The sequence below is a fragment of the Natrix helvetica genome, assembly GCF_964273705.1.
Source record: "Natrix helvetica genome assembly, chromosome: 4".
NCBI lineage: Eukaryota > Metazoa > Chordata > Lepidosauria > Squamata > Natricidae > Natrix > Natrix helvetica.
In genome coordinates, this window is record NC_138550.1 from 99468199 (window position 1) to 99612377 (window position 144179).

A 144179-nucleotide genomic window follows, 5' to 3' on the forward strand; every position below is an offset into this window, starting at 1 on the left:
ATAAAGGATGAGATTTGCATTGGTATTTACTTACTTATTTACTGTCTAGGTTTACCTGGACTTAAATACATTATTAGCTGGCTGTTATAGAAAGGAAGGTTAGACCAGGGATAGTAATAGCACTTAGACTTTCATACCGTTTCACTGTGCTTCATAGCCTTCTCTAAACGTTTTACAGAGTCAGCATATTGCCCCCAACAATCTGGGCCCTCATTTTACCGACTTCAGAAGGATAGAAGTCTGAGCTGATGAGATTTGAACTGCCAAACTGCTGGCAGTCGGCAGAATTAGCCTGCAATACTACAATCTAACCACTGCGCCACCCTGGCTCTTCGAAAAGAGAGAAAGTAGACAGAAAGCAATCAGTGCACAGGCAAGGTTTCTAATCCACAGTAGATTTTTAGTTTTGCATTTCCAACTTAATGTTTTTTTGTAACTTTACCAAGGATTGACATTTTTGAACTTGTTTGGACAATCTTATTTGTATACAAATGTGGCATGTGATGGCATCAACCCCTTGTTCCTATTGTGCTGTGTATTTTGAACGGCTGTGGGGTGCAACGCTTAAATGTTCCCTTGTTCTTCCTGGCAACTCTGCAGGTTGGTGCGTGGTCTGGCAACTCTTCTTATCCAAGTTTAAGTTCCTACGAGAGCTGATCGGAGACACTGGATCCCAACAAGGGGAGAGCGAAAAGGCAGAAAAGGCAGAAGCTGAACAGGATGCGCTGCTGCTCACTCCACAGAGAAGCAGGCAGAAACCTGCACGTCAGCGAAAGGGAACGGCTGAAGAAGCAAGCTAAGATGAAATGCCTGGGTAATTTCCAAACAACCAACGCCCGATGTCAGTTAAAAGGTTCATTTCTACCAATGTCCTAAGCAAGACAACCAAACCATTTCCAAAGAAGTTCAGAGAACATTTTTTTTTTTAAAAAAAAAAGCAAAACGGCAGTAGGGGAAGAGAATGAAAAGCAAGAAGCATTTTACGCTTTCCGGGCAGGGTTATATGAGGAAGAGAAGTACAGAAGTAAATTTCTGCTCTTCACCGATTATGCCCAGCTTTTGCACAAAAGTGAAAATGATCAACTGTTGGCTAATGGCATCTTTATAAGACTATCACTAATAGCAATTAACCTTTGCTCTTCGTGTATCCGTTTTGTATCGAAATGTTTCTTTTATGTATGGACTCTGAATATTTCTAAGTGGTATCACCCTCCCACAGAATAAGGTCCGTAGAGAGGCTCCATCAACCAACTTAAACATAATCAGGAAATGAAATTTGGCATTGGATCGTATTTCTGTTTTCAAGCTTCTTTTAAAATGAAAACATTTGGCCAGATTAGTGCATAACTGTAAATGTTTAGGGAAATCCCTTCTGTTTTTCCTTAACATAAAAAAAGAGGAGCATCTGTTACAAATCCTCGTCTGATATCATTTTTTAAAAGAAACTAATCAGTTGGCTTTAAAATGGACCTTTTTTTCCTCTTGTTTGCCTTTTTTTTTTTTTTTTTTTTTGCACCCAAAAAATCAACTGAAAGTAATTACCAAACTCCGATGTAGCTCCAGGGATTATATTTTATTACAGTCTCACTGTTGTGCTTAACGGTTTGACCAAGAACTTCGTAATTAATGTTGTTTCCCCAACTTTCCCTTTAACAGCTACATCTGATGAACGCTCACAGTTCTGCTTGAATTATGTACAAAGCAGCCCAGATAGTAGCATCGAAGTTGTAGCTAAAACTGAACTAGAATATATTGACTTTGAACTTTGAATTGGTGCTAAAGAAGAATGATCATGATTATGACACCTAGCTTCTTCTTGGACTCCCCGGTGTACTTTTGTTGAGTGTTGTTGTTGCTGGGCTCCAAATTTTTAATTTTGCTGAGCAGAATGTACAGAAAAGTCTCTAATAGTTCACAGTTGCTAAAAACAAACCCTCCTGATGCCTACAGTGGATGGCTCCATTCTCTTGAAAAGCTTTTTTTGACCTTTGGAGGCTTAACGTGTGGATGAAGAACTTTGTTGATTTTATTTATTTTCTAGTAGCATTTGAGTAGGTAAATGGCTTTTAATGATCTGTTCAGTATTGACAAGCTCACAAGTGGATTTGTAGCTTTTTCCCTTCCTCCCCAGGACATCCAACCATTCAGCTGTGTGCAGTGGTTGCCTTATTGTTCATCTTTTTGTGGCTGCTGCTGTTCTTTGCAGCATATATCAAACAGGGTTTAGGATTGCTCGTAGTATTTGTTAAAATGGGCTTTTGCCCTTAAAAAAATTAACATGCAATGCTCAGTCCTTGAATACAAGATTTTACCAATAAACATCTGGTGTTTTTTTTTTAAAACCACTTCATGCTGTACATGGTAGAAGGAAGTACTTGAAATAATGCCAATTGTATTCAGAGTAATCGGAGTCAGGTTTTCTCATTTACCACAGACACAATATTTGCCTTACAGGATTTACATGCTGACATGAGATGCTTAATAATGTCAGGGCTGTGGTGTTTTTTTTTCCAGGCACTCAAAAACGGTTATAGGTACCATTTCTATTTATCAAAACAAATAACCAATCTTTTATTCCTCCTGGCATAAAGTTTGCAAATGTGAATTTTGAGATTCGAATCCAATGGGACAAGTAGATATAACTAGGCCGAGGTGGACCATCCTATCTCAATCCCATGCCCTGGTAGAGTTAGGGTTACTTTTTTAAGTGTGAAGATTTTCTTTGATTCAGCAAAATAAAGTAGAATAAGTTAGGGAAGCTTTTGTGTGTGTGTGTGTGTGTGTGTGCTTTTTTTCTCAAAGGGAAATCAGGAAGCCACTTCTTCCTGACACCCTGAGATACAGCTAGCATCGTCCCACAGGTGATGCAAATGGTACAAATAATAATGCTTCCCAGAAGGTAGCACCATTTTAACTACATTTCCACATTATATACGTATATGCTTGATGCAGAGTTTCAAGTCTTTTCCGAATTATATAACAAGAAAACTTGTCAGTTTTCTGTCTACATAATTCTTCTGTCATTTGGTGATGTATGGCCATTTAAAAAAAGAAAAAATTAAAAAGTCATAGATTGATTCACAGATATGTCCTTACAGTGAACTTTAATGAGCTCATGAAAGGAGAAGGCTCTGGGGACATGGATGAAGGCCTTTAGTTTTATCGATGCCAAATTGATGAACGTGTGACATCGAGGATATCTGCAGGGCAGGACAAAATCAATAAATAATGGGAGCTGCAGCCAGGTAATCAATAAACTCTTCCCTCTGTTTATTTCTATCGGCGGGCTTCACATGGTGCAGTCATTCTACCATATTGGGCAGGAGATACAACGCAGGTGAGGGGTAAGAGCAAAAGCAATCCTGCATTTTACATATGTCATTCCCATCCAAGAATTTGGGGGATGAGGGAGGATGGACAGTTTCAAAATTTGACAAAAGAAGAATTAAAAATGTAGTCCACCTACTGCTCATGCACCGGTGTCAGTTTTACCCAATTAAGTAGAAGTGGGCCAGTCATTTGCTCTCAAGCTAAAATTATTCAATGTGTTAATGGTAAACTAAAGCTGTGGTTTGGTCCATTTCAATGTATTCTTTCAGATAATCATGGAATGCAAGACACTAACACAAACTAAAATACATGTATTTGTATAGTTTGAGAAAACAGAAGTTTAGCAATGTACTTGGAAGGATCTTGTTAAAAAATAAAGGACGTTCCAAGAGTAAACTTATATGTGTGAATGTTAGAGAACAATTTTATCTCTCATGTGATTTTATGATCGATTCAGTGCAAGTCCTATGCAATCTTATTCAGATTTCAATGAGGCTTAGTGACAAATTGGTGTGTGCTAGGCAGTGGCCATTATCCAGTTTATTTGCCATCCCTTTCTCCCTGGGAAACAGCATTGAATCAGATTGGGATAAATTGCAATGGCACCATTTTGTGTATGAAATACACAGATTTGCATTGTTTTATGATTTGAGTTTGGCCATTTCTGCGTTCCAAGAGTAAACTTATATGTGGGAATGTTAGACAACATTCAATCTCTCATGTGATTTTATGATTGATTGAATGCAAATCTTATTCAGATTTCAATTATGCTTAGTGGCAAATCAGTTTTTGCTAGGCAGTGGCCGTTATCCAGTTTATTTGCATCCTCTTTCTCCCTGAGAAATAGCATTGAATCCGATTGGGATAAATGGCAATTGGCATCATTTTGTGTATGAAACACACAGGTTCGCATTGTTTTGTGATTTGAGTTTGGCCATTTCTGCGTTTCAAGAGATATGTGTGAATCTTAGACAACATTCAATCTCTCATGTGATTTTATGATCAATTCAATGCAAGTCCTATGCAATCTTATTCAGATTTCAATGAGGCTTAGTGACAAATTGGTGTGTGCTAGACAGTGGCCATTATCCAGTTTATTTTCAATCTCTTTCTCCCTGGGAAACAGCATTGAATCCGATTAGGATAAATGGCAATGGCACCATTTTGTGTATGAAACACACAGATTTGCATTGTTTTATTATTTGAGTTTGGCCATTTCTGAAGTGGCTCTTAGGCTCGATGCTCAACAAGTAAACAGTTTCTTCTAATGTGTATTCCTTTTTGGGACAAATGCAGCATTACACGCAAGGCTACCTTTTTCTGTGCTCCTTGGTATATGGAAAAAAACTACTAATTGCTCCTCTGCTTTCTATATTCACCATGTTAATTATTCTTTTTATTTAAACTGACTCCATTAAAACATGACAAATAAAATGTTAATAAGCCAACTTGTTGTAAATGCCCTTCTTTCTGCATGCCTATTATAACTGTGTCCACTGTCAAAATATTTAAAATGTAGCACAAAATCACCAGCAAATGAGGAAAAATATTAATCTTTAAGGCTGATGTGCTAACCAAATAAAGGTTATGAATTTTTTGCAACTTGGAGTTGAGTGGGGTCTCTCTAATAATTGAATGTATTATTTGGTACAATGTGACATAAAAGCAAGGATCAGAACAGTTAATAGGCCATGATGTTTGTTTTTAATTTAACTTAAAAAGGTTAAGCAACCATTTTTAAGCAACCAGAAGAAAAAGAGTTAGAGCGAGATGAATGAATGAGGGTGGAAAATGTCCAAGTGGAATGAGAAGGTGCAAAAAGAAAAATGCCAGAGAGAGGCAAGGATAACCAGAAGAGTGAGACCCATATAAGTAGAAAGATGAATGAGGTAATCAGGATGTTTATTAATGGATTGAACGCACCCACAAAAAAAAAAAAAAAACCACTGATAAAATTAGAAAGATTGAATTTGGATATAGTTTGTCCACATCAAGGAACAATATGATAATTTACTAGAATACTCTAAAATTGGGAAGCTATATGTGTCGTTAACACATCAAAAGAATGGAGGACTAGCTCTGTACATTAAAGAATGGTTAAAACCCAAACAAATATATGCGGATGGCAAAGGAAGAATTTTAATGTTGGAGATACCAACAAATCAGAAACAAATGCTTCTTATTGGAATATACGCCCCAAATAATAAATAGGAAGAATTTTATAGGAGATTACATTAAAAAAAATAGAGATAGACTATGAAAATGTATGTTTAATAAGGGACTTCAAAGCAGTGGTAGACTTTTAAAAAGACTATAGAAGTAGTAAAAGAAATAAGAAAAAACAAAGAATACTTCCAAACACTATTTCAGATGGTACAAAAATTAGATCTACAAGATGAAGAGAATTAAATTTAAAGACTAATCAATATACGTATTATTCAAACGCACACCAATCATGGTCAAGAATAGACATGCTATAGATGACCCTGGGATTGAGAGCAGACATCCAAGAGGTAGACATAACAACAAATATGGGCAGATCACAATCCGATAAAAGTGATATGGAGAGGCCAGAAGACGAGGTGGAGATGGACAATGAATCAAAACATTTTAAAAGATAAGGAACATATATATATATATAAACTGTGGAAAAAGAAATGCAATTCTTTTTCAAGGAAAATAGGAAAGAAGAAACAGCACTGCGAAATGTTTTTGGCTTTTTACTGAAAAGACAGTTGAAAAACAATATGAGAACTATTATGAATGTACTGGAGGACTATGAAGCACATTCCGGATAACAATTAACATTGATCTTTCTAGATGTGCAAAAAGCATTCGACAATTTGAATTGACAGTTCATGACATAACTAAAAATTAAGAACTTTGGGGAGAAATTAGTGCCTCAGCCCCACCCCCCAACCTGTCCTGCCTAGTTGGCTTAGAGTAGACAGATCTTTGCTGCTCTGCTTCCAGCTGTGATTGGAGCATGTCAAGTCCTTGGAGTTACAATTGGCGCTGGGCAAGAAATATGGAAACTCTTCCTATTGGCTGTGATGCGCCTGCCATAAATAGGCATAAATAGCAGTCAGGCGGGCTCCTGTCAGGCTTGTTCTGTAACACAGTTGGTTAATAAAGAGTGTTCTTGTTAAAACAAACAAACAAACAATTGTTCTTCCCCACAGGTCTGAGGCCATTCCTTATCGAGGATCACTATAAATAAAAAATGGATTAGAACAATTTTATTAAAATTCCGACATCTCTGCCTTTCCAAGGAGGAATTCCTAATGATGGACCATGAGCATACAGTATATACACTTGATCCATTTAAACAATGTATTAAAAATCAGGAAGTTCAACATCCCCTGGGTCTGTTTGACCCAATAATGTTTTCTTGAACAGACAGCTCCACTCTCCTGCACCTGTAAACCAACGAGATATTTATATCATAAAACTGTCTCTAAATCTCGGAGGGTATTTAGCACATTATAACACTCTGTTTAACGCTCTCCTTTAGTAAAATCAAACCAAGAGTTAAAATTGCAGGGAATTGAAATAGACTGGTGGCCATACATACAGATTCAAACAAGGTACAAAAAGGATTTAGAATGATACAGGTTTCAAAATGAACAACAAGAATTGGACAAAATAGTAACAGGGATGGAAGAAAACATGATTATTAAAACGTATAACTACCTTTTAAAATTCAAAATGGAAGAGGAAACTGAAGGAAACATTGGTAATTTGGGTTAAAAATTATGGGTACAACATTGAATTGGAGCATTGGGAAAATTATGGGAAAAAATTATAAATTGACTCTGTCAGCTGCATACAAGGAGAATATCTACAAAATGTTTTATAGGTAACATTTACCCCCGGGCGAGATTGGCCAAAATGTTCCCCAGCAGACCTCCATATTGCTGGAAATGTAACCATCAACAAGGGACCTTCTATTACATGTGGTGGACATGTTCCAAAGATAGGGAGTACTGGATAAAAATCCAAAAATGGTTGGAAAAAGTAACGGAACAAAAAATTGATATGAAGCCAAAGCTGTTCCTATAAATAAAAAGGAAATATAAGTAAAGAAATTCAATATATTAAACTCTTCATAATTTTCGCAGCCAGAATCACATTTGCCCAAAACTGGAAACAAAAAAAAAACGTCCCCTCAAACGCAGAGAAGATGCTAGAATGCATGGAAATGTATAAATTAACAATGGAACTAAGGGATAGAGGGGAAACAGGCATGGAATAGGTGGTATAATTGGCTAGAAAAGAGATGTAAAATTAATGCATAATGAATTCATACAAAGTATAACAAAAGATATTTAGAAAGTAACAGAGATGCAAATGTTGTATATATTATAAAAATGAGTAACTATGAAATAAGGAGGTATATGTATAAAACAATATACAGCGGCGCCCAGGAGTAGAGCCTTCTCTGTGATGGGCCCAACCCTCTGGAATGACCTCCCCCCCGATATCAGAACCACTACCGACCTCCGCTCCTTCCGACAGAAACTCAAGACCCACCTGTTCCAATTAGCTGGCCTAGCCCATTTATAGTCCCATTTTTAACCTCCTGGCAAACATTTTATTCTGGGGTAGTTTTTTAGGGGTAGTTTTTAATGTATCTCTAATTTTAATTTTAATTATTATTGTACAGTTTATATGTTACCTCCTTCATCTATATTTATCTATATTTATCTATATCTGTATGTATTTATATTGTGTTTTAATATGACTGTACACCGCCCCGAGTCCCTTCTGGGAGAGGGCGCGGTTTATAAATTAAATAAAAGTTAAAGTTAAAGTTGGAATGGAATGGAAAATTAGAAATTAGGGGAAAAAATACCGATAATGGAAAGCTGTAAAAGTGCAACCGTGATTTTAATGTTTAAAAAATGTTGAATAAAAATGATTTTAAAAAACGCTCTGCACATAGCAGTTCTAGAGGGCAGGTATAAAAAAGTTTCATATGACCTGTGCCTGTGCCCCTAGTGTTGTGGCCCGCCATCAGCCGGTGGAGCTGGCAGCAGAGTGGACAGTGAGGAGGTTGGGGAGGATTATGGGCCAGTCCTGGGGGCTGAGGAAAGATCAGACGAGGCTCTGTGTCGGAGGCAGAGGGGGAGCTAGACAGCAGTGAGGCAGAGGAACAGCTGGAGCCTGTTCACAGTGTGTGCATGTGCAGAGCTGCCAAAAGACAAAAACAATTAAGAAAGCGAGGTCAACTTGGGAGTAAAGCTACACATGGGAGGTGATTGGCCCCTCCCATAGGAAACAAAACGGGAACAAACGGAGTGGACTTTTGCAGGAAACAATTCATTCCTTCAGTTGTTTCAAGAGAGGAAAGTTCTCCTTATGACTATAAGAGACTCTGTGCCAAATGTTGCCTTGCCTTGCATTTGGAAACTATCTGGCAGCTTGCCAAGTGAAATAAAGTTCATTTTGATACATATTCCTCTGAAAGACTGTTTGCCAAGCCTTGCTGACTATGAATTAAAGGAATTCAGAGTCGTGTAAATAAAAGAGGTTAGCAGAGGTGGGGGAAAAGGCAGCAATGTACAAGATATGGAGGGGGGGCCACGGCTCCACCTGGGGGCAGGGAGGAGGGAGCGATATCGAAAAGGCTCAGGTCACAAAAATAAATATATCTGAAATATTATTGTAATTGTTGATATATTAGAAAGTGACAAAGAAAGAGATGATTGAACATATTGTTGATATAAAGTAAGAATTCTGTTTATGCTATCCTTTACATGTTATCTTTAAAATTGTAAAAGTGTGAGATTTGGGGGGATTTCTACTGCTAACATGGGAGCTACTAAAATTTTCTATGTACCCAATTACCTTTTCCCTATAAATGTTTTAAAACTAATAAAAACTTGTTACAAAATAAAAAAATAAAAAAATAAAAGAGGTTTTGCCAGGACCCAGACTCTTGCTTCATGCTTGTTAAGGAAGCCTAGGTTAGAATAGACCAGGGGCTATTGAAAATAAAACTCCTATCTTGTTTATTATCCCTTCTATAGGGACTCACAGACTCATGACACCCTACCTGATTAAATATCCTGGAAACTCTTATCTCTTTTATGTAACAACTACTGTCAGATTAGTATGATTTGGTTTCTCTGAACGTAGTTAAGTTTTGTACACTGCCTGCAAAATTAGGCGAACCTTGATAAGTTCACCATCAATTGTAATATATTATTATTATGGATTTAATCTTTTTTTAACTTTTGAGATGTGTGTTTTTAATGTTGTACGCCGCCCTGAGTCCTTTTGGAGAAGGGCGGCATATAAATCCAAATAAACCAAACCATATTATGCCTTGTTCTGTTTGGTTCTGTTCAGTTCAGTTTTGCTTTATTTTAATACTGAATTTTTTGTGCTCGTCCAAGACGGTAATAAAGATTGAATTAAAGGCTTGCTGAACTTGAACTGTTCCTTCTGGGGATTATTAAGGGAAAGTATAAGAAAGAGATAAAATATTTAATTTTGCATATAATTACAGCAGCAAGCACAATGTTTGAAAAGTGATACCATGCCTACAGACTGTTTGATAATCCCAAAAAATATTGATTACGCTGAGATGGATAAACTCACATTGGAGCTAAGGAACAAGGAAGACTCAGAATATTATACAGTTTGGGAAAACTGGTATCAATGGAGAAATAGGAGGAACATGATATGTACAACTTAGAAACAGATGTATAGACATAGGAATAATTAGGAATGTATAAAAATGTATTTGAATAACAAATGGTTATGTTAATACTGTCAAAAAGGATCATAACTTATACAAAATTATTTTTAAAGCTATTCGTATTTTAATGTTTTAAATTTTCAATAATGGGTTGTTGTTTTCTTGTCAAAATAAATCAATAAGTAAAGGCTTGCTGGAAAAAAGGAATGTTTTCACAATCTTCCTGAATGCAAGAAAGGAAGGTGCCATCTGAATGTCTAGGATTCAGTAAATGTTCCCATAATATATAGGCAATCTGTGGGAAGGTGTGCTATCTTGTCCAAGTCCCATAAACCTCACGAGAAAGGACTCTCGGGTTTTCTTGAGGTATCCAAACTGGATGAATGAAGTTAAGGTGGTGGCTGATGTAACCCATGCTGTACCATACAGAACCCTATTAGCAATATGTTGAATTGGGCCTGGAAGCTAATAGGAAGCCAGTATGAGTATCACTAGAATCTTTGGATCATTTCCAAAGGCTGCCCCACATATATCACACTGCAATCATCCAACCACATAGCAATCAAGGTATGAGTTTCTCACAAAGCCTCCTGGTTGAGACAGGGCACAACAGGTGTATAAATCAAAGTTGAAGTAATGCCCCCCTGGTCATGAATTCTGCCTCCTGTTTAACTAGAGGCTGTAAATCTAAAAAGTGCTCCTTGTTGAGGTCCACCCATTCAAGTAGAGCACAGTCTTATCCAGAAATATAACTGGAATCTTTGTTACTGGAGTCCTTTAACCAGGGGTGGGTTCTGGCTTCGTCTACTGTTAGTTTGCTCAGGGACCTGCTTTGGGGGTGGGCACTTGATGCACGCTAGGTGTGCATGCACAGTAGGTGAAAAACAAGATGGTGGTGCCTATGGCACTGCTAGAACCAGTTTTGGGGTGTGGCCAGCCGAATTACTACCAACTCGTCTGAACCTGTCCAAACCAGTAGGAACCCACCTCTGCCTTTGTCACTGCGTTAAATGTTTGCTAGCTGAACTGAATAATTACTGATGAATTACTGCGCAGGTCATAAGCCCTTATCAGCAACTGATGTATTGCGCATGCTCATCACACATTCCAGAGACTTCTTTCCTTTTTGATCTTTGTTCGTCTTCAAGAAGGCGGACAACATTTGTTCTTGCCAAAATGTAACAATTAGATAGATTTGTTTTCTTTCCTTATTTTTTATTTTCATATTAAAAGTTTGTTTTTAATTAGAACACGTTCTCGGGTTTTATTTTAATTTTCGCTTCTTGAAGAATATGCCTGTTTGGAAAAGCCGTCGACTCCTAGGCCCTCATTTAGTTCAGGGTGAAATCTTCCCCTGACAATTAATGGCAGCAAGAAGGATGGCTTATAATTTATGGTTTTTCCTTCCAAGCTATCTTCAAGAGATAAGCGACCAGGCTAATTAGAAAGAATGGTCTAGCTACTGAGGTACGCTAAAAAAATCAAATTTCTAGCCATGCCAAGGAAGAAAAAGAAAAACGACAGATATGAAACACGCTCAGAGGGATCCATTTCTTCTGACACAGAGATGCAAGATTTTTCAAGCTTACTTCCAAAGCACCAGACCAACTGTGGGGGCAACTTTTCAAAAAGAGGAAGCTGCTATAGGAGGTGAAATCCATGAACCGAGCCCAGACACGTTGGGCAGGCCATGTTGCAAGGATGCCAGACCATCGCATCCCCAAACAGGTCTTCTATGGTGAGCTGTCTCAAGGAAAGCGATCGCAAGGGGGGCAAAGGAAGTGATTCAAAGACACGTTGAAAGCCTCCTTCAAGTCTCTGGATATCAACATCACCTCTTGGGATACCCCGGCACAAGATAGATCGACATGGCACATGCTGATCCACCAAGGCTGCCAGATATTTGAAGCTAAAGAACAACAAGAGAAGCGAGCGCTCCGCAAAGCCAGAGCCACAATTGATGCAAAAATGGTGCCCACATGCCTGTTCAATATGTGGGAGAACATTTCATGTCCGCATAGGCCTTACCAGCCACCTGCGGACACATCGTGGAAATCCCACAACCTGTTAGATGTCAAGGTCCTCTTTGAACACAATGGACAAACATCACCCAGTGAGTCCCACCAGTGATGTTCATACAGCACTATCTATTGAGAAACACTTTACTAGATCAAAGAACAAAATCTGTTTCTGAACAGGCTTGAATATTTATGTTTAAAACAGCAACGTTTCAAACTCTGAGAACTATTATATACTCTCATGTTTTGTTTCAGGTGCCATAAATAAGCACAATGAGCTAATCTCTCATAAGTTTACCCCTCAACTTTCAGACATTTAAAATGTTTTAATACCTATGTATTTAATTTAGAGGCTTTGGAAACACTGTCTAGAGTATTTCAAAGTCCTGAGGTTTACGGGGTGGGGGAGGAGTGTTGCCAATCCCTGGCCTATATATTGCCCTTGTAGTAGGTCTTCTATTTCCTTGGCCCGATGACCTCAAGAGGCCCTTCAACATTCAGGGGAATTCTGCTGAAAGCAGGAATGCAGATAGTCCTTCTTATAACAAACAAATTTTGAGGGGGAAATTTTTTTGAAGGATTTATGGAATTTCTTGGAGGAAGAAGCAACTTGACACAAATAAGGAAGTTATCTTCGAATTTACCTTTTGATACATTCACCGCAACAACCTCACACTAAAATTAAGAGGTCGTTCCTGCATATTTTTGCCACAAGGGGGCACCTCTCAGCCAGGTTTGTTAATGTGTCATCTCTTCTGAAAAGCAATGGGCTTTTTTTAGCCTGAAAATTCCACTGGTAACGTTTCCTCTGTCTATTTTAAAAACAAACAGTGAACTAATAATGGGCATACCACATTTCAATTTGTAGAACTATGTAGAGTTCATTCCCTTCTTCCCCCCCCCCCCCCAAAAAAAAAAGGCTTGGATTGTTTAGAATGTAGTTCAGGCCCTTAATGTCAAACTTCTGTGAGCCGGGAATGTTTCTTTGTTGGAACGACCATCACTGCCAGAGAAGCACCAGGATTTCCAAAATTGTGAACCTGCCTATCAAACTGGGTTAAGTATGCTCTCCTTCAGTCTTCAGCTGCCATGCCAAGCTGCTGCTAAAGAAGTTCACTTCACAATGTGACAGTTTTGTAACCAAGGGTTAGGTTGCCCAGCAGCAAAGGAAGCCAGAATTGGCTTGCTAAAAAAAAAAATGCTTGAAACTTCCCCAGCCTAACCATTTTGAAAGAAAGCTACCCGATATGGCAAAATCCTTCAATTCCAAGTTCAGTATCTACTTTCTATGGCCCATCTCTTGAAATTCCACAAGGTTCTCTCCCATGCAAAGGAACAATTTATTTTTAAAGATTTATATGGCCACCCATATGGCAAATCTAGACAGCATACTAAAAAGCAGAGACATCACCCTGCCAACAAAAGTGCGTATAGTCAAGGCTATGGTTTTCCCAGTTGCAATGTATGGCTGTGAAAGTTGGACCATAATTAAGGCTGAGCGCCAAAGAATTGAGGCCTTTGGACTATGGTGGTGGAGAAGACTCCTGCGAGTCCCTTGGTGATCTACAAGGCGATCAAACCAGTCAGTCCTAGAGGAAATCAACCCTGACTGCTCTTTAGGAGGTCAGATCCTGAAATTCAAAACTTTGCCCACCTAATGAGAAGGAAGGACTCATTGGAGAAAAGCCTAATGCTGGGAACGATTGAGGGCAAAAGAAGAAGGGGCTGAGGTGTCTGGATGGAGTCACGGAAACAGTCGGCATGAGTTTAAATGGACTCCGGGGGATGGTAGAGGACAGGGAGGCCTGGAGGAACATTGTCCATGGGGTCGCAATGGGTCAGACATGACTTCGCAACTAACAACATGGCCACCCATATTGTATAACCCTGGGTTGGCACACATACACAAACAGAAATACTAGGAAAAATCAAAACATTAAAAAAATTAATTTTTAAAACATTCATGCACCCCCAGGCAGAACTTTCCTATATTTCTACACATTTTTGCTGGCCACTAGCCTCATCTTATCCCCGTGCTTATGGGAAAGATGCCCTCTTCAAGGCCTTCCAGGGGGCACAGTGGGAGGGGAAACTGCAGGATCTCTGGGGGGAGTGTTCTCCAAGGGCAGAGTCAGCAACAAAGAAGACCCACTTCCTAAAAGTCCTGCTAGAAGGCATCATTTAAGGAAAGAAACCTGGAGCAGTCCTACAAGTAGCCTAGTCCCATGCATATATAAGGCTTTAGAGATAATAACCAGCACTTTGAATTTATACCTGGAAGGAAACTGCAAGCTTGTGCAACCTGTGTAGCAGTGGTATAATATGGGCAAAACTGCCCAAGTCACAACATTTCTGAGCCATTTGTAATTTCCAGACGGTCAAGGGCAGCTCTATGTAGAGCACATAGCAACAATCCAATTTTGCTACCGAGGCATCAGAAAAGTTGTTTTATCCCTGCCTCCAAATTCTTTTTTTTTAAAATAATTATTTATTTATTTTTCTTTAAAAAAGACAAATTCTATTGGAGAGAAAATCAATCATTTTAAGTACAAATGCCAGTCCTGAGGCCCAGTGCAAATAAGGGCAACAAAACTGTTTAAAATGGGGAGGCCATTTAATGGCTCTGCAAATAAGTCAAAGCTGGAGACTTCCTTGTGGACAGCTTTGCTCCACAACTATCTCAACACAACCTTCTGGACCCCCACTGGAGATTCTGTGTGATGGGAAACTACAAGTAACAGTTTTTTTTTCAGGATCAGCACCTTCAGTTTCTTGCAGGTTCTGCTTGGATTTTAATCCACGTCTTGCTAATGGGGTTCTGTAGTTCTGGCCTTCCCAATTGGAAGAAAAGTAGGGTCTAAGAATAAGCCTTTCCAAATTGCTACACCTATTTTTTTTCTTTAAAAAGCTGTATACACTTTGACTTCACAGCATTTTGGCAAGACTGTTCTGACCCTTAAAAATATTGCTAAGTTCATCTGGTAATTCAAATGTTGTCCTTCACGCCAAGGACAAGCTTATCTCCGTTTTTTTTTAAATTACCTACTTTAAAAGAAGCTGCTAAGGAAATGTAACCAGATGACTGGAATTCATCTAGATTTAATCAAAGCAGAATAACTAGCTGTAACCACACGTACTTCACTGAAACTAGCTGTAACCACATGTACTTCTCTGACTGACTTCTCCACTAAGCAGTCTTGGCTGAAGGAAATGTACAAGAAACAAGCCATGTTCAGGGTAAAAAGCTGCAAAAACCTGTTGACAATACCAGCTTTTGTTATAAGTAGAGAGTTGCAAAGTATCCCAAGTCCGTCTGGGGGAAAGCTTTTAAAGTCAACTTTCAAGGTGCATGGCTGAGAAAAGTCCTGCTTTCTGTAGAGGTAAGGCAGGGGGATCAAATTTTTATTGTCACGGCATTGTCACATGACATATCTGGACTTTTCCCCTTCGCTAAACCAGGTGAGAGCAGGGCCAGCACATGACGCACTTGGCCCGCAGGTTTGACACCCCTGAGGTAAGGGAAGTGAACTTGATAAAGGAAAGGTTTCCCTCGCACATATGTGCTAGTCATTCTGACTCTAGGGGGCGGTGCTCATCTCTGTTTCAAAGTCAAAGAGCCAGCGCTGTCCGAAGACGTCTCCGTGTCATGTGGCCAGCATGACTCAACGCCGAAGACGTACAGAACGCTGTTACCTTCCCACCAAAGGTGGTTCCTATTTTTCTACTTCCATTTTTATGTGCTTTCGAACTGCTAGGTTGGCAGAAGCTGGGACAAGTAATGGGAGCTCACTCCATTACGCAGCACTAGGGATTCGAACAATCACCTTGTTTACTTCTGCAAGCAATCCTCAACTTACAACAGTTTGTTCAGTGACTGTTTGAAGTTAACACCGGTACTGAAAAAGTGACACAACTGTTGCAGCATTCCCATGGTCAAGTGATCAAAATTCAGGCGCTAGGTAACTGGCATTTATCACAGTTGCAGTGTCCCAGGGTCATGTTTGGAGACCTCCTGACAAGAAAAGTCAATGGGGAAGCTAGACTCACTTAACCATGTTACTAACTTGCTGCTTGCAGTGATTCACTTAACAATTATGGCAAGGAAGGTCGTAAAATGGAGCAAAATTCATTTAACATATCTCAGTAACAGAAATGTTGGGCTCAATTGTGGTTGTAAGTCAAGGACTACCTATAGTTTTGTAGAAAAGAGGCAAATAGGCTTGCAACTTTTCAAGTCCGCAGCTGAACCAAATGTTTGCTGCAGCTTCTCTTATTATTTCTCCCAAGATCCACTTCCTTTCTTTGCCTGCTGGCTTTTTTTTTAAAAAAAGGTTTCGTTTTATCCTGCATTTATTATTTTAAAAAATAAGTCAAGGTGGTGGACATAATATTGCAGCTTCTGTTTTCCCCACAACAAACCAACCAGTGAAATGAGTTGGGCTGAGAGAGTGACTGGCTCAAATTCACCCTCTTGGCTTTCATGCCTAAGGCAGGACTAGAACTCACTGTTGATTTCTAGCCTGGAAGTGGAGATTGAGTTGAATGGTAGAAGAGAAACTAGAGTAATGAATAAAAAGAATTTCACCTCACTTCCCAACAGTAGATTTAGAGGTATAGGCAATTGGGAGGGGGAAAGAGCTGTGCTTGGACCTCATTTAGATGTTCCTGGGGCCAGGTGAAACAAACTTCGAACAGCAATTAGATCCTAGATGAGGATAAAGGTGAAGTTGGCTTAATTTTAACAATGGGAGTAGAGTTGGCTTATGTGAAATTTATGGGTGAAAAAATGAACTTGGCCCAGGAAAACAAGAAGGTATGAGAAAGAAACCAAAGATGCCTCTTCTTTGGACTTTTCCTTGGTAAAACAGAAGTGAAGGAAAAATGTCAGGCTTTCCAAATTCTGTTATAATAGCCTATCTCAGTCAATAAAGTATTCTATTATTTCTTTTGGTGCAGGTTTCCTGGTCTACCTCAAAGAACTGATGGGAGTAATAAAAAAAACCGAGGTAGCAACTGCTACCAATTGAAGACCTTTTCTTTTTTCAAATTGCAGCACATCTTTTTTTTAAAAGGCAGGTTTTGATCTTGATTTTCTAAACTACACCTCTCTCCTGCAGATGCCTTGGGGGGGGGGGGGGTTGTCCCATTTTCAAGAATCTTTGGAAAAGGCATCATATCCATGGTTAGAAAAATGAAAGGAAGCAGGCTAGCAAAAGACCAGTTGGTTGGATACAATTTCTATAATAATTCAAAAAAAAAGCAGGTCCTGGCAGATAATGAAGACGCAGAAAGGCCTGAATCGCTGAGCAAATTCTAATTAAATGTAAATTGGATGTAGTTAAACACAACAGATAACATTTTCTCCCCATAGTCCGTAGAGCTTGGTATATTCTACAATAGTAATTTTGATAGGCTCTGAGAAACCACAGCCTTTCAATGGCTACAGGGCCGTTAGTGAGGCCTCAGGTCCTATGCCATTCTGTGGCAGGCTCTTTTACACAGACCCAAATCAATGGGCTCCAAAACCTGAGCTAACATATCAGACAGGTCCATAGGTACACGCATACACACAAATACTCAAAGGGTACTTAGTGCTCACTACTCCCTTGTTTCCTTACTACATCTATTACTACTTCTTAACAAGTCCTACTGCTGTAGAATAGTAGCTTTGCTTTAGGCTGCTTCAGGAACATTTCCTTCCCTCCCACAACCAACACCACCACGCCCAACTGCCGCTCTGCTCAGCTTTTATAGGCAACAATTGCTGTGCTGGCTAGGGAGAGGCCTTAAAGGGACAGAGCAACAGCAGCACAGGTGCGGGCCATTTTGTAGGCAGCTTGTCCTTTGACACATTTTCTTAGCATGGGGATGAATGTTAACTAACTAGGTTAAGCATTCTGGATTAGGAGGTTACAACTTGAAGGATTGTTAGATGATTGCTTTTTATTTCTGTAGCTTTTAGCCCTTTGTTGGTTGATTAGGTTTTTGCAGCCTGAATTTGGCTAATTTAGAACTGAGGAGAAATTTCCTGACAGTTAGAACAATTAATCAGAGGAACAACTTGCCTCCAGAAGTTGTGAATGCTCCAACACTGGAAGTTTTAAAGAAGATGTTGGATAACCATTTGTCTGAAATGGTGTAGGGTTTCCTGCCTAAGCAGGGGGATGGATTAGAAGACCTCCAAGGTCCCTTCCAACTCTGGTATTCTATTCTATTCTAAAGTGGCAACTCTAAAAACAAATTATTACCTTTTTTTTTTTTTGGAGAGGAGTACATTTGCTCCTCTAGAGCAGTATTTCCCAAACTTGGCAATTTCCAGGGGTGTGGACTGCAAACAGGGGTGAAATGCTACAGGTTTGGACCGGTTCGCCTGAACCAGTAGTAAAACATGCTTTAACCAGTAGTTTTTAAAAAATGGTTTTTCCGATTATCACCTGTAACACATGATTTATATTAGCTAGAAAGCAGGATTTCCTGCTGTCTAGCTAATCTAAATCATGTGGCACAGCGGATTTCCCCCCCACACACACACACACACTGTTTGCAGGCACACTGCGCATGCACAGAAGGTCCTGCGCATGCACAGAGGTGGCAAATACGTGCGCATGTGTGCACTCACATTGCTACTGAACCAGTAGCAAAGGTAAGTGGATTTCACCCCGACTGCAACTCCCAGTATTCAACAGCTAGCATGGCCATTGAGAATTTGGAGAGCTGCAATCCGTACTTGTTAGATATTAACACAAGCTACCGTGGTTTCCACTCCAGTCCTCTGTTCAGGCGGGAACAGAGGTTTAATCTGATTGGTTGAGAGGTCTGACAGCTCCCTATAAAAGGAGAGCTGTCAGACATAACAGTTGCTGGGTTGTACATACTTGACTGTTGTAATAAAGAACTGTTGTTGCGTTAAACCTGAGTCTGCCTTCTCATTACCCTATCTAACAATACTTCTTAAAAGATGTTAAGAAACCCTTCTCTATAGACTCCTAAACTATAGCTTACATTACTATTGATCCTAATATCTAGAGCTGCTAGTGGGGTGAAGTGCTCAAATTCTCCCAGGAGGAGAGAAACAAAGAAATGATCCTAAGCACTTTTGATTTGAAGTACAGTGGTGCTGCTTGACCAAAGTCCAATAAACCCCCCCAAAATTGTGTGTTGCACAGGCAAATCTATTTGTCCTGTCCTGTTTCCTTTAAAACCCAGGACCAAACAAGCCAGCAAGGTTATTTTTAATTCTTGTTTGAAGGCTCATTCATTATAGCTATTGATAGCCAGCTCAAGTCTGCCTCAGAGATAAAAGCTTTAGTGAAGATTGCACAGGCATTTTGTCATATTTCAAAGAAGGAAAATCCTGGAGGATGAAAAAGCAATGAAAATCCATTTCTCTCTTTCATGTCCCTCGCCCCAACTCATCTGCCTGGGTTTTTCCATTTCCACATAGCTGGAGGCAAAGATTTCAGATTTCACTCAGAAAAGAGCCCAGAATAGATTGCTCAGAAACCACAGATTGTGACAACACGATTCCTGATCCTTTCTTATGTAGTCATGAACACAAACTTTTACCGAATTTCACAAGGTTTACTCAGTTTATTTGGTGCTTTTTTTAAAAAAAAAATCATTCTAAGCAAAGAGGGGAAAAAAGATATTCTTGGATCAATTTTTTTTTTGAAAAGCTCAGGCTGAACTGAATTAATTAAGTAATGTACACACATGGATAAAATGAGATTTAAATCCATGGCTGCCAGAATAGTTATATATATTTGGCTGTAATGCTTAGGAATGTTGAAACATTTTCAAAGATTGGTACAATGGGAATTGGAAGATGATGCTGGTTTTCAGACTGGAAGTTTAAAGATTTGGAAGTGTCCTTTTTCAGAGATCGTGCCAGATTATAATTCTTTGGTGAAAGGAAGCTATGAGCCAGATTTCCCATCCAAATAGAGATCTGCAGATGAGCAGAGTCCATCAATCACACGAAAGAACTCTTTTACTGCATTAAAGTAATTGACAAACTTGGTTAGTTTTCGTGATATCTGCCCCTTTCCCCTAGGAGTCTCCATAAAGGTGAATTTCAGTTTCCAAAACTCTCAGTAAATGTCAAGCTGGCCAGGGAATTCTGGGAATTTAAATTGATGCATGTTGAAGTGTCCAGATTGGGGGAAAAACTGAAATAAAACAAAGTATATAAAACCTGATATTAATTTATTTTTTCTCAAACCATGCTAAAGAAATTTCCCTCGATGCTATATACAAAACGTATTTGGAAAAAAAGAGAAAGCCAATGCATAACACTCTTTGTACACATGTGATCCTGAAACTGTAATAGTTTTTTTTTAAAAAGAACCTCAGAATATTTGTGCGAAATGTATCATACTTCATTCAGAAGAGAAACCCATTGGCTCCACAATGAACTGTAATAATATTCCTAAGCACATATCAACTCCTGATCAAGCTCATAATGTAGTTGAAGTCTTGTCCTAGTGTTGGTGACTCTTAAGAACTGGATGGGTATGAACAAATATAAACTTAATCCCAGGAAAGCAGAATGGTTTTGAATTAGGAAATCATCTGACCCCAGAGAGATTCCATCTCTACTTCTGCATAGGGTTATGACCCCCATTCCCACCTGGTTCATAATTGAGAAATATTTCTTGATTCATAGTTTCTGCTCAAGGACCGGGTGACTGCTGTACTAAGGGGAAACTTTGCACAACTTTATTTTGTGTGCCATTTGTGACCTTTCTGGATTAGGAGGCACTGTTCACTGTCATTTTTACATAGCCCATAGTTTGGATTGGATTATGGAAATGCACCAGTGGTGGGATTCAAATTTTTTTACTACTGGTTTTGTGGGTGTGGCTTGGTGGGCGTGGCAGGGGAAGGTTACTGCGAAATCCCCATTTCCTCCAGATCAGCTGGGATCTGGGAAGCAGAGAATAGATGGGGATGGGGCTAGTCAGAAGGGGTATTTACCAGTTCTCTGAACTACTCAAAATTTCTACTACCGGTTCTCCAGAACTGATCAGAACCTGCTAAATACCACCTCTGCAATGCACCTTCCATGGGGTTGCCTTTGAAGATCATTTAGATGCTACAGCTGACCCATAACGTTGGGAAGTTATGGCTGCTTATAATTAAGACACCTAACTCCTCTGCCCCCAAAGCTCTCGTAGATATGTTTTCATCCTTGTGTAATTGAATGTGCTAGTTGTCATCTTTAAAGTCCTGCATGACCCCGGACCTGACTTTCTTCAAGTCTGCCTTCTTTCAGTTGCTTTTGCCTGCTGAGATAGGATAGAAGAAGTTGCCTTCCGACCTCTTCACTTGGGGACCTTCAGGACTTTAGAGTAGTATTTTCCCTGAGAGCCATACAGCCTCAGCCTTACTGGGCCTGAAAATGGCAATTCAAGCCTGTGTTTTCTTTAGACCTTTAGAAAGAGACTTTATGAAATGCTTCTGCCTGGCATATTGCGAGTTGTGGTTTCCCAATGGTTTTTTTTTTAATGAGTTCACATAAATACTTTGATCTTTGATCATTCCATAGCTTGCAATAAGGAATCTACTGGAATCAAGTCTGTTTATTGTCCAGGGCAAGAGTTGTGTTAGATTGGGTAATGAAAGGCACAAAAGGCTAAGATAACAACAGCTCTTTATTTGGTCAAGTACAGGCATCCACTGAGTGAGAGGTCTGGCAGCTCCCTTTTTAAAGGGGAGCTGGCCAGCGCTTCAGCCAATCAGGTCTCTCTCTGTTCCCGCCTGAAAAGAGAGGACCTGACTGGAAACTACTATTGTCCTTTCAACAACTAGAGGGGGGAGTACCTAACGAGTTGTGAATTGTTTATTTGTTTGATTTGCAGGTACATTTTAAACTGTATTTAACGGAACACAATCTATAAGCTGCTCAGAACCGGTTGTGATTGGAATAGCACATAAGCCAGCTACCCAACCAACCAGCTAGCAAGAACGTAGAAGCTTTGTATGCTATCAGCTACAAACTCAAAGTGATATGTAAGTCATGTTTTCTTGTTCCATTCAGTGATCACAGATAATTGGTACAGAATATGGAATGAAAAGTCATACATTCATTCAAGATTTCCAAAAAACATTCATCTAGCTCTGGAATGCAATGAAGGCCTTGCAACTTACATTCAAAATCATGCCTCAGAACATCTCAATTTCAACAGCAAACTCTGTAATTAGGGTTTTGCTGAATTGGGTCATTTATTTACATTTCAGAAAACTATTACTCCGGGCATACTTTGTGGAATAAGTCTTAGTGTTATAAAACCACCTCATTATGTGAGATAGCAAAATAAATGAAATACATTTTGTAGTCTATTTGCAAAATGATCTTAACGTTGTATATGTGCCAAATGAACCTTTAAGGCTTGGAACGTTTCCTAGGGAACTCCCATTAGCATTAATGGGAGCTTCCTAAGGCTGAGGAAGAAACTGTGGCATCCAGAACAATTTAAAATGTAATACAATATATTGCATTACCAATATATTTCTCCCCTCCCGTCAAAAATGCATACTGTTCTTTTTAAAGGTTTTTCTTAAATTTTATTTCCAAGTTTCACATGGTGCATATACAGAAAGTCCTTGAGTTACAACGAATGAGCCCAACATTTATGTTGCTAAGTGAAACATTTGTTAAGTGAGCTTGCCAGATTTTATGACTTTTCCTGCCACTGTTGTTAAGTGAATCATTGCATTTGTTAAGTTAGTAGCATGGTTGTTAGGTGAATCTGGATTCCCCATTGACTTTGCTTGTCAGAAGGTCACAAAAGGTGATCATATGATCCCAGGACCCTGCAGCCTTCATAAATATGAACCAATTGCCAACCATCTGAATTTTGATCACTTGGCCATGGAGATGCTGTAACAGTCATAAGTGTTAGATCGGGTAATGGAAAGGCACACTCAGGCTAAAGGCAACAACAGCTCTTTATTGTAACAGAACAAGTATGTACAATCCAGCAAAGGTTCAGCCCGACAGCAGCCCTTTTATAGGGAGCTGTCAGACCCTTCGACCAATGAGATTAAACCTCTATTCCCGCTGGAACAGAGGACCTTGGTGGAAACCACTATAACAGTTGCTAATGTCTAACAATAAGTGTGAAAAATGGTCATAAGTCACTTTTTTAGTGCTGTTGTAACTTTGAATGGTCACTAAATGAACTGTTGTAAATCGAGGACTACCAGTATATATTTGTGGGTAAAATAAGCTGATACACCAGTGATGTCTAACCTTTTAGTTGTTGGGTGCCAAAAATGTGAGTGCATGCACATGTCGGCACCAATAATGCAAAGTGTGCCCCCACATGCGCATGCGAGCACAACTACCCCCAACACTCCCCTCCCATGCGTGCCGCACTGCTTGCCTCCAAGCTGAGCTTGGTATTTCCTCCAGGGGGCTGCGGGAGGCCATTTTCACCCTCCCCAGGCTCCAGGAAGCCCTTCGGAACCACGGGAGGCAGAAAAAGAGGCCCAACAGGCCTACCGGAAGTCAAAACTTCTGGTAGGCCTGTTGGGCCCATTTTTTGTCCTCCCCAGGCTCCGGAGAATTCCCTGAGGGTGAAAATGGCCCCTCCCGGCCTGCTGGAGACCCTCCGGAAGCTGGAAAGGGATCATTTTCGAACTTCTGGTAGGCCCATTGGGCACTTTTTTTGCCCTCCTCAGGCTCCGTAGGTTTTCCTGAAGCTTGGGGAGGGTGAAAATGGCCTCCTCCGGAAGGCCAAAAATGTGATGGCAGGAGCACGCATGCGCGCTGGAGCTGACAGCTCATGTGCCGGTAGATATGGCTCCGCGTGCCATAGGTTTGCCATAGGAAAACGGCGATGCACATTACAGGTCTCAGTTCAGCTATTTGGGATGGCTCTCAATAGATACAGCTGGAACTTGTACAATGCAGTAAACGGCTAATAAATTATGTTTATTTTACTTTACTGTTATCTATTGTTAATCTGTATTTTTATAGTGTTTTATTCTTATTATGTACATGTTTCTGTATTGCTTCATTTTTTCTAACATTGTAAGCTGCCCAAGTCACGTTTTGGTGAGATAGGCAGCAAACAAATGTAATAAATGAACAAAATTGTCCTTTTCTCAATACCACCTTGTAGCAAAGCTGTCAATTCCCAGCCAAGCAATTTAATTGGGTGAAAAGGTCTTGGTACTCTCTGTTGCATCACTCAACTAGGTAACATCTTAGCAATAGCAGTAGCACTTACTGCTCTTGCTAAGTGGTTTACAGAGTCAGCATATTGGCCCCAACTATCCGTCTCCTCATTTTACCGACCTTGGAAGGATGAAAGGCTGAGTCAACCTTGAGCCGGTGAGGATCGAACTTCTGGCAGTCAGCAGAATTAGCCTGCAATACTGCATTCTAAGCACTGCACTACCACGGCATTACATCTTAAGTGTGTGGGGTTTGCTGCCTGTTTATATAGTGTTGACTAAATGGACCAGTAAGATTTTTTCAGTTCAACCTACCCCACTAGGTTGTTAGGGAGATAACATGTGTAACCTATGTAAGATGTTGGTATTCTGACCTAACAAGCTGGAAACAAATAATTGTAATTCTTACAAAGAGTGATGTGTAATAACTGGAAAGCAGCAATGAAAAGAACTCCTCACCATGCTTTGTTGGCCAATCTTAGATCAAGGCTACTAGTTGTAGAAATTAGTATGAAAGAGAACAGCAGGAATCTCTTGACTGCAACCGGCAACCACTAGATGTGAGTCAACAGGCATAGATTGGATTGTAACGTAAAGCATTATCTGACAAATAAATATACTGACTACAAAGACCCAGACTACAAAAAAACATGCTGTTGTGTGCAGAAAAGACCTGTAGTTTATTTAAGTTGACAACTGATCACAAGGTTGTAGGTAACATTTAGTTGGCAGCAACCTGCTGCATAAGCAGCGTGCAAGAGTTAGCTTAGCACAAATGATCACAGAGCAACAGAGACAGAAACGCCATTGAACTTTCAATCATGACTGAACATCGCTAGCCCTTTAATCCTTGCTGCTGCAGAGTTAAAGTTACCCTAACTCTACTGTATGGCAGCAATTGTTACTGTTGAAGGAAAAACTCTGAAACAGGAGGTGGTTGTGATAGCACAGGGCTGTCAAACTCGTGGCCCACAGGCCAGATGCGTCATGCGCTGGCCATGCCCACACCTGGTTTAGCGAAGGGGGGAAAAGTCCCGCTACATCATGTGATGACACCGTGACGACGCGAGTTTGATACACCTGTGTTGTAGCACCATTAATGTGCAACATTGATGAAGCACCTATAAGCCATCATATAAGAAATTGAGAAATGTATAAATGTTAATCAACTGTAAATACATAACAAGACTCGTATTGATTTTTTTCCCCTTGTCACCCAGAGAGGATAACTCAGCCTGCAACTTGTGCCGTATCCACCAGTGTGTGGTATAAGTTTGTCTTGCTTGCACAATTAGAGAATGATCCATCAGACTCAGGGGTAACCATTTGATGGAAGCTGTGCCCCACGGTGTTCAACAGTAGTTTTTTTTCCGTTTCTCCACCTCCCAATTAGTAAGTTCAAGCACTCTTCAACTGAATCATATCTATTGTCTTCCTGGAAGAGAAAGATATCTAATCGCCGACTGTGGTTTATAGATCCATCATTTGACCTTTCGAGCATCACTTATTATACTTTTCACCCTGTATTATCTGGTTCCTTGTTGCTTGAACTCAACTCAGGGTGGATTCTGACTCTGAACATTATCAGATCTTCACAAAAGGGGAACTAGTATTTTTGTAAGTAACCAGTTCTGGATTGCTGAAAATTGGAATAACTATGACAAGAGAGGATTAGCATTTTGGTGTGCCTTCGCTTTCATCCAAAGGCAACCTCAATTTTTGAGATCCAAATTACTGGCTCTTACTCTTGTGAAGTGTACAATTTATATCTTTCAAAATGGCAGTCTGCAGAATCTAAGGTAAAATTAAATCAGTCATTCTGAAATGAAATGCGTGGAAATATACATGCTTTCATTTCCAAATAAAATTTGCAGAGCATTAGTGTTAAAGGAGATATAGTTTATTTACTAACAATTATTCCAGATAGGGTTTGTTGGCATCTTTCCTTTGGACGTAAAACAATATTTAAGAGTTGCCATAGCCTTTACAACATTGTCTACATGGCATAATTAAGCTAAAATAAAATATACATTGTAGACCCCGAAAGGGAAATGTAGCATCAGGTTAATGGGTTTACTAAAATTAAGCCCCTATATACATTACACAACTGATGGATGCTTTTGTTAAGGTGCTGACATAATAGATTCTATGAAATGTCCCCACATATACATATATGAGAATTCATTTAATATTTATAAATGTATATTAAAACCAATACATTGAGATTGCTGAAAATTGTCTTTTCTAATCCATAAAATGAATTTAAAAATTTCCATATAAAAACATCTACAGAAAAAAAATATTACATGATCAAGTTTCAAATCTGTACATATTATAGAAGACACGTTCCAGTTCCTTGTTGGCTTGAGTCCATCTTGTACATCTCAGTAAGACGCCATGTGAACCAAAGAACACTTAAACAACTGTGCATAATGGGAAAGATCTGTCACACGGTCCACCATATCTTGCAAAGTGGATGTGCTAGGATAATTCAAGGCAGCCACCTTGGTTGACATAACAATGCTTTTGAGCAAGTCACACAGCTGGTTGCTGGAATTCATGATGCTGTTGCGCATTTCCTGAGTTGTCAACTGCCTAGTCAGGGTATCCCCAATGAAGACCAGTTTATGAGCACTTAAGATGACAAACTTGCTATGAGCGACAAAGATCCTTGGGGGCTGCGCAGCACTGATGCAGCTGAAGAAGGCATCAATGGCGTTCAGGAGGGAGTTAAAATGAGTTTCACATTGTTCTGAATAAAACAAAAGAAGCTGCCTCTCTTGAGTGGCTACCAAGTTCTTTGTTGGGTGAAGACTTTGAGGTGACTTCCACTTTGAGATGTCATTTTCTATTGGCTTTGTGATTTCTTGTTCTAATCGCTGGAACTGATTCAACTGAAAGGCAAATAGGAAAGTCAACGCCATGTAGTTCTATCAGTGCTTAGTACACTTACTTTTAGTAGATTGCTGAGACCTGGCAAGTTCAACCTAGGATCAGTGGGCTACAGTGGAGAATCCCAAGATGAGAAATGTATAAAACGTTTCTCAATTGATGATTATTATGATCTTTGTGTTACAAGTCTCTAGACTGTCATATGCAAGGAACATAGATTTATGGATGTATCAGCGAGCAACAATAATCTAAATTCATCATGATTGTGATGACTTAAAAAACAAACATCTCCAATGGGTGTCCCAAAGGTTCTTTTTCAAGAAGCAACTGGGCTTTCTGTTTTTTATTTGAAGATGTTTTGCTTCTCATCCAAGAAGCTTCTTCAGCTCTGGCTGGATGGTGGGGAATGGGAGCATTCTTCAAATCCCCAGCTGTCTGCAAGGAATTAAATCCTTCTATTCCTCACCATCCAGTCAGTGCTAAAGAAATTTCTTGGATGAGAAGTGAAATGTTTTCAAAGAAAAACCAGAAAGTCCAGTTGCCTCTTGAAAAAGCACCTTTGGGACAACCATGACTTGGTTGACTGAGAATCTCCATAGACATCCCCAATGGGTGCTCCCCAATCATCCAGAGAAAACTGGAGAAAAACAAACAGGCATCAACTCTTGGGTGGCATTTGGGAAAAGACGATACAAAGCTACTGTGAGTGAGGAGTCAGAGAGTAAACTGATTATTTGAATTCCTTATAGCTTATAGTGTTCTGGAGAAGATAATCACTTGCAATCAATAGAAGCTTTAAAAAACTGTTCTTCTCCACCCACAAATTCATTCACATTTTTTTCAAACATGGTTCCTTGTAGGAATGGGTAGAAGACTTGGACTCTTCCTACTCCCTGTATATGAATTCTATTCTGAAGCAGAGAAAATGTAGCCAGGAATTATAGTATCACGTGTAATGTACTTATACTATATCTCTTAGTAAGTAAATATATAGTTGGAGATGTTGCTTTCTATATTATCATCATCATCATCATCATCATCATCATCATCATCATCATCATCATATACTTTATTCATTAAACATGATTGTTTGTTTGTTTTGTTTTGTTTGTTTTATTGGATTTATATGCCGCCCTTCTCCCAAAGGACTCAGGGCGGCGTACAGCATTAAAAAACACATATTACAAAACTTAAAAGAAAATTAGAAACAATCCAAGAAACAAACCGGATTAATATAACACTAACATTTTAAAAATGAAACTCAGTCAACTGACAATTCAAAAATGTATGACAAATATTAACTGGCACTGATGGTTGATACGGGTTGCTGCCAGCATCCTAGGTATCGGCCAAGTATCTTCTTAAAATATAAGATGTTCCAAATAGTGCAGTTTTTTGCAGTTCTGCTAGTGTTATTGCAGGAAGCTGCAATTTCTTGATGTACTGTGTAAAATTCTTAGACATGGTGCCAAGTGCCCCCATGACAATGGGTATCACTGTCACATGTTTAATCCATAATCAGGTAATTTTGATGGCCATGTTGCAATATTTCATGATTTTTTCTAGTTCCTTTTCTTCGACTCTGGTGTTTCCTGGTACAGCAATATCAATAAATTGTACGCTCGGGTTTTGATGACTGTGATGGTGATGATTATGTTTATTAACTTTATTTGCCAACCATCTCACTGTCTAACTGACACTGGGCAACGCAAGTTCTTGATTTTTTTTAAAAGCCTCCATTGATGCAAGTGTTCTTTTAGGACAACATTTCTACCTCCCAGAATCCCAGGGTCCTTGTCTTTCTATTTTGCCTTCCTGATTGTTTGGGTGCTACCTGTCGGGATCTTTACCTGATGATGCTCCAGCTGCGTCTTGTTCTGCTTAACAATGTTTTCTTTTTCCAGCAACTCTTTCTGTTGCCTTTCAAACTCTTCCTTCCCCTAATCAGAAGAAAATTGGGATACAATAAATAAATAAATCCCATCACACAAATGAACACCTCTTCACATGGCAGTTAACTAGTTTATTAAACAGCAGGTATTTTATTGTGTTTACCCCCTTGGGTTTTAATTAGTAGTGAGGAAAAAGTAAATGAGAACAATGAGAACTTATAGTTTGGATATGATCTTAATAAACAGGAGTTGCACAGCCTGCGAAATGGCAAAGGAGGCACTAAAGGGTTTCGTGCATTCTGTCGTATGGCTGGAGCTTTTTCATTTTTATTTCTATTGACCTGATGATGGTCCAGCTGCATTTTGTACTGCTGAATAACATTTTAACAGGAGATAGAAAGTGGCTAGTTAGGACATATCTCCGGAACCCACAATCCGACTGGTGCATTTTGGTAGACAATTTCTATTCTCTGCTGAACAAGTAGGGAGAGTGGAGTAGGGAAAGACAATAATTACTCACTGGCTAGAAAATGAAAGAGATGGCAGATCCATAACACAGATCTTAGATATGTTACAATATCTAAGGGGTTGCCATAAAGAAGAGAGAGTCAAGCTATTCTCCAAAGCTCCTGAGGGCAGAACAAGAAGCAATGGGTGGAAACTAATCAAGAACAGAAGCAACCTAGAACTAAGGAGAAATTTCCTGACAGTTAGAACAATTAATCAGTGGAACAACTTGCCTCCAGAAGTTGTGAATGCCCCAACACTGGAAGTTTTTAAGAGGAGATTGGACATTTATCTGAAATGGTATAGGATCTCCTATCTGAGCAGGGGGTTGGACTAGAAGAACTTCAAGGTCCTGTCTAACTATTATTCTGATAATACAATAGTAGAGTTGGAAGGGACCTTGGAGGTCTTCTAGTCCAACCCCCTGCCTAGGCAGGAAACCCTATACCGTTCCAGACAAATGGCTATCCAACATCTTCTTAAAGACTTCCAGTGTTGGGGCATTCACAACTTCTGGAGGCAAGCTGTTCCACTGATTAATTGTTCTAACTGTCAGGAAGTTTCTCCTCAGTTCTAAGTTGCTTCTCTCCTTGATTAGTTTCCACCCATTGCTTCTTGTTCTGTCCTCAGGTGCCTTGGAGAATAGCTTGACTCCCTCTTCTTTGTGGCAACCCCTGAGATATTGGAACACTGCTATCATGTCTCCCCTAGTCCTTCTTTCTCTTAAGCTAGACATACCTAGTTCCTGCAACCGTTCTTCATATGTTTTAGTCTCCAGTCCCCTAATCATCTTTGTTGCTCTTCTCTGCACTCTTTCTAGAGTCTCCACATCTTTTTTACATCGTGGCGATATCTAATCAGGGTTAAAATATCCTGAACTATCATGTGGCTTCCGGCCTCCCGGTTCAACCAGTTGCTTCCATCTCTGGCCATTGGGGGCGTGCAACTGGCCCCCATGGAACGGGTGCGCAATTTGGGCGTCCTCCTAGATGCCCGGCTGTCCATGGATGACCATGTAACAGCCGTGGCAAGGGGGGCGTTCCATCAGGTTCGCCTGATGCGCCAATTGCGCCCCTTATTGGACCGGGATGCCCTACGCACAGTCACCCATGTGCTAGTGACGTCTCGCCTGGACTACTGCAATGCTCTCTACATGGGGCTTCCCTTGAGATGCACTCGGAGACTGCAGTTGGTCCAGAACGCGGCCGCGCGGGTGATTATGGGGAGGACTAGATACTCCCCTGTAACACCTCTCCTGCGCGAGCTGCACTGGCTTCCTGTAGTCTACCGAGTGCGTTTCAAGGTTTTGATTATGATCTTTAAAGCGCTTCATGGCACAGGACCTAGTTACATGCAGGATCGCATCCTGCCCCATACATCCCTACGACCAATCCGCTCACACAGATAGGGACTTCTCCGGGTGCCGTCCGCTAAACAGTGTCGGGGGGCGACACCCAGGAGCAGAGCCTTCTCTGTGATGGGCCCAGCCCTGTGGAATGACCTCCCCCGTGACATCAGGATTACTTCCGATCTCTGCTCCTTCCATGTACAGCTGAAGACCCACCTCTTTCAATTATCTGGCCTGGCTCAACCGTAAATTTTTCTTACTCCTCCTGACAGTTCTTTTAAATTTTTTAAATTTTAAATTGTGTTTGACAATTGGGGTATTTTAATGGTGATTTTTAACTGTCTAATGTGATATAATTTGTTACCTCCTCCATGCATGTATGTCTTTGTATATGTGTATGTTTATGTGTTTGCACATATGTTTTGTGTTTTATATGCTCCATTGTACGCCACCCCGAGTCCTGTCTGGAAAGGGAGCGGCTAATAAATTCAAATTTTATTATTATTATTATTATTATTATTATTATTATTATTATTATTATTATTATTATTATTATTATTATTATTATTATTATTATTATTATTATGTATCAATATAGAAAAACACTTGTTCCTCACCCATCAATCAGGTTTGGGGCATTCATGATTGAATGATTGAAACAAGGAAAATTAGGTGAAAAGCAACTGACTTGGGAAGTTCATTTCTAATGGGTGTGTCTATGACTTCAGGCATAGTTTGAAAGGACAGTTAGAAGATGGATATTATCCGCTATAGGTAAAAGTAAAGCAACAACAAGGAAGGACAGCTGACTTCAGGCCCTGCTTATAAACATCCCAGAAGCCTCTGGATCAGGGCTCTCCAACTTTGGCAATGTTAAGCCTAGCGGACTTCAACTCCCAGAATTCCCCAGCCAGCTTTGCTGACTGGGGAATTCTGGGAGTTGAAGTCCGCCAATCTTAACGTTGCCAAGGTTGGAGACCCCTGCTCTGGCTGACACCTCTAGAAAAGGTAGGTGGGACTCACCTGTAAGTGCACATAATCATAATCATCCATCCAGCTTTTTTCTAAGCTATTATTGCTATTGCATTGGTAAGGCTGGTTTTTAGAAAGGAGTGGTGATAGAGAAGTGCAGTGGTCCTGGTTTTTATCTCCAGGGTGCAATGTTAGAGCCTGAGGGTTATCATACACATAATCAGCAGCAGGGTTCATGCCCTCAGATGCGGTTTTTATATAGGAGCTGCAAGGTCCTTGTTTGAAGAGCACCTCAGCATTGACACTGACGCTGGTGGTCAGCTGTTTGGCATCATCTGGGATCGTCCTTGCCACCATCACAAAACGATCCAGGTCATCACACTTATTCTGAGGCTTGTTGACTGCTAGGACATTCAAGGACCAGCTGCAATTACTGAGGTCGTGGCTAGTCTGGGTCAAAATCTGATAGGAATCTTCCAATCTCTGCAGCTCCCTCCTCATTTTATTGTAGAGACTAAGTTCCGACAGGTAGGAAGCGTTGGCAGTGGCCCCCTTGGCGAAATGGAGGTAGTCGACCAGGGACTGCTCCACTTTGTCAACCGCAGTGTGTATCCTGTTGATATGTTTTTCCATGCTCTCGTACGACCGCCAGTCGGGATTGACGAAGGCCATCAAACTGGAGACAGCATTTTCCACTGTGTTCTGATTCCAATAGAGTCTCTCGATGGCCGAGTCGGGATCCAGAACTATTCTTCTGTCATGAGAAGGACTAGCTGAAAAAGAAGATTCTTTTGATGTTGTGGAAGATGTGGACATGTTGCTCCGGGTGCTACCTGTACTTGAAAAAGACAGCCGGTTTATCCCATCGGTGACATCCTGTAGCCTTTTAGTGTCCTGTGTGACCTGTGGAGGGACGTCATATATTCCTTCTTTTCCATCTGGATTCAGACTTTCACCGAATGCTAGATGCTGTCCAGGAAAGGGAATTCCCCGAGGGGTGTCATAAATATCTGCCTGGGGAACTATTTGCTGTCCAACAAAGTGAGTTTGGTGGCTCACTGGAACATCATAGAGGCCTTGTTGGAGTGGTGTCAGTTCAGAAGAGATGGCTGCCTTGGCTGTGGAAGGAGGGACATCATATACACCTTCTGAGCTCGCTTCATGCTTTACGCCAGCAGCCAAATCAGGGATTCCTTCTCTAGCATCCATATCATTTCTGAATGAGGAAGAGGGATTGGTACAGATCTGGAACACAACAGGCAAACTTAAGTTACTAGGCTAAAAGAAATAGCAATAGCACTTACCATAGTGCTTCACGGTGCTTTACAGCCACCTCTAAGCGGTTTACAGAGCATATTGTCCATAACAATCTGGGTCGTTGTTTTACTGACCTCAGAAGGATGTATGGCTGAGTCAATCTTGAGCTGGTCAGGATCGAACTGCTGGCAGTCAGCAGAATTAGCCTGCAATACTGCATTCTAGCCACTGTGCCACCACGACTCTTCATGACATTAAATTATCAAATGTATATATGATTACCATTTACATGGACAATAAGCAGAGTTACTAGGTGGAAGAGCGGTTTCTGACTGAATATGGTAAAATCCCAGAAAAATAATGTAATTGTTTGAAAGTGGCCAGTGAAAGTTGATACTGGCCCAGGAAGCGATTATTTTAGATGGTTTTCCTACAGCACAGTTAACCTGAACATTATGAAATATGAGCAGCTGGAGACATGTTTCTGAATCGCAATCTGTCAAACTCAAACAGAAGAGCTCAACAAACATCAAATCTTGTACAGTAGATACTTAGCACAAAAATGACAACCTCACCCTACTACTTACACGTCAAGGATACTAAGACATGCTCTGCATAAAGACTATTACAAATTGATCCAGTTTACACGTCAGCCTAATAGTCGCTGACTAAACCCATTCCACCTGACCCCTAAATCATCAACATTCTTTGCATGCTGCTGTGTGGTATACCTTGAGAATCCTCACCTTTCCACATTGTAGCTGTTGAGAACTCCCTCAAGATACTCAGTGCCCTGTCCTTTCCCTTGCTCTTTTGTTGCTGTGTATCTAAGTGTGTGCGCGTTTAAAGCTGTTCCCTAGCAATATAGCAAAATTACTTCAGATCAGCAACAATGGAGGAACAATGTCCTTCAATGTTCAATCTAGGAGGAGGAGAAAAAAAATTCAAGGGCCGGGATGAGGAAAAGATTCGTGACAGTGAAAACTCATCAGAGAGAAAAACTAGTAAATTTATTTTAGTTGTGTTATTTTTCTGGAGCGGCAAAACAATTGATCAAATTTTAACATTAATTGACTCGATGTGCACAGACTGCAATAGCCCTTACAAAAGGAGTGAAATTCAGCAGGTTTTGACAGGTTCTGGAGAACTGGTAGTGGAAATTTTGAGTAGTTCGGAAAACTGGCAAATACTACCTCTGGCTGGCCCCAGAAATGGGGATTTTGCAGTATCCTTTCCCCTGGAATGGTGTGGGAATGAAGATTTTGCAGTATCCTTCCCCTGCCATGCCCACCAAGCCACACCCACAGAACCGGTAGTAAAAAAATTGAATTTTACCACTGCCATACAAGTTGGAGGGACAGTCAAGCCTGTCTCTTTCCTTGACTGGAGCATGTGGAAGGACCCTCACCAAACCAACTGGACTGATGCCACACGCTAAACCAAAGGAGCAATATTAACAGTTCACATGATGTGTGAATCCAGTCAGTGTATCACAGAAGTGAAGCCCAGACAAACTGACTGCACAACCGATGTGCACTCTGATAGTAACCTTACAGAGAGATTTGTGCTGACAGAACCTCATAAAAGACTATATCTTCTTCATAGTTTTTGAACTCCCCTTAGATAAGCACAAAGATACAATCAGTCCACTGCATGTGTACAGATATTTTTTTTAAAAAAAAAACACTAATTACAAGAATATCTTACATAAGGATAATAATTATGTTCGGCAGTATACCTTTTATAACAGTTATAAAAAAAAACCAAACAAAAAATAAATGGGCTATAAAGCTTGAGGGGAATGTTAACAGGCCCAGAGTTCAAAGCACTCTGCTATTTCTTCCCGTCTTCTCTTCAATGCAAAATATACTTTTTGTTTAAACATGTCTTCAATCCAGCATGAAATTACATGTTTGCTTTAAATGGGACTTCAATAAACTTACCCCTTTAGTGGGAGGAACGTCATAGATCCCTTGAGATTTCATATCACTCATTTGAGCTGCTTGTGGAGGACTTTTAACTGATCCAGGGGGGACATCATAGATCTAAGCAGAGAAACAATGCATTACGCAAAAGAAAAACATCTTCAGCCTTGATGAAATCTGTCTGGGCTCTCTAATTGATTCCTTGGCAAATGGCATGTCTCGATAGGATAACTAAAGCTGATCCAGCCAATAGCCGTGCATGTCTGTCCAATGTCTCCTGACAATAAACAAAATGTGTTTATGGTCTCTTAATCTCCCCATTCCCCTTCCGTGAACTTTTGAAAAACTTCTTTGGTTCATGAGCCGAGGGGCTCGTTTCAGGGCTAGCCCTAAGGATTAGGCACCCTGAGGCAAGTGCCTCACAGAACGAAGTTGGGAAGCAGAAATGGCTTTTGAGAATTCCTCCTGAATCTCCTGGATCACCTCAGGAAGACACTGCTGGATGTCTCACGTTGGCCCCTTCAAACGACGTGACTCCTCTTGGATGGTCTAAGAATATCTTGGCTTCCCTAGGACTAAAGTCCAGCTCTCTTCTGCACATAAAATAAAGGAGTGTGTGTGTGTGTGTGTGTGTGTGTGTGTGTAGAATATATGTTTGTTCTTTACCCCGAGCAGCAAAATATCTTGGCAGTGCTCTATTGCTGAAAGGTTTTCTGCCTCTGATGTTTTTAAAGAAACACACCAGAAGCAGATGAGTGAAAGTCCCCCTTTGATTATCAGGGGATTAACTGCCATCAAGACTTGGAAGTGCTGGGGTTTTTTCAAGGGATGGGGGTGGGGGGAAAGAACTGAATGAAGTCAACCAGTCATTTAAGGCTTCTTGGACAGCTCAGCAGGGAGCTGTAGCCAATCCTGGCTCTCTGATCAGTTTATTTTTTATCAGTTTATTTTTATGACCAAAGATGAGGGACAATACAGTACAGCAAGAAGCATAATATGCGATATTGTACCCCCACCTCAGATCTTAACAGAAAGAGAAAGAAACACTTAAAAAACATAATGTACACAGTGGTTCCCAGCTACAGAAGATAAAAAGGCAGAGTTAAGGTCCTTTTCACCCTATAAAACACTGTGAAAGGTCTTTGGTAGGTCAATTATTTTTCGGTCCAAATCACTTGATAGTGATGTCTTGTCAAGAAGAAAGAACAAAGTAGAGAGACACATTTAAGCCATATATGCAGTCAGGCTCAGGATGATCCCCCAAATTAAAAAAAACAAAACAAAGAGAGACCTTGATCCTTCTGAAGAATTAATTCTTGTGATTTATCTCAGCCCCCAACCCCTTGCTGTCATCTTTACTGAAATACGAGTGCAGCTGCTGAGGGTAACCATGCTTAATCCTCACATTGATGTCTAATCCCCAACAATTTTTACGAGGTGCAAGAACACTCCACACTCTGTTGCACCAAGGCCAGCAAAAATATTCTCCACTACATATTAGATGTGGAGCTAGAAACATTTTATGAGGTTGTGTGTGTGTGTGTTACTTATTCCTGAAAGAAAAGCTCCAATAATGCCAAAACAGAACCAATTTCATGTTTTGGGGATTGCCGTACTAATAAAGTGGGAAACTATCGAATCCTTAAGGAAAGAATGGTACCATAGGTTTGACCTCTCTGAGGCCTCTTTAAAAGGTAAAGGTTCCCCTTGCACATATGTGTTCCCGACTCTAGGGGCGGTGCTCATCTTCGTTTCAAAGTCGAAGAGCCAGCGCTGCCTGAAGATGTCTCCGTGGTCATGTGGCCAGCATGACTAAACGCCAAAGGCGCATGGAACGCTGTTACCTTCCCACCAAAGGTGTTTTCTATTTTTCTACTTGCATTTTTTATGTGCTTTCGAACTGCTAGGTTGGGAGAAGCTGGGACAAGTAATGGAGGTCTCTTTACCATGACAGCAATCCGTGGGTATTTTGTATTTTATTTTTGAGCTTGTTCCCTTATCCCTGACTGCTGTTTCAGTCCCACTGGAATATGTTTATTTCAATGAAGTAGACCCCAGATTTCATCAGGGCTTGCCCAAATCTTGTTGTAGTTACGCGATCATGAATAAAATGAAACTCAGTTTAGTTAGCCCAGTAGGCATGTAACACAGATAAATTTTAAAAAATAAAGACTGGTTCTCAGATAAGTACTTCCTTTTAAAGTAAAACCTGAATTTAATAAGATGCCAGTGATTTTGAATGTAATGGACAAATACTTGGTTTGCATTCAGCAGACTAATCATAGAATAAAAGAGTTGGTAGGGACCTTGGAGGTCTTCTAGTCCACCCCCTGCTTAGGCAGGAACCCTACACCACTTCAGACAAATGGTTAACCAAAATCTTTTTGAAAACTTCCAGTGTTGGAGCATTCACGACTTCTGGAGGCAAGTTGTTCCACTGATTGTTCTAACATCTGTCTAATGTCTAACAAGTTTCTGTTAAAATGAGTTTATCTATTAAATCAAGATATAACTGCAAATGACACCATTGTGAAAACAATACAAATGTAGATTTGTCCCTACATATGTTCTCTCAAGCCATAGTTTTACTGTAGTGATTTGATGTTGCACTAATATCGGCTCTATTTATTGTAAATGTTCACGCAAAAAAAAAAAATGGGTTCAGCATTTAGAGAGAAAAAACCCCTATACAACGGAGAATATTTACGGCCTTCTCATATTTTTCATGATGAATTAACTGTCTCTCTTAACAAAAGAGGTGGATTTTCTTCCTTTTTCTGCTTCCCAGCTTTCAGTGTATTTGTAAAATATTCTATTTTTATTTCTTTCTATTTAGAAAGCAAAAAAGTTCATCTTGTGATTAAAAAGAAAGCAAGTCACATGTTTAATTTAGAATGCGAGAATGAAATATGTGCAGAGGGAATAGCTACAATGTCAAGACCATGGTGGCAGCTTAATTTTAGAGCTGATGACATTTTTATTACTACCTACCCCTTGAAGAGGACGAACTGGTGGGATATCATAGGTATCCTTCTGGTATTTGGTAGGAAACTCGTAAACATAACCTTGTCCTGACCTGACCGGAGTTACCACCTAAAGGTTAAAAGAGAAGTACAGAACAGTATAAATAGTGAGCATTTGTGGATGCATTTTATCTGGTGGTTTTATTAGTGAGAAACTTAACCATCCTTATTTTGGATAGAAAAAATATGCACACCCAACTAGCATATTTATATTTTAGCTCATCTCAATCATTTGTAACAAATGACATCACTCTGTTTACTTACTTTTTCTACTCAATCTGTATACAAGCAATTAGCTGACAGATCAAATTCAATGTAGCTGAAAAGACAGGCGGCCAAGGGAAACTGAGGTTTCTGAGACAGGAGACTAGGCCTAAAGACTTTGAGGAAGAGGTGTGAATTTCAGGAACGTCAGGAGTGCCTTAGGTACTAGATTAGACTTTCCCAACAGTATTTCTTCCAGAATATTGGGATTATAGTGGTACAATCTACAATTGGTATTTTGGACATGCTGACTATGGATTCTGGATACATACTCCCAACATAGCTGGAGAAAATAAGATCGGGGAAGCTGCTTTAGGTGTTTAAAGTGTACGTACAAGGAACAATGTGTGAATAATAAATCACTTGTTAGGAAACAGGTAATATACAGGAGCACTCATCAGTTACCGCATCCTACGACAGCTATGTCAAATATACATTTACTTACGATTTTTGACAAATCTACTTTTAAACCAGTATTTCCCAACTTTGGCAACTTTAAGATACGTGGACTTCAACTCCCAGAAATACCCAGCCAGCATTCTGTAGAGTTGAAATCCACATGCCTTAAATATTATCAACTAGTTGATAACCCAGCGTTGCCCGGGTATTTATTTATAGGGAGGAAATGTCTGGACCAAACGTAATTTCTAATGTTGGATTTTCCCTTACCAGAGGGAGTTCCCTTGTGGAGTACTGTGAAGCCGTTACCATGGCAACTCCACTGCACTGTACAGTAGAAGCCATTTTAAGGCACAACAGGCTGTATCTTAACAGAACACCCCACCCCGAGGGGTGTTAGGGGTGTCTTACCCCCACAGTACTTTTTTCAGAGAGTAAGTCACCAGTGTATCATGTTTGGTTGAAATTGCTTGAGGAGTTCCAGAGTTATGTTGGAACACACACACACACACACACACACACACACAGCCATATCTGTCTGTCTGTCTGTCTGTCTGTCTGTCTATCTATCTATCTATCTATCTATCTATCTATCTATCCATCCATCCATCCATCCATCCATCCATCCATCCATCTCTATCTGTATATATCTCTATCTCTATCTATCTCTCTATCTCTCTATCTATCATCTATCTATCTATCTATCTATCTATCTATCTATCTATCTATCTATCTATCTATCATCTATCTATCTATCTATCTATCTATCTATCTATCTATCTATCTCTAACTCTATATATCTCTATCTCTATCTATCATCTATCTATCTATCTATCTATCTATCTATCTATCTATCTATCTATCTATCTATCTATCTATCATCTGTCATCCTAGTGAATCTTAGGACCAGCCTGAATTTGGGATGACAACCTGGACAGAAGCAGGAACACCAAGTTGGCTTTGTATGACACATTTGTGCTGGATCATTTCTGGATCAAGTACCCTCTGCAAACCCAGAACCCTGGTCAATTCAGGGTCTAATCCCTTGCATCAAGCATCTTCTTCCAGTCTGGCCATGTGCTGGGAATCCAGGAAGGGAATCCTTTCTCTGCCCTGTCACTCTTCCAAGCAAATGAAACAGAGGTACAGAATGGCTGCTTCATTATAAAACTCAGTGCCAAGACTTGATAGCCAAAGAACATGCCTACTTAAAATTGGTTGACTGCAGCATGTCCTTTTGTATCTGGGTTTTCTTTGTGGGAAAATGGTAAGAGCAGAGTTGGTGCAGTGATTAGAATTCAGTATTGCATGCTAATTCTGCTAACTGCTAATTCTGCTAACTGTTCGATCTTCACGAGCTCAAGGTTGGTTCAGCCTTCTGTCCTTCTGAGATGGGTAAAAATGAGGACCCAGACTGTTGGGGGCAATATGCTGACTCTGTAAACCACTTAGAGAGGGCTATAAAACACTATGAAGTGGTATATAAATCTAAAAGCTATTGCTATTAGTGGCGTAGACACCTTGCCAATTCAAGGGTTCATAAAATACGCGCAGAGCTGGAGGAAGTGGGGAAGAACTTTGCATCCCCCAAAAACAACTTTTGGGCAACTAGACTGATTATGAACTGCCAAATTATTCAGAAAGTGGACTATGACTGGCTTGTAGCTATCCAACTTAAGCATGTTGTTAGAATCAATTGGCTTCCTTTGGAGAGTTGTATGCTCATATGTGCCATTACAGAATTACAATTTCATGGATTCCCCCCCCCCCCTCTTAAAAAACACTGCAATTCTGGTGAGTCTGTATTAAATCATAATGAATGGCTCTGTTTGAACATAATTTTTCTTATGGTTAACTTGATCACAGCAGGCTCAATTAGCCTAAATGACATATTGTTCACATGGCACATTGAACTATCAACTATGATCACAGACTGAGTTTAGTTGACATGCTAAATTGGAATGTGGTTAATTTTAATTCAAAGCCAGTGTGATTACAATTTGAACTGATCCTCCCCATACTGCCCTCCCACAATTGCAAATAGCAGGTGAAAGTTATGTTAAGTGTAGGAGTGGGAAAGAGAAAAACGGATTAGATGTTTAGTGAAGTCAAATCCTTCTGCCTTTTCTGCCAAATCTGTAATACATTTTAAAAAAGCAAATAATGCAATTTCTAATTGCTTTGCCTCTGTTTTAAAAGAAATAAACCTCATAGTTTCATACTAATCTTGAGTAACAAATGAAAGCTTTATATCAAAATTGTCAATGAAGGGCAACTTTTTAGTTTCGTTTGCCTTTAAAAAATTATAAAGCCAACTATAAATAGCATTTATAGAATAAACTGATACTTCATAAACAATAAACATATACTGCACAATGAATCCAGGGACAAAACTAACGTGTTTGAAAATGGATAGTTAATAAATGAACTGCTTATTTTCACAAAAGAGGATTCAGGAGGAATTGCTTTGGTTTCCTCAAATAGAAGGCAAAAAAAACAGTAGATTTAATGTATGAGTTTGGGGAAAATGTAAGTAGAATTTATTCATAAACCTATTTTTAGTGTGTAGTCACAGTAAACCAGTTTATACAAATCAAAATCAGTTTAGTCTAGTTGACATACAAATCTATGCCAGTAAAGATTGTTGGAAAATAATCATAACTGAATCATGCTTTGCTCTTAGTTCACTAATTCTATTTTACCATAAATGGTTATATCTGAACTCAGAATTTGTATACCATATTGGAGAAACTAACCAAATAATTATTTAATAAATATTGTTTAAATATAATTGTAGATTAAAGTTTGATGTGAAAATACAGCATGATGGTTTTCCTGAATTATTATGTTAAATATTATGGCTTCCCTCTTGAGATATCCTGTTTCCCTTAAAATAAGACCTCCCCAGACAATAAGCCCAATCAGGCTTTTGAGCACATGTGCTAAAATAAGTCCTCCCCCCCAAAATAAGCCCTCCCTGAAAATATTGCAACACAGCAGCAGCCATGAGGATACCACGCTCTCCACCTCCTGCACCTCAAAACTGATAAGACCTTCCTGGAAATAAGGCCAAGTGCTTATTTTGGGGGTCAAAAGAAAATAAGAACCTGCCTTATTTTGGGGGAAACATGGTAGGTACGCTTGAATGATTCTGGTTACAAGAATATATCTTTTAGTGGTTTAAACTAATTCTCCATCCAGCTTTTCAGTGCTTCTGGAAAAAGTATTCACCATCACCAAATGTATGGTCCTGTCAATTGGTAATGTCAGGGATTAAACACAGAACCTTCTAGGTACAAAAAATTGTATTCAATTAACTGGAGTTTAGGTAATCCACATTTGTTCAATCTGTTTCCCAAAAATCCACATGAGTAGGTGCAAAAATGGACTTGAGAAATCTGAAGGGAAAGCACTTAATAAACCTAACAAGCAGGCAAGAAGAAAATTGTCATTAGACGTATCAACATGTCATCTAGCTCCATATATTTTCCAAAACAGATGTCTAGCCTTGGGGCAGTAGGCACCAGTATAAAAGTAAATGCTTTTCTTTGTCATTACCTGATTCAGAAACACAGGTAGCAAGAATGCTGATTTTTCTAAGAAAGGAAGTTTTGTTTTAGATTAGGGTCGCCATCAAATGCATTTTGGCACTTTAGAGAACAGTTTCTATCTACCCTGCTATTCAGGTACTAGAAGCAAAACACTTGACATAAAACTTGCAAGATTTCTTTCCTGTCCAAAGTTCATATAGACACAACAAAAGTCTAAACAGAAGTGACATGGGTAGTTATGTAACCCGAGGACGAATACATAAATGAATATTCTCAGACCTTTATTTTCCATTGGAATGCAGAAAGCTAGGCTGTCCATTAAAGATGATGAAATTTCATCTCAAGGGCTTCACTTGAAGTGCTTAGCTGCATGAAATCATTTGACTGGTACATCAATTTAGTCAACCAACCACATACTGTGAATTTGTGTTTTATGTATGCCTTTATAACCCTGCAAATGTGTTAGTGCATACAAACACACAGGAAACACAAATGCCACAAGCTGTTTCAGTTTCTTTCACTCCTTTGAACCTTCAAGCTATTTTGGAATTGGTCTATTCTTAAGACTGATGTGCAAAATAATACAAGTTAGTCTTCAACTTGCGACTGTACATTAAATGATGGTCTGGAATTATGACAGCCATTGCAAAATGTTGCATTACCATTCCCAAGGTTATGTGATCACAATCTGGGTGCTTGGCAACCCCGTTGTTCACACTTAGGACTGGTTGCCAAGTGCTCTGTGATCAGGTGATCACCATTTACAATCTTGTTGCAAAATTGCAAACTATTGCTTCTTGCTAATAGGGCTTCCTCTTGCTTCAAGGGAGGGATAAAAGAACTGCCTCCTGAGGAAACTGAAGTCCTTCAGTAGGATACAAAAATTTGAGCTCAATCCTGCACTCTGCCAGATACGTATATGGAGAGGAGCTCATTCGGTAGGCAGTTCTTCTAGCCAGCATTCAGTCACAAGGAGCCAAAAATTCAAACAGAGAGTGGAGAAGGCTCACAAAAAATTAAGAAGCATGGGATCAAATCAGTGGTGGCATTCAATTTTTTTTTTTACTACCGGTTCTGTGGGTGTGGCAGGGGAAGGATACTGTAAAATCTCCATTCCCTCCCCACTCCAGGGAAAGGTTACTGCAAAATCTCCATTTCCTGCCGATCAGCTGGAACTCAGGAGGCAGAGAATAGATGGGGGCGGGGCCAGGCAGAGGTGATATTTACTGGTTCTCCAAACTACTCAAAATTTCCACTACCAGTTCTCCAGTACTGGTCAGAACCTGCTGAATACCACCTCTGGGTCAGATGAGGGACAGAAGTCCTGGGATGCCTAATACAGGCTGCATGTGAGTATGCCTTTGCTCAGGGGCTGAACACTGTGTGGGCCTTACTTTGGACCATCCACTTAACAACTCGCTTAATGACTGCAACCGGGAACATTGAGATTACGGTTGTTGAGCACAGCAATCCATCGACGTCTTGCTTAATGATCACTTGGCTCAACATCTGAGATTTTGGTCCCAATTGTGATCGTACATCGAGGATTACCTGTATCCCTCCGTGACAAGCTGCCTGACCTACTAATTTATAAAAAAAAAAAAACACTGCTCTGGAACTAAAGCCTTTTTGTGCTTAAAAATAATAGAGTGAGAGAGAACATGCATTAACTCTGATCTTACAGAGACTCTTTGTTTGCAATGATTTTTACATAACCAACAAGCCCCCGTGGTGTTACAAACTGTTCTCTGGGGGCTAAAAGATAATTTGAAACAAAAGCTTCATCTCAGGATAGACTTACATTTTAATCTTTGGGCTAACACAAGTGTAGTGTTCAGCAGCTAATACATAAAGAAAAATTCTCAGTCATGGCAGTTTTGAAATCTGCTACCCTGAATCCTAGCCAAGGACACTTGTATCAGATGCATTTCTGGATATTAATATTTTCTTAGGAATAATAAAATGAAAATATACACCACTTGCAAATAGGGATACTCTTTCTTCCTTGTATTTATCCTTAAAGGCTTGCTGTTCACTCTAAGCAGGGCTTCTAGGAGTTAGCCCAAACCTGGGTGAACATTTAATCTTTGCAAATAGTCAAATCATCTGTTGTGAGAAGCCCTATCCCATAGAGTTAGTGTTGTAAATACTTTTTAGGAGACTGTTAGTTTTGCTGCTATAATTACTTATCAATTGAAAATGATTTTTTAAAAAACAATCATGTGTTGATTCATTGATCCAGCTTCTCTGCTGGGCTTGAAATTGTGGGCTGAGAGTGAATCAGTAGCGTAAAGTCTGCCAGGTGTTTTTATGCCTAAAGCAGGATTAGAACTTATGGTTTCCTGCTTTCTACCCTGGTGCCTTCACTACTACAACAAACTGCCTCTTTCCAGTTACTGCTATGACTGGTTTTGTAATTCCACAGGAAGAGGAATTGCATTCTCAAACCATTCTCTTGGGTAGGTGATCACAAACATTTTAAAAATCAATAACCAACAACTTCTATGCTTAATTCTTAAGATTCAAAGGTAAAGGTTCCCCTCGCACATATGTGCTAGTAGGTCCCGACTCTAGGGAGCGGTGCTCATCTTTGTTTCAAAGCCGAAAAGCTAACGCTGTCCGAAGATATCTCTGTGGTCATGTGGAATGGTCATGACTAAATGCCGAAGGCACATCAAGTGCTGTTACCTTCCCACCAAATGTGGTTCCTATTTTTTCTACTTGCATTTTTACATGCTTTCGAACTGCTAGGTTGGCAGAAGCTGGGACAAGTAACAGGAGCTCACTCGGTTATGTGGCACTAGGGATTCAAACCACCGAATTGTCGACCTTTCTGTTCGACAAGCTCAGCATCTTAGCCACTGAGCCACCCCGTCCCCTTTAAGATTCAAAACCCCACTGCAAAATGATCTGCAGTCTTATTTTTAGAAGCACATGAAAATTAGTCTACTTGGAATTTTAAATGTCTTTGTAAATCAACTTGATAGATACCCTCCAAATCTGTATTTCCCCCCCAAAAAAATACAGGACTCATTAATACAAGTGAAGTTTTTCATCCCTTGATGATATAATGTTTGCAGTTCTTTTGTTTGTTTGTTTCTTAATCCCTATGTACTGGAGTTAAATATTTTCTCACCAAATATTAGCAGCTTTTGTTGTTAGTCGCAAAGTCGTGTCCGACCCATTGGGAACCCATGGACAACATTCCTCCAGGCCTTCCTGTCCTCTACCATCCTCTGGAGTCCATTCAAGCTCACGCCTACTGCTTCAGTGACTCCATCCAGCCACCTCATTCTCTGTCAGCCCCTTCTTCTTTTGCCCTCAATCTTTCCCAACAATAGGCTCTTCTCCAATGAGTCTTTCCTTCTCATTAGGTGGCCAAACTATTTGAGTTATTAGCATCTTTAATGTTATAATGACTGCCTTTTTGTCCTTTTTCATATAATTTATAAAATGGTGTATCCAGAGAATCAGCACTTTGTATCTCCCATACCTTTGGATTGCAGTATAAAATGCACCTTTGACAAATTCTGTTGTTTGGCCTGTTTTGCTGATTTATTTTCATTGCACCCCTGAGTTCTGAAGGAGCTGGAAGATATGATCTCACAACCATTGAATGAACTCTTTGAGAGCTTCTGGAGCATTGGGGAACTGCCAGAAGACGTGAAAAGAGCTAGTGTGGATCCAATCTTTATAAACTCTGTGTGTGTGTGTGTGTGTGTGATTCAGGAAACTACAGGTTGGTCAGCTTGACGTCAACACCTGGAAAAATCCTGGAAAAGGTCATCAAGCAGACGGTAGAAATGAACAAGGTGATCCCTTGAAGTCAGCATGGGTTTGTTAAGAACAGGCCACACCAAATATGATTGACTTCTTTGAGAAAAAGACTAGTCTTCAATTCATAAGCTTAATGTGGTGCCGGCCCATTACTTTCGCAAGTCATGATGGTCATTAAGCAAGGGGACAAGCTGCTTCAAGAGTATGGGAGCATCGGTTAGTGTTAGGCACCTTGTGCTTCACTTCCCATCCCCTAGCAACCCTGCAGGTATTGGGCATGCTCACACACACACACATACTGGGTCCATGCAAGCATTAGGCTGCCACTGTCTCTCAACCCTGGGAACCAGGGAATGGCTAACTACTTCCGATAACCTGCCTAGAAAACTGCAGGGACTGGTGCAGGGAATCACCAGGAGTCAGGTGTGATTTGAAGGTGTGCACGAGTTTACCAGAGGTTTAAGCATATCAAAACTGAAACTGAACCTTTGTCTTAATAATCCCAGAGTAAACGGGATTGATTTTTATCCTGTATTCATTAGGGGGTGCATCTAAAGCTGTAAGCTGTCAGGAAGAAAAATGCTTATACAACCAAGTATACGGAGCCTCTGTCCTGCTCCATATATTCTTACATCTTGCCTGGGAACAGCAAGTACAGCAATAGCACTTAGACTTATATACAGCTTCACAATGATTTTACAGCCCCCTCTAAGCAACTTACCACCGCTTAGGCACAGCACCGAGTTGGCACAGTGATTAGGGGGCAGTACTGCAGCTACTTCAGCTGATTGCTAGCTGCAGTTCAGCAGTTCAAATCTCACCGGCTCAAGGTTGACTCAGCCTTCCATCCTTCCAAGGTGGGTAAAATGAGGACCTAGACTATTGGGAATAATATGCTGACTCTGTAAACCACTTAGAGAGGGCTGCAAAAGCATTATGAAGTGGTTTATAAGTCCAAGTGCTATTGCTATTACAGAATCAGCATATTGCCCCAAACAGTCTGGGACCTTATTTTACCAACCTCGTAAGGATGGAAAAGCTGAGTCAACCTTGAGCTGGTGAGAATTGAACTGCTGGCAGCCGGCAGTCGGCAGAGGTAGCCTACAGTACTGCATTCTAACCACTGTGCCACCATGAGATTTGTTTTATATTTCTGGCAAACACCTTATTCGGGGACAGGGGGGACGGGGGGGGGGGGAAGCTCCAAAAGGCGAAGTGCCTCTGAGAATGTACTTCAAACTCCTTTACAGTGCAGCAACAAGACCAGACAAAGCTTCACTAGAATTATATCTGTTTACCTGGCCATTTACAAAGGATCTGCTGAGAATACTCAGCCCAGGAGAGAACTGCATGGGTGGGGGAGGATGGAGGAGCTCCCACTCCTAGGATCCTCTCCTTGACATAAATATGGCCCCTTCTACAATGACTGGGGCATCCTGAAAGCCCAGCGGCGATAAAATTCCACTACAGAAAGGTACTGGAATTTTACATCTTGTTTTCTGAGTCTGTTCTTACGTTTGCACGTTACAATCCTTTGTAAATAAGCCAGTCTGCCAATCAAAAGATATTCTGGAGCTACTTCATCATTCATAGATGCAGATTTGCTGCATTAAGAGAAAAATCTCTTAAAATATGGTTTTGCCAACAAGCCTGGGGATCCCAGGGAAACAGGGACTCTGAAAAATGACTATGTTAGATCTAGAATGCACTCTCCCATATTTTTGTTTATTTTTATGTTTTAATTGTTTTTAATGTTTAATTAATACTTTGTTTTAATTGTCTCATTTTATTCGTATTTGGTTATACAAATCAGATACACAGGCAGACAAGGCTGGTGGATTCTCCTATTCTTTCCAAGACCAAAAATCAATTACTACTATTCTCTACTGCATTTCAGGCCCACTTAATTCTCCAGGTCCTGTTTCTGTGCTTAGGTTTCTGCCGTATATCCTCCATCACTAATTCTCAGCGACTGTCAATAACAGTGAATCAAGCAAAATAAAGCAAAAGTTTAAAAAAAGACTTGGCGAAGGTAGATTAAAAGGCTTGGAAGAAGCTGGGTTGGTTGGTTGGTTGGTTGGGCAAATAGTTGTGGATTTCCCCCATGCTTATGCCCCTCTTGGGGGCTTGAAAAATGCAAGCATGGGAAGGATCCATGTCAGTTACTCAATGTACGTTATTTTTTCTTACCAGATATTGCCAGGCCAGTGCGGGCTCCAGCCTTGTGGAAAAAAGCTTTGAAAGCTCTGAACTGGTCTTGAGGCTGAACTAGAATTTCAACGCCTCTCTGGACCTGGGTTGTAGCTGGGCACAGCTGGCATAAGGATGGAGCTGGCACATAACCTCTGGACTCTTGTTTATCACTCATGGTTCTACCTTCTCTAGGTCTCCCAGTGAGCTTTACATTTAAAGAAGCGAACGATCCATGGATTCATTTTGTAATGTAGCATTTAAAATAATGAACTCCCAGAGAAAGGAAACAGGGGAAGAAGAAAAAAAATCCCCATATTCCCTCCCCAATTGTCTCTTTGCCCTCCCTGCTTTTGACTTTCTGGTATGCAGGAATCTGTTTCCTGAGAAACGTCAAGGAACTGAAGGTTTTCATTTCTCCCCTTCTCTTTCCGAATGCCTGTGGTCATCTGGTTCTTTAAAAATTGCGCATTTCAGACCAGATTTTTAAACTTGTTTATGCATTAACGAAACCAGATGGTGTACCCACAATTCCTTTTCCTCCTCTGATATCTCTGACAATTGCCAAACGCTGTGATAATCTCTTCTGGGCGAAACAACCGATTTGACTTTGCGGAGGCAAGTAGCGTACATGTGTCAGTCCTGCAGCATATAGGAATGCGTTTTTTAAAAAAAGAACAAAGCTGGTTGCCTATCGGAGTTGTTCCTTCTCCAAAAGTGGTGACTGGGGCTTTTCTGGTGCCAGCTCTGTGTTCTGTTAGCAAGGGAAATGCTGACGGTGCATGTACTGTGTCAGGCATCCAACTTTGTGGTTCATTAAATCCTTTTTCCTTACCCAAGGAAAAGTGAGAGGAATTCTTCCTTTTTGTTGCCTAATATAGAAGAACAGAAGATCATTGGAGAAATGTCTTGCATGATTGGACTTACAATCTAGCTAAGCCAATGTTCTTTCAACATAGCTAAGAATCGGTTTCATGGAAAAATGTAGACAAAGGTGTCATTTAAGTGGAGAACTGGACCCATTCTTATTTCAGAATGTTCTTGGTTAGATTTTTTTTTCCTTAATGGAATTCCAATGGAATTATCATTGTGGAGTCAGACGAGAAGCGGCACAAGTACAGAAGAGAAGAACAAATATATCACTATTATGTTAAGGCTCTGATATGGATTTACTAGCATTCAATTTATGCCTCTCATGGAAAATCACTGACAATGAGAATGGGTAACTAGTACAGCATCCTGAACACACTTTCAGCTTTAAAATAGGGTTGTGCAATGTTTCAGATTCAATTTTTAAAAAACCCACCAAATGTATTGATGGCTCATTAAGACTGCTGTAACTTTTACATTTTTGAAACAGCTATGCAATCCTGGGTGCAGATGCAACTGTTCACTGCAGACAGATGCTGCCTTTGCATCCTTGCATGGTCCAAAGCATTTCTTCCAAATCAAATCCAAAGAGATGGGCAGCCCTACTTTAAACAACAACTTAACAACTTGAACAAAACCTACACAAAATTCATCAATCCAGGAATGCATCTTCTGGAGAACTCTAGAATATTATATCTTCTTTTGGATCATGACATGAGAGGGAAAGAGAGGTTCAGCATTTTCCAAAAATAAACTGTCCAAACCTATTGAAGAAGGTTTGGAACTAATGTTCTAGATCTAGATGGATCAGGACCATTTGATTCATTCTTCAAACCTCTTACAGATTGGAAGATTACTTCTAGAGATTGCTGAACTCCCCCATTCCTTTCTACGAAATTTCCTGGGGGAAATGGACAGTTTTGGATCACTTAATTTTGCAACCCCTAAATTAAACATATTCACAAAGAACCATGGGTTCTTTATTTTGCAGGTTAACTACTATTGGTTCAGATCAATGCCATAATTTCTCCAAACCATGAGGCAGAAGCCACTATAACTGCACTGCCCATCTTACAAAATGTTTAACCGTGTTTTAAAAAATAAAAATCCCAAATCCCACAGGATCCGCATAAAATTATCCTCACCGAGGAAAGAAAAAAGCTCTACCCACTTCGCTTAATCCCCCCCCCCCCCAAAGTGCAGCCTAGCCATCAGAAAGTTATCTAGCCTTGGACTGAAGGGCTGCTACAGCAGGGTTGCAATGAAATAGTGATAACACAACAAAGGCTAGATCAAGAGACAATACAGTAATAAATCATCACACTGTTAACAGTTTCAGCTCTTCTGCTGATATTGTGGGTAAGGGGCAGGAATGGATAACAAACAGCACGCTTGTTCTCCAGGGTTTATAGCTGCAGTGAACTTTGAACAGGGTTCGAGTTCCCTTATTCTTTTAATCATTACAGAACACTATCTAAGTATGTGATAACTGTGCAGAGTTGTAGAAGTGGGCAAGTCCAAACAAGGTGGTGCATTTGGCAAGATTAGTTATTTATTTAGACCTCTTTCATGTGTCTCCCAAGAGCCTGGAAAGCACCATGGCAACGTTCGACTGTATTCTCTTGCTGATGGAAGGAATTAAATTTAGCAGGCCAAAAAAGATTCCCCTTCTTTTGAAGTCCTCCTAGGAGGGAGGAGCTAAGATGGAGGACAGGCAGCAACGGCTGTAAAGAGCTCTTCCAAAATTAAATTAGGTTTAAATTACATTTTAACAATACTACATGTCCTCCTACATTCCCCACATCTTGTCTAAAGAGTCCTCAAAGAAAGATTGTGAGAGAGAGAACTGCAGAAGGTAGGAAAAAAATAATAGAAATGTTCAATAGTATAATATGGGAGTAACCAACATCCTTATCGCACTTTTAGTTTCTCCAATCATGTACAGTAATAATCCAGCTGTTTTTATTGACATGGTGACTTATTCAGAAACCACATCGACCTTGGGAGATAAGCTTAGGACATGAGATGGTTCTTATTATCTCTCTAAGTCCAGAAAACTCTTTATGCCCAAGAGTTAAAGAAGCTTCTTGAATGAGAAGCAAAACACCTCCAAAGAAAGTCCAGTTGCCTCTTGAAAAAGAACCTTTGAGTCATTATGCCCAACAATTCCATATTATAATGTAATAATATAATATAATAAGAATCATATTATAATATAAGCACTATCATATTACAATATAAGCACTATCGTAATATAATGCTTAATATACATTGTTTGTTACACCTATCTAAAGAAAGACTTTCAATAGTTATTTGAGGTTGCTTATTCAGAAGAAAATACTTTATAAACAAATTTTGCTTCCTTGTATTCTTTTAACCCTGTTGAAGGTCAAAAGGAAATGGTTATATAATATGACTCAACAAAGGTCATTTCTGTCTATGCTTCTAAATGTTTTAAGCAAAAGACTGAAGGCATCAGATTGAAGAGTTTTGGGTGAAGGTGCTTTCTTTTATTTCCTGCTATAGGCCAAAGGATCTGTTAAATGGCAGTTTCTAAAAATAGTACACAATGTAATTAAAACAAATTGTTCTCAATGAAAGAATCCAATGTTCTCTCCAACTTTTAGAATGTGGTTAACACTGAAACATGCAGCAACTTAAGTTGTGTTAAAAAAATGTAGATTAAAAATCCTTTCAATGTTCACTGAGCTGGAACAATAGCAAATGTGATGACATCTGCATACAAAGAGATCATTCTGATTTTGCGAAATAAACCGATTAACAAACTTCTTTTTCTCCTGCAGAACTTCACCACAGAGTAGAAGGTCTTGTGCTTGGTAACACCCCCCCACCCTGTCTGCGCTCCTTAGCACAAGTCTGCCCGTAGCACCCCCTACCCACCTCCCTAGAACATGCCCACCCAGACAATCCTCTGTCTAATACTACCACCTCTTCTACACTTAACAAGGCACACAGTCCAAGGGTTATGAGAATAATAGGTCTGCTGTTGTTAAGTGATGTGATCATGTGACATTGCACTTTATCACCGAAATACTTAGACATGGCACTCCCAGTCCCAATTACTATCACAACCCCTCGATTTATGATCAAAATGGAACCCAAAATTTCTGTTGCTAAGTAAGACAGTCGTTAAATGAGTTTTGCCCCCTTTCTTGCCACAGTTGTTAAGTGAATCACTGGAGTTGTTAAGTTTGGAACACAGTTGTTAAGCAAACCTTCCTTGCCCATTGACTTGGCTTGTCAGAAGGTGGCAATAGGCTGTCACATGACCTTGAGAAAGAGCAGCGGCCATAAAGGTGCCAAGTATCTGAATTCTGATCATGTGACCGTGGGGATGTTGCAAGAGTCATAAGTGTGAACAATGATCTTAAATCCCTGTTTTCAGCGCTGTTGTAATGGTCACTAAACAAACTGTTGTAAGTCGAGGACTATCTGTGTAGATCAATGAGAATCCATGCTGTATTTAAATTTAACTAAAAAAATGTTTGGTTAGCTTTATTGGATTTCTGCCTTTTGCAGCACTCAGAACCTTCACTTTGCAAGGTAAAAACCATCAAGGGAAGCCATCATCAGTTCTGACTCACAGTTAGCCACTTTCACAATAAGTAAAAAATACCCTTGTATATCACGCAGCGCCCTAAGAAGAGTCTTATCACCCTACTGGGAGATAATTTCTAGTTATTAAGTTTTTGCTTCAGTTTCACATTGTTTCCATGTAGAATAAATATATATGTGGGTGGAGTGAGTTTCCTGGAAGACTCAGCTCAGCCACAGCCCACAAAAAAGATTTTTTTAGCACCTCCTTCCATAAAACATAGCGCAAAAGCCCAGGATTTCCATGAATTTCTTCCAGAGAGGAGGAGAAAAACATGTCGGCCATCTGTTAGGGTAACTGTTTAATGCTGTAGGTGCCAACAGAGAGTTAATCATCTGAGCAAATGTTTGTGCCACTTGTCTAAGCATATGTAGCTAGTAATTATGTGTATCTGTAGTTTTGTGCATGGCGTTGCACATGACTGCAAATAAACGACTTGTTTGTAAAGATGGATAAAATTCAGTGGAGCTCTGCAAATAGTTACATTATGAAAAGGATGAAGAAACGGAACCACATTGAAATAAAACAGAAACTTCTCTTCCAACCAGCCTTGTCATTAAATGTTCTCCAAGAACTGGCTGTGGCCAATGGTATGTCTGCCTAGTTAGCAGCTGAATCTGGCCCACAAGTACACTCAGCGTTGGTCAGATGTGCTGTTAGATCTCAGTTGGTCTTTTGTACCAAACTGTTTGGATTGTCCTAGAAGCCCTCGGGAAGTGCTGTTAACCAGAGTTTTGACAGGGGGGAAAAAATGCATGTATTCATTTCATTTAGACCCAGAGTAGGCAATTATGGCATCTTTATATCTATTGAGATTTTCAATCATCCAGGTCAAGGTTGCCCCAAAGGTGCTTTTCAAAAGGCAACTGGACTTAAGTAGGTAGTAACTTGGTCGGCCATGCCCTCAAACTGGTTCTATCAGCGGCGCCGCAGGTGGTGCCATCTTGTTTTTTGCTTCTTTTTTGCTTTTTTACCTACTGCGCAGGGCTGAAGCGCATCCCTGAGCAAACTAGCAGTAGAAGAAGCTGGAACCACCCCTGTTCTGGGGGAAAGATACTGCAAAATCCCCATTCCCTCCCCACTCCTGGGGGAAAGATACTGCAAAATCCCCATTCCCCACCACCACCACCTCCCAACTACTCTGCTTTCCAGCTCCATTCTCCTCTGCAGGGCAACAAAAGATAACCCATCCAAAAGAAGGAGATCAGCTGGGACTTGGGAGGCAGTGAATAGATGGGGGCGAGGCCAGCCAGAAGTGGTATTTACTGGTTCTCCGAACTACTCAAAATTTCCGCTATCAGTTTGACAAAACTAGTCAGAACTGGCTGAATACCATCTCTGCTGTCATGGGAGGGAAGGTGGGCTGCAAAGGAATTATTGGCCCAGTCATCCAGTGAACCTCCAGGGCTGAACCTGAAGTAGAAGCTGGGTCTCTAAACTGCCAGTTCTACACTTGATCCAGTATTCTGTAGTCTGCTGAAAACTCTTCGACTGAAACAGACATGTGTTTCTGTAATTGATTAACTGTATTTATTTATTTATAGCTTTAAAAACAATAACTCAAGGTGGCAAACATACAGAACACTCCTTCCTCTCTTAATTTTCTCACACAATAATAATCCTGTGAGGTGGACTCAGCTGAGAGAGTGACTGGCTCAAAATCACCTGGCTGATTTTCCCACTTAAGGTGGGACTAGAACTCATAGTCTCCGTTCTTTTTTTTAATCCTGGTGCCTTAATCACTAGACCAGGGGTGTCCAAACTTGGGAACTTTAAGACTTGTGGACTTCAACTCCCAGAATTCCCCAGCCAGCCATGCTGGCTGGGGAATTCTGGGAATTGAAGTCCACAAGTCTTAAAGTTCTCAAGTTTGGACACCCCTGCACTAGACCAAACTGGCGCTCTGACTGAATTGCTAATAAGTCTTATTTTATTTTGTTGTTCTTTGCTGTTATTTTTCTCATTTGTTGTTTCTATTATTTTCATGTTCAGCAAGGTGCATTGAGCGACTTCTTTGAGAGAAAGGAAAAGCAAGGTAAAATGTCTTCTAAAATAAGAAAAGAAAATGGATTGTTTAAATTTCTAAAATAATTAAAAATCTAGACTGCGTTGAAACCAATGGAGCTTGCATTCAAGTGAACATATACATATTAAATACATACATATTATAAGCTGTAATGGTTTTTCATTTGCCTTTCATAATCAAGATAAAAAGTAATTAATGCTCATTTGCCAAATCTGGTGTGAAAATGAATAAATCCGCTCACTCAGTCACAAAAGACATCTTGTACAAATTCTGGTCTCTAACTCAAACTTTCTACAGTCACATTAGTGAATCACTCCTTATTCCTGGTTGAACGAGTCTTCAATTGTGGTTTTCTGAGAAAGCCTGCCAGCTAAAGAATAGCCAGGGACCTGGGTGCTAATGGCTGAAATGAATGAAAGTGCTCAATAAATATACAGAGCAAATAAAAGATGGAGCATTTCAGATTTTGTTACACTGGAAGCAAGCATAATGCATTTAACTGCAGGAGCCTTTTATACAATATTTTGATATATGGGCAAACCTGTTCATTAGAATTCAAAAATTAACCAGACTTCCGGTTCCAGCTGCTGATCGCGACGGGCAGGCTCTGCTTGCCCCGCGCTCTTCTGGTGGGCCCCTCATCATTTGGGGGGCACAGGATTCCCCGTAGAGGCTCCTGCCAAAGGGGCGGCATGGCGGGGGATCCCCTGAGTCGGCAGCGGCCGGGAGCCCCCCGCATCGCCCTAGGCACCGGGAGGCATGATGGGGAGGCGCTGCGGCGTCTTCGTGGGGAGGCAGCTGGAAGAACGTACTATCTGAAGGACGCGGTTGCTGTGTGGTGAGGTGGAAACTTCCCCCCGTTCCCTTGCTTGTTCGAAAAAGGAAAAAAAACTGCCAGCTGCTTTTAGAGCTACTTTCAATTTGGTTTGGAGAAGCACGACTGGAGGGAGGGGGGACTTCCCCCCCCCTCAGACAGGCGGCTATAAACGGTTTTGCTCTCTGCCCTAGAGGAGGAGGAAGGGAGAGAGCCATGCAATGATTTCACGCTCATAACAAAGGTGGATTCTGGATTGTAATTTTATAAATGAAGTGATGATCTGAAAATTTTGGAAACTTTGAAAACTTTTCATTATGCTCCTCAACTCCGAAGCTGGCAGGGCAAGATGGCACACTTCCGTTGTCTCTACAGACATTGAAATTTGACTCCACCTATAGAACTTCTGGCTTCCTGTCTTTGTCTCCGTGACATTCAGATAAACCTCTTGTTGTATTGGACTCCGCTTGGATCAAAGGATTTTACTACTCTATTGCCAGAAGCTGTAATCAGAAAAAGTTCCCTTCTGCTTGGACTCCTTGCCTCCTAATCTCTCTTGGCGGTTTTTCTCTCTAATTGTTTCTTCTCTGTATTGTCTTTGTACTTTTTCTGCTCATTATAATGCCACCTAAAAGACCACCCCCGGGGAAGCCGGGCTTTGCTGTCTCCGCCCCGACATCCACAGTATCCAGTCCCAGTGGACAACAGACCTTGACCTCCCTGATGCAGCCTAAGCCTTCTGAGATGGACTTTCAGCAGATGTTTCAACAAATCTTAAAGGGACAGGAGGATATAAAAAGTCAACTAAAGGAGATGAAAGAGCAGCTTAAGGAGAACCAAGACCAGACGAGTAAAAACTCACAGAGACTGGATCTTTTGGAGGGGGGGACGGCTGAGATGAGGGGGGAGGTGAGAGGGGTGGAGAAGGGGAACCAAGAGCTTGAGACCCACCAGATGAAAACGGAATTTGAAAGAATGTCCTTTTTTCTTAGGTTTCAAAATGTGGTTGAGGATGATGATGAAGATTTAAGGGACATCATGACAAACCTTTTGGCTGAATATATTCAAAAAGAAAAACAACAGATGGGGTGGGATCTGGATCTGGTTTATAGAGTAAACTCAGCATATGCTAGAACACACAATGTTCCTAGGGAGGTACACATTAAATTTCTTAGAAAGACTACAAGAGATGAGATTCTGAGTGCACAAAGGGGGCAAGCTTTGAAATATCAAGATAGAGAAATAACCATTCTGAAACAGATCCCTAAGAAAGTGAGAGAGAAAAGAAAAAACTATTCGCAATTAGCGAAGAAGTTATACCAGAAGGGGGTGTGGTTCAGATGGTTGATGCCTGAAGGTATGTTAATATTCTGGGAGGACACAAGAGTTAGAATCAACACAACCACAGAGGCTCAGGCCTTTATGGAAAAAAATAAAGTACTCCTAGATAAACCCGACGATTCTACACCAGATGTACAGGACACGGGAGGGGCCGGAGCCTGCTGGTGGGGGGAGAAGGGGCAACACCAAGAAAACTCAGATCACAAAAATGAGCAAGAGAATCTGCTTGATATAAATTGATTGAAATTATTATTTGAATTTACATGCTGACAAAATATTCTTACATAGTATTAAAATATATGTATAAATGAATATTATGAGTATGGGGGGAGGGGACACTTCCTACATATTGTAACTGCCAAAATTTGTAACCTATTCCACCACCCCTTTCCTTTTTATTTTTTTTAAAAACCAATAAAACTTTGTTTTTAAAAAAAAGAATTCAAAAATTAACCCACATGCATGTTGCAGTCATCCATGGATCACCAATAAATCTGATGTTTCATATTATAGTATTCCCCCCCCCCAATGCAGTACCCACTCAATCAGCTTCCTGCATCAAGGATCGAGTTACTTGGTTTGCTTGACACCAAAATTAGGAGAACATGTAGCGTCTAGCACTTACATGGTTAAAGTACATAATACTGGGGCATACCCCATTATAGCCATCAAGGTTATGAACGTATTTACATAAAACACTTTTCTCTTCACAATCTGAGCCCATAAACACTCAGGTTGACTCAGTGGTGGGATTCAATTTTTTTACCACCAGTTCTGTGGGCGTGGCTTGGTGGGTGTGGCATTGCTTGGTGGGTATGGCTTGGCGGGCATGGCAGGGGAAGGTTACTGCAAAATCCCCATTTCCTCCCGATCAGCTGGGACTCGGGAGGCAGATAATAGGTGGGGGTGGGGCCAGTCAGAGGTGGTATTTACCGGTTCTCCAAACTACTCAAAATTTCCACTATTGGTTCTCCAGAACTGGTCAGGACCTGCTGAATACCATCTCTGGTTGACTACTGTGGACAGAAGATCAAGAGAACTATTAGAGGGCAAGGAGAACAAAGCAAGGTTTCAGCTTTAAGTAATAAAATAATGGATGATACTACTGTATGAATGTGTCAGAGAGAGCAGCTTGGACTTGCTTGAAACATACCATTTTCAAGACACTGGTTTAGAAGGATGAAAAGATACTGGTTGGGACCACTATTTTCGATGAAGAAATAAGCGATTTCTTCAGAAAGTAAACTGGGGGGTGGGGGAAGAGGAGCAATGGGATGCTGAGTTCATCTTGAACAGGAATACAAACCTGCATTCAGAGAATTGCACTATGAAAGAACCAAAAGTTGAACCGAGCCAAGAATTAAACAGATTACTTTGGAAATTAACATGTTTGAAAATTGGTTGCCAACGGATTCGACTCTTTGTTACAACTTAATCATTGGCAACTTCTACAACTGAAAGTTCACCTATCAGAAGTTAACTACAGTATTTTTCAGAATATAAGATGGACCTTTTCCCCTCAAAAAAGAGGGTGAAAATCTGGGTGCGCCTTATACACTGAATACGGGTTTTGCCTCCTGAAACCCTGCCCCCTTCACCAAAATGGCCGTGCATAGCCTTTAGGAGGATTTCAGGGTGTTTTTTGCTCAATTCTGCCCCCCCCCCTCCAGCTCCCAAGAGCACTCTATAAGCCTCCTAAAGATTATGTATGCCCTTTTTTTGACAAAAAACAGGCCTGTTTTCGTGAAAAACAGGCTGTTTTTGGAGGTCTGCAGAGTGCAAAAACGGTTTTTTAAAATTTGCCTCTTCAAAATCTTGGTGCGTCTTATGCTCCAAAAAATACGGTAATGGTACCTTGAAATGTTAAAGACAGTGCTGAATCGTCCTCAGAAAATTATATTGACTGGAAGATGAATATGTTTGCAAATTTCTTGAAGGAAAGAGAATATACACATTTATTCCAGAGGTGGTATTCAGTTGGTTCTTACCAGTTCTGGAGAACCGGTAACGGATATTTTGAGGAGTTCGGACAACCAGTAAATACCACCTCTGACTGGCCTCATCTATTTTCTGCCTCCTGAGTCCCAGCTGATTGGAAAGAGAATGGAGATTTTACAGTATCCTTCCCCTGCCACGCCCCCAGCCACGCCCCCCAAGCCACGCCCACAGAACTGGTAGTAAAAAAAATTGAATCCCACCACTGATTTATTCATTAATTCATCTGTAAGACTTACTATAGGTACCAGGCTAGAAACTGGGAGTCCGTGAGCTCTAGTCCCATCATAGACATGAAAACCGGCTAGGTAATCTTAGCCAGTCACTCTCTCTTGGTCCAACTCATCCATGGGGTTATTGTTGTGAGGAAAGTGGGTTGGATATATTCACTGCCTAGAGTTATTTGTAATAATAATAATAAAGGTGCAATATAAATAAATAATGCACCACAATCCTGAGGGACCAATAAATGAAAAGGATAGTTGTAAGATCAACAGACAGGAATTAAGAATTGTCTCTTAACTATTATTGAAATGATCAGTGCAGCTACATTATACACCCATTTGCTTTAGTATAATTTCTGTGGTTGTTTTTTGTTTAACAATCCACTTTAACTGCCTGTTCATGAGGCAAATAGAACAATTAACTACATTAAAAAAGAAAGAGTTCCTCAAATTGAGTTTGGCTCCTGGGATCAACTATTTTATTTTATTTATTTTATTTTATTCATAACAAGTTAATTGCTCTTGCTTTCTTTTAATCTGGCCTTTAGCCCTGGTATTTCCTAGCATATGCCATCCAAATCCATCCAAATCTAACACTGCTTCTCATTTTTTGAAATCAGGCAAGTTTGACAAATTTTTGTCCCATGAACCATTAACCAAACTGCAGACTAAAATCTGTTTCAGGGTGAAGATCAAGGAATGAACACATTAGTCAACAGGATGTAGTATCAGAATCAGATTATATCTAGCAATTAGGGGCATTAATTGTATGTGTACTCTGAAAGCACCTATTACTAAGGACTTCTACTAACAGAAGCTACTGCATTCAGCCTACAATCTGCATTTAGGAGCTGACTTTGGAAAAAAGACCTTGTGGCTGTGATTTCTGGTCTACTTGGGTCTTCTGCACCCCAAAATTGCTTGATGGGATGTTCTGGAGAATTTGAAAATATGTGTCTTTTATGCTGTTTTGATTAGTTGATAATTAGAATCAATCATTTAGCATAGTTTACACTTTTGCTTTTAATATGGCCCAACAGTCTGAAGACGATGCTTTTGTCACCATGAAAGTGTGAACGTTTGAAACAATTGTTTTATATGATAATCTCACTTGTGCAGAATATTTCCTTGAACTGGATAAAAGCGATAACTTCTATTTGAAGTGGGGGTGGGGGAAATGTGAGAAATTTAAGTGATAGCAGAGAATTAGAGCATCCTGCTCACCAGAACCACAACTATTTTGGCATGTTTAAAATGAGAAATGAAACTATACATTGATGTTTAGACCTCCTTTTCTAAAGTAAACTTCACTTTGAGAATGATGTAGCAATAAATTGGGGGCATTATGCCACTAAGGTTGAAACGAGGGCATATGGAGGGGAGGAAGTATTCTCCAAATGGAAAAAATGGTTCACAATCTAACTTCAAATAGTGCAGATGTTTTTCTCCCTTTGATGTTAAAATATCTTGTGCAGAAAGAACAAACAAAATTTAGCTGCTTTCACCATAACCACAGCCTCTGGCTTTCAAAGAGCATGTGAACAACAGCAGTAAACAATAATGGGCCAGAGAAAATGTTTTTTTTTTTTAAATTTCAATCTTTTCCTCTCCTCTCTCTCTTTCTTAATTGAAGTCGTGATTGCAGCTTAATTGGAAGGAAAGACATGGGAACATGGAAGAGTATGATGATGAGACTCATTACCGAGTGAGCCTTTGCCAATCTCAAATGGGATGGAGAAAAAAGAGAAGTTCCTTTCTTTTGGGAAGCCTCATGGAAGCACAGTTTTGAACAGTTTGCTCCGAGATGTTTATATGATTGTATAAATGCTTTTGATGGGAGTTATCTTTCTATTTAGTCTGTGATACAATACTTTAAACACTTGGTAGCCTACCAATTTTGGAAATACATTTTTAATAACAAGTAGCAGGCTCTGGCTTTGCTACGATACACAATCCCTTTGTGCTGCTTTTGACGGGGATTTAATTATGAGTAGAGCTCAGCCACAGCATTTGTTGTCAGTGCCAAGATTGAGACCTGGAATAAACAACATTGTAATAAATGGTGCCATGGACACACATTCAAGAATGCATTGAGCTTCTCTACTGACTAAAATAGGGACGCGGTGGCTCAGCTCAGCTTGTCGATCAGAAAGGTTGCCAGTTCGGCGGTTTGAATCCCTAGCGCAGCTTCTGCCAACCTAGCAGTTTGAAAACACGTAAAAAATGCAAGTAGAAAATTGTATTGTATTGTATTGTATCTTCCCACCAAAGGTGGTTCCTATTTTTCTACTTGCATTTTTTACGTGTTTTCAAACTGCTAGGTTGGCAGAAGCTGCGCTAGGGATTCAAACCGCCGAACTGGCAACCTTTCTGATCGACAAGCTCAGCAGATAACAGCGTTCCGTGCTCCTTCGGCATTTAGTCACGCCAGCCACATTACTACGGAGACGTCTTTGGACAGCGCTGGCTCTTCGGCTTTCAGACGTATTCTTAATATTTTTTATAAAAATTATCAAAATACAAATGAAAATGAAAACAGTGGGGAAATGGGAAAAGAAAGAAAAAAAGGGGGGGAGAAGTGTAGGATAAAGATTAAAATGGTTTCCCCATCATCAAATCTATTCTTGATCACAGTAAACCTTTTAAGGATATGTATGTACATGTTACTTACTAATCATTATTCTCCATATCTAATTCCTAGCAACAGTGGTACATTGAGGGACACTGGAACAGTGTCAGGAATCATCAAAGCTCTATATGTCATATAGTGATTATCCATTAATTAAACCTACAGGCAAGAAAAAGGACTTCTCAGATTGAAAAACCATTTAAGTTACTTCTAAGCTCACCACAAAGTTAAAGGATGAACAATAGCAGTTAAATCTAAACATTTATCAATGCTGGTGTGAAAACCTGGGAAGCCATCAAGGATCTCAAAATTGTTCAAGAATTATGGCTTTTTGGACAGTCAGAATTATGGACTTTTAAATAGAAGTAGCAAACGTGTTGTAAATGCATTGGGGGCTCAGCCTTTTTTATTTGTTTTTGTGACATACAATCCTGGTTGAGAATCTCATTTTCAACAAGGGATTCAAAGACTTATTCAAGCCATCCATCACTGATTTCAGCCAATTTGAAAGCATTTGTTTTCAGAGCTTATTTCAGCACCGAAAGAGAAGTTGATCCAGCAATGGCCTTCACATTCCTCAGTTATGGCATCATTCTAATCACCTGCCTGGAGACGTCTCTCTGACCTGCCTTGCCATGCCCGCCAGCAGTAACTGCTGTGTGAGCATGGTTTTATAATGCGCAGTGCTTATCTAATGGAAACTGTTAAGCAGCAAACACTGTGTTCCACAGAGGGAATTAGCCACTTGTAAGGAGCTCGGTGCCTGCTCCCTTTCATAGGCAGTTTTTTAAAGATCTCTTTGAACAACTGGTCCCTGCAGATATCTGCTCTTTTAATAGAGGTACATGGACTAAGTTTGCTCTTTCGTGACATATTTTTCATGTTGAGAACCATTTGCAAATGTTTATTCCAGCTGTACAGCTCTATTTTCTCATGTTATGGTCACCTCAGGGTGGTGATATACTAAATTAAATATAATTATGTATGCACCAGAGGTGGTATTCAGCTGGTTCGGCCTGATTTGGTGAAACCAGGAGCGGAAATTGTAGGTTTCCCCCCGCCCCAGCTCCTATTTAGGCAGGATTTTGAGGCTGGGCGCATACACGGAAGGCTACGCGCATGCGAGCAAAGCATATGCGCAGAAGGCCAGGCATATGCACAGAAGGGTGCCATGCGGCGAACCCCTAGTAACAAAATGTGAAACCCACCCCTGATATACACGGAGTCATCTTTTTGTCCTTGATGTATAAGCATACCTGCATACTCTCTTTTTTAAACATTTCCTTCTGTTGTCTTACACACAGCTGACGTGCTATATCCAGGACAGTACTGGAAGCTTCTCTATTTTTTTCAACATTGAATAAATAATATGTCCCTCTTTCTCCTCTATATAAATTATGGCTGTAAAAATAAACCATATCCACATCTTAAAAAGACAGTTGTAAATGACAGTTGGTCTTACCTGAACTGTTATTTGGGGGGGGGGGGGTGTTGCAGGATTAGCCAGGATTGGGTATTATGATGTTCAATTGGCCTTGAGACAGAGTTAAAACTGAAGCCACGCCTCTGTGCTCCTTGCTTTTGGTTCTCAGTTTCAACGAGTCAAATCCACTGAAAAACACCTGAAAACAAGTCATAAGGGGACACACCCTATCCCCTGAACTCCCTAACCCCATGGACGAATGCTAGGGTGGGAACCTGGCTAATCCTGCAAACCTCCCAAAATAACAGTTTAGGTAAGACCAACTGTCATTTTCTGGAGGAATTTGCAGGATTAGCTAGGATTGGGACATACCCAAGTTAACGTCCCTCCGGGTGGGCACTATTGGTCCTGGGCCCCCCTGCGCTACCACCTGTTGTAACACCCTACAACCAAACACCGCATCAGCCGATGCAAAAGCGTCTAACCTGTAGTGCCTGATAAGGGGAGATGGGGACGCCCATGTAGCGGCCCTACAAATCTCTGCAATAGGCGCCTGTGTAGCCCAGGCCACCGAGGTAGCCATGCTCCTGGTGGAATGTGCTGTGATGCCTTGGGGAACCGGTAGGTGCTGAACCTCATAGGCCAGTGCAATGGCCAATTTGATCCACCTCCCTATAGCAGAGGAGGACACTCTCTTCCCCAAGGAAGACGGGTAAAAGGAAACGAAAAGTGCATCAGATTTCCTGAGGCTCTCCGCACACCTCAGGTAAATGTGCAAGGCACGCCTGACATCCAGCCTGTGCCAAAGATGTTCCCTATCATGTGACGGGTCCGGGGAAAAATCCGGCAAGACCACCTCCTGCGATCTGTGAAAAAGGGAGTTTACCTTGGGAAGAAAAGTTGGATCCAGTTGCAGGACGACCCAATTATTGTGGAATGTGAAAAGATCCGACCTGGAGGACAACGCCCCCAGTTCGGAGATGTGATGGGGCGAGGTGACCACCACGAGGAACACTACCTTAAGGGTCACAAACTTCAAGTCAACCGTCCTCAATGGTTCGAATGGTGCCACTTTCATGGCTTGGAGAACCGTAATGAGGCTCCATGTTGGAAATCTGTGGACTACCAGGGGGCGGAGGTTGCTCGCACCCCTCAGGAACCTCTTAACTAACGGAAGCTGGGTAAGTGGAAAGAGCCCTTCTCCCCGAATGACCGTGGATAGGGCCGTCACCTGGCTCCTAAGAGTGCCATGTGAGAGCCCCTTAGCCAACCCATCTTGGAGGAACTCTAAGACGTGCGGTACCGAAGCCTCGCGGGGATCCACTCCTGAGACCCGGCACCACTCTGCAAAGACCCGCCAGGTGGAATCATAGATCCTGGTGGTGGAACCCCGGCCTGAGGCCTCAATGGTGGAGATTACCCTCTGGAAAAGATGGGTATCTCTCGGGCACTCCCGCTCAATCTCCACATGGCTAGTTGCAGCCACTGTGGCTTGGGATGCACCAGGTTCCCCTGCCTGAGGTCTACATCTCTCCCGGGATCCTCCACAGATGTGACATCGACAGGCACATGAGGTCCGCAAACCATGCCCAGCGCGGCCAGTAAGGCACCACTAAGATGAGCTCCGCCCTCTCTGAGATCACCTTCTGAACTACCCCAGGGAGAAGGGGAAGGGGAGGGAAAGCATAGATCAGGCCCTCCAGCCACTGAGTCCGAAAAGCGTCGACCCCTTCTGTCCCCCGAGTCGGGAACCAAGAGAAGAACCGTTCCACCTGAGCGTTCTGCAGTGTGGCAAACAGGTCAACCTCCAGATGGCCGAACCTGGAGCAGGTGGTCTGGAACAGTTCCCAGAAAAGGCTCCACTCTCTGTGGTCAACCGTGGCCCGACTGAGCCAGTTGGCTTGATGATTATTCACTCCCATGATGTGCTCCGTCCTGAGTGATCGAAGATGCCTCTCCGCCCAGGCACCAAGTGCCATCGCCTCAGTTCGAAGACCCCTGGAGTGTGTGCCGCTTTGCCAGTTGATGTGGGACTTCGCCACCACGTTGTTGGTTAGCACCAAGACGTTCCAGTCTCGAACATGGTCCTTGAAGTGCTGCAGTGCCAAGTGAATCGCTCGCAGTTCCAGCCAGTTGATATTATGTTGGAGGTCCAACCAGTTCCAACGGCCCTGTGCCATCCGGGACTCCAAGAGAGCTCCCCACCCGTACAAGCTGGCGCCCGTTGTCAGGATGAGGCGCTCCAGCTCCCTCAACTCGCAGCCCTTGTGTAGCGCCGGGGAGAGCCACCACCTCAATGACAACTGCATCTGCGGTGTCACTGGAACCTTTGCCTCGGAATTGCTGGAATTGGACCTCTGATGCGGCAGGAGATGCCATTCAAGCGGCCTCGCGTGCAGATGAGCCCAAGGCACCACGTCTATGCAAGAAATGAATTTCCCCAGCAAGCTGGAGAGCACCACTACAGGAACAAAACGCTGACGTCTAACTTGTCTAACTAAAGCTAACAAACTAACCTTGCGGTCCTGGGACAGGAACACCTTCCCCAACCTGGAATCTATGATAGTCCCTAGGTGAAGAATCCTGGTGCTGGGGACCAGGGAACTCTTATCCAAGTTCACTGAAAACCCTAACTGTTGGAGCGTAGACACTACTAACGAGCTGCCATGGTACCAGGTCAGGGCTCCTCCAGGATCAGCCTACCCGACCAGTAGCAAAAACAGCTTCCTCCAGTCACTCACGGCCTCCGCGCGATGATTTCAACCGCTGGTAGACCTTTCCGGCCCCTTTTCAAGCCCGCTGCTGCGGGCAGCACCACGCGGCAGAGCGCTTGATCCTCATTGTCCCGCACAGCTCCGGGCCCACAGGGCCTTGCCACAGCCGCCTCTGTAGAAGGGATGGCTCCCCCGGATGGCAGGGATGAGATCAAGGCTCCGTAGCAGCCTCTGCCTCAGCCCATGCGGCCCGCCGGAACACAAGGCCCAAAATGGCCGCTGGAATGGCGTCCCGCCTCTAATAGCCCCAACAAACAACTTGTAAAACCCTTACCGGTGGCTGGGAGCGAGCCACACCAAGGGGAGGCTTCCGGGAAGCAGATGGAGGCAAGAGGGGGAAGGCAGGGAGAAGGAATTTGTAGGATAGCACTGGATTGTGTTTGGGAATCACTGGAACCAAAAGCAACTCTTCCTTCTTCGGCCAGACAGAGTTGAAACTGGGAACCAGAAGCAAGGAGCATAGAGGCGTGGCTTCAGTTTTAACTCTGTCTCGAGGCCATTGGACATCATAATACCCAATCCTGGCTAATCATGCAAATTCCTCCAGAAAATGGAGAGATTTGTTGCATTTATTCATTAGCTTATCATCTTGCCTTCTCATTGAACAAGGATGATGACAAACTGTGGTTTGCATGAGAAAATCTTGCTAGAAAACAGGAGCAAGCCATTTGCAGGCTGGCTGAAGGCTTCCAGATATTTGACCCTATGCTATTAATAAGGCTCTCTGAGATTATGTGAGAGGGAATATTTTTAACTCCACAGCTTTGCCAAGACACACAGAATAGTTGCAAGTATTGCCTGTATTAAGTACAGCAGCTCATTTAATCTGCTAGGGACAGGTGTTGTCAATTGAAGGAATGATATTCATATTTTAGGTGTCAAGTATTTATTTTATTATTTGTTTTTTATTAAATTTATATTTAATATCTCCGACAAAGTGACTCTGGGCGGCATGAAGGAGTTCATCAATATACTTTTTTTTTTTGCAAGTAGCAGATATATGATGGGATGCCATCATATTTCTTAGGGTTACAGCTTCAGGTTATGTAATTTGGCTTTGATTGTAACCTTGAATAAAGGTAGGATTCAATTTACAACCATTTGTTTAGTGACAATTCCAAGTTACAACAGCACTTGTTGTGACTTATTACCATTTTTCATACTTACAGCCACTGCAACATCCCCATGGCCAAGCGATCAAAATTCGGACACTTGGCAACTGGCTCATATTTATGACAGTTGCTGTTTCCCAGAGTCATGTGATCACCTTTGGAGACCTAACAAGTAAAGTCAATGGCGAAGCTAGGTTCACTTAACAACTGTGTTACTAACTTAACAACTGCAATAATTCATTTAATAACTGTGGCAAGTAAGGTCATAAAATAGGGCTCAACTCAATTAACAACTGTCTACATAGCCACAGAAACTTGGCACTCAGTTATGGACATAAGTTGAAGATTACCTATATTCATATTAACTTTGCTTTCGACTTCAACTGTCCACCAGATGGTCACTCTTCAAATATAAGTTTTGCCAACGTTTAAGTCCAAAAGAGTTTCCTATACAGTGATGTCAGCCTTTCCAGAGTAGCCCGGAGGAGGAGGTGGTGGAGGAGGTGGTGGTGGTGGTGGTGGAGGAGGAGGAGGAGGAGGAGGAGGAGGAGAAGGAGGAGGAGGAGGAGGAGGAGGAGGAGGAGGAGGAGGAGGAGAAGGAGAAGGAGAAGGAAGAGGTAGCAGTAGCAAGGAAATGATTTCGTATCAAGATATTTTATATTGGAATTTAGTTAAGCAGATGAAATCAGTTTAGACATAATTTACAGTATTTCAATTTCAAAATTCATAGAACCCAGTTGGCCATCTGTCATCTGCTATCCTCAAATCCTACTTTGCAATCTCCAAACCACCCACACCACAAGCTGCCCAAATTTGGTAGCCACATTTTCAGTGACGTAATTTGTTAAAGACTTTTTGTTAAGCCAAGGGTTAGAACAGATGGGTTATTCCTCAATGGCGTTTTTGTACTCCCATTTCATCTCCTTACTGGTACATCCTCGAATCTCTGTCATCTCCCCCAAATGGACACACATATTTTCCCCATGATTAAATCAGGTATCTGTCGATGGTTTGCCCAGTAAATAAATGAACTAGAAAGTCATTTGCTGTCTGTGGAAAATATGCCTATTGCAATGGAGGAAGCAGGGAGGAATCCACAATCAAAATATCAGATAAGATTTCTCCCCCACCCCCAAAAAAAAGGCTGAACAGAAAATGGAATTCTTAATTCTTACTGTTTAAAGTTTCTATAAATTAAATGGGGCTGTAATTCAGGGTAAGCTGGAAGGATTCATAGTTGAAAAGGCAGTCAGAACGTCTGCTCCTATCAACTTCAGTGTTAAGATTAAATTTTGGCACTGCCAGACATGTACTTCCTAGCTGTTGTATGTCATTGCAACACATTCATAATGGCTAAATAACCAGACTTAAGTATTCCGAGGAGTATTCTGATAATCCTGCTTTCCAGCCTCATTATCAGAGGAATTGCAAAGGTTTTATTTTAAAAATAAATATATTTTTTCCTCCAACTTTTAATAGGCAATTACCTTGACTCATGCCAAGGACGTGTTGACGCTATAGAGGAGTGCCAGGTGACACTTTCTTTGCTCTAGATTTTATACCGAGTTACCCTTTAAATTATGATTATCCAGACTTCCTGTTATTTCTGGCAGAGTAATAATGCCACGCTTGCATCATTCCACGTAACCTGCAACATACATTCATTAAACAAACAGGCACTTTTAAAGCTGGTATTTGCATAACTTTGGCACAAATAAAGAACGTGTGACCAACAAAGTGTCTAGGTGATATGTTCTAGGAGGCTGCAGATACTGTGAACCACACTCAGTACCATCGGTGTGGATTTATGTTAACAAAACTCTAAATCTTAATCCTTTCCATAGGAGCCCCAAAACATTTTCTATAGGAGCCCCAAAACACCTTCATAACAGCATACAGGCTAGTTAATTTACAATGTGAGTTGAATTAGTTAAATAAAGTTAAGGGTTATTTGTGTACAATTCTTTGGAATCCATCAAGGGTGACTCAGTTCCACCTATTCAATAGCATGAAAGGGAACACAAGGCCCTTGGGTGTGTGGTCAGGCATCATTTGTGCTAGTATGGGACTAGTCCCAAACTGTCCAGACTTTGGCCCAAACTCTACTGTTCCTGCTTCTGATTTGAATTTTGATTTGAATACATACATTTAGAGGATAGGATTCAGAGGAATTGTCTAATTCTATTATCCCTGTAGTGCTTTTGACTATAATGGCTGTTCATCCCTCTTGGTTATTAACATATTAGCTGGATACCCATGCTTCGCTATGAAACCATGCGATCGAGCCAGCCCATAGGCCGGATGAGTCACACGCTGGCCACACCCATATAGGGTAACTGGCAGTTGGAACAGAGTTCCTTTCAGGTCAGGAGGGGGAGTAGAGTGTCTAACTCCTTAGCATCGATGTGTGTTAATATAATACTGCATTTTCAACCCCACAATAGTGTGTTTCATGCAAATGCTTTGGAAGCAGATGTTTGAAATATCAGTTGCACCAACCTTATTGCCTGCATCAACTCCACCAAAACTTCTCTGCCCAGATGAAGGCACTTGGTAAACATCGTGGGCAGTAGGTACCTGGTAGATTCCCTGATTCTGATAAGAAGGCGGAACTTGATAGATGGGATCCCGAGGAGAGATGTGAGCATTTGGTACTTGGTAGACTTTTTGCTGATGAGGAGACTGAGTTGCTAGTTCTGAATTTGGCAAGTCCTGGTGAGATGGGTTCTCTTGTACAGGGCCTACCAGAAGTTTCACACGGTTTCCAGGAACAATGCCTTGTCGTCCATGTAAAGAGCAGAGCCACCATCCTTCCAATCCTTCAGTGTTTTGTTCTATCACAGTCAAAATATCACCTTTCCGGAAGGCCAATTCTTCTGCACACTCTGGGACATTATCATAAAGGGCTCTTGCCATAAGGTTCTGCAGAGAAAACAGACAAGGGGAAGGAGAATTTAAGTATAACACAGCTAATTAGTTACATTATCAAATTTAGGATAAATATGTTACATAAATAAAACAACCTGAATACAACTGCCTTTACTTAAAAACATAGTTAACTTTATTTTGGTAGTTGTGTGGAAGAGACTCTGTAAATTAAATCTTAAGATTACCAGTACTCTCATGAAGTGCATTTCAAATGTTTAATTTCTGATTATTGTTATCCAGAATTCACAATTTTAGATTGAAGCATTCAATATCCTTGCTGAACTACCGGAATTTACAAACTTCAAGAGGGCATGCACTCTGCAAATTGATAGAAGAGAATATTTGCAGTTCAGGATTGAACTGTGGGGTCCTTGATGCTGTCTGAGTTAGCACTGATGATGATACCTAGTTTGGTAATGAAACATTTGCAAAAAAAAGACAGCCAAGCTCATACCAAGGAGGAGTCCAGAGTTTGAAAGCTCCTGACACCACTTTTCTTGATATAGATTTTTTTAAGCCACTACATTTGTCTTTTCAACATTCATACAGTAGGATTTTCATTCTTTCCAATCATTTTCTCTCTCTTACTAATGTCCTACACTTTCTACCCCAAACCTATCTTGAAAAAGCAACCAGCTGAATAACTGTGCAAATATAATTCTTAAATAGCAATCACAACAAAAATGATTCTGGATGCTTTTTTAAAACTAAACCAGAAACCTCCTGGGAAGGCAGGCGAACAACTAAAAACCTGGTTTTTGTTTTTTTTTTGAAATCATAGGTAAAATGGTTGTTGTTGTTATGATATTATTATTATAAATGTATTAGCTACTCAATTTCAATGAATTCTTCATGAGGCTTCCAATTCTCTTCCAATCATTCTGAGCCACCAAATCAGAAATGTATAAATGAATTGTTTAGACTGCTGTCTATTCCTTTACTCAGGAGCTAATTTTTTGTAAGCAAATGCTTTATGTAGTATGTTGCTCCTATCAATTCAGCAGAGCATTCTTAATATCTAAAAGACTGTTTTCAATGTTTTAGTATTCATATTCCATCAAAGGTAGCTCCCTGCTAATTTTCAAGATACCAAATAGAGGGGGTGGAAATCAATACATTTAGAGCTCCCAAGTGCCTTTAAGTTTAGCTTCCAGTTCTTGAATCCAGTTGTCTCCTAAATCAGCTTCAATTGATAAGGAAATAATCAAGCTAAAGAAAGAGGGGATCCAATCTAGATTTTGCAGGAATCCACTGCAAAGCAACTTAGCTCTCCTCATCCTAATAGGTGGTAATGTTAGCCCACACCTATTTTTAAAAAAGTCTGCTATCTCCATTCATAGACAAAATATGGCTTGCCTTCATCCCCTCTCTTTTTGGCATATGGGGCTGTCTGGCATCATCTATACTGAGCTTGTCAGCCAAGCAGGCTTTCAGAGAAACGAACTATATAGTGAGTCTTATTATTAGAAATCTTCAGAGGGGCTTATTGTGAAATATTTCATTTCTTGGCTCTGCTAGATATTGCAAAGTACAGCTATTCATTTTGTGGCTTCAGTACTTCAAAGAGTTGCAAACTCTGAAAAATCATGAGGAATGTATTACCTGGTCTGCTAACATACACAAGGCAGACAAGGCATCTCATTTCACCTATTTATAAGTTTTGCTCAAATTGCTGCTGCAACTGCAAATAAATAATTGCCTACATTCACTAAACCATAGCAGTTTAATCCATAAATGTAACAGGATGTGAGAATAACCTTGAGAAACAGGAGGAGGAGCCCCTATTATGAATAGGATTAGTATTCATAATGGTTTTTCCAAGCTTGGTCTACCTCAAAGGGCAGACAATAAATCATTGGTTAGATTTGTACAACACAATAAGCTGTAAAACATGATTTATTAACCACAATAGTCTGCTTCATGCAAGAAACCAAGAAAAAGGGCATACAAGTTAATTTATGGCTTATTGCAATCATTAAATCTAGCCACTTCCCAGAGGGGTTTACTTCAAAATCACAAGTATCTCAAAACTATGAGAGGAAGTGTGGTCTAGCGGTTAAGGTACCAGTCTAAAAAGTGGGAGACCATGAGTTCAAGTCCCGCTTTAGCCATGAATGCCAGCTGGGTAATTTTGGACCAGTCACAGTTTCTCAGCCCAACCCATCTCACACGGTGGTTGTTGTGGGGAAAATAGGAGGAAGAAAATGTGTTGGATGTTTGCCATCTTGTAAAAATGCAGGATATAAATAAACTACAACACTCGGTTTGGAAAACTCCCCTTACACATACAAACCAATTTCACAATAAGCTTACTTTCTTTCCCACATAATGAAAAAAAAGAAGTGTTCTTTTCTGAATAATAAGCCACTTGATTAAAAGGTTTTACACAGAAGTGATTCATGTTCGTTGCTCACACCTTCCCGAAAGTATTTTTCATGAAAGTGGCCCTGAGGCAACTCCAGTCACTGCATTTGCTTTCTTTTCTTTGGTGTCCTCCAGATGTGTTGGGATTGTAATTCTAGAGCACCCAGCCTTTTGCCCTGTAGGCTAGAAATTCTGGGGAATGGATTTACAATACATCTGGAAGGAGCAAGATAGGGAAAGCTGAACTCTACATTGGCCATAGTACTCCATCTATTTTGGTTGAAATAATACAGAGGATTATGAAGAAAATAATTTTTTAAAGCAAATAAATGATTCAATATAGTGTACATTTGCTTGGGTAAATTTATTATGCTGTAAATTAATCAAGAATGATGGTGGAGCAACTCTATACATTTAGCTTTCTTAGCCTTGCATTCCTATTGCCTTTTTTGTTGTTGTCTTAAATTAAGAACTAGATCATTATAAAAAAAATAAGCTAGTTTGATGAACAAGAATTAATTTGAACATTCTACATAAATGGCAGACTGCATTTAATAGTGCTGTCAGCTAATTAAAGGAGTTTTAGCTAACTAATCACCTGCCTTTTGACAAATTATGAGCTAGATTTAAATACATTTACATATTCCCAAGATAATCAATGCAGATGTTAAAGGAAGTATATTTATAGTGTCATTCAATGTCAACCAAGAAATAAGCCACAGGAGTTCAGTGGTATTTTTCTAAGTAAATGGAATATATTCTTGGCCTATTTGAAGTCTGATGCCAGCTAAACATGTATTCCTCTTCTTCAGAGTAATCTCAATGTTTATTTTAAACAATAGACAGAAACAGGTTTGGCTATACCTATTTCTGCTGCAAGGGTGCTTCACGTGAAGTGTTAATACCACTTTATAATGCCTTGGTAAGGCCACACATGGAATACTGCATTCAGTTCTGGTCGCCACGATGTAAAAAAGATGTGGAGACTCTAGAAAGAGTGCAGAGAAGAGCAATAAAGATGATTAGGGGACTGGAGACCAAAACATATGAAGAACGGTTGCAGGAACTGGGTATGTTTAGCTTAAGAGAAAGAAGGACTAGGGGAGACATGATAGTAGTGTTCCAATATCTCAGGGGCTTCCACAAAGAAGAGGGAGTCAAACTATTCTCCAAGGCACCTGAGGGTAGAACAAGAAGCAATGGGTGGAAACTAATCAAGGAGAGAAGCAACTTAGATCTGAAGAGAAATTTCCTGACAGTTAGAACAATTAATCAGTGGAACAGCTTGCCTTCAGAAGTTGTGAATGCCCCAACACTGGAAGTCTTTAAGAAGATGTTGGATAGCCATCTGTCTGAAACAGTATAGGGTTTCCTGCCTAGGCAGGGGGTTGGACTAGAAGGCCTCCAAGGTCCCTTCCAGCTCTACTATTGTATTGTATTGTATTTGCTCCGAAGAATGAAAACTAGTTGGTACAATGGTTAAGACATAGAAAGTCCTTGGCTAGGAATGGGGAGTCCGTGGGTTCAAGTCCTGCCTTAGGCATGAAGCCTGCTGGTAACTTTAAGGCAGTAGTTTCTTCTCAGCCAAACTGTATGGATTTGTCCAAGCAATGTCTTATCACACATGCACAAGGCCATATCCGTGTACAAAGGCTTGGGAATAATGTATATTATGTTCTTTTACCTTCATCCTCTTTTCACTGGTTGTGGCTGGCTCACCAATGTGGCCCACTAATGTTTCAACAATTTAGAATAGAATTCTTTATTGGCCAAGTGTGATCAGACGCACAAGGAATTTGTCTCGGGCACATAAACTCACAAGTGTGGATATAAACAGCAAGTAATAGGTTATAATTACAATCATTAATCATAAATTACAAACCACAACTGATAAATCATAAGAAATCAATAGGAGAAAATAGTAGGAAAGATGAGAAGATAAGAAATGAGACAGTGCTGTGGGAATTCCCCCCACCCCTGCAGAATGATTGCACTTCCTTTATTGCACTGATGGCTTTAAAGACCCAACTGCTACAATTTCTAAGCAAAATCTTTTGCCAATCTCACTCAGATTAAGAAAAAGGCATCATCCATAGAAGGGTAACATTTTCTGAGCATGCTAGAGAAGGTGGAAAAGGAGCTAATTCTTTTGAAGCGAAGGAAGCGAGGGAAGTAAAAATAAAATAAAATTCTGAAAGGCCATGAGCCAACACATTTCGTAGAGTCAAAGGAAAGAGGCCAGTTAGCAATAGGGTGGGACGACAGGGAGTATCCATCCTGTCTGATAAACTAAACAGGGAGAAAGACAGTGACGTAAGTCGATCATAAGAACCTAGTAAGGATACGCAGCCTCAGCGTAAACAGTAAAACAATAATCAATGCACCATAAGTACAGTGGCTTCTTTAATATCTATTTGCATTTAGTGCAAAAGACAAGACTGTGTGTTGAGAACTTCCCTGGGCCACAATAATGAATAAGAAAGCTGTCGAAGAACGCCTTGCCAGCCCTTTCCCGCCCCCCTGGCACCATTTGAAAGAAGGGCGAAGGAAGTGCTCCCAGGCACGTATCTTTGTGTACCCTGAGCAATATACCAGGCTGATGGGTATTTTTTTTAGTACAGACCGACACCTACGCACACCATGAGTTTATTGTTACAGTTTCCTTGGTAGCAATCACCTTTTTCTGAGTAAAAGAGGCATCATTTCCACTATGAGCTGTTGTATCTTTTATCTTGGTAAGCGGGGGTAGGGTGGGTGGAGGGTGGGAAGGTTGGAGGAAAGGAAACAACATGATGTAAGTGTCTCAAGCAAAAGCTACAGCAGACGAGTGCCATTTGCCAAGATTGTTTAAAAAAAACATAAACCAGGAAGAATTTGTAGCCGATCTTTCATAGGCTGTTTTATCTTCCTCTCACTGTTTGCCTTGCTTTTTTTTTTTTACTCCAAAAGGGAGATTCGTTTGGCTGCCGCCCTTATGTTGTTTAGGAAGTCGCTAAAGGCCAGGTTGTTCTCTCAGGCCTTAGGTTTAATTTTGGACCTGTCAGTTTGCTTTGCCTGGCTTTATTTGGATTTTTGTTTCCTCAGCTGAATTTTACTTGTAAGCCGCCCATGTGGAAGTCAGGCAACCTATAAATTAAATAAAGCAACAAACACATTTACAAACTCCCAGGAACGGTGAAAGATAGGTGACAATTCTTTGTCAGGAATCACTCTGAATTTTTTTTTTTTAAATCAGGTTCCCTGCCATTCCCCACCCCACCCACCCCAGCTGCTGGAGATGGTACTGTATATATAAAACTTTCCCTCTCAAGAAGTAAGTCCCAGGATGTTATATAACCTCTTCCTTTCAAACAGGGAAGACAGGGAAGAGAGCTTTGAGTCATTAAAAGAGCCTTCTGCTTACCTTCCTCCTGATTGTAAGAAATTACATTCCTATAGCTAGGAAACCTATTAAACCTTATGGCTGATCATTTGTGAAATTTTTAACACCCCTCCCCCAAGAGAAGGCAGCCAAAGGGAGTCTCTAAGATTAATAACAAAAGATACCGTGGGATTAAAACAAGGTCAGGGAGTAAACGAAGGAAAATGCACGCTGTGCTGTGTGCCTGATAATGAAAAGCTCTAAATGCCAGCATACAATTTTATGCCACTCTTTTATCCCTCAACCTCGCCTCCAGCTTCTCTTATCCCTCACCCCTGGGATAAAGTGTCTATTGTATTGAACTCTCAAGGGAAAACCCACTGAAGCATTGGGTGTGACAAATCTGCACAAAGCAGAAAGCAGAAAGTTTTGTAGGAACTAAAACAGTCTAATTCCCACTAGAGAGTTTAAAATTACAATTCTGGAAAACTCTGCTTCTCCTGCCCCTCAAGAAATGGAAATTTTATTTTGTCTAACTATTCAGTAAATGCAAATAGGGCGGATGAACAAGTAAAGATGTTATCTAAGTTGTCTTAGCCACAGAAATAAGTATAGCTGTTTCTTTTTTTTAAAAAAAAAAGGTTGTTCTGTTTGCAAATGTATAATTACTTCTTGCAAATTCTAGGAAAATATTTTCCATAAAAATATCCAACACACAGCTCTGAGAGTCAGTCAGATGACTGTACAGCATGGATCTACATTATCCATATATACTTGAATTTTATACTATAAAGAACAGAAGAAATGGAATTACAAGGCAACTCCAGTGATTCTGGTAAAAGACTGGATATTTCCTACTGATCTAGGTGTTTCTGTCAAGTATTACTTAATACAGTTTTTCAAAGTCCATTTGGCACACATGTAAGCATGAATACAAACTTTTGTCAGTAACTCATTAAAATAGCTGCATCTTCTTCCGGGTCATTAAACTGCAGCAGACGTTTCTCTACAGAAGCCATTCAGTCCTACAAACAGAAAACAGGTGCTATATACATGCTTCTTTATATTTCAAGGCACCTACTCTGAAGCCAACTCAAAACATTACGCAAACCTATTAACTCATCATCATCATACTAGTGGTCTTGGTAGAGAAAAATGATGAGCCTCATCATTTAATCTAGTAGAGATGGTAGTTCCCAGAGTCCTAGAGTTTATTCTCTTTATTCTATTTCAGTCTACTTGTCTTTAAAGGACCCTTCAAATGTCATAAAGGCTGTGGTTCTTTTCCTCTTCCTTCACTATTCCATTTTCCTTCTCCATCATTATTTAGATCATCTTGTTTTATGATTTCACATCTACTTTGAAAGCCTTCTAAAAGCTTCCTTCCTTCCTTCATTCATCCATCCATCCATCCATCCATCCATCATCTATCTATCATCTATCATCTATCTATCTATCTATCTATCTATCTATCTATCTATCTATCTATCTATCTATCTATCTATCTATCTATCTATGCCAAATACCACTCACTCATCACGAAATCTCCAGAACTGTAAAGCCTACAAACTTGAACTAAGCACTGTTGATTTGTCTGAAGGCCACAGCAGAAGGAAACATTTTGGCCTGGGTTGGAAAATGCAAGTATTTCTATTTATCATTCCACAGAGTTATTATATTGTAACTCCCTGTTTTCCTATACCACATCACATATGAGGTCCAGCAAAGGTTGCAATGAAGCCATCATCAGCTTTAGACAACAGAAGTAAAGCAAGAATTCAAAATGCATTTATAATCACCATGTACATGTTTTAAAAAAGATAATCATAGCCTTGCTGTTAAAAAAAAAAAAGTTAAACCACTTGCATTCTTTCCCCTGGCATCATGTCCTAAATTCACATCCAAGATAAACCCTTCAATGCCAGGCTCATTTTAAGGTGTGGCACGCGTGCACTAAACAACGTTAAGATTCCAGATGTTTTGTTGGTTCTGCTATTCAAGGTTTTGACGCAGTGCAAGAATGATTCCCACTTTAGGATAGAACCTCTGAAGGCATGCTGACTAGTGTCTCCTTTTCTAATTCTCTTCCTCTGAAGTCAATTGGGAGATGAATCTGAGAACAATAGTTGATCTTATTCATTCTGCATCTCTAGTGCCATGAAAGAAGTTTCTTTAGAGAAGTTGTGTTGGATTTTGCTGTACCACAGCTAAATGTGAAAGAAAAGAAAACAAAAAGGGAAAGATTTTCTATCCAACTCCTTTTAATAAAAATATGATTAACTAATATGATTTCTCAAAGGACGTTATTTGCTTACTGGCAATTATGATTATAATATAACATTATATTATACTCTCATCCATACTTGGTTGTATTTCCGTTTCTATTATTCCTTTTGAAGGAAAGGAAGAACAGAAAAATAATATTGGGACAGATACATCAATGTTTTTCTAGGAAATTTCTTAATTTATCTTCAAATCCAAGCCTTTGGGGGGGCATTTCTTCCTTCCTTAATGGAGTCTTATTCCCATTTCTATATTAAAAAGTCATACAGGGATCAGAAGTGATTCCCAAGCAACAGAAGATAAAGTTCAGTAGGCTATCCTACTGAAACATAAATTAGTTTAAGAAATAAACCCACTGCTGTTAAGTGCTGGAGTGTAGGAAAATGAGAAGTTTTTAGTAAGGATTTCTAAAGAATGTCATCTGATCTCTAGTTTCTTACAGAATGAATGCGTTGGAACTGAGGTAACCTCATAGACTGGAAGCATTACAAGCCAAGTGAAGGGAAGAAACAAGTCATGATTACTCTAAAAGGCAAGCAAAGTGCCTATTATGCATCTTTTCTTTCAGAGAAATTGAAGTGACTCCTTTAAAAGGCCCTTTTTTTCCATTGTCAGCTCATTATCCATCCATGGTATCCACTATCCAAGATTTAATCCTAGATAGACCACCTCTCTCAGGCCAGAGGTCCTCTGCAGACCTCGACTGCAAGAAGGGAAGCAATCAGTAGGAATTCCAGTTTGTTGAGCACATATTTCCATCTGTTGGTCTGCTCATCCTGAGAGAATGCTTTCGTAATTTGGGTAGATGAGTCCATGCCAGGACAGGGTTAGGGCTATGATCACCACCCACACCACCATTTCCCCTAAACAGCCTTTCTTCTTGAAAGAGCTGGGGAGATCTCAGGCACAATAGAGTTATTTGCAAACCATCAGTCAGAACAGCTTCAACTTGGATCCTGGTGTTGGGAGAGGTCACAGTGATGTATCCCGGGCAACCATTTATCCTTTTATTTTGAATTCTTTTCAGCCTTGCAGATCTTGAAGATTCAGATGGGTAGTTTGAAGAGATGAGGTCTACCACCTATTTACTTGACCTCTCTCCCTTCTGGTTGGGTCAGGATGAAATTGTTCCCATGTTTAACAGTCATGATTGATGCTTGGGAAATGATCCCTACACTAGTGGTCCCCAAACCCAGGCCGCCGCGGTCCATTACCAAGCTGTGGCCTATTCGGAATTGGGCCATGTGACTGGCTGGCTGGAGCATGTGTGCACAGCTTAACCTATGTAAGCAGAGGGCCGGAAGGTACTTTTACATGCACTGGCCCACCGCTCACACAAGTTGAGTTGTGCGCATGTGTGCAAGCCCACCACTCGTGCAAGGGCTGTATACACGTGCGTGCCAGCCTGCCTCTCATGTGGCCCAGTTCCCTTGCCCCCCCCCCAGCTGGGTGGCCAAGCCACAAAGGTTAGAAGCTACTGCTCTACACTCTTTATTTAAATGATGCTGAAGACAATTTCCCTTGACCTGGAGAACCTGTATAATTATAGGCCACAATATAAAGAACAGTTGCTGGAATTGGGTATGTCTAGTTTAATTACAAGAAGGACTAGGGGTGACATCATATCAGTGTTCCAATATCTAAAGGGCTACCACAAAGAAGAGGAGGTCAACCTATTCTCCAAAGCACCTGAAGGCAGGAGAAGACGCAATGGATGGAAACTAATGAAGGAGAGAAGGAACTAAGAACTAAGAAAAAAAAAATCCTGACATTACAATTAAGCAGTGGAATGATTTGGCTCCAGAAGTTGTGGGTGCTCCAACACTGGAAGTTTTAAGAAAACATTGGACAACCATTTGTCTGAAATGGTATAGGGTTTCCTGCTTGAGCAGTGAGTTGGAGTAGAAAATCTCCAAGGTCCCTTCCAACTCTGTTATCTGCTGGGAGACTAGAGGGCCTCCTTATACAGGGGGTTGTACACAGTAGAAACAGACTGCTGGTCTAGAATGGCCAGATGGATCTGATCCATCAGGGTATTGCTTATGTATAAAGCACATCACAAGGAATGCAGAGGAAGGTATTATGATATATTTATAGCTCTCTGACTTGAATTGCTCTTCTTGCAATGGTGTAAGGGGCATAAAACTTTTCCAAGATATGCCCTGAACGATCGGAAAGACACACACAGGCAATATGTTTAGAGGAAACAGAGAGGAGAACCAGACTCTGATCATATTTCCCAGACTCCTTAGGGTTTTCCAGAGAATTGAGAGCAACTCTGGAATGACCTAATTTTTTTACAAAAAGGGAAGCCTCCCCTTTTTCTTTTCCAGCCTAGTCTAGTCAAGGCTTTACAAGCTGCATAGACTCACAGAATTTGTCCCAAATATGTATTTAGTTCCAATTTCCTGATTTTTTTTTTTGCCTCTGAAAGTGAAAGGGGCTTTCTTTTAAAGGCACAATAATATATTATTTACTGTAGTGCTTTTGATCATAGACAAAAATACATAGACAAAATAGTATACTAAAAGAGAGACAAACATATTCTGGGAATCAGACAAACCAAGTTAAGACTTCACCACGATTTGAATATTGCTCCACCAGAATCCACAGACATATGGTGCAAATATTTAGATGCAAGGCTAAGTGATGCAGAGTTGACGGATACAATTATGAGTTTATGCAGTTTATACTTTTTGGCAAGTAATATTGCAATGTTTTGTCATCCATTGTTTTCCAGTTATTGTCTCATACATTTTAAGTGATTTAATTTGCGAAGATTTTATTTGAGAAATATTTTCATTTGGATTGTAACCAATCTTGATGGTTTTTTCAGAATAAAGAGAGAGGGTAAATGCTTTAAATAAAGAATAGGTCTGTGGATGAGAAAATTGTTTGTGGCTTAGGAATTCGTATTTGCAAAAGCTGAGGTTGCTTGTGTGGTGATAGAATATATTGTGTAACCAGCCATTAGCTTAAAAAGGATACCAGATGTCATTTTGTATCCAACAGTGCAACTGTCATGACAGAGCTTGAATGGAGCTTCACTGGGATAGAAACCGAAGGATAAATTGATCCTTAATTTTAATATGTGAACATTTTATCCATGCTATAAAAAGTTCTTATCAATATCAAAGACATCAGACAGATTCCAGTTCTCATCCTCACTACACTTAACAGAATAATAAGAATAATAGAGTTGGAAGGGAGTTTGGAAATCTTCTAGATCTAGTCCAACTAGTCCTGCTCAAAACAGGAAATTCTATATAATTTCAGACAAAATGGTTATCCAATCTCTTCTTAAAACCTCCACTGGTGGAGCACTCAAAACTTCTGAAGGCAAGCTGTTCCACTGATTAATTGTTCTCACTGTCCAGAAATTTCTCCTTATTTTTAGGTTTGTTCTCTCGATTAGTTTCCACCCACTGCTTGTCCTGCCCTCAGGTGCTTTGGAGAATAGCTTGACTCCCTCTTCTTTGTGGCAACCCTTCAGATATTGGAAGACTGCCATCATGTCTCCCCTAGTCCTTCTTTTAATCAAACTAGACATACCCAATTCCTGCAACCGTTCCTCATGTGTTTTAATCTCCCTTCCCCTAATCAATTTTGCTGCTCTTCTCTGCACTCTTTCTAGAGACTCAACATCTTTTTTATATTGTGGCCACCAAAAACGGATGCAGTATTCTAAGTGTGATCTTCTTGCCTAAACATAGAGCCTTACTTTTCTCATCATTAGATTTCATTTTGTTAGATAGGGCCCAGTGTTCAAGTCTGTCAATATTCTTCTCTATCTTGAGCCTGTCTTTTGGAGTGTTGGCTATTCCTGCCAGCTTGGTGTCATCTGCAAATTTGATGAGTTCCCCTTCTATCCCCTCATCTGAAAAGCTTCTGAAAAGCTGTAATTCAATGAGGGAGAAGGACAGCCATTTTTGACATTCCCTCTGGAAAGTATTGAAAAACTTCTTCAGCAATGTCTAGTCAAAAGCAGAATGATGTGACATTTTCTGGGCAATCAACTACAGTCATTTAGTTCTATAAAACATAGCAAATAACAAAAGTACAGATAAAATTTTGGCTATTATGAATAACAATATCAGAATTTTTCTGCATATCCAATTATTTTGAACTAAGGCATTAAGCATAATATCTCTTGATTCTTCATGACCTTTTACTTTTTTGTTGAGGCTAGATTGCACTTAGCAAAACTTCATTCTCACAATTATTAAGCAGTTCTCAAAGACTACAGTGTGTGAATGAATCACTGGGTTTCCCTGCGGAAAGTCCAAGTTTTCAGTCAATAGGGCACCTCTCAAGAGAGGTCTCTTATTATGCTGCCTAGATTCATGCAGGCTAAATCCATTCTTATTTCCTCAACTTCATTGGGAGCATACTAATCCATCCGGGTTGCATGAATGAATGAATGAACACATGAATGAATGAACACATGAATGAATGAACAGGGGAACACACAAACTTCAAATAGCAGGAGTGGGCCCCTTTTATAAGAGACCAAAAAACTTGCCAGACTCTTCAACCTACACAAACAAAGCTGCCCAGTTTCAGCAAACGTATTCCTCTCATTTGTAAGTTACATCTACCAGCTTCCTTAGGGACGGCAAACGAGGAAACCATGCAAGTTTCATGCTCTGTTTGTCCCTGTGTCATAATGCTGCATGTCTGTATCCACAAGGCAACACTTGCATTATGATGTTATGATGCTTTTTGGGGGGTCATTTAGACAAAACTGTACAATTCCATGGCCATACATCTCAGGTTGTGAATTAAGTTTTTTCACAGATGAACATTTTCATTGTTGTTCAAATCTGAACAAACAAACAAACAAAAAGGGGTGGGATAAGCTCTCCAAAAAAGCAGCATATGGGATTCAAATATTCAAACATTGGATCTTGGACCTAGTGTGTGAACCAGAGGTGCTATTCAGCCAGTTCTTACCGGTTTGGGCAAACCGGTAGCGGCGGTTGCTGGAGACTCCATCCATCCACTCCGATGTAATGTGCAACCTTCTGCGCATGCACAGAAGGTGGTGCGTGTGAGCGAAGTGAGCGAGCGTGCTCACATTTGCAAACCGGTAGCAAAGGTAAGTGAATCCCACCACTGGTGTAAACCTCTTTGCGGGATCTGCAATAGAAATACCTTGTTCTCACTTCTGCTTGGCAGAATACAACCTTCCATTCCATTTATGCACTTGGAAATTTGTTGGGACAAGTATAGATCTGAGTATGCATGGGAGGGTCGGGGGAGTGATTGGATGTGGATAACTGGTCCTATTGCTTTGTAACATTTTAATTTGGACTTAGTGAACGACGACACATGTTATTTCCTCTTTCTCTCTATTTTTCTGCCCAGATAGCTTAAATGAACCATACTGGATTTCACCAGTTATGATGGAGTGCAGAGATGAATAAGTACTTGCACATCATCACCCACTATTTTCATAAAATTCTGAGTCATCTTTCATGCTCATTCATAGCACCATTCTGAGAATGCAGCAACCCATATCCTTCAAGAGGTCATTATGGATTTATCACGCTTGAATTAAGTTGTAGTAAATTAAAGACAGGCAATATGGCATCCCCGGGTAGGCAGGCATCTACCGCAAGCTCCATTTTAATGCTAAAACAAATAATCAGAAAGTATAAACGCCAGCATAATTTCATAGGAATTGAATTTCTGTAGGGCAAAGAGGAAAGACACCCCCAGGAAATATGAATGGTGAGTGGCTACAGGCAACCTATTACTTTCTATCTCTGAAGTCAGTCTTTTCCATTATTATCTCACTGGGAATTCCAGAGGTTGTAGTCCAAAGCATTTGGAGAGTGCTACATTTGACAAGGCAGGCCTACAATTTAAGTCCTGAATGTAGAAAAACATTGTTCTAATTCTTGCTTTGTATGAAACTTATTTGAGATCCCTCTGACACACAGTATTGGTTTGGTTCCTGTTCCTTAGTTAGTCTGATGATACTCTTTGATCCAAAACTTAAGTACATCTTCAATTTGAACTCTTTATAAGAGAGAAATGAAGCAGATAAATGAGATGAAGAAATCTTAGTTCTGCTGAAAGCTGCTATACATTTTCAGAAAGTATATCCAAAGTTGTGCATAACTACTACCGTTTGCTTCAGGTTAGATCATTTACTTTTGGATCACACAACCCAGACACAAAGAATGAAAACTAAGTCCTACTGATAAATATGTGTAGAAAACCACCTTCGTTTCACTACTTTTAAAAAGTAGGAAGGTCACAAGCAAAAACTCATTAGTAAAGAGAATGAGAATATGTTGTCACTGCCTCTCTAATTTGTCTGACTTTCCTTCAGTCAGACTAAACTTAATTACACTCAAGATATAGGTATATACCTTGACTACACTCAATTACATTTACATACGTAAAATTAAATTACACACTTAATTAAACTCAAGGTATAAATCTTGCATTCATTTTATGGGGATGCAAAGTTGTAACAAGAGAAATGTTGTGTATAGGTAGTCCTTGACTTACTACCCTACTTGAGCCCAAAATTTTTGTTGCTAAGTGAGACATTGGCCCAAAATTTTTGTTGCTAAGTGAGACATTGGTTAAGTGAGTTTTGCCCCATTTTATGAGTTTTCTTGCTATTTAATTAAACGAATCACTGCAGTTGTTAAATTAGTAACAACACCAATAAGTGAATCTGACTTCCCCATTGACATTGCTTGTCAGAAGGTCCCAAAAGGGGACCACATGATATCCAGACAATGCAACTGTCATAAAATATGAACCAGTTGCCAAGTGTCTGCATTTTGATTAGGGAACCATGGGGATGCTGTGATGGTTGTTAAGTGTGAAAAACAGTAGTAAGTCACTTTCTTCAGTGCTGTTATAGCTTTGAAAAGTCATGAAACAAACTATTGTAAGTCAAGGACTAAATGTACTAAGCAAGTGGAATTACAGTTTCCAAAAAGAAAATCAAGACATGCTTCATACTTTCTCCCCTCCCTCTCCTCCCCTTTCTGCTCCCTGTCTTCTCTTCTTTCTTTTGGGTCAATTCTGATCTACTTGGCTTCCTTTCAAATGTGTTCCACTACATCCCTCCATCATCCTAATCTATATGACTCTTAATCAGGCTGGCAGGAGATAAATACAACCAGGGGCCACAAGTTTGGAAGAAGGCTAATATAATATTTTTTATTATTTATGTCATGTTTATAACATATTTCACATCGAGAGTAATCCTTTTAAAATAGCAAGTGATTTCCTTCCTTGCCATATCAAGGCACACAGTTATGACGGTGTGACCGATGCCTCATCTTTTGCTGATCTCATTCACCATCCTTTATGTCTTGACAGTCAGAGGGTAGTAATCAGGAATGTCAAGTACAAACATTTGAGACAGTGCATGCCATTCCTATGCCCTTTACAGAGTTACATGCTTGGGGGCTTTCATTCCCTTGGTTACAGAAAGTTTTTTTTTAAAGCAGATTATTAGAAATACAGTCATTCTTCCCAGTGACACTGTTTTAGTTTGCCTTGGCAGTGCAGACTTATATTTAAGGCAGTATGCAATCCAAATGGCAGGCATTACAAACCAATTTGTTTAAGTTTCTTTCTTTCCTACAAATTATCTAAAAATAGATAATCAAAACTCATAAGTTTCTGCAGTGGTAACAGAAACCATTAGATTGCGAACTGGTCACTTGGGAGTTTTGTTTCTGATTCTTAATCACCCAACAAAGTTTCTTTACAAGAGATTTCTGGTATTTTAAAGGTAACTGGCATGCAACGTTTGTTTGAATATGATTGTGCTAGTACGCATAATCAACTGTGGTTGTATGCACATTTTCTTTTCTCCATTCCAGGCTGCCCAAAAATGGAGCCTAAATTAATGCATGCTTGCTTGGGCTCCAGAAGTTCAAACGGGCCCATGAGAATATATTTCAAGGAAATTTTTCAAGGAAAAGCGATTGAGAAAAGAAATTAAGTGCCTGTTAGCCATAAGGCCATAATTAGTTGATTATGCGTACTAGCACAATCATATTCAAACAAACGTGGTATGCCAATTATTTAGGGATGAAGGCACACAGGTCGCATACTGCAAAATCACTCTCAGGCATCTCCACTGAAAAGTATTTCAGACTGCAGAACCAAGGAAAGCTCTACAGAGCAACAAACAGTAACAGTATCAGAGTTGGAAGGGACCTTGAAGGTCACCTAGTCCAACCCCGTGCTCTCGCAGGAGACCTATACTATTTCTGACAGATGACTTTTCAGTCTCTTCTTAAAAGGCTCCAGTGTTGGGGCACCCACAATTTTCAAAAGCAATTTGTTCCACTGGTTAATTGTTCTCACTGTTAGGAATTTTCTCCTTAGTTCTAGATTGCTTCTCTCATTGATTAGTTTCCATCTGCTGTTTCTTGTCCTGCCTTCAGGTGCAACAGAACAAAACAAAACAAAACAAAAATGAAAAAAAGCAGCTGACACTGAGCTGGATGGGCAGATTCCGTCTTCTCTTGGGACACCTTTTAGGGATGTCTCTTTCTGCTCCGTGTACTCTCATAATATGATTCTTCAGAAAGGACTCTAAGGGCTTGTTACCATGTCACAAAACATAGATGAGGCCTACAAGGAAGGACGTGAACAAAGGATATAGTTATTCCAAGTTCTAGTCTTTTGAATCCTGGTTTTATCTGGTAATTTGGGGGATAGATTGTAACCTATTTCTCAGAAGTTGTTGAATTCCAGTACTAACAAAGCTCAGACAAAGGTCAAGAATGATCCGAGTTGTAGTCTCATAATATTTGATGCGACATGAATTCCCACTCACCCTATCTAATTAGAGGCCTCTGAACAACATGGGTTTTTTTAATGCTTCTTTCCCCTATTAATTTTCCCTGCAATTTATGACACACTGACATCAGAATTTCAACAATATGTTGAGATTATAAGATTAACAACAAAATCAACAAGTCCAAAGTCACCCAGTGACCTTCTGTCAGTGAAGGTGAACCTGGTTCTTCTAGCTTCTAGTTCAACATCTTAATCAATAGTAAGCACTCACTATCTTGACTGATGTAAACAAAAACTGTTTAATCTAAGTTAATTTAAATAATTTAGATTAAGTAACAACTTTAATCTAAGTTTAAACAACTTAATTAAACAGTTAAACAACTTGCCTTTTGCAAGTCAGCGTAAATAATACAGGACAAACTTCTCACATTCTCAATACCTGCGAGGCACCAAGATTGAGGAAGACTGTAACAATAATCCTGACCAGGCGATGTAAGGAAAAAAACAGGCCCCCATAATCATAGTCTCAAATTTATAAATTTTAATAAAAGTATTTATCTTAAACATTTTAATTATTTTCCTTCAGGAACAAAGAAAGGCCTTCTTCTATCATACAAACAGGGACAATTGCTATTTTTTCTGTTTCGTTATAGAAATAACTGGCTGAATTTCCAGATGATTAAATGTAATGGATTTGTCTTTTGTCTAAGACTGTTTAAACCACTTATTTCATGACATAGTAGTACTACTAATATCACACAATGGGTGGGGAGTCTGAATTCCCCCCCCCCTGTTTCACAGTTTATAAACGTTGCATATGAGATTTTGAAAGGAAAAATGCTAGGCAATATGTCCTATAAAGAACTTTAGCTGAGCCAATAGGTTGACTAACTTTTCATATGCCCTTCTTTGACTTAGACTGGGTTCACATGCCATATTAAGTTAGTTTTATTTGATTAATTTACTGCATGAATTGAATCACTATAGGATATAAACCATGGTTTGTGAATGAGCGTATTATATGAACCCAGCCATTATAACAAATTTACCACACTTCAGTTTATGTGTGAAGACATCTTCAAATTACTAACCTGTAGCAGTCATGCCGCTACTGTAATTGTAACATAGTACACTCTGACATTATTCACATGCCTATTATCCTCCTGGGTTTGGGAATACTTACTACTTTAGAATCTGCAGTTTTGTATCTAGTTACTGTTTTGACTACTCCAGAATCATAAGACGATTCCATTATTCTTTCAGACCAGACAAAAACTAGTACATTTCAAAAACCAGAATTTGCATTCTATGAGTTGATTAATAGAAAATTGTTCCAGTATAATTTCATGCATCTTACATTTCTATTTACTACAGAATATCTAAAAGCAAGATTACATGGAATTTTAAGTTAGTTTCCATAAATTAGTTTAGGGAGAAAAACCAGCAGAGCCATACCAATTTCCTTGAAGCCAAAAAGGGACTGCTTTATTGTACTGTCTTTTCTCTGGGAAACTTTCTTATGGTCTCTTGGTTGAAACTGAGAAGCAAATTTGGTCAGGGATGTGGAGGAACCCACCCAAAACTGGCCCTGAAAACATCTTGCTATTTGTATGTATTCATGTATGAGTAGTTATAACACTAACTTCTCAACCCTAATTTCTTCTCCTTTGGCCAGAAACTTCCGGGTGACTCCTTAGCTAGTTGCAGCTCCCAGAATATGGTGCTTACTGCAACTTCCCAAGTTACAATTTTCTGCCTTGGAAACGCACCCACAAATCACTCTCCTAAGGACAAATTACAGAGTAAGATGGATTTAAGTACCAGAATCTATGCCAGGCAGATGTCAGTAGACAGAGAAGTAACAAAAGGCTTGGGAAAATGCTGGTTTCAATCCTTTCTTCAGTTTCTGATAAAGTGGTCCCTAGTTCAACTTTTTTTTGTAATTGGTAAAGGTAAGGGTAAAGGTATCCCTGGGGGTTTTACTCTGTAAATTATGATCAACTTTAGGAGGTGAAGCGCACCTCTAGTTCTTAAGCCTAAGAGCCAGCGCTGTCTGGAGACGTTTCCACGGCCATGTGGCCAGCATATCACACCACAGCACAGAGCATAGGATGAAACACTTAATGCTGTTACCTTCGGGCATGCTTATACGCAGTACCTATTCATCTATTTGCATTTACATGCTTTCAAACTGCTAGGTTGGAGATAGCTGCAATTTTTAAAATATTTATTTCAGCCCCAAAGGGGACCATAGCAGGTGATGTCATATCATTGCAGGGAAGAACAAAGTTTGGGTGGTTTTAGATAAGGGGAAATAGTTTTAACCTAATTCCTTTCATTTTCCACCCCAAGTATAATTGCACTATAATAATTTCATGTCACGATTTCTGAAGTCTGCAAAGAAAATGAATGTGGAGAGCCATAGGTGGCTTTTCTTCATAGGTTTCCCACTTCTGCAATATGGATTTACATTTTGCAAGAGAAGGACATTGTATGAAAATTAGATGAAGACAAAAGTATTATAGCCTTCTGAGATTGGACTAGTCCACCCAAGGACTCCTTGTTAAATATCCAACCAGCACTTGTTGGAAATCCAAGTACTGTTATCATCTGTATACTGCATTTCAAAACTGCTAGTGCAGTTTTGAGATGTATGCATGGCATTTCCCATTAATAAATCATTAATGAATATTGATTGAAGAGGAAACGTTGAGGTGCAAGGATGATCCTAACCAAGTTACTCAGCTTCAGAAAATTACTGCGGTGACTGTTTAGGCCTCATAAATAAAATATAAATGCATAATAGGCTTTGGGGGGGGGGTGTTGATTGGCTTGTTTTACCGAAAATTTATATTTTTATATACGTTCTTTAGCTTTAAGAAATTCTAATAATTGCAAGGACTCATTTTTACTCTCCCTGGAGTCAACAGATGTATTCCAGAACAAATCACTTGTGGACTTCAGATTAAGAACGCTAACCATGGCTAAAGAATTTTTAAAAAAAAAGATTTCTTATGAAAAGTAAACATACTAGTTTGACAGAAAAAGTTTTATGGCAGATAAAAATCTTCCATCTTTTATTTGTCTTTCTTTTGTCTGGCACAGTGTTTTTCGAACTTCAACAGCTGTGGACTTCAACTCTCAAAGTTCCCCAGCCAGCATGCTGGGAGTTAAAGTCCACACATCTTAAAATTGCCAAGTTTGAAAAACACTGAATAGACTGTTCCGTCTAGAATTATATAACAATCTCCTTAATTAGAACTGTTGATTTTTGCTCAATATAGAGAAGGCATATTATAGAGCATGAAATATATATTTTTTCTAAAATGGGTGAGTTCAAAGAAACCTGGTATTAAATAGGTTTATTAATTTGAGTTTTGTGGCTTACAAATACTAAGCTACAGTGCATTGTTTATACTCAGAAGAGAATTTGTAATCAAACCAAAATATGCCACATTTAATTAAGTGACTGCTGGGTTTGCACATTGCACTAAGACATAATGTACTTTTGCTATTTTAGCATGTTGTGTTTATCCAGCCAATTGCAGTTTATTCAATGCTGCATGATTTAACAAACCATGGCTCACAATGCATGAATAATGAAATCACTCTGGGTTTTAATAGGGCCATGTACCTCAAATCAGATCTCCTATTTCTTTCCAATGACAGGTGTCCTGAACTGATGTGAAAGGCCTCTGAAATTTCTAAACAATTAAAATACCGAACAATTAAAACAAATTAACAGTCACTTGTTTTGGAAAAACCCGGGCACTATTACAGCCTGAGTACAGACTTTACACGTGTGAAAAATGTAGCTGCAAAGCACAAGCACTTATGTGTCTACTCAGCAGTTAGTTACTCCTAAGTAGATATGCCAATTTAACTTCAATCTCTTGTCTGAGCAATAAGAATTTATTGAGCAAACTTGGTTGTCCAGCACTATTGGTTGAGATGAAATGATTTGATTCAGTTAGACTACTTTGGGATGCTATCCCAAATGTAAATTACATAGAAACCAGGAAAGTACAGGGCTCCCAAGTAAACTTGGTTAGAATATTATATCATTTCAGTTAGGGTTTGCAAGCCTAAAAATGGAAAATGAAATCAGTGTTGTCTCCTAATGACATGACAGACACATGGATGTACCATTCTTAGCAACAACCTAGCCCTTCAAAGTAGTCCAGACCAGGAAAGCAAAACTAAGAATATTAATCTTTATTATAAGATTATAGTAGCAGAACTTGCAAGTCGAAAAGTGCTTTTTCCTTCCTTGCTTTTACTTTCCAGAGAACTAAGGAGGGACCCTTCTGAGATACTTTCTCCACCCCAAACCTGCTTTGGACTCAGATTTCTCTTAGCAGACTGTTGCAGTGTTTCTTCACCTTGACAACCTGAAGATGTGTAGCTGTCAATCAACTCCTAGAATTTTGGGAGTTGAAGTCCTCACATCTTCAAGCTGTCAAGGCTGAGATACACTGGATTGTTGTCTAAACTGTGGGTCTTCTTCCAGTATCCCAAATTATTATCACAGCTTATTATATCTAGTTTATGATCCTCAAATTTCCTGGTGATCTTCCATCCAAGTTTTAGACAGCCTGATGCCAGTTAGCTTTCCAAAATCAAGTCTGATTGGCTAAATGTCATAATTCTAAGAACTGAAATTCTTAGAATACTATACTGCCTATCTTGAAGTATGCTGAATTCAGCACAAAATTGTCCGACTAATCCAAGCATTTAAACTGGTCAACATCATATGTGTTAGCCATATAGTAAGATATATGAAAATATAGTTGTCATTAATTATAGTAATGACAGCTGTTTACAAAAATGGTTTCCACTGTATCAGATCAAAACATTGCCTGGAATCAGAATTTAGAAGAATTAGATATCTGCTGTTGCTTAGGAGAATGGAACCAAGCCAGAATTAGGCCATGTTGCACTAGGCAGATTATTTTCATACTATATACTGGATATAGTCCAGTAATTCGATAAGCTTGATGAAGTTGGCCTTTCAGTAGGATTGATAAACTAGTCCTTCTCAGGTCATTCTTTCTAAACAGTTCATTCACCAACCCATAACATGAAGAAAGAGCAATTTTCCCTTTGTCCCATTTCTTACATGTGAAGAGACTTAGCCCTATGCCAACAAACTGAGACATCTACTTATGCTTTGCGATATTCCTTTCAGAGCTAAAATAGGGTAAGAACTAAATAGAATTTCCACTTGAAAAGGACCCCAAAGCACAATGTTAAACTAGACTATGCTAGAGTTGGAAGGCTCCAGAATTCAGATAGCAAGCAGAGATTTTGGATGAATGGCACCCACTTCTGTTTGAGGTTTTGAACACTGCAAAGAATAGTGTGAAGATAGAACCTGTTTCTCCTCTCCTCCACTTCTGCTTACCACCATTTTACATCTTTTAGGCCTACTGAATAATTGGAGAAAAGGGCATGCCGCAGTTTTCTTCCATGATCTTCTGGAAGCCAACTTTTGGGAATTCCTAGTCTTTCTCACCTTCTTATATAGATAGGAAACATGCAGTTCACAGGCCTCATACGATGACCCTTTTAAGGATGATGCTAGGTGGTCACTGGCTGACATTAGTCACAAATTGCTGACCATTAAGCCATGCAATGTCTAGTCCATTGTTTCACCATGAAAAAAAGTTGAGCACCTCTCAAATGACCCTCGAAGTGAAAAGCAAAAGGGAAGAGAATCAGCCTTGCTCATTTGTGTAACATTACATCATCACTACCCAGTTCCTGTAGCCTCTAACCATCCAATATGAAAAGCAAAAAATAAAAAATAAGAAAAAATGGGGGGTCAGCAACAAAAATAATTCCACTCTCATTTGGGACATTTCATCAGCATGTCTTAGTAAATGAGTACTATGTCCTCTCCAAGTCACAGTAACAATTCCTCTGCCTTCTTTCTTCTTTCCGGATGCTTGTGATCAAATCAGCTCCTGTTTGGAGAAGACCCTGGCTATGACAGGGTTTCCCACTGCTCTAAACAGAACTATGTGGTTGGATTTAACTACTTTTAAACTCTTCATCTAGGTCTCAGAGTATGATTGGAGATTACAAGGATTGTGAGAAACAGACCCAGCTCTTTATACAGTTCCAAAGCACAAACCTGCAACGTGCCTTACAATGATACTAAGGCCCTTGTAGACACACAAAGCCTAAAGACACCAATTGTTGGCCCTAGTGCTATGGCTAATTGCAGTCAAATTGCAGGTAGGTCTTATAATTGCAGCTACTTGAAGTTCCTCTCAAGAAATGGGAAGAGGCACTTTTACTAAAAAGAAAAAGAGCTAACTACATTACTCCTAATCAGGTTTTTGCAACCCATGGTGTTACAAATGTGTTGGCCCACAGCTTCAACATGCACCAATGGCATGATAGCAGTAATAATCCAGTACATCTGAATGATACCAGGCTAGAGAAAATCGCACTAGTTTCATAGATATTTCCTATTGTCCTTCAACGCCGCCCCGAGTCCTGCCTGGAAAGGGAGCGGCTAATAAATTCAAATTATTATTATTATTATTATCTTTCTGTCAATTTTCTGGTAATCAAGCAATAACTGCAATAGGCGTGCAGTTATTATAATTTTTAAATGTCTACTTAATGTGTAGTTTACATTGTCTGGTAAGTTCTGAAAAGACATGAATAGATTACTTTTAGGTACTATATTTATCTTTAGGCATGAATCTATATACTACTAAAACCCTTGTGTTCATTTGAATATTGCAACACAGTGCATCAAAGAGCAATAATTTTTGAATCAACCTGTCACAAATGGGTTAATTTACAAAATGCATACAAAATCTGTGACCCATGACTCCTGTTGGATTAAAATTTGGCAAAGTTTTGACCACTTCTGTGCTGCCATGATCAGCTGAAATCATGTCATTGTCTTTTCCAACACTCCCTGCCAGCTTTCTAGAAGAAAAGTCAATGGGGAAGCTGGAAAGAAGTTGGAAGCCACTCCCATTCCCATTGCACCTGCCACAGTCATTCAACATAAGAAAGTATCTCTGAAGCAATGGGTCATGGCTTATCTATTTGATATTATTATTTACTTTCTTATTTTTGCATATCCAGGTCCTCCTATCATCATAGGATAGAGTTGAGGTGGCGCAGTGGTTAGAGTGCAGTACTGCAGGCTACTTCAGTTGACTGCTAGCTGCAGTTTGGCAGATCAAATCTCACAGGCTCAAGATTGACTCAGCTTTCCATCCTTCCAAGGTGAGTAAAACGAGGACCTAGATCATTGGGGACAATATGCTGACTCTGTAAACGGCTTAGAAAGGGCTGTAAAAGCACTATGGAATAGTATATATGTCTAGGTGCTATTGCTATAGGCTCCTAGAAGCAACACAAAACTACAGTACTGTATATACTGAATATATGAAAGTTTATCTATAGCTAAAGACTCACACACACACACCCAAATAATGTTGATGTTATGAACATTTTTTGTGAGAAACAACTTCTAGATTTTTCTTAATCTTGATATGCTTGCTTTCCCACATCCTCGTCAGTTTTAAGAAAATAAGGTAGCAGTGGCTGTATTTGCTAAATTCATATCTCAGGTATATTCCATGGTTGTGCACACATCAGTGCACAGAGGGTTATAGTGTCTTTCCAGATCAGTGTTTGTCAGTGTTTGTCAAACTTGGCAATTTTAAGATGGGTGGACTTCAATACTCAGAATTTCCTAGCTGGCTTAAAGTTGCCAACTTTGAGAAAGGAAAAGAATTTAGTGTAGAGAAATAATAACGATCATCCCTTGCTCTCTTGCCTGAGTCCAGATGTCCTGGATTACAATTCCCAACATCCACTACCAAGGCCTGAAATGCCAAAAAGTATAGTCCATCATATCTAGAAGCATCAGATCAAGGAAGCTAGCACTTTGCCCCACTGTCCATTAAAGCATTTCTACTTAAAGTAAACAAGCAATTATTCCGCAATTATACAGTACTACTTATCAAAACATGGTATTTCACTGGGGGGAAAAAAAACATCTTTTCACACTGTCTACATATACTTGCACGAGACAAGGTGAAATTCTACCTCTTCTCAAGTCAACAGCTTTGTTATGTTACAAAAACTATGCTCTTAAGTACCAGGAAACAAAATCTTGATTTATGATTTCAGAAAAGCCAAAGAAATACTTGTCTTGCTTAAAGTCAGAGCTTGAAAGGATCCCAATGCAATCTTTTTATCATTTTTGCTTTGTTGTTGTTGTTAGTCGCGAAGTCATGTCCAACCCATCGTGACCCATGAACAACATTCCTCCAGGCTTTCTGTCCTCTACCAGCCCTGGGAGTCCATTTAAGCTCATGCCTACTGTTTCAGTGACTCCATCCAGCCACCTCATTCTCTGTCATCCCATTCTTCTTTTGCCCTCAATCGTTCCCAGCATCAGACTCTTCTCCAGTGAGTCCTTCCTTCTCATTAGGTGGTCAAAAGTATTTGAGTTTCATCTTTAGGATCTGGCCTTCTAAAGAGCAGTCAGGGGTGATCTCCTCTAGGACTGACCGGCTGGATCGCCTTGCAGTCCAAGGGACTCGCAGGAGTCTTCTCCAGCACCATAGTCCAAAGGTCTCAATTCTTTGGCGCTCAGCCTTTCTCATGGTCCAACTTTCACAGCCATACATTGCAACTGGAAAAACCATAGCTTTGACTATACACACTTTTGTCGGCAGGTTGATGTCTCTGCTTTTTAGTATACTGTCTGGATTTGCCATAGCTATCCTCCCCAGGAGCAAGTATCTTTTAATTTCTTGGCTGCAGTCCCCATCTGCAGTGATCTTGGAGCCCAGGAAAATAAAATCTGTCACTACCTCCATTTATTTCCCACCTATTTGCCGGGAATTGAGAGGGCCAGATGCCACGATCTTAGTTTTCTTAATGTTGAGTTTCAAGCCAACTTTTGCACTCTCCTTCTTCACCCACATCAAGAGCCTCTTTACTTCCTCTTCACTTTCTGCCATTGGAGTGGCATCATCTGCATATCTGAGGTTGTCATTTTTACTTAGATAACATTAATACAGGTAGTCCTCGACTTACGACCACAATTGAGCCCCACATTTTTTGTTAAGTGAGTTTTGCTCCATTTCTTGCCACAGTTGTTAAGTTGATTTTATTTATCAGAAGGTTGCAAAAGGCGATCATGTGACCTTGGGACACAGCAACAGTCATAAGTATGAACCCATTGCCAAGCATCTAAATTTTGATCACAAGAGCAGGGGGATGCTTCAAGTCATAACTGTGAAAAATGGTCATCAGTCACTTTTTTTCAATGCCATGGTAACTTTTACGGGTCACTAAATGAACTGTTGTGAGTCAAGGACTACCTGTAGATTGATTCACAAGTAAACAGAATATGTTTTTAAGTAACTGAATGTAATCAGAACTGCTTCTCTTTTAGCTGCCCATTCAAGACTGATTTACATGGTTTTATGAGGGATTTGTCATATTTTTACCTTGCGTCTTAGTCAGAAAAGTTAAACATTTGCTATGCTTATGACAAAACTGAGCTAACAGACTTATTTGTATGTAATAAACTTGGCAGCATGATGCATATCAAGTTCCTTAGTTCAACAGGATTTAGGCTTAGATAAAGGGCATTGTGTGGGACTTATTTGATGCAATGTGCTTGACTCAGAATCATGTGAGATTTTATTCTTAAAAGGAACTTTGCTCCAGGGAAGCAACAATGATGCCAATGCCCGGCATATGTTGATATCTTGGGAGCAAAAAAGTTCCCACATTGGAAGCAATAAAAGCAAAACGCAATTCTCTTCAAAGTTTAGAGCAGCCTTTTTCAGCCTGGCACCCTCCGGATGCCCAGCAACTATCATTTAGTATAGAGAAAAGGACTAGGGATGACAAGGTAGCAGTATTCCAGTATTTGAGGGGCTGCCACAAAGAAGATGGGGGTCAACTTATTTTCCAGAGAGCAACAATGGATGTTAATCAATCAAGGAGAGAAGCAACCTGAAATCACGGTGAAACTTCCCAAAAGTGAGAGCAATTAAGCAGTGGCACAGCTTGCCTTCAGAAGTTGTGTGGGAGCTTCATCACTGGAGATTTTTTAAGACTGGGCAGTCACTTATGTCACTAATGGTATCGGGCGTCCTGCTTGAGCAGGGGGTTGGATTAGAAGACCTCCAAAGTCCCTTCCAGCTCTGTTCCGAATTGAACTGAAATCCCACGGATTTCACGGACAGCTGATTGCACCTGCAGGGCGCCAGGTCGGGAAAGCTCCGCTTAAAAGGCGGGAATAAAGTCGATCTGAAAGGTGTCACGGCAGGAAGGTAGCAAGCCATAGCGAAGCTCCCGCTTTCACACCCACCCACACACCCCTAGTTTAAATCCCCCCGGGGGGTTCCTTTGACAGACCGGTTTGCACACCGGAGCTGCCTCGGCACCATCCGGGGCGCTCGCTCCGTCCTTTCCTTCCGAGATGCCTCCGAAGCCACTCGGTTTCTCTTTTGCCACGAGCAGCTGGAAAGTTGCTCACACACACAGCCCGCGCGTGCACTCAGTTCCCCCCCCCCTCCCCAAAACCCGGCGATCTCTTCCATACCTTGTACTTCATGCTCGCGGACGCGGGGGGGCGGGGGATATTTCTGCTCGGCGAAATCCGGTGGACTTTACAGCCAGCAGCTGGCGCGAGCCGAGCGCTCCATTTCCCCGCCGCCTTCAAGCGCGATGTAAATAAGAGCCGCCGAGGATGCGCCGCTCAGCGTGCCAAAGAGCGCCTCGCACGCAAAGGCCGCTGCTCCGCTTCCCAGCCAGTCTGAGCTCATTGTTTTGCTCGCAGCGGGCAAAACGCTCGGCTCGTTTGCATACCGGCTCGTGATTGGCGAGAAAGCCAGTCAAGCGCAGGAGGACCGGCGGAGGGGGGGGGGCGGAGGTGGCAACGACGCGAACGTCGCCCCGCCCTCCTGCTCTCGCTCGGTGTGTGTGTGTGTCGCTCGGTGTGTGTGTGTGGTACAAAATTGTGTACAAATTGCACTTCTATGGGAGCTTCTGGGCTTAGAGGAAAGTCTTCAGAAAATGCCACCTTTTTAAGGTGTTTTTCAGTGCAACGCCACAGTCATTTGGATAATTATAATTTACATTCTCTCTCTCCCTCCCTCCCTCTTTCTCTCCCCCTCCCTCTCTCTCCCCTCCCCCCCCCCCCAATCCTGGACGCCGCTTTTAGAGTCTGAGTGCGAAAGTCATCTGAAGTTTTGCTTCGAAGTCGGTCGCTTCGGAGGGAAAAAAATGTATGAAGTTTTCAATATCCTGGACTTGGGATTTGTTACTTAAACGACTTCCTCCGCCAGAGTGTCTCCCAATGTTGCGGCGTTATAAGCCGCGATTTCCTTAGGTGACACGGTCCCAGCGAGCAACGGCTAAGGAAAGGTAGTCGCGGGACCGTCGCTCGCTCGCCTGCCTTTCTCCGCCTTGGCTCGAAGGGCCGTTTTAGAAGGACAGAGATCTTCCTTGGTTGTCTTGGTGGTCGGCTCATTCAGTTCTCTCGCCCCGATCTTCTGCACAGGGTCTCCTTTGTGCTGCAAAGGACCGAAGAAGGGAAAAAAATATGAGTTTTCACAAGAAGCGTACGAAACCCTTATTTAGTGAGCAGCTCAAAGTGTTCAAAATTCTCCTTTTGAAAGCGAAACTCTTGACAGGAAACCGCTGACTTCGGCTCTCGGGCTCTCATTTGACAAACGCAATCCGAGGTCCAAACAACTTCGTCTTTCTCAGCCTCTTTAAGCTCTTAAAATGTGTGGTAACTTTAAAATGTGTGGACTCCAACTTCCAGAATTGCCCACACTGAAATAACTGATCAGAAATCGCAGGTGGCTGAAGCAATAGTCTGATACTTGATACCTGGACAAAATTAACCCCAGGTTGGTGTGTTGTGGAGCAGCTAACACATAAGAAATTAGTTAAAAAGTGACTGGGAGAGACCACATCAGTTTTTCTATAGACAAAAGTCTGGTCTTGTAGGAACCACGAAATCACACCTATGGTTTTGTTCGACACTCGTGTACCTTCTGCCCACAAGGGGAATTTACTTTGATCAGATGTTCACAATTGCAGATATGTTAGGATTCCAACTCCAAGCTAAAGATGGAAAGTTGTGGAAGACTTGAGTTAATGGATTACTGGATCACTTTTCACAGGGTCTTTGGGTGGCTCGAGATTTGTACATTCTCATAATGTGCACCAAACGCAGGAACCGAGTCATTTACTTGGTCTTTTATTCTTCCACTGTGAGATGGTATATATAAAAGCCAAATACCACGCCTCATCACGAAATCTCCAGGACTGTAAAGCCTACAAACTTGAAATTTGGCACATATGTTTCTGTTGGCTTCTAGGTGCTCGCTAAGAAAGGATTTTTTTTTAATGACCATCAGATCATTAGTATTTCTTATATAGTAATTAACACGCTCTGGTGCTAAGGAGTTCTACTTCCCCTCCTCATCTGAAAAGAACTCTGTTCCAACTGCCAGTTGCCTTATATTAACACATTCTGATGCTAAGGAGTTAGACATTCTACTCCCCCTCCCCACCTGAAAATAACTCTGTTCCAACTGCTGGTTGCCTCACATTCTGTTACCTCAGGTCAAAGAAGCAGACATTCTCCTCCTTCACTCAGGAGCAGTCTGGGGCTCCTTACAGTACTAAACGTCGGTACCTCACCAAAATGTCTATGCCTTCCACCTATGGAACTGCTTCTGGACTCAAGGAGGTGGGAGTGATATTCTCTTATGTGTTTCAATCACCAACCACCACTGAGCCAACCGACTGAACCAGAGAGAACTGGATTTCTCCTGTATTGCCCGATCACATAGTTTCATTGCGAAGCCTGGGTATCCAGCTAGTAAGAATATAAGAACAACTCTGCTGAATCAGATGAAGACCCTTATTCATCCAAGATTTGTTTCCCAACAACATGTCTGTGCTACAATTTTGAGAATGGAAAAACTATTTCTCCTTGTCCAGTTTCTCATGGTATGCATTGCATTATGCGATTCAGTTATATTCCCTTTCAGCCTCTTTTCTTTTCTTTTTTACTAAACTATGGGGACTCCCCTTTTCTTGTAGGAAAAATATTCAAACCTCCCAATCATCTTGGTTGATTTGTACTTTTCCCAATTCTATTTTTTTTATGAGGCCCACTAGAATTGTCCATAGCATGCCAGGTGCCAGCATACCATGGACCTGTAAAGAGTCCCTCTAGTGATTCTATTTTCAATCTTTTCCTAATTTTATTTTCAATTTTATTTTCAATCTTTTCCTAATCGTCCCTAGCATGAACTTCTTTCACAGCTGCCCTACATTAACTTCACTTTTTCATGGATACAGACAGTTCAGACCCCAACAGTATGTAATGTCAAGAAGCAGAGATGTCCATAGGGGACTGGAGAAATAATAATTAAAAAACAACAACAATTCATAGCTGGCAGACTATTATGTCTCATACATAAAATCTCACACATGTAATTGCAGCCATTAAATTGACTTTTTTGAACTGCTGCACAGAACAGACCTGATGGGACACAATGGTGCTTTTTCCAAAAGGCAGTTGAACTTATTTGGTGTTTTCCTTTGAAAACATTTCGCTTCTTATCCAAGAAGCTTCTTCAGTTCTAACTGACTGGATGATTGAGAATCCCCATAGACCTTTAGCCCTGATGGGAATTCACATGTCATCTCACCTTCCTTTTCTTGTTTCTCTACATTGATGGTCAATGAAGATAATGGTGGCTGCAGTTTCATGCTGTTTTTTGAGGGCATGGGCAAAGAAAACGGGAATGGTGGCAGGAACAAACTTTTGATAATGTTGGAAGGAATATTGGTACAGCAGAAGCAGAAGAGTCAGAATATGCTTTCACTGAAACTTCCTTTATTTCTCATCATAACCCTTAGAAATCCAAGGAGCCAATCAGTCCCTTTTGAATTTGGGAATAGTACAGTGTTTCTGTTCATTTCTGTTGCTTCTGCGGCATGTGTAGGATAGCAATATTTCAGTATCTGCAGGAACAGCATTTTAGTTCTTAGGAATTTAGCAAGTAAGGAAGTGGGCTTTGAATATCTAATTGCATTACACAGGGAACAATTGGCTCATAGTGGTAGAACAGTTGCTTTGTCCACTGAGACTCTGAACAAAAAAATCAGAAAGCAAAGTACAGGTAGTCCTCGACTTGCAACCACAATTGAGCTCAAAATTTCTATTGTTAAGTGAAACATATGTTATGTAGCTCTTGCCCCATTTTACGACCTTTCTTGCCTCAGTTGCTAAGTGAATTACTGCAATTGTTAAGTTAATTTGGCATTTCTCTTTTTTGAGCCGGAGGCCTTTGTCTCAAATTCGAGCCAAAACTGTTTGTACTTGTTTAAAAAGTTGTGCCTTGTTTGCAGCCGATACCAAGATGTCGTCGAAATAGGGGACGACTCCTGGAATCCCCTGCAAAAGCCATTCCATGATGCTTTGGAACAGTCCAGGAGTGATACTAACGCCGAATTACAGGCGGTGACATTTTAATACACCCTTGTGCGTCACAATGGTTTGGGCCTCCGCTGTAGTGCCATCTACAGGCAATTGTTGGTATGCCTGCGCCATGTCCAATTTAGCGAAAATTTTTCTGGGGCCTAACGAATGAAGGAGGTGCTGTACAATGGATACAGGGTAGGCCCTTTGTTGTAGCGCTTTATTTATTGTGCACTTGTAGTCCGCACAGATGCGGACAGACCCGTCCGATTTGACAGGTATTACTATAGTTACTATACTCCCAGCGTGCGTGATCGACTGGCTCTAGGATTCCCTGGCCTATAAGCTTGTCAATTTCCCTGTCAATTTGGGGGCAGAGAGCAAAAGGTAGTCTCCTGGGTTTTAGCCTTATTGGGGCTATGTTGGGGTCCAAACTAAAGGAAATTGGAGTCCCCACATATTTATCCAGACCAGTGCCGAAGACGTCTTGAACTTCTTAAAGATGGCTTCAGCGCCGTCATCTTTCAAGGCGTTGATACCGGTCATCTCTAGGCCCAGGGCTTGGAACCAATCTAGCCCTAGGAGGCTCTGCAGATTGCCGCTGACCACTGTCACTGGGAGTTTCCCGCTGAACTGCTTGAACTTCACCTGGAAGGTGCTTTGGCCCACGATGGAGACCTGGTTTCCCTGGTAATCGCATAGGCGGATGTCAGGGGTGAGAAGATGCTGCTTCTTTAGGCTAGGGATAGCCTGCTTCAGGGTAGACCACAGTATGATGATCAGCGATGACCCGGTGTCGATCTGCATCTCACATGGAGAGTCCCCGATGAGGACTGTGACCTTCAGCTTTTTTGGCCGCTTGGTGCGGACTTGGCTGATTGACGTGTGGTAAGTGACTCTATTTTCGCCCTCTGAGCACTGTGGTGGCTTCTGCCAGGCCCCTTGGCTGGTTTGGTGTGCTTCTAGGCTGCCAGGTAGTGTCAGGGAATTCGCTCCAGCACACCTTCGCAATGTGCTGGAACAGAAGACCTTGGTGGAAACCACTGTAGTTAGAGCAAGTATCTAACAACTGAGATTAAAAAAAAACAAATAAAAGGTTTATCTTGCAAAAGGAGAAAAAAAGAGGGGGACAAAAGACTTGGTTTTTATGCCTTAATCAAGTGCCAAAGAACATAATTGTTTAAAATGATCCAAGTTGCCTGTTGGTTGCATTTATGAAATAAAGGCCATAGTGAAAAAATAATCTGAGTTCACTAGGGAGCAAGCCAGAGAAAAATGAAATGGTGAAATACTATTGCCATTCCTTCTAATGAGGCCTAGATGATTCCTGGCCAGACGTTCACTATCTTGACTGGGAGTAACTCCAGCCAGACAAAATGATTTGAACTAAAAAAAATATATCTTGTCTGAGACTCAAAGCATTCTGCTAGTAGGACTTGGGATTTGTTTCTTTTATTCTGACCAATTTGGACCTGCACCAGTATTCCTGAGACACAGATGGACTCGGATTGCTTCCAAAGGTCTAAAAATGAGCAGAAAGCTGCATTCTCTTACCAGATTACTGTACAAAGTTTCCATTTCAGAGTAGATACAGCTGGATTTCCAGAAACTCTGAACAGGGAATCTGGATTTTCGTTCTTTTATTAGGTATCGTCAAGCTATTTCTAGATTCATAAGAGGGTCCCCAAGACGTGCTTTAAAAAAACCAATGTAAACACATCAGTAGCAGACTGAAAACACTGCATTAAATGTCACACTCCATATATGATGCAACATACTGTTTGCTTTTTGCACACAACCAGATAAATGAATGCTTTTGTATAAAATGCATAAATAGGGTGCTAGCCATTTATTCCTTCCTGAGGGGAGCAAGGGAATGAGGATTTTCTTTATTCCAAGATCAATCTTGGGGTAGGGCACTGATTTAATGATGCTCTTCGTATAGTCTTACTGGTCAGCCTGTGGGAGCTCTTGATTTCTTAAATAGTTTGGCATTTCCAGGTCATCAGAAGTGAAGAAGACTGCAGCTCAGTTTTACTTCTATCAGTGACTGAAGAATGGAAGTTATTTGACGTGGAAATTTCCTTTATTGCTAATACCTGGAGCTATTTACCTGAAAGTAACCTATAAGAAATTTGGAATGGACAACGGTGTTGCTTTCTTTAACTGAACATAGATGAACAGAATGGCTCCATGAATACTGCCATATAGTTAGTCAGTGGATAGCATGAGGCTTAATTATCTTTATCTGATTTAAAGAATTCCATGTAAAGTTTTTGTTTACTTGGGATATTTAAGTTCTTCCTTTGGCTTCCTGATTAGACAATCTCTGATGTTTTCTAATCTGAGAAACTTTCTTTGTTCTCTAAACTTCCTATGAAAGTTACCCTCTTTGGTAATAATAGACATATTTTTATTAAATTATGATCTTTCCTTATTTAGTCATTCAATATTTCAATGTGTCATTTCTATGCCAATAACTCTTTTCTAAATGTCATACCTTTTAATATAAATAGAATATTATTAATCATATTTATTACTTTTAGCAAGTTTATATAATTCTAATAATAGTACAAACATTTATGCTAAATTGAAATATACAATTATTTGCTTGTTCAACTTATAAACCTTCATTATTTGGTTATTCAATATTTCAATATGTTATTTTTATGTCAATCACCATTTTCTGCATGTCATATATTTTAATACAAATAAAGTATTTTAATCATATTTGTTATGCTTAGCAAGCATACACATATTCATATTGAATTATAATCTTTCACTTAAGACTTCTATACCGCTTCACGGTGCTTTACTCTAAGCGGTTTTACAGAGTCAGCATATTGCCCCCAACAATCTGGATCCTCATTTTATCAACCTTGGAATGGTGGAAGGCTTCAGCCAGTTGGGATTGAACTGCTGGCAGTCGGCAGAATTAGCCTGCCATTCTGTATGCTAACCACTGCGCCACCACAACAGGGAATCCTGCCTTAGGCACAAAATCAATTGGGTGACTTGAACCAACCACACTCTCTCTTTCTCAGCCCTACGAAGAAGGCAATGGCAGTTTGCTTCTGAAAATCTTGCGCATGGAGTTGTCCAGATAGCTGCCAGGACTCCCAATTGCCTCTAAGGCACCAAAATAATAATAAAAATTGCTATAACATTTAAACCCCATCAAGGTACTTCCTTTGCTCTGTTAGATTCACCATCAGCCTTCCTAGCATCAATTTAAGGAATTCCTTCCCTAGAGAAATTCTCTAGTACCCAACACTAAGATGATTTTTATTAACTGAGGCAAATGAGATGGGCTGATGAGCACCACTTGCTCTTTTCATTTCTTCTTTCCACATCTTTCACTCCTGCCCAGAGATGGGTTCCTACAGGTTCGGATCAGTTCTACTGAACCGGTAGTGCTGCCTTCAAACAGAGAGCGAACCGGTTCTATGTTCCTTTGAAAATGGGCCCGTCCACTTGCCCCTGGGCTATACTTACCTTTATTTCAGCTTCTGAAACCCAGCAGATCCGGGGCGGCGATTGAATTTCCACTCCTCAGCTGTTTTCCTTTTTTTCTGAGTAATTTTTGTTCAATTAACACAGATAGCAACCCATCACTGCTCCTTCCCCAGCAGACATTGTAGGATCATAGCGGAGCTTTGATCCTACAGTATGGCTTGATCATTTCGAACAGCATTTCCCACCTTGCGCTAGCTGCAGAGGAGACCATGCCCGATCGGCTTGCCGTTTCCGCAACACTATCTGCCAGCACTGCGAGCAAAAGGGGCACATTGCCAAAGTTTGCAGAAGCAAGCACCCCACGATGACCTGGCAGCCAAGAAACCAATCCAACCGCCAGCAGAGGCATAACCAAGGGACATGGCAGAAGCCACCATGGTGTTCAGAGGGCGACACCAGAGTCACCTACCATACCTCAATCGGCCAAGTCCACACTAAGCGGCTAAAAAAGTTGAAGGTCACAGTCCTCATCAAGGGCTCTCCATGTGAGATGGAGATTGACACGGGGTCATTACTGACCATCATGGTCTACAATACAGCGGGCTATCCCTAGCCTGAAGAAGCAGCATCTACACGCTCTGGACATTCGCCTTTGTGATTACCAGGGGAACCGAGTTGCTATCGTGGGCCATGGCACCTTCTGGGTGCAATTCAAGAAATACAGTGGCCTGCTCCCAGTGATGGTGGTCAGCGGCGACCTGCAGAGCCTCCTGGGGCTTGACTGGTTCGAAGCCTTGGGCCTAGAAGTGACCGGTATCAATGCCTTGAAAGACGAGAGCGCTGAAGCGATTTTTAAGGAGTTTGAGGAAATCTTCGGCACCGATCTGGGTAAGTATGTGTGGAGTCCGATTTCTTTTTATTTGGACCCCAACATAGCCCCCATAAGGCTAAAACCCAGGAGAGTACCTTTCGCTCTCCACCCAAAAATTGATATGGAAATTGACAAGCTCGTAGGCCAGGGAATCCTAGAGCCGGTTGATCATGCACGCTGGGAGACCCCTATAGTGACACCTGTCAAATCTGACTGGTCTGTCCGCATCTGCGCGGACTACAAATGCACAATCAATAAAGCATTACAACAAAGTGCTTACCGTGTACCCATTGTACAGCATCTACTACATTCTTTAGGCCCGGCAAAGTATTCGCTAAATTGGACATGGCGCAGGCATACCAACAATTGCCTGTAGATGGCACTACAGCAGAGGCCCAAACCATTGTGACGCACAGGGGTGCATTCAAATGTTACCGCCTGCAATTTGTAGTTAGTATCACCCCTGGACTGTTCCAAAGCGTCATGGAACTGCTTTTGCAGGGGATTCCAGGAGTCCAGACCAGCTCACCCAGAGGCGCCTGCTAAGGAGTGGGAGTGATGTCAAGCACCGTGGTCTAGGGTGCCCATTGATTTTGCTGGCCCAGTTCATGGCCAGACTTTCCTTGTAGTTGTGGATGCCCACTCGAAATGGATAGAGGTAGTCCTGATGACCTCCACTATGGCAGAAGCAGTCATCAAGGTACTACAGAAACTGTTTTCCACGCATGGCCTGTCCAATGTCCTGGTCTCTGACAATGAGCCCTAATTCATGGCCATGCAATTTGAGACCTTGTTAGCAGCACAGGGAATCAGACATGCCCTGGTCATGCCATTCCATCTGGCCTGCAATGGTCAGGCAGAGAGAATGGTGAGATCTGCAAAAGAGGCCCTACCTAGGATGGGCCCGGGAGATTGGCAAAAAGGGTTGACCACTATTTGCTAATTCAGCACATCACACCCAGTGCCACTACAGGGAGAAGCCCCTCCGAGCTTCTCATAGGTTGCCAGTTAAGGTCCCACTTAGATCGGCTACACCCAAACTATTTTGCCGCATCATCCCCTGACTCCACAAGCAAAATTCGGAACTTTAGCATAGGGAATTCAGTTTAGGCCAACAACTACGCCAGGGGAACTCTGTGGATTCCTGCCACAGTTCTAGGCATCACCGGGCCTCGCTCTTATCTCATAGAACTCGAGGACGGTAGGAATTGGAGAAGGCACGTGGACCAACTCCGTTGCCACCTCTCCAACTCCTCTTAGGCAACCAGACATAACTCCTGCACGGGTTAGCCAAAGCTCTACCCAAACAGAGCAAGAAATCACTCCTTCCACAGGCAACTCAAGCCCAAGGGTACGGAGGAACCTATCTGGTTATGTTGCAGGCCCGCAGCGAGCTCTGAGCGAAGCGGCTCTAGAAGCTCCAGCTACGGCCTGTGAAAGGTTGCAGGAGCTTCCACCAAGCGGAGTTGCGGAGCAAACAGGTCCGTCCGACCTGTCCAAATAACACCCTCTGACTGAACTGAGCAGGTCAGGCAGAGCTACCAAAAAGCCCGCCTACCTGCGTGACTACGTAACCAGTAGGATTACTCCATCTAAGAGGGGAGGGGTGTTAGATACTAGCTTCTGCTATAATGGTTTCCACCAATGTCCTCTGTTCTGGTGGGAACAGAGGTTTAATCTCATTGGTCGAAGGGTCTGACAGCTCCCTATAAAAGGGCTGCTGTCAGACTCAAGCTTTGCTGATTGTACATAGTTGCTACTGAGTTAATAAAGAGCTGTTGTTACCGTTAGCCTGTGTGTGCCTTTCCATTACCCGATCTAACAGTTTTAAAGAGGCCTGGGGTTATGGGATCACCCATTATGAACTTCCATGCCAGCTTCCAACAAGCAATATTTGCTTAATGGTTCTAGGATTCACTTAACAGCTGCAGCAATTTGCTTTAAAAAATGACAAAAAAGGTCATAAGATTGAATACAACTCACTTTATACCTGCCTTCCTTAGCAATGGAAATTCTAGTTCTAATGATCATATGTCAAAGCAGGGATGTGCGGTCAGGGGAGGCAGGGGAGGCAGAGCCTCACTGCTCTCATCATGAAAAGAAAAGAAAAGAGAAAAGGGAAAAGGCACATGTGGTCCCATTCCCCGCCTTCCTGAGTCAACATGAAGGGGACCGCGGAGCGCGAGCGCTCCGCGGTCCCCTTCATGTTGACTCAGGAAGGCGGGGAATGGGACCACGTGTGGAGGAGGCTAAGGCTGCCTCAGCCTCCTTCACACGTGGTCCCATTTCCTGCCTTCCTAATGACGTCACCAGCCTCACCAGCCATAAACCTCACCGCACGTCACTGTGTCAAAGAGTTTTTGTACTTGGTTGGGTAGATAGACAGACAGACGATAAATATAGATGATAGATAAATAGATGACAGATATAGATGATAAATAGACAGATAGACAGATAGACAGACTGAAGATAGATAAATGGAAGATGATAGATAGATAGATAGATAGATAGATAGATAGATAGATAGATAGATAGATAGATAGATAGATAGATAATAGATAGATAGATAGATAGATAGATAGATGATAGATAGATAGATAGATAGATAGATAGATAATTTGCATTTTAATTCTTGCTAGCCGCCCAGAGTGGCATCGGTGACAGCTTGAAATCATAAAAATGCAAGTGGATTAATAGGCATCACTTCGGTAGGAAGGTAACAGCATTCTGTGCTCATTGGCATGCTGACCACATGATCATGGGAATTGTATTCAGACAATGGTGGTCCTTTGGCCAAGAAATGGAGATGAACACTGTGCCCTAGAATCAGACACAGCTGGACAGGGAAACCTTTACCTTTGCAGCAAGGTAGAGCAAAACTGGCATGTGGAGAAGAGCAGTTGTGGGATTCCAAATCTTTTCCTACTGGTTGCATGAGAGTGTGCTTTGCGCATGCGCGCAACACTCAAAAGACCACCCTCGGTGTCAGTCCTGGTGAGCTGAGCTGCTTTTTAGTTCAGCTGAGGTGCTCAATCTGCTCTGCCATGCAAAACAGCTGGGCTAAAAAATATAGGAATATAGGACAGGGAACGACGGGGGCGGGAGGGAGGGAAGGGCCAACCAGAGGTGGTATTTGCTGGTTCTCCTAACTGCTCGACATTTCCGCTACCAGTTCGCCCGAACTGGTCCGAACCAGCTGAATACCACCTCTGGAGAAGAGAATCCATCATTGCCAGAGTTCTACCAACTTGCTCTGGAAGTCAGGATTATTTTATCATTAGAGCATTATTTAAGCAGTAGAATTAGATTTCTGTTCCCTTTTCATTCTTCTTTTTCTAAAGTAGGCCACAGATCTTGTTATACATTTAGAAGCAAACAATTAAGTTATCTGAAAAACAAATCCACCATCTTAAACTTGGAAGCCCACAATATTTAAGGCCAAGAATATTCAACCTGAATCTTTTAAAAACTATTCTACTATTCTTTAGAGTTTCTACAAAAAATTATTCTTTCCGGGTATAGGAGACTCCAGCTGACTGCAATTATTTTTACATCACTCACAATGTGATTGTATTTCCCAAAATGTCTGAAACTGAACCCACTACGAAAGTGATACCGAAGATGGTGGAACTGCAAAAGTAAAACAAACTCTTTAAAGGACAGTTGCGGTCAGTGCAACTACTTACGTTTTCCTAACAACCCTAGATGTTAATGGTTTTACAACTTGATATTATATTACTGCTCCCTTTTAGAAAATTGAGTGTCTGACACTAAGTCCAATAAAACTGGATGCTGAAAGGGCTATTTTAATGTGGGCTATGCTTGAACTTCATAGCTGTGACTGGTTTCAGAGGGCAGCTTAAATATACAGTTAGAATCACTGGAGGTCAAGTAAGTGAAATGCTAATTAATCTCTCGTCAGTGGAATACGAGAGCTTCCAGTCCTTTATTTATGCATTTCTTTGCTCTGCAGGCCTCCCTGGAAACTGACTCTATCAAACAGTGATCCTTTCTTCTAAGTAAACTTACATTGCATTCCACTGACTCTGGGTTTTCATCAAACAACTGATGTAAAATTTAGCCAACCATCTTCTAGCCTAGAGTCCTGTGCAGATCCAACCCATATAGGAAGGAAGAGGAAGGAAGGAAGGAAGGAAGGAAGGAAGGAAGGAAGGAAGGAAGGAAGGAAGGAAGGAAGGAAGGAAGGATAATTTATTAAATTAAAAAAGAGGAGTGCTATTTAGTCAGTTCTGCCCTGATTATGCGGGCCAGTTTTTACTTTTTTCCTACACCATTCGGCAATGCGAGTCATCCAACATCCAACAGGGGCTACATGAACATGTGCCATTCTGTCTCGCCCACAGAGCCCAGGCCCGTCTTTCTCCAGAGCAGTCATAAAGTTCACTATGGCAGCCCCGTTTACATCAGATCAAATCTTGGGCTTTGCAAACCTCTTAATGGACAAAGCAGGAAGTTGAGGGAAAGGACATATTCGCATAATAGGAAAATAGAGTTCCGATTCAATCAGATACTGGATGGATCGGATGACTTTGGAGGGGAGAAAAAAAAACAAAGTTTAACATGGGATCCCCCCCCCCCCTTTTCTCCATCTGCTGGAGGTAGAGCTGGCAAGACACGTGGCTGAAGTCACTGGCTGTGTTTGTATTGCACGTTAAACTTGATTATGTGGGTTTGTTGAATTGGTCAGATTGTTTGGGCTCCTGTGAACATGAAGTACATGGAATACAAAAAACCTTAACCAGAGTTAAAGCTAAGAGAGAAAGTTACTTTCCTTTACTTGTTGAAGGGAACATTCTTACTTGCCTATATATAAAACAGCACTTTGATCAAGTTTCTGATATAGGCAAGTACTACTATCTAATACACACACACACACACACACACACACATCACTAGTACAAATGTGTTCTACCTCCTTGCTGAAAATGGGGGTTTCTCTGCCTTTTAAGATGGCTGCATCAATTTAATCATAAGAAGGGGTATACATTTATCTTTTGAGAGCCAGTTTACTTTAGTAATTAAAGTGTCAGGCCAGAAACAGGAGACACTGAATTGTAGGCCTGCCTTAGGCATAAAGTCAGCTGTGTGACTTTGGGCCAGTTACTTTCTATCAGCCCTAGGAAAATGGCAATGATAGGCCACTTTTGAAAAACCTGTCAAGAAAACTGTCCAGGTAATCTCCAAGAATCAGACACATTTGAATAGAAGGGGGAAAACATTCTTTTATGACAATAATAGAGGCTCTAGATCAGTGTTTCTCAAACTTGGCGACTTTAAGTCCTGTGGACTTCAACTCCCAGAATTCCCCAGCCAGCTATGCTGGCTGGGGGATTCTGGGAGTTGAAGTCCACAGGACTTAAAGTCGCCAAGTTTGAGAAACACTGCTCTAGATTTTAAGGCGCCCAATTGTATCATAAACTTCTAGCATTATAATCCAAACTCCTGGCTTTACACCTACGCCAAGGTTTTTGTATTTAAGGCTGTGGCAGACAATGACCAGAAGACTTTTGATTTAATTTGAGTGACCCAACTGAGTGACCCCAGCATTCCAGGCTGGGGAATTCTGGGAGTTGAAGTCCCCAAATCTTAGTTGGACACCCCTGCTGTAGATATAAAAAGGAGTTTATAGGCAAAGGGGAGCACTAAAAAAGCAAGAGGCCACAACCATCTCAAACCTAGAATTTCCAGATAAGACAAATACAGTTAGTCTAGGACAGTGGTGGGCAACCTTTTTTTTCAACTGAGCCAAATCTCGCCAAAACCACGATTGAAATTTATTTTGAGAGCCACATTTTTAAAACTGAAAATACATAGGATGGTACACTGTTTTTAGTTTCAATAAACTCTGGCATTTGAAGCACGCAAGTTTTGAAGCTGTCAAGTTACAAGATCCTTGCATCCCTAACCCTTTAGGAAAAAAACCCCAAGGGGTCTTCAAACCTGACAGCTTTAAGACTTGTGGACTTCAACTCCCAGAATTCCTCCTCCAGTCATGTTGGCTCAGGAACTCTGGCATTGAAGCATGCAAGTCTTAAAGCTGTCAAGTTGCAAGACCCTCGCACCCCCAACCCTTTAGAAAAAAAACCCAGGGTCTTCAAACCTGACAGCTTGAAGACTTGTGGACTTCAACTCCCAGAATTCTGAGAATTGAAGTCCACCAAGGGCATCAATCATATTAGCCCAGGGATCTGCAAAATTGGCTCTTAAGACTGGTGGACTTCAACTCCCAGAATTCTGAGAATTGAAGTCTACCAGTCTTAAAACAGCCAACTTTGCAGACCTCTGTGTTAGCCCAAAGCCTGGCGCTGGGCGGGCCTTGCTCCCCCATTGGTGGAGCCCCAAGAAGCGAGGAGGGAGAAAAAGAGACGGAGGCTAAGGAGCTTCCCCCCCGCCCCCTCCCAGCAAAAATCTAACCAGGGAGCCGGGCGGGCAGTAGCAAATTAACCTCAAAACGTATCAACGCTTGGAAGGACGTTGTGAACAAAAACCAGCGTGCAACATGGAAGGATCCCAAATGACTTAACGTTTGTAATGCTGAACTGTCCAAGAATGCTAAACCAATTTGTGATTGCAACTTCCTCGAAAGCCTTTTGAGCGCACCCGGATTAAGGTTCCCTTCCCACAACTTTGTTACCAAATCCCATGGCCACCAAATTAACTCACCCATTTCCACATATACCCAATCAGAAAGTAATCAAGACTGACTGGAATGGCACACACACACACGCAAATTAAAAATCATAAAGCTGAAGGTGAGCCTGTTTCTCAACCTTGACAACTTTAAGGGGTGTGGACTCCAATTCCCAGAATTCCCCAGCCAGCCATACTCCAATTGTAATTTCTTCTTTAGGATAGAAAGGCTCATGGCAAGAAACTCCAGGCATCCAAACAACTAAAAGGTCAAGGCTGTGTGTTAATTCTGTTTCCCACTTATTTCACAAAGTGGGCTGATTTATTTATCCCACTCATTTATGCCATGCTGTCTTTAGTTTTTGAAACATTTTACAGACTAAGCCTTTTTTAAAAAAATGCCATCAATGTATACACAATTTATTGAGCTGGTATAGGTTCTCCTTGAGCAGGCGGCTGAATTAGAAAACCTCCAAAGTCCCTTCCAGCTCTGTTCTATTCTAAAGACTCTCTTGTGCTCAGCTCCATTCCAAACAATACTGACACGGTCAGTACTAGTTTTCCTGATTTCCTGATTAGGGAGGATCCTGAAGTCAGGCGGGGACGAGAAGCGAGGAGGCAGAAAAAGAAACGGAGGCTAAGGAGCTTCCCTCCTCCCCCTCCCAGCCGGTTAGATTTTTGCTGGGAGGGGGCGGGGGGAAGCTCCTTAGCCTCCGTTTCTTTTTCTGCTTCCTCGCTTCTCGTCCCCTCCCGACTTCAGGATCCTCCCTAATCATTGTGGGTCGAAAAAAGGGAAAGGGGCACTTGTTTTGAAGTGCCCGAGAGGAGGGAGGAGAGCGGGCGCCCGGCACACAGAAGAGCCACATTAAAATGTGTAAAGAGCCGCGTGTGGCTCGTGAGCCGTGGCTTGCCGACCACTGGTCTAGGTAAAGTAGTTATTATTATGGTCTAAATAAACTCCTGCTCAGCTATCACTACAGAGAATACTGTTGAAGAAAGATTATTTGAACTCCCCTTGGATCCTATGAGTCAATACCTGTTTGCATTTTCTTCTTCATACTTTGATAAAAATAATTTTAAAAGTCCGTTTGATTGTTGCTTGCCCAATTAAGAAAATACTTCATCACTGATGCCCTGGGTCTAATGAGTAAATCAGAATTTCTCTAACGGCTAAATTTGCCTTTTTAAAAACAGTTGGAGGAATGAAAAAGCCCCAATTTAGTTTTCACCAGTTGGATCATTGTGCAATTGAGATTATAGAGGAGGAACTAAAACTAATTCTATTTATTCAGGTCTATCAGCATGGGTCCATAATGTATTACACATATGTAATATTCTCTAACTTGTATTTTTTAAATTTTTTGTTTATTATCATGGTAGACTGTATTGTACACTGCCCAAAGACACTTTGTGTGAGGCCATATATACATGTAACAAACAAACAACTAAACTATACTAAACTCTAGATGCTGGTCATTATAAGTAGTCCTTCACTTACAACCATTTGTTCAGTGACCATTCAAACTTAGAATGACATTGAAAAAAGTGACTTATGACCATTTTTCACACTTAAAGACTGTTGCAGCATCCTCAAGTCATATGATCAAAATTTGAATGCTTGGCAACTGTCATGCATGTATGATGATTGTAGTGTCTTGGGGTCATGTGATCACCTTTTTGTGACCTTCTGACAAGCTACGTCAACGGGGAAGTCAAATTCACTCAACAACCAAGTTACTAATTTAATAAGTGATTCACTTAACAACTGTGGCAAGAATGGTCATAAAATGGGGCAAAATTCATTTACCTGTTGTGCTTAGCAGTGGAAATTTCAGCTCAATTGTGGTTGCAAGTTGAAAACTTCCCGTATTTATATTGTTCAGCCCTGAATTAACCATTAAGCAAGATAAGGACATGCTAAGGACACCAAGGGAGATGGGGCCACCACAGAGTGTTTTCCCCTAGCTATCATGCCCTTAATTCTTTTACTGCCATGCTGTCAGGCATATTGAACAGGATCCACCCGTGTAAAGTTCAAGCTAAGTACTTTATTGCATTCCGCCTATAATACAGGAATCCCCCAAGCCTTCCTTAGGGAACAGATACATAAGGTTCCATGGGCTTGGGAAGAGGATCAGTCCTGGGCCTCTTGTGACTGCCCAATTATTTAAGGTTAATTTAGGGGTGAAATTAACTTAGCTTCGCTACTGGTTCGCAAATGTGAGTGCGCGCACAGAGCACATGCACAGAGCATCAAAAATGGGACATGATGATGTCCGGGCGGATGGGCTGAGCCTCCTGCCGCCACCAGTTCGCCTGAACCGGATAGAACCAGCTGAATTGCACCATTGGGTTAATTCTCCTCTTGAACCCTCCTCCCTGCTTAGCTGGGCATTTCCCAACACACACTCAGCTTTAGTCAGTCTCCCCCCCTCCCCCAATGTCCTTATCGGCCATGTTCAACTTCAATTTGTGTTGTTAAAGGAACACATTGTACTACTGTATGCACAAAAATGGAAGGACATTTCGATTCCCCCCCCATGGATGACTGGGTACAGTCATGGCTACAGAAATTAATGGAGTTTGCAGAGATGGCTAAATTGACTGTTTTGATCAAAGAAAAAAATTACTCTTATTGCTACATGGAGACAGCTTCTGGACTTTGTGCTTGAGGTAGAAAAAAAATGAAACTGATTTTGGGTTTTATAATGATTAGATCTATTCATAGCAACGTTCATATTTATACTGATTTGATCTATTCTATAACAATAACTCTATTATATTTATAAGAAATGGTTAGTTTATATTATTATGGAAAAGTAAAAAGTTGTGGTTCAATGTGAATGCTTTATTCTACTGCAACAGGGAGAGTCGGGAGTCAACATTTTTTTTTATTTTCTTCCTCCCTTCCTCCTTTTCCTTTCCCCTTTTCTCCCTACAATTTGCTTTTCTAAGTTTTGTACTTCATTCTATAATTTAGTAAAATGTTTTTTTTAAAAGAAGCATATTTTTCAGCGTGGTGAATGAGTAACGCTTAAAAGTTTGATTTGGGGGTTATCACAATTTCCCCCATTACATGATGTGAGGGTTTCACTTCTGTAGAGGAACTTCTTTATTAGCCTTTGCCTGGGGCATTAGTTGGCTTAACCAGACTTTGTAGCACAATTGCTTGTTAAAAAAAGTAATTATAAATTATCAAGCACCTAGATATTTTTTCCCTAACAACCTTAAGACTCATGGTTGGTATATTAATAATCACAGTGAACGGCAGATTCGATTTTTTTAAAAGAGTTTGGAGTAATTGTCTAATCTTCTTGAAGGAAAATTACTCAGATAAAATGTGTATCTCCATCAGAATAAAGACACAATCCTTGGCTGCCACCGGAATCAGTGAGGGAATTATATATCTGCTAGTCAAGCTATTTGCTCTTAAACGAGTAGCACAACTTCCCTATAATGTACAGTCAGGAGCCTTTTCCTAATTCAAAAGTTCATTTGTGCTTTTTATGATACTTAGATGTACCTGTATGCCCAACATGACACCAAGATTGGAAATGGTCTCTAAAATAGAAGTCAAAGCATGTTTGTTTAAGATATGATACAATAGTAGAGTTGGAAGGGACCTTGGAGGTCTTCTAGTCTAACCCCCTGCCTAGGCAGGAAACCCTATACCGTTTCAGACAGATGGATATCCAACATCTTCTTAAAGACTTCCAGTGTTGGGGCATTCACAACTTCTGGAGGCAAGCTGTTCCACTGATTAATTGTTCTAACTGTCAGGAAATTTCTCCTCACTTCTAAGTTGCTTCTCTCCTTGATTAGTTTCCACCCATTGCTTCTTGTTCTACCCTCAGGTGCCTTGGATAATAGTTTGACTCCCTCTTCTTTGTGGCAACCCCTGAGATATTGGAACACTGCTATCATGTCTCCCCTAGTCCTTCTTTCTCTTAAGTTAAACATACCCAGTTCCTGCAACCATTCTTCATATGTTTTAGTCTCCAGTCCCCTAATCATCTCTTCTTGCTCTTCTCTGCACTCTTTCTAGAGTCTCCAGATCTTTTTTACATCGTGGCGACCAGAACTGAATGCAGTATTCCATGTGTGGCCTTACCAAGGCATTATAAAGTGGTATTAACATTTCACGTGATCTTGATTCTATCCCTCTATTTATGCAGCCTAGAACTGTGTTGGCTTTTTTGGCAGCTGCTGCACACTGCTGGCTCATATTTAAATGGTTGTCCACTAGGACTCCAAGATCCCTTTCACAGTTACTACTACTGAGCAAGGTATCATCTATATTGTACCTGTGCATTCCATTTTTGTTGCCTAAATGTAGAACCTTACTCTTTTCACCATTGAATTTCATTTTATTAGATAGTGCCCAATGTTCAAGTTTGTCAAGATCCTTCTGTATCTTAAGCCTATCTTCTGGAGTGTTGGCTATTCCTGCCAGCTTGGTGTCATCTGCAAATTTGATGAGTTCCCCATTTATTCCCTCATCCAAATCATTGATGAAGATGTTGAAGAGTACTGGGCCTAAAACAGAGCCTTGGGGTACTCCACTGCATACTTCCCTCCATGTAGATGCAGTTCCATTGAGGACTACACGTTGAGTGCGGTTGGTCAGCCAGTTACGAATCCATCTGGTGGTGATGCTGTCTAACCCACATTCTTCTACTTTATCTAGTAGTCGGTTATGGTCCACCTTATCAAAAGCCTTACTGAAATCCAAGTAAACTATATCGATGGCATTCCTCTGGTCCACTAATTTTGTCACATTATCAAAGAATGCAATACGATTAGTCTGGCATGATCTGTTTTTGACAAATCCATGTTGGCTTTTGGCTATTACTTTGTTTGCTTCTAGGTGTTCGCAAATTCGTTGCTTGATTATTTTTTCCAGAATCTTTCCTGGTATTGAGGTCAGGCTGATAGGTCTGTAGTTTCTGGATCTGTTTTTTTCCCTTTTTTGAAGATGGGAACCACATCAGCTCTTTTCCAGTCCTCTGGTAGTTCCCCGGTGTTCCAGGATCTCTGAAAGATATAATTCAGTGGTTCTGAGATCTCGTCTGCTAGTTCCTTCAGAACCCTGGGGTGTAATCCATCCGGTCCTGGTGATTTGAACTCGTCTAGGGTAGACAGATGCTCACTTACCATTTTCTTCCCTATTTCAATTTGTGTTCCTAAGCTGCTTTTGATAGGTTGGACTGTTTTATCCCTTTGTGTAAAGACAGATGCAAAACATGAGTTAAATAGTTCTGCTTTCTCCCTGTTGCTTGTCACCTTCTTGCCACTTTCTCCTAGCAATGGACCAATTGTTTCCTTAACTTTTTTCTTGTTTTTAACATCTTGGAAGAAGCTTTTTTTGGTTAATTTTTACTTTTGTGGCAAGCCTTTCTTCATTGTGAGCCTTAGCTTTCCTCACTTCATCTTTACAGGCTCGCCCTATTTGCTGATATTCTGCCTTAGTTATGTCCCCCTCCTTCCACTTTTTATACTTACCTTTTTTGTCTTTCAGTTTGTCAGATAGTTCTTTATGCAGCCATGCTGGTTTCTTTGGGGAGCTGTTATTTTTCTTCTTCATTGGTATTGTGCTAGACTGGGCTTTTGTAATCTCATTTTTCAAAGTTTCCCAAGCTTCTTGAGTTGTTTTCCCCTTGAGGATTCTCATCCATGGAATTCTTCCCAAGCTCTCTCTAAGTTTATTGAAATTAGCTTTCTTAAAGTCCAAGACTCTAGTTTGACTTTGTTCTACTACTTATGTTTGCATAATGTTGAATTACAATATTGCCTGGTCACTTGCCCCAGGGTTCCTTCTATCATTTCCTCTCTGTTAGTGAGAATTAAGTCCAATATGGCTGATCCCCTTGTTCCCTTCTCTACTTTTTGGAAAACAAAATTGTCTGCTAGGTTTGTTAGGAACCTGTTGGATCTTCCACTTGGTGCAGAGTTTGTTTCCCAGTTGATGTCAGGGTAGTTAAAATCTCCCATTACTATTGTGGTGTGCTTCCTACATACCTTAGTTAGCTGACTAGCAAAAAGTTCATCTACTTCCTCTGCTTGGTTGGGTGGCCTGTAGTATAGACCTATGGCAATGTCATTTCCCCCACAACCTTTAATATTGACCCAAATGCATTCAAGTTAGTTCTCATCATTGCTGTGCTCTATTTCTGTAGAGAGGTAGTTATTTCTTATATATAGTGCAACTCCACCTCCTCTTTTATTTGGTCTATTTCTTTTAAATAATTTAAATCCTTCTAGCTGTATGTTCCATTTGTCGGTTTCATCCCACCAAATTTCTGTAATGGCAATAATATCGTATCTGCCCACTTTTACTTGTACTTTTACTTGTTTGCTTGGATCTAAATTAACCTGATGACTATGGGATTGCTGCTATTAATTGCGCTCACCTGACACAAATCCAAGTGGCAGAGTTGCATTGTGGCCGAATAGCAAGCATTTGTCTCTGATGCAATCAGTTGACCGCTAGCTTAAACTGAGAAAAGGAGTCAGTAAAGCAAATGACTGAAGAGCCACAGGTGAACTTAATCACCTTCAGGATGTACTGACCTTTATGAAAAAGTCAGAGTCGTTTTTCAGTGGGTTACCAAAAGCCACTTACTCATCCTAAATATACTTGGGCATTTACTAGAGCTTGCTTCAATTCAGCAGAGAGAGAGGAAAGATATAATAATACTGCAACCATGCTTTGCCCCTGTAAGCTGGGAAGTGGAGTAAAAAGAAACAGGTTTTGATATATCACCATATCTATCTATCTATCTATCTATCTATCTATCTATCTATCTATCTATCTATCTATCATATTCACCTCTATATAAAGTTTAGATACCTGGTCACTTGGATGATTTATCTCAAGTTGCCTTTTAGTAGATAAAAACCCAAAGTACTGTACATGTGACAGGTCCCTTCCCACTGCAAAGGGATATCACCCAGTGAAACTCCATAGCAATCAAAGAGTTATTTGCCTATGAAGAGATTATTATCGCAACTTTCTACAGTGCTACAAAATGCTGTCTCAATCTATCCCATTGTCCCTTGAAACTCCAAATCACCATCCCAATAATATGGGCCTCATGATTCTCCCGTTTTTCTCTTCTTTAACCATTGTAGCAAGTCCATTCTAGACCTGCATGTATTGTTTGGAAAATCTTGAAGCTTCTAATGTGGCTCCCATCCCTTTCACTTGAACAAAATAGACTGCTATGTTCCCAGAACGCAATGCATCCACAACAAAGGCTAGTTAAACTCCACAAATGCCTCTAAGACTATTCGTAATGCTTTTTGTTAAACAGGAAATTCCATTAATAGTGCAAAATCAGTTGCATGCTATAAAACCTAATTACTCTTGCGGTCTTGCTCTGTATATCTTTAGTGGAGGGATGTGTCCCCGAGGAATCTATAAGTTCAGAGCAAAGCTCAACTATATAATTATATGTTCATAACTATTTTTTGTGCACTGGGAAATGATAGATGGAAACAGGGAATACCTAATACTTAATCCAGGTTGTGTATGGTATACGGATCATCCATATACCAGATGCTGACGGAACAACCTATGGAACTCCATCTGTAGATTGCCCTGAGCAAAATGTGGTATGTACAGAAATCCCAAAGTAGACAAAGCCATACCCGTTTGTTCTAAAAGTAAATGGTTAGATGTGGAATTCAGTCTTGGGTATTTAAGAAGCCCTGATGAACATAAAACTTCACATAGGCTAAACGCAATATGCTGTCTCTATCAAAACACTGTATCTGTTCTTGCAAATGGCTGCATAGTTAACCTGTTGGAATTAAGAACGGATCCAGGATTGCAGTTCTAGTCTCTCTTTTGCCCAGTCAGTCACAAGCTGGTGTGTTGGAAGCATTAGAAGAATCTGAACTATGTAGAGAAGGGAAGAAAGAATGGAATGCACAGATGTCGCTTGGCGGCAGTCAATTGCTTCTAATGACACTTTCAAAGTTTCTTTCATTTCTGAAACAAAGCCGAGCAGGCAATCTTCTGCTGCTCTGAATGCCCATTCTCTTCTCTGTTCCCCACCCACTTAAAAGTAGCCACTCTAATACATAGACACACTTTAGAAGTTTTATAAAAGAGAGAGAGAGAGAGAGAGAGTAGCAACTCCCACTCGAGCCAAGAGCAAAGAAAGAACATCCCCCCCCCCCCCGGCTCTAAGAAAAACTGGAAACTTTTTACCCAACAAAATCCAGTGCCCATAACTCCCACAAATACATTGGATTTAGTTCAGGCCTCTTTAACTGAAATACCGTTGTCATTTTCAAATATGTATTATTCTCTTTTCTCCTACACACTCAAGCAGACACACAAATACAGACTTTCTGATTTCCTCCATGTCCCATCCCGGTAATTAGGAAATGTGACTTTCAAAAGATCGGAACAATAGTGTTACTGTGACACAGGATTCTTGGTGAACAAAGCAGGAAAAAGATTCAATATTGCATTACTGAGGCTTTATTTGACTCCCCCCCCCCTTTTTTTTCCCCCTTCCTTTTGCAAAACACCCATACTTCTGGTTTTGAAAATGTAAATAGTTCCCCCACCCAGGAATATATTAAAATAAGAATATTGAATGTGTTTACTCATTATATTTATTTGTTGCTTTAGAGCAGGGGTGTCCAAACTTGGCAACTTTAAGACTTGTGGATTTCAATTCCCAGAATTCCCCAGCCAGCTCTGCTGGCTGGGGAATTCTGGGAGTTGAAGTCCACAAGTCTTAAAGTTGCCAAGTTTGGACACCCCTGCTTTAGAGAAAGGATTCCTCACAGTGGCAAAAAAATCATAATATTCCAGACAAACTTAAGAAAACACAACAAAGTAAAATCCAAAGTTAGCATGGATTTGGGCGCCAGAAAAAGGACACCAGCCATATAGAAGCACTTAAACCTACTTACTAAAAGAACAATAAACTGAATGACCCTCAGAACTGAATAAAATTGGAAGAAATATCCATCTGGTTCAGTTCCAAGGCTGATTGGAAAGATGGTTTAATGATGAAGCAGAACTACATGGGTGCTTCTGGGCAGCTGACCACATGGGGTTGAGACTGAGCAGTTTTTATACCTTCTCTTGGGCTTTGTACTTGAACTTCCTGTTGCTGTGCAAGAACATGTATTCTGTTGGCTGTTGTAGGGGTTATGTAGGTATCATAGCTGGCTCTGTAGTTTGTCTGAGCTAAATTAGGTTGAGGTTTGGACTGCTGATGCAGTGAAGGAGTGTTGGGCAATTCCTATTGTGGCTGAGGGCTAATCTTACCTTTGTTGGATCTTGGGTGATGGTACTTGCTTATGAATAGAGCTATCTATCTCTTTATCTCTTAAGTACTGATATCTGCTGAGGGCTATTAAGAAAAGTGGGGGCTGCTTTCCGAGAGCATGTTTCTCCATTTCTCCCTTTAGGGAAATATATATTACTTGCGGGATCGCATCCTCCCACACACATCCCTGCGGCCAATTCGCTCTCACAGGGAGGGGCTTCTCCTGGTGCCGTCCACTAGGCAATGCCAACGGGCGACACCAAGGAGTAGGGCCTTCTCTGTGATGGGCCCAACCCTCTGGAATGACCTCCCCCCCGACATTAGAACCACCACTGACTTCCGCTCCTTCCGACAAAAATTGAAGACTCACCTGTTCCGATTAGCAGGCCTGGCATAATTATAACTGTTACCTCCTGGTAGACATATTTTTAACTGGTTATTTTAGGGGTATTGCTTTTTAAATTTAATTTGTGTGATATTTTTAGGGGTTTCAAAATTATATTTATACATACTTTACTCAGCTGTACAGTTCTTTTTAACTTTCTTTTTAACCTCCTCCATATTTAACTCTACCTATTTAATAATTTTAATTGTTCAGCTATTTAATTATATTATGATATATTTTTTGTATGGACTGTACACCGCCCGAGTCCCTTTTTGGAGAGGGGGCGGTCTAGAAGCGCAGTAAATAAATAAATAAATAAATAAATAAAATAATATTCTGCCTTTTTAATATTTGTCAAAATATTTCATTCTTCTAGGAGAGGGCTGGGTGCCAACTTTCTACAAAATAATTTTAGTATGGCATAAAAAATAATGGAATGATTAAAATGCCCTAATCTGCTATTGAAAAGATATTAGACTGAATACCTGGTGAACAAGTGTTTCTCAAAACACTCTTCGGGATATCACAACCAAACAAGGAGTCATATTTCATTTGGCAACATTCATGACATATAAAAATCCTTACAGGATACAACTGTGCAAAAGCTGAAGGCTACTGATTTTGTGAACCTTCAGATAGAGAGGGGAAGAGCATTTATCTGGGTGGTGAGTGAGTCACCTTTTCCACCCTGATGGCCATATCAATTGCTGGGTCATTAGCAGTGAGAAACCAATAATTCTGTTCCCACAAGCCTGATGATCGTCTGATTGAAAAGAGCAACACCATTGGTTTCTTGCTGTTAACCCCAAAAATAGTAATTGTTTTACTGCCAGCTACTAAACATGGCAAAGATTGCAGAGTTCTGGTGGGGTGAGAAAGCAGGCCTGAGGCTGGCAGGGACCCTGAGGGGCAGGAAGCCAAGTATGGGGTGACTTGGGGTCAGGGAGGCCTTGGTATGCTAGGCAGGGGGGCCTACACAGGGGTGCGCTGCTGGGGATTGACAGTGTGTAGTTCGGAGAACCCCCAAATCCCATTCCTGGCTGGCCCTGCCCACCTTGCCCCTCCCCTCCCAGGAGTCCCCATGGGGCCCATTTTGGATCCAGGTAAGTGCAGGGAATGCGTGGAGGCTCAGGAAAAACGGAAAACGGGCATACCGGAAGTTCAGGCCTGTTTCTGGCCTCCTGAGAGCATCAGGAGCATGGGGAGGCCATTTTCGCTCTCCCAGAGGTTGAGGAAAACCTCTGGAGCTTGGGAAGGGCAAAAACGTCCTCCCCACCATAGTGCAGGAGGCCAACTAGGCCATACCTACCACGGCCACGCCCACCCAGCAACCGGGCAAAGAACCCCTTGCTAAAAATTTTGAAGCCCACCCCTGGGCCTAGGCCTGCTCTAGGTCTCCCATGGCTTCCCCAGCCCCATGCTCTGCATAATTGACTGCCACAGAGAAAGTAAATGTAGGGGTTATCAATTGAGGACATCACATGTCTGCCTCACTTAACAACTGTCACAATTCATAATAAGTCAAGCACTATCTATAGTGCCTTTGTTTTTATTTAAAGATATTGATATAATTGAATTAAATCCATCTCTCTTTACAAATACATATTCAATGATGGGCCTATACTGTCTAAGAGTATTCTCCATAAAGGTCAAATTGCATGCATATAATTGCCAAATGATGTGTGAAAGTTAAATTTTATTAACACTGCACCAAGCACACACATTTAGGAAAACACACGTATCCATACAATGTAAAAGTTATGTAAGTTTCTATTTTAAATTCATCTGGTCCTAATTTTCTAAATTTACTGCCTCAGAGCTAATGCCAAAGGATTACATTTGAGTTATGGAAATACTTTCGCACATTTTTCCATCATGATATTGTAGAAATGAATTTATGGCACTTTTTGTTGTTAGAAAATATTGTAAACAACCCCAAATCCTTTAAAGAATTATTTATTATTAAATACCACAAAGCCTATATAATTAACAAGGAATCTAGGTGTTAGATACTTGCCCTAACTATAGTGGTTTCCACCAAGGTCCTCTGTTCCAGGGGGAACAGAGGTTTAATTCTATTGGTCGAAGGGTCTGACAGCTCCCTATAAAAGGGCTGCTGTCAGACTCAACCTTCACTGGATTGTTCTCACTTGTTGTACTTAATAAAGAGCTATTGTTACCGTTAAGCCTCTGTATGCCTATCCATTACCCAATCTAACACTGGTGACGAAGGTGGGATTGGAAGGCAACTAGGCAAACCAAAACAGCGTAGCAATCCAGCAAGTACATCCAGCCCAGAGCTCAGCGCGGCTTCGAGCAGCCACTTTTGAGCGGCAAACTCAAAACGCCCTTTGAACACAAAATGGCCATGCACGCCCCACCGACTCCGTATGACTCAGTCACCGAGTACTGGGACTTGTACATACTACGATTTGACTGCTTCCTCGAGGCAAACGACCTCATGGGCCTTTCTGAATGCTGCAAGAAGAACATGTTCCTCGGATACTGTGGCTGGGAAGTGTTTGAGACAGCGAAAGACCTCTCTGAACCAACACCGCTACAATCAGTCACCTGGTCTGTGCTTCAGCAGACACTGATGACCCCCTATGCACCCAAGCCGTCCAAGCACGTTCGCCGGCATGAGTTTAACATCAGGAACCAGAAGGAGGGCGAGTCAATTAACAAGTACATTGTGGCGCTACAGAAGGCCGCAGGGAAATTGACAAGCTTGTAGGCCAGGGAATCATAGAGCCAGTCGATCATGCACGCTGGGAGACCCCTATAGTGACACCTGTAAAATCTGACGGGTCTATCTGCATCTGCACGGACTACAAGTGCACAATAAATAAAGCGCTACAGCAAAGCGCCTACCCTGTACCCATTGTACAGCACTTCCTTCATTCATTAAGCCCCGGAAAATTTTTTGTCAAATTGGACATGGCTCAGGCATACAAACAATTGCCTGTAGATGGGGCTAAGGCAGAGGCCCAAACCACTGTAACGCACAAGGGTGGATTCAAATGTCACCGCCTGCAATTAGGCTTTAGTATCGCCCCTGGATTGTTCCAAAGCATCATGGAATGGCTTTTGCAGGGGATTCCAGGAGTCATCCCCTATTTCGATAACATCTTGGTATCAGCTGCAAATGAGGCGCAACTTTTAAAACGTGTACAAACAATTTTGGCTTGAATTAGAGATAAAGGTCTCTGCCTCAAAAAAGAGAAATGCCAAATTAACGTGCCAAAGGTTGAATTCTTAGGGTACCTAATCGATGGCACTGGGATTCACCCGAGCACACAAAAAATCAAAGCAATTCAGGACACCCCCATACCTCGCAATCAAACCGAGCTGCAGGTGTTCCTCGGGCTCCTTAATTTCTACAGCATCTTTCTTAAACAGAAAGCCACCGTTGCTGAGCTTTTACACTGTCTCCTGGCTAAGAACACGAAGTGGTCCTGGGGCAGAGCCGAGGCTGCCGCATTTGCCGCGGTAAAATGACTCCTGTCAGCGGACTCCTTCCTGGTACAATACAGCCAGACCCTGCCATTGGTGCTGACCTGCGACACTTCCCTGTTCGGCGTCGGCACTGTCCTCAGTCACTGCATGCTCAATGGAACTGAAGCCCCTATTGCATTTTACTCCAGGACCTTGTCTGCCGCAGAGCAGAACTACAGCCAGCTGGACCATGAGGCTTTGGCTGCAGTGGCCGGAGTAAAGAGGTTCCATGAGTATCTATACGGCTGGGACTTTGAACTGGTTACAGACCACAGACCACCTTGTTGGGCTTACTGGCTGTGGACAAACCTACCCCAGTGTCATTATCACCCCGCATGACCAGATGGACCATCTTCCTAGCTGCCTACTCCTACCATCTCATCCACCGATCAGGCTCCACTTTGGGGCACGCTGATACTCTCAGCCACTGCCCGCTGCCTGAACTTCTCGCTGACCCTACCCCTGAGATGTCTGTCCTCCTCATTGACTGCCTTGATTGGGCCTGTCCCCTCCAGTGACATTGCCCATCACTCTGCAAAGGACTCCACCATCAAACAAATTTTGAACTGGGTGTGGAGGGGGTGGCGCACGGGGCGTGTTGGGGCTGATTTCAAAATGTATTTTGCCAAAGGCGATGGGTTATCAGTTGTAAATGGCTATTTACTGTGGGGTGACCAGGTTGCTGTTCCACCCAAACTGCGCATTGCAGTATTAGAGGCTTTACACGTAGGGCATCCTGGAATTGTCAGGATGAAGTCTTTGGCTAGGAGTTATGTGTGGGGGCCTAACATGGACAGGGAGATCGAAGAATGGGTGGCCACCTGCACACCGTGCCAGGAGTCCAGACCAGCTGCCCCAGAGGCGCCCGCTAAGGAGTGGGAGCAACCTCAAGCACCATGGTCTAGGGTGCACATTGACTTTGCTGGCCCAGTTCACGGCCAGACATTTCTTGTAGTTGTGGACGCCTACTCGAAATGGTTAGAGGTAGTCCTGATGACCTTCACTACGGCAGAAACAATCATCAAGGTGCTACGGAGACTTTTCTCCACGCACGGCCTGCCCAACATCTTGGTCTCTGACAATGGGCCCCAATTCACGGCCAGGCAATTTGAGACCTTCCTAGCAGCTCAGGGAATCAGGCATGCCCTGGTCGCGCCATTCCATCCGTCCTCCAATGGTCAGGCAGAGAGAATGGTGAGATCTGCAAAAGAGGCCCTCTCTAGGATGGGCCCAGAAGATTGGCAAACACGGGTTGACCACCATTTGCTAATTCAGCACATCACACCCAGTGCCACTACAGGGAGAAGCCCCTCCGGGCTTCTGATGGGTTGCTGACTAAGGTCCCACTTAGACCGGCTACACCCCAATTATTCTGCCTCATCGCCCCCAGACTCCACAAGCAAGATTCGGATATTTAGCTTAGGGGATTCGGTATACTCCCACAACTACGCTGGGGAAATTCTATGGATTCCTGCCACAGTGATAGGCATCGCCGGACCTCGCTCTTACCTCCTAGAGTTCGAAGACGGTAGGAATTGGAGAAGGCATATTGACCAACCCCGTGGCTGCCTCTCCAACTCCACTCTTAGACAACCAGAGGTAACTCCTGCACGAGTTAGCCAAAGCCCTACCCAAACAGAGCAGACACTCACTCCTTCCACTGCCAGCTTAAGCCCGAGGGTACCGGGAAACCTATCTGGTTATGTTGCAGGTCCGCAGTGAGCTCTGAGTGAACTGGATCTAGAAGCTCCAACCGCGGCCTGTGAAAGGTTCCAGGAGCTTCCACCAAGCGGAGCTGTGGAGCAAACAGGTCCGTCCGACCTGTTCAAGGAAACCCCTCCTACTGAACTGCGCAGGTCAGGCAGAGCTACCCAAAAGCCCGCCTACCTGCGTGACTACGTAACAAGTAGGATTGTTCCATCCAAGAAGGGAGGGGTGTTAGATACTTGCCCTAACTATAGTGGTTTCCACCAAGGTCCTCTGTTCCGGCGGGAACAGAGGTTTAATCCTATTGGTTGAAGAGTCTGGCAGCTCCCCATAAAAGGGCTGCTGTCAGACTCAACCTTCGCTGGATTGTTCTCACTTGTTGTACTTAATAAAGAGATGTTGTTACTGTTAAGCTTGTGTGTGCCTATCCATTACCCAATCTAACACTAGGAATCAATGCAACACATGGTAAGAGCATTCCACATAACTTACTAACTTTTTCTGGTACTGCACAAATCGATCTAGCTCGTAAGTGGAGACTAAAAAATGTTTTGTTTGTGCCAAACATTTTTTTCAAGCAAAGGCTACATTTTTGTAGGCAAATACCGAAGCAAAGCCTTGCTAAGATGTGCCAGTGGCCTTTTAAAAAGCAGCCATCAGATTAATAAACTTATTCAAACCCACACCACACAAAAGAATTTCAAAAATTCTCTGTGCAAATGGAGATTGTTATTATTCATTTATTTATTCATTACATTTATATGCCACACAGCTCACTCTCGAACGGAGCCTGGGTTGCCACTCTGGGAGATTAAATCAGAATCCTGTGGGTTTTCTTTAACTGGAGCCAGGAAGAATAGGCAGGGTCCATATTCTAGCCTTCTCCCTCAGAAAGCTTTGAAACCTTTGCAAAATTGTGATATGAAAAAGCAGCCGGATTTATTGAAGCTTGAATAAGGACATGAATAGGTCTGACAAAAGAGGGCTTTTAAAAAACAGTTCTGGATATTTTTTCAAAATATGTGGTGACTATATAGATAAACCAGAATTTGCAAATATAATTTCCAACAGGTGTGCAATCACTTGTACATTCAGAATGATGCCAGGATATAGCATTGCCAGCAACCTTTCTGTTATATATGCGGTAAGTTCAATAAATTACTGTATATTGTTTTTACCAGTAACATCCTATTCAGTGACATGCGGTGAGGTTTATGGCTGGTGAGGCTGGTGACGTCATCAAATGCTCATCATGAAGGGAGGACTGTGACAACTTTGATCTTTGCAAGCGTGCAAGCAAAATACCCCAGGATCACGGTGGCGGGGACAGCAACTCCTTCCACTGTGCTGCGGAGAAGAGCTACGCTGTGCTCCTCAGCGCTAGCCTCAGATCAGCATGAGCCGCGGTCCCCTTCCTGTTGGCTCAGGAAGGAGGGGAAGGGGACCGCGGCTCGCACTGATTTGAGGCTAGCGCTGAGGATCCTCCTGCACATGTGGTCCGATTCCCCTCCTTCCTGAGCCAACATAAAGGGGACCGCGGCTCGCGCTGATCTGAGGCTGGCACTGAGGAGCCTCCTGCACACGTGGTCCCATTCCCCTCCTTCCTGAGCCAACATGAAGAGGACCGTGGCTCGCACTGATCTGAGGATAGTGCTGAGGAGCACAGCATGGCTCTTCTCCGCAGCGCAGCGGAAGGAGTTGCTGTCCCCGCCACCGTGATCCTGGGGTATTTTGCTTGCACGCGCAAGAAAGAGATGAAAGAGAAAAGGGGAGAATTTTTTTTCTTTTTTTTCTTTTCACGATGAGAGCTGTGAGGCTCTGCGTCCCCTGCCTCCCTTGACTGCATGTCACTGATCCTATTGTCTCTATCTTCAGAGCAGTCTTTCCTGATCTTCTGTCTTATGGATGGCAACAAAAAATAAAGGCAGGGGTGATTAAATGCGTGTCATCCTTAGAAATATCAGTTGACTTGGGGCTTTCTGAAATACAAATTCATTTTTTATGAAACAGCAAACAAAGATAAGGATGGGAGCAGTGGCTCACGCTGATCTGAGGCTAGCGCTGAGGAGCACAGCTTGGCTCTTCTCCGCAGCACAGCGGAAGGAGTTGCTGTCCCCGCCACCGTGATCCTGGGGTATTTTGCTTACCTCCCTTATTGTTGATGGGTTTTATACCTTACCTTTTTACATATAAAATGAAAGAGAAAACAAAAATAGAGACAGGAACCTACAACTGGGTTAAAAAAAAAGTTCAGCAACAGGCTGACCACAAAAGGAAGCAATGTAAAACTCTGCCCTTTCTGAAGCTCAAAGATGGTCCCAAACCCTCCTGACTCATCTCAAAAGAATATTAAAAAATGGCAAAGGTTGTGATTTCCTTAAGGTTAGAAAAGGGGAGGGGAAACATTGCCTATTTCAGGAAACTGCTTGTATGTGATATACTGGTCTGCGGCCCACCAGGCACCAAGCAGCACAAGCAAGCGAAGTCCCATCCGCACACACATTGGATCCAAGGCAGAGGTGGTATTCAGCCAGTTTTGACAGGTTTTGGAGAACCAGTAGCAGAAATTTTGAGTAATTTGAAGAACCTGCAAATAGGCTGGCCCCGCCCCCCACCCCTGTCTCCCAGCCTCCCAGCTGATCTTCTTTTGTTACCCTGAACGGGAACTGGAAAGCCGGTTAGTGGGGTAGGGAGGGAATGGGGATTTTGCAGTAAGCTTCCCCTGCCATCCCACAAAGCCATGCCACATCCACAAAGCCACGCCCACAGAACCGGTAGTTAAAAATGTTGAATCCCACCACTGATCCAAGGCAGCACACTAAACCACACACACAATCCCATGATCTACAGAAAAACCACCCTCTACAGAACCGGTCCCTGGTGCCCAAAAGGTTGGGGGTCCCTGCAATAGAACATTATTTTTTCTCAGTTTGTAACATATTCCTAGGAGAAAATATCAATTGAAGTAGGGATGGATTGACGCAAGGTGACTTTGACATTCTATAGGGCTCTAGGTTGACTCAGTCTTCCATCCTTCAGAGGTAAAATGAGGACCCAGTTTGTTTAGGGGCAATATGTTGACATTGTAAACTGTCCAGAGAATACTGTGGGGCGGTATATAAGTCTAAGTGGGATTGCTACTGCTATACCTATCACTTGACAATAAATCAAGCTTTTTTCCTGATTTATAGTCAAGCAATTTAGTTATTCAATCTCTCTCTCTCTCTCTCTCTCTCTCTCTCTCTCTCTCTCTCTCTCTCTCTCTCTCTCTCTCTCTCTCATTATTGCACCATAGAGTTGCCTGAAATAGTAAAGAGCTGAAAATAAATCCTTCAGGAAGTCACATGAATGTGCAATCACACGTTTTACTGCTTGCAAACATTTTTCCATGATCTGTTACAGTACTCGATGACCCTCCAGATGTCTGGGGCATAACTAGCATGATCCCTCCTCATTGGCCAAACCGTTTCTGGCTAATTAGAACTGAAGTCTCCAATTTCTGGAGAACATCAGATCACTTTCTCCTGGTTGAGGTAATTGCCCAAAGAAGGATAGGTTGATTGGAATGACATATAGAGTCACTGATCCCTTTTCTAGGAAGGCCCCTTTGGTCTTCTGCCAGTCTGCATTTTTAATGTGAAATAGAAAGAGGCACATATTACCTAAACAGTTTTCTGTCGTGGAAAATTGAGAGAATGGGATCCATTTAGTGTTTATTTAATGTTTGGGAACTGATTATTTCAAGGGAAAAACCATAATAAAGCAGTGGTGAAATTCATTTTTTTTTACTACTGGTTCTGTGGGCGTGGCTTGGTGGGCGTGGCAGGGGAAGGATACTGTAAAATCTCCATTCCCACCCCACTCTGGGGCCGTCAGAGGTGGTATTTGCCGGTTCTCCAAACTATTCAAAATTTCCGATACCGGTTCTGCAGAACCTGTCAGAACCTGCTGAATTTCACCCCTGTAATAAAGCAGAATAAAATTATATGCAACATTCATATGGTTATCACATCATCCAGAAAAGATAACTAGGGGAGATTTAAATTACACCAAAAGAGAATAATTTTTTAGGCAAACCATGGTGTGCAGATTCTGTAAATGAGCTTCAACTGAAAGCCATGTCTCCCCCTTTTGGGTTATAAGCATGTTTTTCCATAATATTGTAGCAAAGCTTTTCCTCACAAAAGAGGATAGACAAAAGGAAAATAAATTTATTGTAAATTGCAGACTCTTGGTTACAACATCTGATTTCTTTTTTTTTTAACTTTTAGCCTTATCTGCTTTTTGGTCTGCAAAAGCTCAACAGTTTTACTGCATATGCTTTGCTGGTATTTAGACTGTTGCCAATAAATGTACTTTTCAACCATACATTTTGGATTTATTATTATTTTTTAAAAAAGAAATCTCATGACCAAGATATAGTAGCTATATTTATTTCTTAAATAAATAGAGGTCTACACCTGCTTTGTTTTACACATTTGTCTTCGGATGGAACCAGAGGTGGTATTCAGCCAGATCTGACAGGTTCTGGAGAATCAGTAGCAGAAATTTTGAGTAGTTCGGAGAACCAGCAAATAGGCTGGCCCTCCACCAGCTGTCTCCCAGCTGATCTTCTTTTGTTGCCATGAACAGGAGAATGAAGCTGGAAAACAGGTTAGGGGAGGTGTGGAGGGAATAGGGATTTAGCAGTATCCTTCCCTTCCCATGCCCACAAAGCCACACCCACAGAACCGGTAGTAAAAAAAAATGGAATCCCACCACTGGACGGAACGAAGCTGATTGTTATTTTTTCGTCACTGAGCCTTTTTCTTTTGTGGTAGAATCCCTGGTGGGGGAAAGGAGATGCACAACACTCCAGTGGACTGGGTGAACTGTGTGGGTCACTAGATGGAGAACATCTTACACATATTCAATGGATAATGTGAAAGATTGCTGTGCCATGAGATAACAGCATTTTGGTGGCCTCTTTGAATAATTGAAGGAGCTTACAATGAAACAATTGCAAGTCAACTCTGCCTTAGGTCATAAAACAGCAAGCTGTCATTAACTACTTTTCTAAGAAACCATAATTATTATCCAACACGAAGGATGAGAACATATTTTGTCTGCTTTAGGGATTTAGAACTACTTTAACCTGGCCCTAATTAGAAAACATAATAATATGTAGCCTGGGGCTTTTCCTTCCCACCCATGAATAGTTGCTTAATCTTAGCCACTCGAAATGAAGCAGAAAGCCGGAACAGAATCCTCTTCAGAGGTTCTACATACAGTGATATAATGTATATGTAATCAATGTTTAGGAAAGATATTTTAAGCCCGTATAGAACAATGTTTCTAGTTATTTCAAGGTAATGTTTTTAGAAAGAGTGCTCAACTTCAGCAATTTGTCCAAACTCGAAGAGCTCAACTACATTTGGTGGGCCACTGTATACAAAATATAGTACATAGCTTAAAATGGTAATCTTGAATCTTTTTATGATTCATGAGAGATTAACATGTTAGGAAAAATCATTTAGCTTTAATCATCTGGCTGCCTATTGCAAGAAACAGGATATCAGCTTAAATTACCTTGAACAAACATGGATTTTATATACGTATGTGATAATCCTTCAGGTTCAAAGAAGACACGCTGTGGTGCACTTCATCTGTGCTGCTGTACTATCACATAGTCAAGTAGATACCAATATTTGGACCTGGGATGATCCAGGTAATTTTGTACTTGTTTGCCGGTCTGAACATCCTGTTAGGGATGCACAGATTATGCTGGGCACATTTGCTCAGAAGCTGCAGGCCATTGTTATTTAGGTTCTCTACTTCATGTCTTCCAAAGACACTGCTCCAGTTGTTACTGTCTGTCCCTACCCACTGTTGAAGTCATCCCAAACTGACTTCACTGGCACAGGTTGTTCAAATAATCTCATCCAGGTCCTGGTAGAAACCACCTTTGTCTTCCTTTGGACTAGTGAAAGTTGGTGCAGATGCACTGACAGTGGTGATATACCAGGACTTGCTGTGAGGAAAATGGAACTTCACAATGTGTTCATGTATTCCAGTTGGTACAGTAGAAATACTCTCCAACAGAGCTGTTTTGCTTGCAAAATCTAGTCCATGAGTCCTGCTGTCAGTCTGGGGTTCCCTTCTCTAAAAGAAAATGCATGTCCACTCACTACTTCCTACAATGAACCCTGATCTGCCAATGTGGTCTCACTGTCCATCTTTATAACGGGTGGTTTGGCTGCTGTGAAGGGGATGGGTGGCTCAGTGGCTAAGACACTGGGCTTGTCGATCAAAAAGGTCGGCAGTTCGGCAGTTCGAATCCCTAGCATCGCATAACGGAGTGAGCTTCCGTTACTTGCCCCAGTTTCTGCTAACCTAGCAGGCTAAAGCATGTAAAAATGCGAGTAGAAAAATAGGGACTATCTTGGTGGGAAAGTAACAGCATTCCGTGCGCCTTCAGCAGTTAGTCATGCCAGCCACATGACCACGGAGATGTCTTCGGACAGCACTAGCTCTTTGGCTTAGAAACGGAGATGACCACCGACCCCTAGAGTCGGGAACATCTAGCACAGTGATGGCAAACCAGGGGGGTCGTGTGCAGGTGTACCACACCGATAATGCTATGTGTGTCCGAACATGCATGTGATCAGCAAAAAAACCCCACTTTACCGTGGTTTTTTTACCTTCCCCAGGATCCGGAGGTTTTCTAGGAGCCTGGGGAGGGTGAAAACAGCCTCCCCGCCCCTCCCCCCAGGACGTCCTCCAGAGGCCTCAGGAGCTTCCCTGAAGCCTCCAGAGAGCAAAAACCAGACCATGGGGAACCTGGAAGTTGGGGAATGGTGACTTCCACTTTGTCCGTAGGGCCGATTTTTCACCTCCGGAGTCTTCAGGAGGCTTCCCTGAAGGCTCTGCAGGGCAAGAAACAGATCTACGGACAAACTGGAAGTCACTTCCATTTTGCCCCTAGGGCCAGATTTTGCCCTCCAGAGCCTTCAGGGAAGCCTCCTGAAGGTCCCTGAAGGCTCCAGAGGTCGAAAATCGGCCCTACGGACAAACCAGAAATCACCATTCCCGAGCTTTCGGGTTCCCAGAGGCTTCCCTGAAGGCTCCGGAGGGCAAAAAACCATGGTCTTACGAGTAAACCGGAAGTCTGTTCCTGAATTTCCGGTTTGCCCGTAGGGCCGGTTTTTCATGCTTTGGCGGCTTCAGGGAAGCCTCCAGAGGGCAAAAAACTGCCTCAAAAGAAGGCCGTGCCCTGACTCGTGTGCCCTGACTGTTAGATTGGGTAATGGATAGGCACACACAGGCTTAACGGTAACAACAGCTCTTTATTAAGTACAACAAGTGAGAACAATCCAGCGAAGATTGAGTCTGACAGCAGCCCTTTTATAGGGAGCTGTCAGACCCTTCGACCAATAGGATTAAACCTCTGTTCCTGCCGGAACAGAGGACCTTGGTGGAAACCACTGTAGTTAGAACAAGTATCTAACACTGACAAATGGCTCTGCGTGCCACCTGACAATGGCTTTGCGTGACAAATGGCTTCGCGTGCCCTGACAAATGGCTCCTCATGCCACCTGTGACATGCGTGCCATAGGTTCGCCATTATGGGTCTAGCACATATGTGCGAGGGGAACCTTTACCTTTACTTGGTTGCTGTCAATGCTGTTCATCTTTGAGGCCTTGACTGCCTATCACTATCCAGCAAGGTACAGATATTCCAGGCTCCCTCCCCCCAAAATGAATTTTCTTTCATTCTTTTTTTACTTGCAGCACAGATAAGTAACATTTTGTTGCTAAACTGATCAAACTTTATTGTACTAGTACTGTAGAATTATAAGGGACCATAACTAGCCCTGAAGAACTTACAATACTTCTAGTCACTAACCAGAAGTCTCTAGTTCCATGTATATATACGTATATAAACAAACACACATGCACATCGTTTCAGACAAAACAAGAAATTAGCCAGCTAATATGGCTCACAAATATGGAACTAAAGACTTGGAAAGTAAACAGTCTTAAAGCCAACGAGAGATTTCACTCATCTTTCTCTCTTTTAATACCAAAAAAGCTCCTTGTTTCAACTATTGTATATATCAACAACAAAAAATTGCCCTTATTAAGCAGAAGTAATTATTAACCTTAATACTGTTACTGTTACTCAAAATGCAGATACCCTCTTTTTAAAAAAAAATCTTTGTACTTCACTTCAGTTTGTTTTCTCTATCAAAATGCTGCCAATTCTCAGCCTTATTAGGGCCTGATCTCAGTTGAGAAATATCAAGAGAATGGAAAATCCACAAGCTTGTCTAAAACAAAATGCCTCAGAATGCCAAATCTCATATTTCTTTGAAGTGCTATCAACAAGAAGACAAAGAATATGAGTCAATTTCCATTTATTTTAAAACTTAAAAACACTGAAATTTTCTTTGCTTACGCTGTAACTTGGAACATACTAGTAGTTTATTTTATCCTGGGTCAGTAGGAGTTCTAGCACTTTTCTCTCTCTCTCTCTTTCTCAACTGCCAAAAATATACAAATGGCAGGCAAGACAAAAGTTGGTGTTTTTAAGAAACCATGGTCTTCCCATTGGTGATAACCTCCTTTCAAATAAACAAAAGAGCCATACATTTAATAGCCATATAATGCTGGCTCAGGAATTCTGAGAGTTGAAGTCCACAGGTCATAGAGTTGCCATATTAACCCACCCCAACTATAAAGTTTTCTCTTCCCACCCATCCCCTCCCAATCAACCAATTGAGAAAATTGCCAATGGTATTGGATCTTTGGGGTGGAGAGGCAGATGTGAGACCCAATAGACAGACAGGAATGTGAAAGAGAGGAGCAGGGCCCTCCTCTCAGAAAAATCACTCTTCATCCTGTGAAATCTGAAATCTTGGCTCCAAAGAATGAAGATTTTTGTACAATACATTGCACTGATAAGGATAGAGACAGTGTTTAAAAACACTATTATGGTGTAAATAAAATAAATACAGAAGTTACTGGAGATATAAAAATACTCATAAAATAATTAAGTGAATTGGAAAATAATGGACTCCTCCTCCATTCATTTAAAATTAAAAGGGAGAAAAGTATGATACTTGCCTTTAAAAAAATAAATAAATTCAGACAAAGGATTAAAACAAAAATTTGGTTGCATGATTGAATTTGCCACCAAGTTATTCCTCTTTGAGTCAGACACAACTGGACAGGGAAAACCTTTACCTTTTTACCTTTATAATTAATATCTATAGTTTAAATTGGAAATGCGATGGATCGAGTCTTGCCTTCAAAGTACTATATATTTCTACTAAGCTAGGGAATTTCTCTAATTAAAGTGAAGACGAGAAGATGTAGTTTCCAGGTTCATGTGAACTCCAGGATATTTTAAAGTAATAATTGCAATCATTGGGAAATCATTGCAAAATAGGCAAATGACACACGCCATAACATTCTCGTGTGTGTGTGTGTGTGTGTGTGTGTGTGTGTGTATTATACACACACATATATCAGACACCCTCAGCAACTCTTGTTTTTACCTTGCTTCATCCAGCTGAGCTTCTTTGTTTATATGACTTTGTAGAAGCAAAAGTGGATTGTATGAGCCTTGATAAAATCTCCTAATGACTGTACTTTGCAAGCCTACTCCTTGTTGTATGGTCCCTTAGCGGATCACTGTTAGCGACTCCACCAAGCTATTTGTTCTGCCTAAATGCCAGGAAACAAACCAATAGGCAATAAAACACAATAGCTATTATCAGTTTGCAAACCATTTCTCCCAAACAATTGTGCCAAAGAAGAAAAGAGCTGCTGATGCTTTTTCATGAGGTACTTGAATGAACAATGGCTGAGGTCCAGGTGTTTGAGCAAATGGGCATGCAGACTCAAGATGCAGCCTTTACCTGGCACCGTGCCCTCTTTTGATTTGTAAAGGTGCAGAGAATAATGGCAAAATAAGAAATGTGGACTGTGCACTACTATATAGCATCAGATGAGATCCCTGTGGAAACATGTTATCTTGTTTCATTCGCTGCCAGTTTCATCCTGCTGCATTGATAGCAAGATTTTTACTTGGCTTCAAATCGGGAACCAGAACAGTAAATCCATCTTGGTGCTAATCTCTGCAAAGATATATATATATATATATAGTGCAAACAACAAAATCCAAAAGGCATTGTTACTTTGAATAATGTTGTATCCAGGGGTAAGTTCCGGCTTCTGTTACTGCTGTTTTGCTCTGGGACCGGCTTCGCGCCCCCACATGCACAGTAGTAAAAAAAATTGCTTCTGCACATGCGCAGAAGAAAAAATAAGAGAACCGGTTCGGCCGAGTTACTACCTACTTGGCTGAACCAGTAGGAACCCACCTCTGGTTGTATCCCACAGAAATGCTCGTTATTCAAGAAACTATGTACTATGTTATATAATAATGCATGCATAAGGTCCTTTCACAATCTTTTTCTATCTGGCCTAAAAAAAAACAACCCCTCTCCTTCAAACTTTCTCCTGACCATGGATCAACATGTCATACTGTTAGATATCAAGATTGATGTAATAGGCTTCACCAAGTTCCACCGTTCTGGAGGGAAAATACTTCAAGCTGATTGGTGGAGCCATCTGAGAGCTCCCTATATAACGACAAGCGGTCAGATGAATTGCTGGATTGTACATAGTTATTGAATAAAAAGCTGTTTGTTGCTGAGTCCTGTCTCTTCCGTTCACCCAGTCTAACACATACAATCCTAGTTTGCACACCAGCGGACAAAAAAGGCATGTGTCCTGATCACTGAATCTCTGTGTGTATGAATGTCTAAGAAGTGGCACCCCTGATTTTAGATTCTGTGGCCACTGATTCATATTTTGTCACTCTTGGAGATATTTCATGATCCAATCCTGCTCTCAGGCTGAAAAAGAGTTTCTCTCCCTGCTGTAACATAGAAATACATAATGAAAGGGTTAATAATAAGTAATTTTTACCGCTGAGTGAGAAAGTTCATTCTTGGGTAGTCTGATTATCTGAAGGACAAGAAAGGAGAAAAAAGAAGAGAGAGAGAGAGAGAGAGAGAGAGAGAGAGAGAGAGAGAGAGAGAGAGAGAAAGAAAGAAAGAAAGAAAAAAAAGAAAAGAAAAGAAAGACAGACAGACAGACAGACAGACAGACACAAAAAGGGAGGTGAGCCCAAATTTGCGATTCAGTGACAATATTTGGTAGCAATTTGCAGGTGGGTAGAACTGGAGAGGAACACCTCTTTTGATCATATTTTAAATGGATTCATTTCTAGATTGCTGACATAAGCCATCAACACAATAAAAATATGCACGCAATCCAAAGATCATTTACTGCGCAGCATTTCTTTGCTTCCTGTTCCCCGTCCCTGGTCCGGTTACTTTATGTGACTTAGCTAACTCCTAAACCCCTCACATACGTTTAATGAAAGACAGAAGACTCTATGCAGAAATAATTTAGTCAGTGTCTGTCCCATTTTCCTCATTTTAAACAAAAAAGGTTAACGTTCCGTCTAGACAAAACTGGTCGGCTTCACTTGTGAACCTTAATCCTGCAGGACACTTCATCTCTGAACATGTTTCTTATTTTCCAGACAAGCCTAGGGGATTTGAATTTTTCAATAAAATTCCTGGCTATATTCCGGCTGCCTTTTAGTACTGATTTATACATCAATAAAACATTTCTAAAATCCCCATACCGTCAGAGGTAGAGTAGGTTTTAGACATGTAAATAACATGGCTTAAGGCATGGTGTATTAGGACAGTAATTCATCCTAGCTTTTGACTTTTCAAAGCGGGTTGCAAGTTCTGAAAGTATAGAGCAGATTTATTTTTCTTTGTAATGAGAAGAAAAGACCTCAGTACCGTTTATGCTCGTTACTGTATTTTTCTTATAAGGGACTGCATTATTTTGCTTTCATAAGAAGTGGACACCATGTTGATATCCTATTCTATACCAGTTCTACCATTCTCCTGGTAATTCAACATTCAATCAACTACCAGTGTTTGTTATATTAAAGAAAACAGTTTGTTCAATCTGTAGAATTGTAATAAAACTTCATTCTGAGCCTGAGATATTCACAGAACAATTTCTAGGCATTTTCTCTAGATCTATCCCAGCACAGCAAACAGAATGTGGAATGACATTCCACAATTGAAATTATGTTATTCTGACTTTAATTTTCATGTTTTAAGAAACACAAATTCATTTGTTTTCTTTGTCATTCTCTTTTACTTTTAATTCATAAAAATATAAATATACATGTAATTATGACAAAAATACATGTCATTCTGCATTAGACTACAGAACTCATTTCATTCATGTACAAGGCAAAATGCTTCAGAATGCCAAATCTCATATTTCTTTGAAGTGCTATCAACAAGAAGACAAAGAATATGAGTCCATTTCCATTTATTTTAAAACTTAAGGGATGGAAAACTCATCGGCCCGTGATGGTGAACAAATGGCACGCGTGCCATAGATGGTATGTAGAACCCTCTCTGTGAGCATGCAAGCCCTAGCCCCAGCTCAGCTCCACCCTGCGTGCGTGTGCGCCTCCTGCCGGCCAGCTGATTTCTGGGCCTCTGCCGTGCATGTCGGAGATGCGTGTGCATGTGCAGTGGCGAGGTGGGGAGGTCGCACATGCATGCATGGGGGGAAGGGGGCGCATGGAGGGTTCAGCGCCCTGCCCACATCCTGTTTTGGTCCTAGGAGGCTTCAGGGAGGCCTGCTAGGCACAAAATGGGGCACGGGGGGTCATGTATGCATGCGCAGGGGATTGGGGGGGTGTCTCTCACACACACATGCATAAGGTGGGGTCACACACGCATTGCATTATGGGTGTGGGCATACATGTGCGGGATATCCTGTGCGCACGCTTGCTTTTGGCACGCGAGGACAAAAAGGTTAGCCATCACTGTCATAGACTATCTATGGTTTCCCCAGACTGCCTCTCTGTACCAAAAGTTGGCAATCAAATCCTTGTCCTTGCGTTTGTCTCCTTCCTTCCTTTCCCTTCCCTTCCTTCCTTCCTTCTTCCCTCCCTCCTTTCCTGTATAGTGGGGTGATGGCGTGACTCACACAGGCTAACCAGTGAATGCTACTAAGACATTATTTTTCCACAGAGAACACATAACACATACTGATCATCACACAAGTGAAAGCAAAGAAAAAAAAATATTAGCAGCCTCAGAACTACTTGTAATCAGGTTCAAATGCATGCGTAATTCCAGATACAAGTTATTACTCCCACATACAATATATGAGAGAAGTCTTTTCCGGTCCCTTCTATTTCTTCATAAATGTTGGGGGGGGGGGGACACGACTCACTCCAGCAGTGTGTCTCTCTCTGCCTTTCTTATATAAAATTCATCTTTGAAAAATAACACAGAAATCAGTGCAGTTTCAAGGACTTAGTCATAGAACTATAATGTTTTCTTAACGTGTAGGACAGGGGTGTCCAAACTTGGGAACTTTAAGACTTGTGGACTTCAACTCCCAGAATTCCCCAGCCAGCATGGGGAATTCTGGGAGTTGAAGTCCACAAGTCTTAAAGTTCCCAAGTTTGGACACCCCTGGTGTAGGAGAGAGGCAGTGAAGCCCGAATTTCCTCATCAATTAAGTACTGAATAGTAAATATAGAGACATAGAGTGGTCAACCTCACTAACTTCAACTTTTGGAGTCAGCTGCAAAATCTAAATCTAAAAAGATTTAGATTTTTATCTCACCTTTTTCTTTCATATTCAATTCACTGTCAGACCTGGAAGCCTTCTTTTACCTTTGGGACTTTACGCTGCATTTTCTACTGTGGGAAAATGGGAAGGGGAATTGTACAGAGTGTGGGTGATACGTAGTCAAAATAACTTTCTTTCTCAGAAAGTCAAGGCCATCTTGCCCTGCAGCTGCGATGTAGTGACTGGGAGGCATCTACAGTTTTGGATGGTGCCTGATTGGACCATGTAATGGATATGCGGGTGCTGGGCAGGGACTTGAACTTTCACTTGGGTGAGGTAAACCTGAAAACTTTCAGATTCGGGTTTTCCCAGGTGTGCCAATATGACGTCTCTAATAAAATGGAACTTTGAGGAACTCTCGGAGTCTTCTTTCGTTAGTGGTGTTACTTAGAACCCTGACATAAACCTGAATCTCTTTTAAAAAACTCTCCCGAAATCTGGGGTGCTGTCCGGGGTCCTGAGCCCCAGCATCAACTGAAACCCAGGCAGCATAAATACTCAGGGAAGATTGACATTCACAGCAGCAAGCATACATAATATTCCTTCCTTTTCCTATGCTCCCTACCATGTGAGGTGGATTGGGCTGAGAGAAAGTGATTGCCCCAAAGTTTCCCCAGCTGGTATTTCCACTCCTAAGGTAGGACTAGAACTTGCAGCCTCTTGGTTTCTAGTCTGGTGCCTTAATCACTAGACCAAACTCACTCTTGATCTCATGGAAATTCTTTTGGTCTTTTTTTTAATGCATATGCACAATACTATCATAAATATCATTGAATATAGTGTGCCTGCATTTAATTCAAAATCTTGAAATGTCAAAATCTTAAAATAAAGCAATAGTGAAATAACAATATCAGGTGATTTATTATATGGTTGAAATTGTAATTTTATATAATTGAATTTTGATCTAATGCATACAGTATATAGTATCAATCTTAACAAACGAACTCTTTGGGATCACAGAAATCATTATGTACTTAATTTATTTCTTGAACACTGACAATTCTACAACAGTATACCGAAGCCATATATATGGATGTCACACTAAAACCATGGTTTATTGTGATGAGAAGTCATTGATACCTCTTACCCTATTTGTTCCAACCCTGATTCTTGGGTCTGCTATTCTTGTACTCTCTGGAGAAGCTATGAAAAGTTTAAAGTTTAAAGGAACTATGTAAGTTTGGTGGTTATTGTGTGGTTGAAATGTAGCCAATCTGCAAATGGCATTTGAAGCTGTCTTTAAAACTATTATTAGGGCTGAGCACCAACATCTAGATAGCCAGCAGAGGGCAGCAGCAGGCATACAGGACACTTTTAATCTTTGCTGCCACCTAGAGGTTGCCAATCTTTTTGCAGCCCATATCTTATGGCCTTAATATAATATTGCTTTTTTTTTTTAAAGAATGTTTGGCATAACAAACTAATGTAAATATTTTATTGATCAGAAAGGACAAATAGATTTTTTTTCCAGAATAAAAGAAGCAATAAGTTTATTATTTACAAATGTTATAGCCTTACTGATTATTCTTTCCAACTAGACACTTGATCTCTTTTCCCCTCCCCAAAATACTTGAAAAAAACATAGCTTCTCTGTTTTGAAGCTTGGGTAAATTTTAAAGTTTAGCTGAAACATTCCCCAAAGATGTCTTAATTGGTAAAATGATCTCATCTGGGCAAATGTTAGGTAATACTGATGATATATAATTACAATCTTCAGAGGGGCTCACATATGCCTGTCATAGACACACATAAAATCCCACAGCTAAATCCAGAAGAATTGTCCTTGGGCCAAGAATGCCAGTTGCTAGTGGTTTTGGTCAGTAGCTGTTTTCAAGTATTCACACAGCAGCAAAGTTTAAACAAGAATGTCCCAAGGTAATTGCTAGTGAAAGCCCTTTGATGGATAGGGTAATTTTAATAGCATTCCTATGGGCTTTCTTTTGAGTTTGTATAGCCCGATATAAGAATGCATTAAATATAAGATTGCCAACTTATAAAATGATGTTACCTTGGTTTGGCAAAGTTTGAGCCCCACGCAATACTGAATAATGATTTGGTGAAGCTGGCTTACAGTGAGACTGCAGAAATAAATATCCTGGATTCCAAGTATGTGAATCTGCTTAAGCCAGTATTACAACAGACCACAGGTTCAACCAGGACGGTGCCCAGATGAGCATTTGTGGTGGTGTAATGATCTTTTTCTGACTTCACAATGTTCATATTGCCTTGAAATCTCCTTTTAAAGATGCCTTTTGAAAACAACTCTTTTGCTACTTTTTTTCTTGGGCGAATGTAAAGAATGAATGTTTTCCCCCACCCTTTCCATCGTCTTTGTAATGCAGTTTTATATGAAATGCTTTTAATTTAGTGGAATTTTGCTGTTGCATTTCAATCACATTTATTGTGCTATTTGTACACTGTTCCAAAATAATTACATGTTATCCTCCGGACAAGCTGTTCATACTGCTGCATACTTGTTCAAGAAGATTGTGGCACGATTCCTAGCATCTCAGATTGTTAGCTGTCCTTTACTAGATGTCCTCTTTCCTGTGCCAAGGGATGACAGGTTGGTGGGGATCAGTAGGGGGCGTAATAAAGATGTAAATTCTACAGTCTGACGTTTCATCCTCTCGCTTTCTGGTCCACAGGGCTTGTGCTCAGGACGCACCACTTTATTTAAACGAAATTCTGAGCTTTTGTCTCTACAGACAACGAATCTGTATACATATCCCTGGGCACAGCAGGCAGACTTTGGAACATCATTGATATTTCAGCCTGTTCTCCATTAAATATATGCATAATTACATGCATGAATAAATGCAAACGAGCAGTACTTGCATATGGATTTTTTTCTCTTTTGTATGTGTTCTAATTATTATAACTAAACAATAAAAATATAAAACTTGAAAACACACACACATACACACATTCCTTATAATAAGTGCTACTCATCAGTATAGCATAATCTCAGCAATTGCTACAAGAAATAGTAGGACACGCCCACATCATATGAGTAAGTGTCTTCTCACCCATTTTATGATTCAACATAATTAAATTAATGGTCAGGCCAGTTAAAATAAATCCCTGGTTCTGTTTATGAAATCTATATATATATAAAAGCCAAATACCACTCACTCATCATGAAATCTCTAGAACCGTAAAGCCTACAACTTGAAATTTGCCACGTATGTTCTTCTTGTTTTCTAGGTGCTCGCTAAGAAAGGATTTTTTGAAATGAGCATCAGATCATTAGTATTTCTTATATAGTAATTAACACGCTCTGATGCTAAA

At 41.1% G+C, this 144179-nt stretch overlaps 2 protein-coding genes and 1 long non-coding RNA gene across 3 annotated transcripts in view; 2 read left to right on the forward strand and 1 right to left on the reverse strand.

Moving 5' to 3' along the window:
- Nucleotides 1–4778, forward strand: part of SMIM13 (small integral membrane protein 13) — a 12727-nt gene extending 7949 nt beyond the window's left edge. Inside the window, exon 2 of the mRNA XM_081951162.1 lies at nucleotides 601–4778. Within this exon, the coding sequence (XP_081807288.1) occupies nucleotides 601–800 (200 nt within the window). The 3' untranslated portion in view covers nucleotides 801–4778. The remainder of the gene's footprint in view (nucleotides 1–600) is intronic.
- A 21337-nt stretch (nucleotides 4779–26115) lies between these two features.
- NEDD9 (neural precursor cell expressed, developmentally down-regulated 9) lies at nucleotides 26116–97584 on the reverse strand. The gene is made up of 7 exons (XM_081951894.1): nucleotides 97385–97584; nucleotides 69558–69980; nucleotides 38022–38123; nucleotides 35049–35150; nucleotides 31900–33093; nucleotides 28980–29069; nucleotides 26116–27131 (listed from the first exon to the last, which is right to left on the reverse strand). Exons 1-7 carry the CDS (start codon nucleotides 97394–97396, stop codon nucleotides 26622–26624), a joined length of 2433 nt encoding a protein of 810 aa, XP_081808020.1. The 5' UTR covers nucleotides 97397–97584; the 3' UTR covers nucleotides 26116–26621.
- Nucleotides 50819–60864, forward strand: LOC309391430. Its single transcript, XR_014175270.1, has 3 exons — nucleotides 50819–50959; nucleotides 54713–54755; nucleotides 60754–60864. It is a non-coding gene; the product is annotated as an uncharacterized lncRNA (long non-coding RNA).
- Nucleotides 97585–144179: the final 46595 nt, after the last annotated feature.

Coding starts and splice junctions, on each gene's coding strand:
- NEDD9 (XM_081951894.1), bottom strand. Junction 33,094..35,048: donor ACGTTCCTCCCACTAAAGGG/GTAAGTTTATTG, acceptor GTTGTGTTCCAG/ATCTGTACCAATCCCTCTTC. Junction 27,132..28,979: donor CGCAGCTGGAGCATCATCAG/GTAAAGATCCCG, acceptor TTTGCCTTTCAG/TTGAATCAGTTCCAGCGATT.